Below are 144179 nucleotides of genomic sequence, written 5' to 3' on the forward strand. Positions count from 1 at the left end.
AAACGACACAAAAAAGTGAAAGACAGACAGAAAGACAATACAAACAATGAGGGATAGACACCGAGAATGTGGAAAAAGAAAGAGAGATCCACTACATTTCGCAAAATCAGTCGTTCCAATTTATTTATAAGTGAATAAAAACTTAACTGGTCCAACATGCAGCAAGTCACCAATCAGGGCAAAGCTGCTTTAAGCATGGGCCCAGGGTGGCGACACCTTTTGACATATCATGTCACAGTCAATGAACCTGGTCAGGACAGTGTTCACCCACCACCCGAAGAAACTCCCTCATTCATACATTAGGAAGGAGAGGCGGGGGTTGGGTGACGTCACCTCAGTGAGGAGCGCTGAATCCAAATGAAAATTATGGATGACAAAAAAGGTCAAAACCCTCATTATTCCAATTCAGAAAAAAGAAGAAAGAAGTGGGGGAAGCATGCAAAAGACAAAGGTGTGTATGTATCTGATTTCGTTATGAAGATAGTAAAGGCTAATGCATTTAATGAAATAGGCTAGAACTGTATATCATTTAGGATATGCTGTGATGTCTGGTGTGCTTTTACACATAGGGCAACAATATTTCTTTTAGCTGCATAACATTATCATTTATAGTATGTAGTTTAATATAATGTGTGTAGCAACAAAACAATTACAGCCAAACTAGTCTAGTTGGTTTGTAGTTAAACTAACACTTAATGATTTGGTTACCTCTAATTGAGGTGATGGCATAAAGGTTGTCTGGGATTGTACTGAACAGGTCCTGAACTGAGCTCAGTAAGGGGGAATCTCCAGTGCAGTTTAAAAGGCTAATTTCAAATACATAAATTATAAGGATATAGATATTGTAAGTATCATATGGATATAATTAGCCAAGGTTGGATTGGTTCTTGGTTCTGAGAGTTTGATTAATTGTGCACATTGACATGTGATTTTAATTGTGCAATAAATGCATTTTGGGTGATATTTCTACATGAAATGGAGCTCTTAGAAATGTGTCCACATTTGTAGACTGATCTAAGAATATTTAATGAATATATAATAATGAACATGTAATAAATCATAGTATTTTGGATGCGTAAATACATTTGAAGGCAAATACTTTTGTACTTTTACTCAAGTGAAACTTAAGTAGAGTATTTTTTTCTTTAACACTATCATCACTCTAATGAAGCTGAGAAGAAGTTCGGTGAAAAAGCTTTCAGAAGAGTTTGTCTCATCTTTATCTTGTCTTTATCTCAGAGCCGATTCTGCTCCAGAAGAAGACATAAGAGCTCGAAAAGTAGCAGCTGAAATAAAATCTCTGTCCTTCTCTCTCTCTCTCTCTCTCTCTCTCTCTCGCTCTCTCTTTCTTTCTGGTTAGTAAAAGTTGTATAAAAGTGTGCATAAAAAATCAAAAACGTCTGCTGTTGTTACACCTTCTTACCTGCAGGTAAAAAAGGAACGAAAGGAATTATTAACAAAATGATATTAGATATTAGTACATTACTGCTTGAAAGAAAGAAAGAAAGAAAGAAAGAAAGAAAGAAAGAAAGAAAGAAAGAAAGAAAGAAAGAAAGAAAGAAAGAAAGAAAGAAAGAAAGAAAGAAAACATACAAAAGAACAAATAAATGAAAGAAAAAAGGAAGTATAAAAGAAAAAAGCATGAAAGAAAGTAAGACAGACAGATAGAAAGAAAGAAATTAACGGAAGGAAGGAACAAACAAACAAATAAACAAACGAACGAAAGACAGAAAGTAAGTACAAAAGAAAGAAAGGAAATACAAAAGAAAGTATGAAAGAAAGAAAGCATGAAAGAAAGACAGGCCCAAAGAAAGAAAGAAAGAAACGATTGAACGAACGAATAAACAAAAGAACAAAACGAACGAATGAAAGAAAAGAAAGAAAGAAAGAAAGAAAGAAAGAAAGAAAGAAAGAAAGAAAGAAAGAAAGAAAGAAAGAAAGAAAAAAGGTGTGGGATGATTTTCTTTTCCCTCTGCCTGATAAATTGCTTCTCCGGATTAATAAACTCAAGTAAAACCTTTTTTGCGATCAGCAAGTAAACGTCTTTCCTTTCGCTCGGAGCTCCTGACGTACGGAAACTCTGTAGGAGGTTTGAAAAGTCGCTTGTAGAAATGTTGAACGCAGCATGAATTGGTGGCGTAGGTGTTAATTCGACGCTCGGGGATCGCATGAGCATCGCACGCCTCCACGACAAAACAATTACCTCGCACACGTACGGCTAATGAACGAACGTTTCGCTGCGGCGTGTTAAAGAGAACGAGGTGAGCCGTATGCGAGCGTGGGAGAGGCGGAAAAAACAGAAAGGAAACGAACCGTACCTCGAAGACGTGGAGGACGAAGAAAGTAAAGTTGGAACAGGAGCCTCACGCTCACTAGAACGACAGAAAAGATCAGGAAGGCTGAGGATGTGGATGAGCACCATAGTGAATAGAAATGACCTCAGTTTACGCATTTTCATTTCACACGTAAGCTAAGGCTAAATAGCACTGCCGATCTATCCCCAATCGCTCAAACCTGATCCAGCATGAGAACAAATTAACCTTTTTTCTTTTTCTTTTTACACTGTTTACCTGTATCTCATCTGATATTGATCTTCTGGTGATTGACCTGTGATTAAAGAACATTTCTACTGACTAATAAGGGCCCATAAGAGATCTTTAGCTCTGTCTGACTCTACAAAGAAACATCTAAATATATGATTGTTAACTGAATGTCAATACTTTTTCAAAATGTCCCGTGAGCATATTGCAAGCGTTTTTTTTCAGCTGTTAGGTGGAAAAACATTCAAAGGTTAAGAGTGATGTGAACAGTGTACTGATGGTCCCAGAGTTAAGATGGTTAAACTTAACTTTTTCGATCTTATGATGATGATGATAGAGATACGAAAATCTTTTACAAATATTTACTGTTTTGAGCTGCAGGCAAACATAGCAGCGTATGCGTTGCCCTCCACTCATGAACAGGAGCTCACCCACCTGCCCGCTGCCGCACACATATATAATGTACAGTTTATACTTTACGGTACTGTAAATTGCTGTTTTGCTAAATTATGTAATGTCGTTTTTGTTAAATGATGTACTGTAATTTGTAAATTATGAACTGTAAATTATGTGCTAACATTGTTAAACTATGTACTGTAATATGTTTCATTAATTACTTTAATTTGTAAATGATTTACTGTAGGGTCCCTGGTGGTCTAGTGGTTAGGATGCGGCGCTCTCACCGCTGCGGCCCGGGGTCGATCCCTGGTCAGGGAACCATCCCCAGCCACTCTTAGTGCCGGTCCCAAGCCCGGATAAATGGGGAGGGTTGCGTTAGGAAGGGCATCCAGCGTAAAAACATGTGCCAAATCAAACATGCGGATGATCCGCGGTGGCAACCCCTAACGGGAGAAGCCGAAAGAAAGTTTGTAAATGATTTACTGTAATGCATCGTAAGATCAATATCCACATTGTATGTCGAACCATCGTTAAATTAATTTGTTCATTTATTAACCAATTTATAACAGTATACTTCCCCATACTGATCACCATTCTTTAAGACTCCTGTGAAGGCTAGGCCATGTCTCGGCTTATATATTCAAGTTACGATCGTGTCATTGTAATGTGTATCGTAAATTGGGACTACCTGTTAATGGCAGGTAGAAAACTTAGAAAGCAGGGAGAAAAAAGAAAAAAAGTCGAGATGTGAAAACATGCAAAAGTTGCGAGTTGGGAACAAAGGTTTTCAGTAACAGCACATATTTTTCCACGAATCATCCGTTTCAAGCAATTTTTTTGTCATAACATGGTTAAAACACTGTTAAAAATACTGTTGCGAGCTACGATTCCTGCTTTCGATCAAGTGTTCGTATCGCACACAAGTCGACTCGCAACAATTCTACGACAGCTTGTGGTTCAAATCAAAACAAGCGGGAACGAACCTGCAAAAAACGAACACAGATCCTTAAGGTAAAAAAAAATCATGTAAATGAATTTTTTTTTCCAAAAATACCTAAATCTGATGAAATGCTTTTATAATCCCATGAAGAAACACTGAATTTGCTCACAAGTAAATTATGCTTAACCACTAAGCTGCCTCCCTACATGTTGTTAAAATGTTTTAAAAATACCATTAAATCTTTCAGCTCTGTTTCCTCGTGGATGCTTGTTCTTGCTTTGGATTTTTTTTCTTCTGTAAAACATGAATAAACACAGTGTAAAATCCCAGCAGCATGCTCCAGCGCACTCCAGAAACATCCTAAAGATGACAGTGTTAAGGCTCTGAGTTGCTGATTGTAAGGTTGGGGGTTGAAGCCCCAGTGCTGCCGAGCTCAGTCAACCACAAGACTCTCTTGTCTACCCTCAGGAGCCTCGGTATCCGTGGAAAAGCATGGAAATGGTTTGCTTCCTATCTGGAAGGTCGCTCATACTAGGTGACATGGCGGGGGTCCACATCTGCCCTACACAGACTCTCCACAGGTGTCCCACAAGGCTCAGTACTTAATCCCCTCCTTTTTCCCCTCTATACCTACTATATTGGTAAATTCATATCCTCACATGGGTTTTCTTACCACTGCTATGCTGATGACCCTCAACTCATCTTTTCTTTCCCTCCCTCAGATCGACATGCTTGGCAGACATATCTTCATGTAGTGCTCATCAACTCAACCCCAGCAAAACAGCACTGCTGGTCATCCCAGTCAATTCATGCCCAGGACAAGATCTCTGAATAACTTTTCATGACTTTTTGCTCTCCCCTTCAGCCACTGCTCACAACATTGGGGTGACCATGGACAATCAACTGTCCATCTCCTCACATGTCGCTAATGTGGCTCGTTCTTGTCGATTTCTTTTCTACAATATCCGAAGGATTCGACCATTTCTGTCTACACAGGCTGCCCAGGTGCTTCAGTCTCTTGTTATTTTGAGACTGGACTACTGCAACTCTCTGCTGGCAGGTCTTCCCCTGAACGCTATTCGTCCACTGCAAATGATCCAAAACGCAGCTGCATGACTTGTGTTCAAGCTGCCCAAGTTCTCCCACACCACCCCACTGCAGCGCTCCCTTCACTGGCTTCCAGCAGCTGCACATATCAGATTCAAAACACTGATGCTTTCCTACAAGGCCAAAAATGGACCAGCACCATCTTACCTCAGAGACCTCATCACATCTCGCACTGCACCAAGCTGTCTGAGATCCTCTAGCACTGCTTGACTGGTACCACCTTCTCCCAGAGGAAGAGGTAAGTATACTTCAAGGCTCTTTTCTATTCTGGCACCAAGGTGGTGGAATAAACTTCCCCTAGATGTCCGAACAGCAGAGTCCCTGGCTATCTTAATCCGACGGGGGACTTACATCGTCCTGAAACACTTAAACTAACACTTTCCAAGTTTGCTTTGTTAAAAAATTATAATAATAAATAAATAAAAACCTCAACAGAGTTGTAGGCTGATTTATCTTAAGTTGTAATCTAGCCTACCAGTGTAGATTTATTCATTGCTAGAGACTCCATGCACTTTTGTATATCTCTCTGGACAAAGGTGTCTGCTAAATGCCACAAATGTAAATTTAAATGTAAGCTGCCACTGTTGGGCCCTTGGTAAAGGCCCTTATCCCTTTAGAAACTATTATTATATCTTACTATTTTTGGTCAAAAACTATTCCAAAGATATTTGTAATATTCATACATGTGCACATGTACATGTAAAATATACCAAAATAAATATGAACATATTTCTATATTCTTCCTTTTGTATGGATTTGTAGGATATTTTTTATTTTTTAACAATTACACTGATAAAGGAAATGTAAGCAACAGTGTGCATGACATACAGAAAGACGCATTAATAAAAAAATTATAATTCTCTTTATTCAAATTTTTTATATTAAAACGGTCGATGGGGGAATGAGATGGATGGAAGAGGGATGATGGAGGGATGAGAAAGTAAAAATGGGATGAAGAGAGAATGGGAATGTGGAGACATTATGTCAAATTGTGAGAGAAGAATAATGATGGGATGAGAGAAAAGAATGAGGAATAATGGAGATTTGATGGTGGGATATTGGGGGTCTAAGAAAGCAAAAATGGGATGATGAGAGGGATTTTTGGGGTATCATGTAGATATGTGAGAGAGGGATGAGGAGGGATGATGAAGGGGTGAAAGGAGCATGATGGAGGGATTAAAGTGTTATGGTAGGATGAGAGAGGAGAAAGATAGGGGATGAGATAAGAGCGCTGGATTTTATAGAGATGAAAGAATGATGGAGGAATGATGGATGGGATGAAAGAGAGGGATGATGGATGAATGAAAAAAGGATGATGGAGGAATGACAATGGAATGAAAAAGAGGGATGATGGAGGGGATGAAAGAGAGGGATAATGGATGAATGAAAGAAGGATGGTGGAGGGATGACAGTGGGATGTAAGAGAGGGATGATGGAGGGATGACAGTAAGATGAAAACGAAGGCTGATAAAAGATGATGGAAAGATGACGTGGGATGAGAACGAGAGGAAGATGAAAGGGTGAAGGTGGAATAAAACTGAAGGATCATGGAAAGATGACAGGAAATGAGAGAGGTATGATGGAGGGATGACAAGGAATAGGAGAAAGGGATGATGGAGGAAGATGATGGGGAGACGGTGGGATGAAATTGAAGGATGATGAAGGGATGACAGGGGATGAAAGAGAAGGATGATTGAAGACAGAGAGATGAGCGAGCGATAAAAGAGAGGGATGAAGGAGAATGATGGGGGGATGATGGGAGACGAGAGATGGGAATAATGCCTCTCTAAGTCAAAACAATAAAATCGTTCCAAATGCTACTAAAACTAAACCAATAAGAAAACACAAAAAGAAAGAAAGAAAGAGAGAGAGAGAGAGAGAGAGAGAGAGAGAGAGAGAGAGAGAGAGACCGTACGCTTCGATTCTAGCGCGCTGTCGCGAGCGAGCAGTAACGAACATCTGGATCGCTCGAGACGGCGGAAACAAAAGGTGCGCGAGATGGGGCACAGCTGGAGCTGAAGCGGAACGATAGCCAATCGCGGACGGAGCGTGTGCGTTGATGCGCGTGCGTGCGCGTGCGTGCGTGCGCGTGTGTGTGGATGATGCCTGTGTGAGAGAGAGATGCATGCCCTGAAGTGGCCCTCTCAGTCGTTATAGTAGGACGTGTAGCTAAATTTTCCATTTCAGCTGTGTGAAATGAGGAAAGGCGGTGGGCGCACGCGCGCGCAACACACACACACATACACACGCTGTCTCGCTCTCTTTCTTTCACACACACATATCATTTGCTTTTAACGTTCACACCTTAGCACACGTTCACGTCTAACGCCGCGCACCTGATGCACAGGAAGAGAGTGTACAGAAACAGAGAGCGCGTGTTTGCGTTTGTATGCATGAGGTGCGCGCGTGTGCGCGTGAGTGTATTTGGGGTGGGTGGGGGGGGGGCACCGCTGACCTGCACAAATCAAAGCTGAAAACTCTGCCTCATACACGCCACACGCTTAAGAATAGCGCCCTTGAATGACGCCCCCAAACACACACACACACACACACACACACGCACACGTCCCTTTCTCCCTCCACCCCTGGAACCCAGCGGAACCCACCTTCATGTCTGCGTTGATCTCCCGTTTGACGGGGTGCGCGGGTTTCCGGCTCCTCTTGCTCTCCGGAGCTCTACTGCCCTCCTTCTCCGTTTCCGCCATGCTTCGATGAAAGAAAACAAAACGAGAAAAAAAATTCCTCCGTCCGTGCGTGCGTGTATGAATGTATGTCAGGGGAACTAACGTGGGGTCGCGGAGCGACGGTACAGACACCGGGAACCTTTAGGGTGTGTGTGTGTGTGTGTGTGTGTGTGTGTGTGTGTGTGTGTGGAGGAAGGAGAGACAGGAGGAAGGGGGGGTATTTAGGGTCGCCCCGGGGAGAGGGACGGGGATAACGACGCTGCTGCCGCCGTGCGGGGCTCACGCTGCCCGGTGCGCTCAGCCATCTTCTGCTGCTGCGTGCCGTGTCTCCGAGCTGTGAGAGAGGGATAGAGAGAGAGAGAGAGAGAGAGAGAGAGAGAGAGAGAGAGAGAGAGAGAGAGAGAGAGAGAGAGAGAGAGAGAGAGAGAAAGGAGGAGGGGCCTGTTATTTGGTAACCGTACGCGGCGCAAGCCTGTTTCCTCCCCGTTTTTTTTTCCACGGCTCGGGTTACCGCACAGCGCGAGCGGATGGAGTTTCACATTGTTGCTGCAGGAGACGAGCGCGCACACACACAAAATAACGCGCGCGCGTGTGTGCGCGCGTGTGTGTGTGCTTACGCTTTGCATGCTTTTTATCCAGATCAGAGGATTTCCCATGAAGGTTCTAAATAGAACCTTCTAAATAGGAAAATATATTTGGTTCCTCGTGTAGGTTGTCTGAAGCTTCTGGCCTATTTCTATTTATCTCAAACATTTTGACTATGATCTAGAGTTGGTCTAGGTCAAATTCATGGCTAAAAAGTGTGCCTCTGTGAGTGTGTGTGTGTGTCTGTGTGTGTGTGTGTGTGTGTGTGTGTGTGTGTGTGTGTGTGTTAGTGTGTGTTGGATCTTAAAAGCACACAGTGTTTACCACCAATAGAAATGAAAATCACTCCAACCTGAAGAGAAATCAAATTTGACATTTTCAGAAACTGTTCTGAATTGAATTCATTACAGAAGGTCTACACTCCTTTGTAAAACATTTGTAGGATCTCCTTCGATAATAGATGTGTGTTCGATTCTAGGAACCTGTGACTCAGCAGCGTTACGGGTTCTTCAAAACAGATAACATAAAAACACAGTAAAGTTCTAGTTAAGGATCTAAAGATATTGATAAATTTTTTTTGTTTTGATATTTTAAAACTGTGTTGTATCAGACTTGCTATAATCAGTGTGTCGTCTTCATATAGTAAGACTATTACACTATAGATAAAGAGCCTAAAGCCTTATGATAAATTATTAAAACCATTACACTATAGATTAGAATACATACACTATAGATTTATACCCTTTATATTGCTGCTGCTCTCTCTCTCTCTCTCTCTCTCTCTCTCTCTCTCTCTCTCTCTCTCTCTATATATATATATATATATATATATATATATATATATATATATATAGAGAGAGAGAGAGAGAGAGAGAGAGAGAGAGAGAGAGAGAGAAATAGAGGACTGTATAATGCTATAAGATGCTTACGCTATATACGTTTGAAGACCCTTACAGTATACATAAAGGGCTTTACACTATAGCTCAATATACTTACAGTATAGATCAAGACTATGTTAGATTTATTATTATACTACAGATTATAATCTTACAGTATAGGTTTAAAACTGTACAAATTATATTAAAGTCAATACACTATAGCTCAAGATCATTACACTATAGATTAAGCTTTACACTATATTATATTATTATATTCTATTATATATTAAGAGATTTACACTATAGATTAAGATGCTTACAGTATATATATATATATATATATATATATATATATATATATATATATATATATATATATATATATATATATATATATATATATACAGAACAGACCAAAAGTTTGGACACACCTTCTCATTCAAAGAGTTTTCTTTATTTTCATGACTATGAAAATTGTAGATTCACACTGAAGGCATCAAGGGCTATTTGACCAAGAAGGAGAGTGATGGGGTGCTGCGCCAGATGACCATAGTCATGAAAATAAAGAAAACTCTTTGAATGAGAATGAGAATATAATATATATATATATATATATATATATATATATATATATATATATATATATATATATATATATATATATATATAAGACTATATATTATAGATTTATACTAATAATATAAATATTAATTTTAGATTATGACCTTTACACTATAAATCAGGAGCATTACACTATAGATTATGGCCTTTACATTATAGATTATGACCTTTAAACTGTAGATTAAGATCTTTACACAGTAGATTATGACCATAACACTATACTGTAAATTATGATTATTACAATATAGATTATCACCTTTACGCTATAGATTATCAATTGAATATCAGTTATGACCTTTACACTATACATTATGACCTATACACTATAGATTATGACCTTTACACTTAGATTTTGAGAGTGACACTATAGATTATGACCTTTAAACTAAGATTTTGAGATTTTCACTATAGATTATGACCTTTACACTTAGATTTTGAGATTTACACTATAGATTATGACCTTTACACTTAGATTATGACCATTACACTATAGATTATGACCTTTACACTATACATAATGACCTATACACTATAGATTATGACTTTTGCACTACAAAATAATTCCCTTTACACTTTAGATTATGACCTTTACACTAAGATTTTGAGAGTTACACTATAGATTATGATCTTTACACTTAGATTTTGAACGTTACACTATAGATTATGACCTTTTTACACTATAGATCATGACCTTTGCCCTATAAATTATGTTATAAGACTAATAAATAATTTATAAGATTTATAAATAAGTTTAAGACCCTCATAGATTAAAAGCCTAAGCAACCTGGTGGCACAAGAACATCTCTCTGTTTCTCTCTCGTTCTGTCTCTCTCTAGTCTGGGAGATCAGTAGCAGACGCCGGTGTCCGCTGAATGAGCGCATTGTTTCCTCGCGAGAACTTTATCCGGTGGTAAACACTTTCCACACGAGCGCGGATTCGGTTTCTCCACCGCGTACATCTAAAAACAAGTGCGGACTGTGTGTGTGTGTGTGTGTGTGTGTGTGTGTGTGTGTGTGTGTGTGTGTGTATTTTCCTCTCTCTTGCTCAGATTGGCTTTCATTTTCACTCACCATCCGACTTCGAGCGTAATGTGGATCAAGTGCAGAGGAGTATGGGATGGTAAACACAAGCGTGGGTCTAATAATGCAGTGACAAATATGATTATGGGATGGAATTCACATCTCAGGGGGAGAGAAGAGGAGGGGCTGCTGGATTATGTGCTTATGAAACAAAAAAACTTTATGTGTGTGTGTGTATGTGTGTGAGAGAGTAAGAGAAAGAGGAAGAGACAGAGACAGAAAGAGACAGAGTCCATTTCAAAAAGACAATTAAAGGATTCCGACAAAATCCACACAATTTCAGGGTGGAGATGTAAAACATATGGGTTCACACACACACACACACACACACACACACACACACACACACACACACACACACACACACACACACACACACTTGCTCTTTCACCACACACACACACACACACACACACACACACACACACACACACACACACACACACACACACATCTAAATGTCTGTCAGAATGCTTTCTGTGACATTGTCTATTGTTAATCGTGCTGTACAAATAAAGGCAGCAGGTAGCCAGAATACCCAGAATGCAACTCAGGGAGTATTTATATTAAAGTTGGAGCTTTGTAATCTGATCTGTCTAAGAGGAGTGTACAGACGAAGAGGGTGAGAGCTGGACAGACTAGACTAGAGCACTACAGCACTGCTGCATCACTCTCTAATTATAGAGATTAAATGAGAGTTAAATTTCACTGCATTATGATTTGGAGATAATCGCAACATGTAAGTCATTAGGGTGGATATTCTGCAATTTGAATCAGATTATGACCTTTACACACTAGATTAAGAGATTTACACTATAGATTTTGACCTCTACAGTATGATTCAAATCTTTACACTATAGATTAAGAGCTTTACACTATAGATTATGAGCTTTACACTATAAATTAAGATCTTTACACTACAGATAATGAACTTTACACTATAGATTATGATCTTTACACTATAAATTAAAATATTCACACTACAGATTATGATATTTACACTATAGACTAAAAGCTTTACACTATAAATTAAAAACTCTATACAGTAGATTAAGAGCTTCACACTATATATTATAATATTAACACTATAGATTTGGCATTTACACTATAGATTAAAAGATTTACACTATAGATTATAATCTTTACTCTATAAATTAAAAGATTTACACCATAGATTATGACCTTTACACAGTATATTAGGATCTTTACACTCTAGATTCAAAGCTTTGCACTATAGATTATAACCTTTACTCTATAAATGAAAAGCTTTACACAATAGATTATGACCTTCACACAATATATTAGGATCTTTACACTATAGATTATGATATTTACACTATAGATTAACATCATTAACTATAGATAAATAGTTTGACATCATATATTATGATCTTTACACTATATATTGAGTTAAACACTATATATATATATATATATATATATATATATATATATATATATATATATATATATATATATATATATATATATATAAAACCTTTGCACTATATATTCTGACCTCTACACTATAGATTAAGAGATTAACACTATATATTATGACCTTTGTACAATAGATTAAGAACTCTACATATATAGATTAAAAGCTTTATACTATAGATTAAGAACTCTACATATATAGATTAAAAGCTTTATACTATAGATTAAGAGCATCACACTATATATTATAACCTTTACTCTATAGATTATAACTTTTACTTTCTACTTTACAAAATCATTTATGAGCTTTACACTACAGATTAAAAGTTTTATACTATAGATTAAGAGCGTTACACTAGAATAAGAGCTTCACACTATAGATTATGACCTTTATAGATTATGACTTTTGCTCTCTACATTATGAGCTTTACACAATCATTTATTAGCTTTACATTACAGGTTAAAAGTTTTATCTATATCTATCTATCTATATATATATATATATATATATATATATATATATATATATATATATATATATATATATATATATATAAAGCTCAAATACCACTGACTGACTCATTCACTCATCACGAAATCTCAAAAACCACTGCACGGATTGCAATGAAATTTGGAACATACCTTCCTCCTGGGTCTTAGGTGCTCACTAAGAAAGGGTTTTGAAAAATTCGCCCTGGATCGCGGCTAACTCGCGAAAAACGCGATTTCTCACGCATTGTAAACTCTTCGAAATAACAGTACGGATCCTCATGAAACTTACTACATTATTTCTTATTACATGTTAGATGCACGATAAAAATTATTTTCAAAGTAGTTTGCCCTGTATCGGTACTACAAAGGGGTAGTACGTTATTTGTGGACGTTACGTTCTGATCTCTGATCATCCAGTCCTGCTCAGTGCTTTCTGCTTATTGCCATATTGCTTAGCGTTCTGCCTTCCGTAGCGAAGCACGGGTATTTTTAGCTAGTACTATATATTAAGAGCATTACACTAGAATAAGAGCTTCACGCTATAGATTATGACCTTTATAGATTATGACTTTTGCTCTCTACATTATGAGCTTTAGACAATAATTTAAGAGCTTTACACTAAAGACTATGATCTTTACCATAGATTGGTTTTTACTTGATAGAATATGACCTTTACACGATAGATTATGACCCCTACACTATAGATTAAGAGATGTACGCTATAGAGTAAGAACTTTACACTATAGATTAAGAGCTTTACACAAAAGATTAAAAGCCTTATGCTATAGAGTATGACCTTCACACTATAAATTAAGAGCTTTACAGTTTTGATTAAAAGTTTTATACTATAGATGAAGAGCGTTACACCAGATTAGGATCTTTAAACTAGAGATTATGACCTTTACTCTGTAGATTATGACTTTTACTCCCTACATTATGAGCTTTACACAACAATTGAAGAGCTTTACAATATAGACTATGATCTTTACTATAGATTGAGTTTTTACACTATAGATATGACCTTCAAACTATAGAGTAAAAGCTTTACAATGATAGATTATGACCTCTACGCTATATATTAAGAGACGTACACTATAGATTAAGAGCTTTACACTTTATATTAAGAGATTTACACTACATATTGTGACATTTACACTGTAGAGTAAAAACTTTACACTATGGATTAAGATCTTTACACTATAGATTAAAAGCCTTATGCTATAGATTATGACCTTTACACTATAGATTAAGAGTTTACAGTATAGATTCAAAGTTTAATACTATAAATTAAGAGTGTTACACTAAATTAATAGCTTCACACTATAGATTATGACCTTTTTCTCTATAGATTATGACTTTTACTCTCTACATAATGAGATTTACACTATAATTTACGAGCTTTAAACTATAGACTATGATCTTTACCATAGATGGTGAGCTTTACACCATAGACTTTGATCTTAACAATGTAGGTTATGACCTTCAGACTATAGATTAGGAGCTTTACACTCTAGATGATGACTGTCACACTATTATGATTTTTTTTTAAATCAAAGCATCCAATAAAGAAGTAATAAATATGAACCTTGTTCTGTCTCAGAGGGTCTTGAGGGTGATGGTAATGAGAGAGCACACATTTGTAAAGAATGGAACAGTTTTACCAAAACAGGACAAAAAACATCTTCCCTCAGTGTAATCGGATCAACCGTGCTTCTCTCTAATAAAAGAATCCTGAGCCGCTGCTTTAAGAAGGTAAACGGCATGTGTAGTTAATTAGACTAACGAAACCCAATCTGAAATAAAAATTTACTAAATTTCAAAGGAATCCGGCTGGTGGGTTGTGTGTGTGTGTGTGTGTGTGTCTGTGTCTGTGTGTGTGTGTGTGTGTGTGTGTGTGTGTGTGTGTGGTGCTTCCATTATGTAGTCTTCCCTTTCTCCTAGTGTGTGTGTAATAGGGATGTTAAAATACACCGATTCCTATTGGTGCATCGGCATAAAAGTTGTCTATGTGGTGCATCGATTTAATATGTGTGCATCGGATAGAAAATGGCATTTGTATCGTGATGAATTGTTTTTTTAACATATTTGCATCTGTAAAAATTTTTTTATTTATATATAATTATTCGGAAATGCACTATACCTTTATTATTTAGAAAGCGACTAGTAATTTGTGACCAATATTTGATATGTAGATTAATTTCTCAGCGCTAAACTGTTTCTCGAGCGCGTTGTGATATGACGTATCACAATACTACGGAGACTGAAGGACGTCCTGAGAGTAACATAGAATATAGATTTACATGGCAGAGGTAGAGCTGCATCTTCCTGGAGACAAAGCAGGAAAAGAACATCTGGTTTTATTTATTAAAATTTTTTTTTGCACTACAAAGTGTTGTGTGTGAAAGGGCCATGCATTAGAAGTCAGAAGAAACTTAAGAAAATTGATGATTTGCTGTCTGTACCATATAGTGAATTGGATAGCATCATATTTTTTCCATTGCATCATATCGGGTCTTACTGCATCGTAATATGGGCGAATCATATCACATCGCATCGGTAGCTGCTTTATATGTATCTTTAATGTAGCGTAGCGTTGGCTATGCATCAAGATGTGAATCACATTGGTATTGGTTATAGAGATACACATACCTAGTGTGTGTGTGTGTGTGTGTGTGTGTGTGTGTGTGTGTGTGTGTGTGTGTGTGTGTGTGTGTGTGTGCGTGCCTGTCTTGCTCAATGCCAAGTGTCCTGCTGAGTGAATCTCCACGATCTGTCTGCTTTTCAGATTTATATGATTTATAACTTGTTAAATCAAACCCAGGACACAAGGGATGCACAACTGCTCAGTGTTATTCAATAAACTCATTACAATTTGTGACAAACAATCAATTTGAGGTTTATATGAAGCCGTTAAAAGCACAATCATTTCGTTTTTGTATTTGTATAACTTTTTTTAGGCAGCACCCTCAAACTGGGGGGTTATTCATCCGATAATTAAATAGTTTGTTTTGTGTCTTCACACATACTATCCCCTTGTCCATCCATCTATTGACAGTGAGTAAATGGTTGGAGTTTTCTTCTGAAAGAGGGTGAAGTGTTTTAAATGTGTATAGTCAATGCCAGAATGTCACATCTCTCAGAATTATGGAGAATTAGTCAGTAGAGAGTCAGTACTATCCTGTTGCCAACAAGACACAGGTGTTTTCCAAGTCCAAAAGCTCACGGGTCGACGGGTCTCAAAACGTGATTTGTTCATTTTCTACTGGACGCACATGAGCAAAGCAAAATCTTTGTAGGCTAAGTACATGAAACAGAATTGAGTAGTTGAATCTCATGAGTCCTCTGGGCATGAGTCGTTCCTTCTTTTGTCATGTGACTCTCATAATAATAATGACACTTGGATGTGTGTGATTAGTGCAACATGTCACCGTACAAAGTATATTAAAATTATTATTATAATTATTTTTACACAAAAAACCTTTGAAGTTATATATATATATATATATATATATATATATATATATATATATATATATATATGTGTGTGTGTGTGTGTGTGTGTGTGTGTGTGTGTGTGTGTGTGTGTGTGTATGTGTATATATATATATATATATATATATATATATATATATATATATATATATATATATATATATATATATATATATATATATATCAGGATATTCATATTTTGACAAAAAACTAAATCTGTATTTTCGCCTATTTGAGTAATGATATATTACCACTGCCATGAACAGACACCAAATTGCGACATGCCGTAAAGCGCGTCAGTTCAAGATGGCCGCTCTGGTGCATATATAGTTTTAGTAGTTCCTTAGTAGAAAGCCGTTCATTTTCCTCCCTTAAAGACTTTCTGAGTGGACTGTAAGCTGGGAATTAAAGCGGAAGTACTGTTTAATGACAGGAGGCGATTTCGGGCTGAAAACCAGATGCGTTTCATTCAATAAGAAGGTGACATTGAGAGTGACAGTCGCGTGTGTTTTTACATGATTTATTTTATGTCGCAACCATTTTCAGGCATGTCGTGCCACGATTGGTTAATGTTAAAGCGCGTATTGGATTGTGATTGGGTAAGAGCGCGTGCTCAGGGATCATAGCCAATCAAGGTCCTAGAGGCGGGATATAACGGAATGCGGTTGGGTACAAACTGACAGTTGGTGGTGGTGATCTGACATTACTGACTGAAATATTCATACAAGTTACATCCTTTTAGAAAGAGACAACTAGAAGGAAAAATAAGTGCAAGGAAAAAGGGGAAAACTTTCAAAGCAGGAAAAATTAGAGATTGGAGAGACAGAAAGAAAAAGGATGGCAAAGAGAGAGAAAGTGAATCAGAAATAATAAAAGAAAACACAGAAGTGAAGAGAGACAAACAGAAAGAGAGAGGGGGGTGAAAGGAAGAAAAAAAGGAGATGGGAAAGAGAGAGTAAAAAGAATGTGAAAAAGTCAAAGAGATAGAGAGAAGGAAAGGGTGCATGAGAGAAAAGAAAAGCTAATTACAACGAGCAAGGGATGAGAAATGATAGAAAGAAAAAGTAGAAAAATAATGCGTGCCAAAAAAGAAAAGAATAAGAGGAAAGGATTGAATCACCAAAGAGAAAAAAATATGTAAAGTTCAAAGGAAAGAAGGGTGGAGGGAAAGAGGAAAATATGAGATAAAGGAATAGCACGAAGTTTACAAAAAAGAAAAATGGAATACTGAGGAATGGTAGGAAGGAAGAATGATGGAGGAGGAAAAGGAGCGATGAAAAGGGAAAGGAAATAGAAAAACGTATGACAGGAAGTAGAAATATGATGTGTAGGAAATCTGATAATTTTTTATTTCAGGTTTTTCCACGATGGCTGCACGTTCTCGTCTTGCTCTCCTCGCTTCTCTGGGTTCACAGAGGAGAGGATGGAGGAGCTTGAGTCTGTTCTCCAGCACGTCCCCGTCCAGCTGGAGCAAAGTGGTGTCTGATGCGGAGAAGATCGTGGGATACCCGACGTCCTTCATGAGTTTACGCTGTCTGCTCAGTGACGAGCTCAGCAACGTCGCCATGCACGTCCGAAAACTGGTGGGAACCAAACACCCGCTGCTCAACACCGCCAGGTAAACACACACACACACACACACACACACACACACACACACACACACACACACTTTTCTTCCTCTTCCACTAAAAATCCATTCCTTTTTTCTTTTCAGATTTCTTTCATTTGTACTTTGTCTTTTTGTCCAGATTCCAAACAAAGATTGAATTTCTTTCCTTTCCTTCCTGTTCCTTTTCTTTTTTTTCGTCATTCTTTCCTTTTCTTTTCTTTCCTTTCCTTTCCTTCTTCATTCTTTCCTTCCTTTCCTTTCCTTTCCTTCCCTTCATTTTATTTCTTAATTCATTCCTTTCTTTTCCTTCTTCATTCTTTCCCTTTCTTTTTTTCTTTCTTTCTTTTTTTCTTTCTTTCTTTTTTCTTTTTTTTTTTCTTTCTTTCTTTCTTTCTTTCTTTCTTTCTTTCTTTCTTTCTTTCTTTCTTTCTTTTCTTCTTCATAATTTATTTTCTTGTCCTTCTTTGTTATTTCATTTCCTTCTCTACAGTATTTCCTTTCCTTTTCCTTTTCTTCTCTTTCTTTTCTGTTCCCTCTTAATTATTTTCTTTTTTTTTCACTTCTTACTGTGTGTGTGTGTGTGTGTGTGTGTGTGTGTGTGTGTGTGTGTGTGTTTATAGTTTGCTGTCCTTCATCAAGGTTAGTTTCTGATTGGCTGGAAATCACAGGGGGTTTTGGGGAGACGACAGTGTGCAGGTGTGTTCATGCTTTTGTGGGCGTGGCCTGATTAATTTAATGGGATTTTTAGTAGCTGCAATATATTACTTCAAAAATGCAAACGATTTCAAAGAAACACAAATGAACGAATCCACTGCTCAGTCTGAAAACTGTTTGTTTGTTAAACTAAATGCTTTCAGCTTTGTTTCTTTGTTTTTTTTCCAAGCCCTCATTGTTTTCGTCATAATGTCTCTATGCATGTGTTATAAATGATTGAAGGAACCACCGCGGTATTGTGTTGATGTTGTGGTTGCAGATGAGGCCGAACCTCACGTATGGTAATCACCACCATTTACGTTTCTCTCCAGACTCTTACTATTTTCAGATTAGAGCCGCACATGTGATCATCATTACTCCAAAGTTATAAACGTTTCGTCACGTTTTTCCCTCTCCCCGTAGCGAGGCGAGACCGGATTCGGCTCCCTCCTGTGGCTGTAGCCAGCACTTCCTGTGGCTTTCTGCAGGCTACGGCCGAGATTGACAGATCCAGCACGCTAATGAGCTGCATAACAGATAACAACCAAAACTTCAGCAGATCACATCTCCATGTCCATGTGATAAACAAACCTGGTGTAACGAGCCTTTCCTTTCCTTTCCTTTCCTTTCCTTTCCTTTCCTTTCCTTTCCTTTCCTTTCCTTTCCTTTCCCTTTCCCTTTCCCTTTCCCTTTCCCTTCCTTTCTGAGCCTTTCCTTTCCTTTCCCTTTCCTTTCCTTTCCCTTTCCCTTTCCCTTCCCTTTCCTTTCTGAGCCTTTCCTTTCCTTTTCCCTTTCCTTTCCTTTTCTTTCCTTTTCCCTTTTCTTTTCTTTCCTTTTCCCTTTCCTGTCCTTTCCTTTCCGAGCCTTTCCTTTCCTTTCTTTTCCTTTCCTTTCCTTTCCTTTCTTTTCCTTTCCTTTCCTTTCCTTTCTTTTCTTTTCCTTTCCTTTCCTTTCCTTTCTTTTTCTTTCCTTTCCTTTCCTTTCCTTTCCTTTCCTTTCCTTTCTTTTCTTTTCTTTTCTTTTCTTTTCTTTTCTTTTCTTTTCTTTTCTTTTCTTTTCTTTTCTTTTCCTTTCCTTTCCTTTCCTTTCCTTTCCTTTCCTTTCCTTTCTTTTCCTTTCCTTTCCTTTCCTTTCCTTTCCTTTCTTTTCCTTTCCTTTCCTTTCCTTTCCTTTCCTTTCCTTTCTTTTCCTTTCCTTTCTTTTCCTTTCCTTTCCTTTCTTTTCCTTTCCTTTCCTTTCTTTTCCTTTCCTTTCTTTTCCTTTCCTTTCCTTTCCTTTCCTTTCCTTTCCTTTCCTTTCCTTTCCTTTCCTTTCTTTTCCTTTCCTTTCCTTTCTTTTCCTTTCCTTTCCTTTCCTTTCTGAGCTTTTCTGAGCCTTTCCTTTCTTTCCCTTCCCTTCCTTTTCTTTCTTTTCCTTTCCTTTTCGAGCCTTTCTTTTTCTTCCCTTCCTTTCCTTTCCTATCCTTTTCTTTCCTTTTCTTTCATTTTCTTTTCTTTCCTTTCCGAGCCTTTCCTTTCCTTTCCTTTCCTTTCCGAGCCTTTCCGAGCCTTTCCTTTCCTTTCTTTCTTCCTTTGTTTTTTCCCTTTCTTTCTTTCTTTCTTTCTTTCTTTCTTTCTTTCTTTCTTTCTTTCTTTCTTTCTTTCTTTCTTTCTTTCTTTCTTTCTTTCTTTCTTTCTTTCTTTCTTTCTTTCTTTCTCTTCCTTCTTTCCCTTCCTATTTTAAAAACAATGCCTTGGAAAAAAAAGTTCATAACTTTTTTGTTTATAACCCAAACTCTGTCCTCGTCCTTTTATCTGGTGATGAACGAGTGAACGAAGAAATGAATTCAGAGTCAGAGGACAGAAAACTGAGATGCCAACGTCTGCCATTGTGGGTATTTGTGTGACTGGCGCTTCTTGGGCAAGGAGACACGGAGGGAAAGAGGAGAAGGCAGGGTCCCCTCCCTCCTTTCATTCATCCACCCTCTATCCCTCCATCCCTCTATCCTCGACACCCAAATGGATTGTCATATCAGATTTAGGTGTATAGGTTATTACACCCTTGGGCTCCGGTTTCCACTCCTGTCGTCTGGATCGGCCAGATTTGGTTCCAGTTATTTCTCTCCCTGCATCCCTCTCTCCCTCCCTTTCTCCTAAACTAATCCTGTCTTTCCCTCTAACTTTCAGTCTCCGTGTCATGTAGACAGTTTCAATGGCCACCAAAGACGAAGCATCTCCCTAAAATGAAACTCGAGTTCCATGAGCTGCCAAACAAATCCATATCAAAATACCTCAATTACCTTCTTTGGCGTCTTCGTTTGGTCAACCTGTGAGCTTTTGTAATATCCTTCTCCGCAGAATATTTTCCGAAAGGTTTGTGTGGTTGTGCAGTCAAGCTGGTCAAGGTCTTGGTGTCCCACTAGGAACTTTCTGAAATTTAGAAAACAGACCTCGAGCTTGCAGGTTCTTTGCAGTGCAGACCTCCAGCAGGCACAGAAACAAGCCACAGGGTCCTTTGATTTTACTGTTAGATACAAAAGGTCCAAGATAATGAATAGTTTGAGAAACACTGCTTTAGTTTTTTTTTCTTTTTTCATTCATAAAAGTGATCAAGAATTTTCTGCTTTCATAGTTTGAGCAGCACTTAACAGTCAGATTTCATACCAACTCTCGGCCAAGACGAAACTAGTCTGAGTGCCACAAATTCAGAGAGCAGTCCAGGTCTTGAGTTTGGGTGTTAGTTCTACAGCCCCTTGGCTCAACCTCATCTTTATCCTCATCCTAATCCTCACCCTTAACCTCAATCTTCCTCCCGTCCTTATCCTTAAGAATGAAGATAAGGATAAGGATGGGAATGAAGATAAGGATATCAAAGATAAGCATATCTCTTTATTTCCATTCTTATCCTTATCTTCATCCTTATGCTCATCCTCATCTCCATTATCATTCTAATTTTCATCCTTATACTCATCCCCATTCTAATTCTCATTCTCATCCTCATTTTCATCCCCCTTCTCATCCTAATCCTTATCCCATTCTCATTCTCATCCTAATCATCATCCCCATTCTCATCCTAATCCTCATCATCATTCGCATCCCTATTCTCATTCTCATTCTCATCCTCATTCTCATTCTAATCCTCATCCTCATCCCTATTCTCATTCTAATTCTCATCCCTATTCTCATTCTAATTCTCATCCCTATTCTCATTCTAATCCTCATCCCCATTCCCATCCTAATCCTCATCATCATTCTCATCCCTATTCTCATTCTCATCCTCATTCTCATTCTAATCCTCATCCTCATTCTCATTCAAATCCTCATCCTCATCCCCATTCTCATTCTAATTCTCATTCTCATCTCCATTCCCATCCTAATCCTCATCATCATTCTCATCCCTATTCTCATCCTCATCCTCATCCTCATTCTAATCCTAATCCTCATCCCCATTCTCATTCTAATCTTCATTCTCATCCTAATCCTCATCCTCATTCTTATTCTCATCCCAATCCTCATCCCCATTTTCATTCTCATCCCTGTACTCATTCTAATCCTAATCCTCATTCTCATCCTAATCCTCATCCCCATTATGATTCTAATTCTCATTCTCATCCTAATCCTCATTCCTATTTTCATTCTAATTCTCATCTTCATTCTCATACTCATCCTCATCCTTATCCTAATTTTTATCTTAATCCTTATTCCAATTTTCACCTTCATTCATATCCTGATCCTCATCCTAATCCTTATCCTAATTTTCAACCTTATCCTTACACATATCCTCAACTTTTATCCTCATCCTTATACTTACTCTCACCCTTATCCTCCCCCCCCCACCCTTATCCTAATTTATTTCCTTATCCTCATCCTTATCCTCATCCTCCCCCTCATCCTTATCCTATTTTCTTTTCTTATCCTCACCCTTATCCTTATACTCACCCTCATCCTAATCCTTATCCTAATATTCATTCTTATTCTTATCCTCATCTTTCTCCACATCCTTATCCTTATCCTTATCCTAATCGTTATCCTTCTCTTCTCTTCTCTTCTCTTCTCTTCTCTTCTCTTCTTTTCCCTTCTCTTCTCTTCTCTTCTCTTCTCTTCTCTTCTGCTTTCTTACCTAAATCATCATTAAATCATGAATACATCATGGCTAAATCATGGTGATTAAACTGTGCTGAGATACAGAAGACAGATGAGGTGATGACGGATTATCCTTCTCCTAACGCTTTGATAAATGATCAGGTTCTTCACCACTCTCACATCCGAATAAACATCAGAGACCTTATCACTCCATTCACTCAATTTCATTTGTTCATCGCACATTTCACTTGTACTCCCCCACTTTCCTTCCCTTTCTTTCTCTTTCCCTTTTTTTTCCCTTCTTCATCCTTTCCTTTCCTTCACAACTTTTCTTTGGTTTCCTGTTTTTTCCCCCATTTCCACCTGCTGTTATTTTTCCTCTTTCCTTTCCTCTTTGTTTATTCCTTCCTTCCTTCCTTCCTTCCTTCCTTCCTTCCTTCCTTCCTTCTTTTGTTCTAATCCTACTAATCCTTCTTATCCTTCCCTTCCTTCTAATCCATTCCTTTTATTCTTCCTTTGACTTCTCATTGTAATCTTCTTTTCTTTTATGCAATTTTTCAATTGACTTTCTTTCTGGCTTTCTCTTCTCTTCTCTTCTCTTCTCTTCTCTTCTCTTCTCTTCTCTTCTCTTCTCTTCTCTTCTCTTCTCTTCTCTTCTCTTCTCTTCTCTTTTCTTTTCTTACTAGCCTTCACCAGTACTCTTTCTCTTATGGTTCTGCTGCTATCATTTCTTTTATTCATCCTTTTTTTTTTGTGTGTGTAATTTCAATGTTTTTGTTTTTTTAATTCATTGTCTTCAGATGCTTTCTTCTTTAATTTTTGTACAAATGTTTGTTCTCTATTTTTTCCTGCCTTACATTTCATCTCTCTGTCGTTCTTTTATTCCCTCAGTTTCTTTAAGTCCATGTTATATCTGTATTATTAAAGCACTTCAGCTCTTTTTTCCTATATTTTTTTCTCTTTTTCTTTCTTCATGTCTTCGCTCTTATTTTCTCACTTGCTCGCTTTCTCTCTCCATGATGAAGGTTAAGCGGGTCATAAGGAGGCGTGTCACTCGAGCTGTGTGTCTTAGGGGGCGTGTTCAGCTGTCATCTTGTCTCCGTTGCCACGGTGCTAATTCATGACGAGCAGCAGTGGTGCATAGTGTCTAAAAAAAAAAAAAAAAGAAAGAAAAGAGTGCTGTTTGGAGCCGAGCTCCAGGCTGGAAATGAGAGATGGTGTGCAGCACACGTTCTCCAGGTTCTCCTGCTCTCATTAACAGCTCGTTAACAGCTCATTAATGGCCTCTGTAGCGTCTCAGTGGGTGTGTCTGAGCACAGAGACGTGGCTTTGAATGTTCGCTCTCTTCCCCCACAGTCACCTTCTGGTGCACAGCTTTGCCTCGCATGTGTGTGTGTGTGTGTGTGTACACGCAGGTTTTGAGATGACCTGCATGACATTTTCATCGTCCACTCATTTGCTTTTTGTCCTTTTCTTTCCTGTTCCTTCCTGTTTCTTCCGGCTTCATCTTGCTATTTTCCTGCTCCCTCCCCTTTCCTGTTTCTTCCGCCTCTATTCTGCTCTTTTCTTTTTTCCTTTCTGTGTCTTCCTGCTCCTTCCTGTTTCTGTTTTTTTTTCCTGCTCCTTCCTGTTTCTTTGTTTCTTCCTGCTACATCCTGCTTCTTCTTGTTACTTCCTGCTTGTTCCTGTTCCTTCCTGTTCTTTCTTATTTCTTACAGCTCCTTTATTTGTTTCTTCCAACTCCTTCCTGCTTGCTCCTTCCTGCTCCTTCCTATTTATTTGTTTCTTCCTTTTCCTTCTTGTTTCCTACTGCTCCTTCCTGCTCCATTCTGCTTCTTCCTGCTCCCTTTTGTTCTTTCCTGCTCTTTCCTGCTTCTAATTGTTCCTTCCTGCTCGTTCCTGCTCCTTCCCGTTTGTTTCTTGTTCCTTCCTTCTCCTTCCTTTTTCTTCCTGCTCCATCCTGCTCTTTCCTGCTCCTTATTGTACCTTCTTGTTCCTTCTTGTTCCTTCTTGCTCTTTCCTGCCCACACACACATTGGGAAACGGCCTGCACTAGTGTGTGATCATGTGAAGTGAGAGGTTAGCAGTAAGAGCACCCGCTGTTTCGGCCGCCGCTTTTCTCCTTTGGAATATTAATGACTGTGGTGAAAGGCGCTTGGGATCATCGTACGCTCGCCCCCGGGACCTTACAGGACCTTACAGGACCTCCCGGTCCCCACACACACTGCCTTCATTACCACTTACTTCACACAGAGAGCGCGAGAGAGAGAGAGAGAGAGAGAGAGAGAGAGAGAGAGTGATGGAGAGAGAGAAAGGTCACTTCATTAGCCGAGCTCTGTGCCATCATTTACATACAATTACAGAGCATTCTTTGGAGTCTTTCTCTCTCTCTCTCTCTCTCTCTCTCTCTCTCTCTCTCTCTCTCTCTCTCTCTCTCTCTCTCTCTCTCTCTCTCTCCTCTCTCTCTCTTTCTCTCTTTCTCTCTCTCTCTCTCACACACACACACACGTGTCTCAGTCTCTCGGTACGGCAGATTTTTATCTCTTGGTTGTGATTCAGTTTTTCTGAATTTTAAATGAATTAATTTAAAGGATTTAATTCTTTATTTGGTGTCCTTTATAATATAAAGATGCACATGAGTATAATGTTCTGATTATTAATGTCCCCAAACAGCACAGGGATATGAGCAGATAACACTTTTTTTATTACAGTATATTTTAAATTGTAAAATGTATTTTTTTTTTATTTCATTTTGGTGTTTATTTTATTGTACTTTATATTATTAGCGATATACGACCATGTCTGAGATCGCATATATACATCATTCATTTATCATGCCTTTTCTCCATCTCTCTTTCTCTCTCTCTCTCTCTCTCTCTCTCTCTCTCTCTCTCTCTCTCTCTCTCTCTCTGTCGGCAGGGGGTTTGTGTATGACAGTAAACACAATCTGCAGATGCGAGGTCTGGTTGTGTTGTTGATGTCTAAAGCAGCAGGACGCAGCGGCTCGCCGTCTGATGCTCTACTACCCGACATGATCAGTGGCATTTACCCCAGGTCAGGGCACACGGGGCATTTAGACCAAACTCACTCCCTCATCTCCCAAAAAACCCTTCATCACATTCCTCTTTACCACCATCATCAACATCCACTCAGGAAATGTCCCAAACCAAATACACTCCACATTATACACACACTCACACACACTTCGCACTATACACAGGCACAGTGCCATGTTCATAACTTGTGTGTGTGTGTGTGTGTGTGTGTGCCGGTTCTTTTCCTCACTGTCTGTCTGTCTACCTGCCTCTCTTTCGGCCAGAGGTGTTTAAGAGCCTTCAGCTCTGGTCATTAGTAACATGACTACACACACACACACACACACACACACACACACACACACACACACACACACAGGTCATATGACTCAAAGGGGGCTTTAGGGAAAGATAGGTGTGTATTAAGCATCAGGCAGGTGTGTGTGTTGTGAGAGAGGAGCACAACTTTGTGTGCGCACGTTGGGGTGTGAGTGTCTAGCCAGAAGACAGGTGTGTGCAAGCAGGTGTGTGTGTGTGTGTGTGTGTGTGTGTGTGTGTGTATATATACAGTGAGGAAAATAAGTATTTGAACACCCTGCTATTTTGCAAGTTCTCCCACTTAGAAATCATGGAGGGGTCTGAAATTTTCATCGTGGGTACACGTCCACTGTGAGAGACATAATCTGAAAAAAAAATCACAATATGTGATTTTTAAACTATTTATTTTTATGATACAGCTGCAAATAAGTATTTGAACACCTGTCTATCAGCTAGAATTCTGACCCTCAAAGACCTGTTAGTCTGCCTTTAAAATGTCCACCTCCACTACATTTATTATCCTAAATTAGATGCACCTGTTTGAGGTCGTTAGCTGCATAAAGACACCTGTCCACCCCATACAATCAGTAAGAATCCAACTACTAACATGGCCAAGACCAAAGAGCTGTCCAAAGACACAAGAGACAAAATTGTACACTTCCACAAGGCTGGAAAGGGCTACGGGGAAATTGCCAAGCAGCTTGGTGAAAAAAGGTCCACTGTTGGAGCAATCATTAGAAAATGGAAGAAGCTAAACATGACTGTCAATCTCCCTCGGACTGGGGCTTCATGCAAGATCTCACCTCGTGGGGTCTCAATGATCCCAAGGTAGGTGAGAAATCAGCCCAGAACTACACGGGAGGAGCTGGTCAATGACCTGAAAAGAGCTGGGACCACCGTTTCCAAGGTTACTGTTGGTAATACACTAAGACAACATGGTTTGAAATCATGCATGGCACGGAAGGTTCCCCTGCTTAAACCAGCACATGTCCAGGCACGTCGTAAGTTTGCTAATGACCATTTGGATGATCCAGAGGAGTCATGGGAGAAAGTCATGTGGTCAGATGAGACCAAAATAGAACTTATGGGTCATAATTCCACTAAACGTGTTTATAGGAAAAAGAATGATGAGTACCATCCCAAGAACACCATCCCTACTGTGAAGCATGGGGGTGGTAGCATCATGTTTTGGGGGTGTTTTTCTGCACATGGGACAGGGCGACTGCACTGTGTTAAGGAGAGGATGACCGGGTCCATGTATTGAGAGATTTTGGGGAACAACCTCCCCTCCTCAGTTAGAGCATTGAAGATGGGTCGAGGCTGGGTCTTCCAACATGACAATGACCCGAAGCACACAGCCAGGATAACCAAGGAGTGGCTCTGTAAGAAGCATATCAAGGTTCTGGCGTGGCCTAGCCAGTCTCCAGACCTAAACCCAATAGAAATCTTTGGAGGGAGCTCAAACTCCGTGTTTGTCAGCAAAAGGCCAGAAACCTGACTGATCTAGAGAAGATCTGTGTGGAAGAGTGGGTTAAAATCTCTCCTGCAGTGTGTGCAAACCTGGTGAAAAACTACAGGAAACATTTGACCTCTGTAATTGCAAACAAAGGCTCCTGTACCAAATATTAACATTGACTTTCTCAGGTGTTCAAATACTTATTTGCAGCTGTATCATACAAATAAATAGTTTGAAAATCATACATTGTGATTTCTGGATTTTTTTTTAAAGATTATGTCTCTCACAGTGGACATGCACCTAAGATGAAAATTTCAGACCCCTCCATGATTTCTAAGTGGGAGAACTTGCAAAATAGCAGGGTGTTCAAATACTTATTTTCCTCACTGTATATATATATATATATATATAAAGAAAGAGAGAGCAGAGTTTGTGTGAAAGAAATAGCAAATGGGATGTGTGTGTGTGTAAGTGAGAGATTAAGAGAAAGTGAGTTGTGTGTGTATATGTGTGTATACGGGACAGATGTGTGTGTATGCATGTGAGAGAGAGAGAGGGGAGTGTGTGTTGTGTATGTGTGTATATGCATATGTGTGAGAGTAATGGAAAGAGAGTTGTGTGTATGTGAGAGGAGTGTGTGTATGCAAGAGAGAGATGAATGTGTGTATAAATGCAAAAGAAAGAGAGAGAGAGAGAGAGAGAGAGAGAGAGAGAGAGAGAGAGAGAGAGAGAGAGAGAGAGAGAATTTTTGTGTGGGTATGCATACGAGAGAGAGAGAGAGAGAGAGAGAGAGAGAGAGAGAGAGAGAGAGAGAGAGAGAGAGAGAGAGAGAATTTTTGTGTGGGTATGCGTGAGAGAAAGGGGAGTGTGTGTGTGTGTGTGTGTGTGTGTGTGTGCGCAAGAGAGTAAGAGTGAGAGAGAGTGTGTGTGCATGCAAGAGAGAGAGAGTGAGAAAGGAGTGTGTGTGTGTGTGTGTGTGTGTGTGTGTGTGTGTGTGTGTGTGTGTGCGCGCAAGCCAGAGAGAGGAGTTTGTCTGTAAGCGAGAGAGGTGTGTGTGTGTGTGTGTGTGTGTGTGTGTGTGTGTGTGTGTGTGTGTGTGTGTGTGTGTGTGTGTGTGTTTATGAGAAAAAAAGGTGTGTGTGTGTGTGTGTGTGTGTGTGTGTGAGAGAGATACTTGCAATATTTTGTGCTGTCTATAGTTAGTAGTGACTGTGAGGGAGTTTTCATCATGCGCTTTGTCCGGGGAAATAATCAGCTGTACCTGCCTCACATCCGCTTATACACACACACACACACACACACACACACACACACACACACACACACACACACCATCACTGATGCTGCTGTACTAAGACATTGTTTGGATGGTAGATGGCACAGTGTGACTTCTGACTAAGAAACACGTTACACATTCTGGCCTGTCTAAAGGCATGTGACTCTAAACAGGCCTCTGTGTGTGTATGTGTGTGTGTATGTGTGTGTGTATGTGTGTGTGTGTGTGTGTGTGTGTGTGTGTGTGAGAATCTCTCTGCTTTGGTGCCAGCCAGTTACCAGAAGCGACTGTTTAATTTGGCAGTGTGTGCGTATGTGTGTGTTTTGCGCACGCTCTGAATGAACTCTTTCTCTCAGCCACTGTGGGACGAACACTCGCTCTCTCGCGCTCGTCTGCTCTTCTTCCTCCCTCTTTCTCACAGCCGCTCAACTGTTCTTGAAGTGTAGACAGGAAGTGACCTCGTTGTTCCGTCGCTGTGACATTGGCGTCATGGAAACGGGAATGAAGTAGTCTGTCTCGCCCCCAGTTCCTGTGTGTGTGTGTGTGTGTGTGTGTGTGTGTGTGTGTGTGTGTGTGTGTGTGGGTCAGGTGTGGAGGTCAACGCACATACACGTCTCACTCTGTGAGATCGTTAGAGGTCTGTGTGTCTGTGTCTGTGTGTGTGTGTGTGTGTGTGTGTGTGTGCGTGTGTCTGTGTCTGTGTGTGTGTGTGTGTGTGTGTGTGTGTGTGTGTGTGTGTGTGTGTGTGTGTGTGTGTGTGTGTGTGTTTTGATTGATGGAGCGGTCGGCTGTTCTCCGCCCACTTGACACAAGACATTTGTAAAACGTCTTCTGCTTCGCCACTGCTCTGTGTGTGTGTGTGTGTGTGTGTGTGTGTGTGTGTGTGTGTGTGTGTGTGTGTGTGTGTGTGTGTAAGAGAAAAGAAAACGAGAGGGAGAATCTGTGTGTGTGCGCGTGTGTGTGAGAGACAGATGGTAGAAGAAAATGAGAAATCTCTAAAACACTCTATTATTCTCATTCAGAATTTATTGATGATAAATATTTCGATGCAACACAGAGACATTTCCAGTATCACCATGCGACACAAGGGATCTCTAGAAACCTTTACCCAGCCTTATTTGTCTGTGTGTGTGTGTGTGTGTGTGTGTGTGTGTGTACGTAGCTTGGCTTAGTGTGTGTGTGTGTTATGCAAAATTTACACTGATGTTTGTTGGCACTTATACACCAAATATGCAGTTGCCTTTAGCCACGCCAACAAATCTCTATAAAAGGTCATAAACGCTGACTCGTGAATTACATGTGTATATACACAGACCAGGCATAACATTATGACATTATAACATTATTAGAGGTGAAGTGAATAACACTGATTACCTCTTCATCAAGGCACTTGTTAGTGGGTGGGATTTATTAGGCAGCAAGTGAACATTTTGTCTTTAAAATGTATGCGTTAGAAGCAGGAAAAATAGGCAAGCGTGAGGATTTGAGCGAGTTTCACAAATTGTGACGGCTAGACGACTGAGTCAGAGCATCTCCAGAACTCCAGCTCTTGTGGGATGTTCCCGATCTGCAGTGGTCAGCATCTATCAAAAGTGGTCCAAGGAAGGAACAGTGGTGAACCGGCGACATGGGCGGCTGAGGCTCATTGATGCACGTGGAGAGCGAAGGCTGCGATCCAACAGACGAGCTTCTGTAGCTCATATTGCTGAAGAAGTTAATGCTGTTTATTGCACGACGGGTCACTACCGTTTTAGCAGCAAGAGAGGACCTATGCAATATTAAACAGGTCCTCATAATGTTATGTCTGATCCGTGTATAAGCGCAGTGGCTCATCGACAGTCACATGACCCGAAGCCGATCAGTCTTTATAGGTTAGATGCAAATTATTATTTATTTTTTTAACGAAACGCCCCTGCGAACGAATTTCCGACCGAACGAATCGCATGAGGTGAAGCGAGATTAAGCGCAATCTCTCGTGCCTCCTTTTCACATCCGTTTTATTTCCTCAGCGGACTCAAATCAGGATCAGATAACAGCGCAGGAGTATTACCTGACCCAAAAACAGTGCACCATAACGTAGTAATGTAGTACCATAACGAGGATGGGGGAGGCGACCCCTGTTCAGGTGCATGCTGAGATTTTTTAATTGCATGTTCCTCCTGTGTGGACAAAATCCCTTACATGAGGAGTGGTCAGATATGTTACACTAGGTTACCGCGTGTGTGTGTGTGTGTGTGTGTGCAGCACAAGTTAAATCTGCAGAGCAAATAGAGCGCGTGGAGAAAGAGGGCGTGTCCGGGGGTGGAACTTCTCATCTCTGTGGCATGAGTTGCCGGGCAACTGAGTCTCAAATCTATTTATATTCTCCTCTCGGCTCCGCCCACTGACTCCAGCGCACACTCGGGAAGCACAGAAGAGCGTCGAGGTGGAAAATGGGATTTAGATTTGCTTCCTGCTGTACATTTTAGCGCACGAGATTCGCCGGACGAGTTTGAACGGATCAGACGTGGCCTGGATTTACACGTCAGCCAAGGCCACGCGCGCAAAGTCAGAATCCTGTCGAATGGATTCTAATGTCTGTGAAGAAGGCGTGGCCTCTGTGCCCGCAATCGAAAAAGGCGTGGCCTATGTGCCTAACAATTAAAGAAGGTGTGGCCTTTGTGGTCCTAGGGAAGGTGAACAAGTCTTCTAGGCCTCTGTGCTTGTTGGCCTCATTGAAGGAGGCGTGGCCTTTGTGGTTCTTAGTTTCAGTAAGAAAGGTGTGGCCTCTATGGCTGTAATCTCTTATAAGGAGGTGTGGCCCCAATGTGTGTCAGTTTTTTAAAAGGAGGTGTGGCCTCTGTGGCTGTTAAGTTCTTATAAAGGGGTGTGGCTTCTGTGGCTATAAGTTTCTAATGGGGGGGTGTAGCATCTGTGAATGTCAGTCTCTTAAAAGAAGGTGTGGCTTCTTTGGCTTTTTAAGGAACACACAATCTATGCCATTGTCAGTATCTTTAAAGGAGGTGTGGCCTCTGTTATTGAACAGGAGGTGTGTCTTTTGTGACTGTTAGTCTCTTATAAAGGGGTGTGGCTTCTGTGGCTGTTAGTTTCCGATAGAGAGGTGTGTCTTTTATGGCTATCGCTCCTAGTGAAGGTCTGATTCCCACCTTTGAAAGTGTGAATGCCAAATAGAGTAAAGTCTTGTATATTTTTCATAGCCTAAGAAAGATTTAAACTTGATTGCAACCTAAATATTGTGCTAGACTTTATAAATGTGAAGAGGCACGCTGTCTCTACTCTGTGTTTAATTCCTGAAAATAAAGGTGAAGTTACAAAGAAATGATTTGAACGTCCTCCTAGTGATGGTGCGTTTGGCGTCTCGCTTTTAAAAATGTGTGCTAAAAATAACCCCAGAGGTACTTTGATAACAAGTGCCACAAACAATAGATGTGATTGAAGAGAAATCCGTCTTTAAAAACAACTGAGAAATAAAAAGCATCTGATGATAAATAAGCATCCAAACACATAATGTGTAATTACTAGCAGATGTTCGAAGGCAGCGACATGGTCATCAGAGGGCTGATTACGGCACAAGAGGACGACGTCTGACCCCGAGAGGGGCAAAAATATGGAGGAATGGCGTGGCGATGAAGAGACTCTGATGTTGTCTAATGGGAATTATTACCATGCACACATGCTCTCACGCACACACACACACACACACACACACACCCCTTTGACCTCTGCTTAGGTTCATTATGATCCAATGTTTCTCCAGCATTCTCCAGGAAAATAAAACCCAACAATGTGTATGTAAAAAAAATATTCATAACATGACAAACCAACAGTTTCTAACAGACTCGTATCATCTCATGTATGTTAATTCGCCACAAAGTTTTTGCCAAGGATTTTTTTTGCATTTATTTATTTTTTTAACCACCCGACCAATCAGGGTGTAGTACAAAAGGCATGTGACTCAGCAGACAATTGTTCATCCTTGTGCCCTGTGAAAAGCAGTTTGATTTACTTGCTTGGAAAACAAAAGAAAAAGTAGCCCTCCATTCCTATTTGGAAAGTTGAGTAGTTAGTGACCTCAAACCCCGGGTTCAGGGTATATTATCATATCAACATGGCTAAAATAGACCCTAGTGTAGATATAGTAAATAATTTCTCTTTTCTCTCTCTTTCCATCAGTCAGCGTAGCCTGGCCGAGATCACTGAGCTGATCCACACGGCGTTCCTGGTGCATCGTGGGATCGTAAATTTGAAGGAGTGGACGTTCTCCGATGGCCCGCTCAAGGACATGCAGTTCGGGAACAAGATGGCCGTCCTGAGCGGTGACTTCCTGTTGGCCAATGCCTGCACGGGATTGGCTCAGCTCAACAACACCAAGGTACATTCTGCTGAGTTAATTAGATCATCATAGATTCAGTGAGTAGCTGGGTAATGGACGGCGTCAGTGTTTCAGTGTCGCCTAGCAACAAGTGTTCACACACTTTTCTTCTTATTACGCAGAAAATGTGACAGACTTCATGACTTTGCTCTGTCAGTGTCCTCGTCTGCTGTACCACAGCAGCATATGTCTAATTAATTCAGGTGTGGATTTTTTACTTGTCAGTCACGATTGAGGAGGTGTGGCCTCTGTACCTGTCAGTCAGTGTGGAGCAGGTGTGGCCTCTGTACCTGTCAGTCAGTGTGGAGCAGGTGTGGCCTCTGTACCTGTCAGTCACGATAGAGCAGGTGTGGCCTCTGTACCTGTCAGTCAGGTTGGATCAGGTGTGGCCTCTGTACTTGTCAGTCAGGGTGGAGCAGGTGTGGCCTCTGTACCTGTCAGTCATGATAGAGGAGGTGTGGCCTCTGTACCTGTCAGTCAGGGTGGAGCAGGTGTGGCCTCTGTACCTGTCAGTCATGATAGAGCAGTTGTGGCCTCTGTACCTGTCAGTCAGGGTGGAGCAGGTGTGGCCTCTGTACCTGTCAGTCATGATAGAGGAGGTGTGGCCTCTGTACCTGTCAGTCAGGGTGGAGCAGGTGTGGCCTCTGTACTTGTCACTCAGGGTGGAGCAGGTGTGGCCTCTGTACCTGTTAGTCATGATAGAGGAGGTGTGGCCTCTGTACCTGTCAGTCAGTGTGGAGCAGGTGTGGCCTCTGTACCTGTCAGTCATGATAGAGGAGGTGTGGCCTCTGTACCTGTCAGTCAGGGTGGAGCAGGTGTGGCCTCTGTACTTGTCAGTCAGGGTGGAGCAAGTGTGGCCTCTGTACCTGTCAGTCATGATAGAGGAGGTGTGGTCTCTGTACCTGTCAGTCAGTGTGGAGCAGGTGTGGCCTCTGTGGCAGTCAAAAGTCCCTTTGCTTCTCTGACATACTTACACACACACACACACACACACAAACACACACACATAGAAGGTGGGACACTGACAGATTCTGTCATCAAGTGTAGCAGTGGCAAGTGTGCAGATGGAAATACACACATGCGCGCGCACACACACACACACACACACACACACACACACACACACACACACACACACACACACACACACACACACACAGATAAATGAGAAGAGTCAGTCTTAGGTCACTGCGGTGTCTCGTCCGCAGAGGGAAGCACTGTCGGACTTATAGAATTCAAACTCTGTGTGTAGGTGTGTGTGTGTAAGAGAGGTCAGGGAAGGTTGCAGTTGACTCTTCTGTAGCGCAAAACAGATCATTGGCATTTATTGGTGTTCATTGGATAAACAACACTTACTGCTGTGTGTGTGTGTGTGTGTGTGAGAGAGAGAGAGAGACTGATTTAATCAACAAATCAATACCACACACAGAGAATGTCAAACTAGTGTAGAAGCACCAAACATCTCCAACATGACGCTGTGTGTTCTGGAGAATTCAATCCGGTCTCTCAGATAAATAAAATATTTCTTTTCATTTGAAACATCTGCAGGCGAACAAAACAGTGTGTGCAAAAGTTTACACCCCCCAACGATTCCTGAGTGGAAATTTTCCTTATTTATATTATTATATTTATTATTTCATTTTCTTTTTTCTAACGTCTTTTACTCGTTCCACTAATCCCGATCCAATACACAGAAAGGGAGGGTTGTCGACAAATACCATCGAATCTGTCATAGCAAAGAGGATATGGGTGACACACAATGTAAACGTGGTTGTACATGAACACAAAAACATTGTCATTAGTGAACATGTAGGTTAAGCATTTAACAAAGGGTTTTGACATTTTTTATTATTGTTATTTTTTTTTTATACGGTCAATCGATTATCGTTTTCAAGTTTATTTTTGAAAATGGGAAGGGTTTTGTCCTTTTTAAAGGTTTTTATTTTTTTGTTTTTATTTTTTAATTTTTGATAATTTATTCTAAGTGTTACACAGCGCCCCCTGCTGGTGCAGGACGGAAACTCGGGCAATAAAATCTTTAGTGACTACAAGTTTAAATAAACTGTTGTTATTATATAAAACTCACAGTTTCCATCTATCAGTCAGGAGTTGGCTTTGGGTAAAGCGTGTCCTATTTTCTGGCGGCAGAAACACAGCTGCCTTTCAAGGGCCTTTCATGGGAACAAATTCCGATTTGGAAAACTCGTAATTCCGTTGTGGAATTGTTTTTTTTTTTTGCCTGATGTAAAATGGTCTATTTGAATGTGCTTCCCTATTATACTACACACAAACACACACGTTTATAAATAAGTGTGAGTAAAGATCACAGCTGTGTTCCTGGTGTGTAACCCAACCTGTCATTCAGTCGTCCACTGAAAAGATCAAAGAGCACCAAACGAATGATTGACATCAGATCAAGAATGGGTTTGGGCTTCACTGATAAAAATGGTGAATGTGTTAAATAATGTGTTTGAAATTATTTTGGGAGTGTTGTTTTTGTATGTATAAAATGTAGTTGTTGAGGGGAACTATATCCTTTGCTCCAAGATAAATGTAACTAAAAATGGACTAAGCGAAGAGCACACTTTTAAAGACCAGCTACCTTCTTCCGTCCTGCATACAGCACCAAACACCAACATATATGAGGTGGTATCAAAATGTTTTAAGTCTAATGGTGTAACTGGTGCTATTCTTCAACAAGCTCAACCCCTAAAAATGTCGAAACCTTCCGGCAACTTGTGCATTATGATCGTCGGAGAACAATCCCCATGATCTCACTTCCACACCCACCTACTGGCCAGATTTGGCTCCTGCGGACTTTGCCTTCTTCCCAAAGATGAAAGCACAAAGGTCGCTGGTTTTGACACCATTGCGGAGATCCAGTGAGAATAGCAGAAGGTGCTTAACACGCTTCGAAAAGAAAACTTCCAGAACAGAGGAATGCTGGGAGTGATGTATTGCTGAAGGTGTGTAAACATAGATTAATAAAGTACTTTCCTGTAAACTACCGTATTTTTCGGACTATAAGCCGCTACATGGGAGAGTTCGCTAACTCCAGTTGCAACCGAAATCATAGAAGCACAGACAGGTTTCCAAAACGTGTGCTTTTTTATTTTTCTTGGCAACAGCGTTACGGTTTAGTCAAAGAAACTTAGAAATGAGCATCAGAAAATAATAGGACATATTCCTCGGTCTTGCACACACGCAGTAATATCGTAAAAATGCAGTGCCAGGCTATTTCTAAAATACCGCTATGCTCCCAAACGAAGCGCAACATATTTCACCCGTTACACCGTGTGTAACGTGTCTTTCATTAAAGCCTGTGTGAAGTACATTAGTTTCAGTGTAGACACAGGTGCGGCTTATTCATGTTTAAAATAAAAATATTTGTAAAATTCAGTGGGTGCGGCTTATATATGGGCTTTATAGTCCGGAAATTACGGTAGTTTTGAAACCTTTTAAAACCATCTCGTACCAAGGTTCTCTGGTATCAAACAGCAACATTCTGAGCTCATTAAACATCAGTTCTCTCTGAAACACCAACATTATCTGGGCATCAAACACCAGAAGTTCAACATCAGACAATAGTTTTTACTTGAAATAGACAAATGTCAAAATTTCCCATCCTTCATGGCTTTAAAATCAGACCCCAATGTTCCCCAGGACACACACAAGAAATGTTCTCCATCATGTACATCAACACCATCAGACACATGGACAGCGACAAACGTTGTTCTCCATTCAACAAACAAAAAGTTCTCAAGGCCAAAAAAAACAACCATCCAGGCATTAACGCCATTCTCTGATCATTCAACTCCGACATTTTCTGGGCATTAGACCTAAACCTTTTGCTGCCAACAGAAGCTTTCTCAACCCACACTGACCTTTTCCACCAACTACCCTACAAAACACCAACGTTTCAGTGTTTCCATTTCCTCGTCACGCTCTGCCGAACCGATGAGAATCAGTGCGAATATGCAGAACGTTCTCGAAACTTTCTTCTCCAACACAACTCTCGGGTTTGTCGTTGCTTGTTTGTTTTGTGCGCCCTTGGCTGGAAGAGCGCCGTAGCTTAAACGAGGCTTAGCGCTCTTAGCGTTCGCAGTAACGTTCTGTTTAGCGCTAGGCCATTAGCGGCGCAAATCAGTGAAGCTAGCGATGCAGCTGAGTGCTTTTTTCATCCGCTGAGTGATCTGTGATGTGTACTATGTGGCCTTGAGTGGGTTCCTGGCTTGGTGTGTGTGTGTGTGTGCGCGCGAGTGTGTGAGTGGGATCCTGGCTCGGCACAAGCATAAACGGTAAGGTGATCCGGACGAGGTCGGCTCCTCTTTCCTCCCTCACAGACCTGTCGGCGAAACGCGACACCGACTGGATTTGGGAATGAGACGAGGCCGAGGGAGGAGGGCTTATCTGATACTTTCCGAAAAAAGCCCCCTTCACGTTGCACACACACGCGCACACACATATTAGCTTCTCCCCTGTACTGAGCGTTCGAGGCAGCACATCTGGTAACACTGTAGGAGCATTGTCCTTTTCGAGCTCTGGGTGAAGGAGTCGGATTGCCTCAATATTTCCTCAAGGATCCGGTTACCTAAAGGGCACAGACGGAGAGAGAGATGAAAGTTAGAGAGTAAGGAAAAGTAAAGGAGTAAAAAGAGCCAAAGAAACAGAGCTATGTAACTAAATATGAATATGAAGAAAAAAAAGGACAAGTGTCTGGACTTAATGATCCACCGCTGTCGTCTCCCCCCAAACCCAACCAAGATGTTTCACAGATGAGTCTTTCAGAAACGGCGGGAAAGTCTGATTTAAAAAGAAAAATCGGAGGAAAGGAAAGCAAGAGACGGAGTGATAGGGGTAAAATAGATACATTTGAAAGGATTGTTGATAGGTTGGCTTGGGAAAGCTTTCGGCAGACGCCCTTGTCCGGAGCAACTTACGATTAAGCAGGTGAGGGTTTAGGGCCTTGCTCAAGGGCCCAGGAGCTGTGTGGCAACATAGTGGTGCTGGGATTTAAACTTATGACCTTCTGAGTCAGAAGTTTTCCACTTAGGCACAACACTGATGTTCTGCAACAAAAAACATTCCCATCAAACCCACCACCGATCTTCATCCACCATCGGTTTTTTTTTTTCTCTACAGATGAACTCTGTCCAACACGGTTGTCTGTTCCAGTTCCACCGGACCAACGTCAGCATTCCTTGTGACTCACCACAACCGTTTTCCATCCAACTTTTTCTAACCCAGCAAACACACACTTATGTTCTCCAACATCAACAGCGCACCGGTTTAATCCATCCTACGCTAACATTTTTTGGCGTACGCCTCCAACAGGTTCACACTGAAGTTCTTGAACAAACATCCCATGGAATATGAAGGAAAGCGGAGCACAGAGCGCATACAGATTTACAAGCTCATTCACAAATAGGTGCAGCTTAGAGTCACCGGTGAGTCATCGAATGGTTTTTTGGGATGTTCGAGGGAAAATGGAGAACCAGGAGGAAACCTACGCAGACAACGTGTACATTTACGCCATTCAGAAGACGCCCTTATCCAGAGCGACTTACAATCCGCTCATTCATACCACTAAGCCGTTTAGGGTTAAGGGCCTTGCTTAAGGTCCCAACACTGGAAGTTTAGTGGTGGTGGGATTTGAACTCACAACCTTCTGATTCGAAGTCCAACATCTTAACTACAAGATCAAATTGATAATCCTAGCACAATGTTGTTCAAAGAGCACCAAATACAAAGAGTACACCGGAGTGTTCATGGCAACGTTTTCCACGTGTTCTCCAACATGTCATTCATTCATCAGCTCACACCATTCTCCAACAGTTTCTTTAAAAAGATACTTCAGCAATCATTTAGCGAGAGTTACCTCAGCCACCATCCAGGAATGTTTTTTCTCAGCAAACATCCTGATAGTTTACTCAGAAAACATGCATCATCGATTTCCTCAGCAGCATAACACAGACGATTTCCTCAGCCAGCAGACATCAACGTTTTGCCATACTCTGGATTTTCTCAGCCAGTATACCATACATTGACTGTTTCCTCCTAAATTAATGTTCTCCATCATATTTCTTTATTCTTAAATGGATTAGTGTGAGCACAAGTCACCAGTGTTCTACAGATGTTTACTTTACATCTCCGGACACCATCTCTCAAAACTGTGACAAATGCATCATGTGCAAGTGTGTGAGTTTGGAGCAACAGGATGAGGAGCTGTTCAGCAGTCCAGCAGTGCTTGATTACCGAGATGTCCCTTAGTCGGCTTCTGCAAGAGCTGCATTAGGTGCGTCCTACCGGATGGAGACCCCTGGGCATACCCGGGACAAGCTTGAGAGATTAGATCTCACATTTGGCTTAGGGACATCTTGGGATCACTTAGGAGTCTGGAATCTGGGGATGGGGTAAGAGTAGTCTGAATGACCTTCTCAAACTGTTGCCTCTATGGGCTCCATGAGGAGCAGAGGAAGTGTTTACCATTACCTTCAACGAAATTTTTTAAACTAGAGTAGTAGGTTGGATCGTACCTTCCATCAACTGATTAATCAACTGATTATTTTTTAAATGGATACTGGGTTAAAAAAACAAACATAACACTCCATGGAAAACTTTATTCCAAAAAAAGGACTGAATCATAAAAATGTGCTAAATGAAATAAATCGGAATATTTTAATTAATAAAAAAATGATGTAATTAATAAAATATGAATTAATATAATATAGCGCTCTCCGTGCAGTGCGCAGTGTGAAAACAAACAGCACGTGGCACCAGTGTTTTGCCTCTAGAGGCCGCTCTCATAATTACAGCAGATCAGATCATTCCAGCAATCAACTAACGGTGGCAGTTAATCGTCAAAACCGATGAATCGGTCGTCCTCTAACCCAGAGCTTGGAAATGAACGCATCACGCACAAGTACAGCAGTCAGTGGAATAAGTTTGGACCTTTTTAGATATTGAAGGTGCTTCTTCAAACTAAATCCATCCTGTAAAATTTGGACTTATTCGAAGTAGCAATTTTGTGTCTTGAAGGAGAGTCTGGAAAAATTTCGAAAAACATGTCCAACCTGAAGTGCATCAAGCAGGATGTTTACGAAAGCACCTGAAACTTGAGATGTTTTTTCCTTCACCAAATACGCTATTATGTATCAGTGATAGACATTCAGTCAGTGATGGTGGTGTGAAATGTAATATCAGCACATGCGTAATTCCGAGTTAAGATATTGGATTCGGATTTTGAAATCGGATTTGTAAGACGAGAGTCCTTCCAACTCGCTGTCTTTCCCTTTGGTGAACTTGGTGAAATGTCACAAATTTCATTTGAGGCCTTATAACACTTGTACACATTTATATCTTTGTATGGTTTCGATTTCTTTCTCACTTTCTGTACTTTTTAGACTTTTTCCAAGCTCTGTGTGTGTATGTGTATGTGTGTATGTGTATGTGTGTGTGTGTGTGTGTGTGTGTGTGTGTGTGTGTGTGTGTGTGTGTGTGTGTGTGTGTACAGTGCATCCAAAAGATTATTCACTTTTCCCACATTTTGCTATGTTACAGCTTTATTCCAAAATGGATAGAATTCATTCTTTTCCTCAAAATTCTACAAACAATACCCCATAATGACAACGTGAAAAAGTGTTTGAAATCGTTATAAATGGGGAAAATAAAAATAAAATCACATGTACATAAGTATTCACAGCCTTTTTTAATGACACTTGAAATTGAGCTTAGGTGCATCATGTTTGCACTAATCATCCTTAAGATGTTTCTGCAACTTGATTGGAGTCCACCTGTGGTATATTCAGTTGATTGGACATGCTTTGGAAAGGCACACACCTGTCTTTTTGAGGTCCCACAGTTAACGGTGCATGTCGGAGTGTAAACCAAGCCGTGAAGTCCAAAGAATTGGCTGTAGACCTCCAAAACAGGATTGTATCGAGGCACAGATTTGGGGAAGGGTACAGAAAAAATGTCTGCAGCATTGAAGGTCCCAATGAGCACAGCGGCCCCCATCATCCGTGAATGGGTAAGAGGGGGGGCAGGAACCCAATGGTCACTCTGAAAGAGCTCCAGCATTTCTCTGTGGATAGAGGAGAACCTTTCAGAGGAACAACCATCTCTGCAGCACTGCACCAATCAGGCCTGTATGGTAGAGTGGCCAGACGGAAGCCACTCCTTAGTAAAAGGCACACGACAGCCCACGTGGAGTTTGCCAAAAGGCACCTAAAGGACTCTCAGACCATGACAGACAAAGATTGAACTCTTTGGCCTGAATGCCAAGCATCATATCTGGAGGAAACCAGGCACCGCTCATCATCTGGCCAAATACCATCCCTACAGCAAATTAGGTGGTGGCAGCATCATGCTGTGGGGATGCTTTTCAGCGGCAGGAACTGGGAGACTAGTAGTCAGGATCGAGGCAAAGATGAATGCAGCAATGTACAGAGACATCATTAAAAACCTGTTCCAGCTTGAGAGGTTCTGTAAAGGAGAATGGGAGAAACAAAAAAAGGTGTGGCAAGCTTGTAGCATCATACTCAAAAAGACGAGGCTGTAATTGGTGCCATTATGGGGTATTGTTTGTAGAATTATGAGGAAAATAATGAATTGAATCAATTTTGGAATAAGGCTGTAACATAACAAAATGTGGAAAAAGAGAATCCCTCAATAATTTGGACTTACTCTTTCAGTGTTTCCCTCACTGTATATCCCTAGTCTGATTCAGAAACTATTTAGATGAATAATCCCTGGACCTTGTTTGCGTGCTGCTGAGTGTTTCTAGTGTTTTCAGCTGTGGGTTTTGTGTTGTAGGTGGTGGAGCTGATCTCCAGTGCAATTGGAGACTTGGTGCAGGGTGTCTATTATGAAAACTCCAACTCTGCTGAGGTAAGACAAAGAAATGGACACTCGAGAGATAGAATTTTGTAAAAAAAAAAAAAATAAATAATAATAATAATAAATATTTTTAAAGTAATTTATAATAAGTTTATTTAGATCATTCATATTTTAAAAAGTTTATTATACTATTTTTAAACTTTAGGATTTGTCAAATATTTGATCCGCTTTGGCGACCCCTATTGGGGGCAGCCAAAAGAAGAAGAAGGAATTTATCAAATATTTGTATAGATAATTTTTGTGTGTGTATGTGTGTATATATATATATATATATATATATATATATATATATATATATATATATATATATATATATATATATATATAAACTTCAATTTCTTAAATTAAAACGTATCATCAAAACAATATAGCTTTCCTCCTATTCTTTCACATTTGTATATGGTAAAAAAACGTATATAGTGAAAATAAACCCTATTATTATTGTTGTTGTTATTGTAATTTTCTTCTTATTATTATTATTATAATTATTATTATGTTTGCAACGGGTAGCTATTGCATTAATAATAATAATAATAATAATAATGAATGTAATATTTATGATATTTAAGTTAAGTGGAATGTAAATGCGACTGTAAACAAATTAAAAATATGTCTTAAATTAAAAATTTAAAGAATTTAGAATTTAATAATATATATTATTATATTATATATTTAATATTATAAAGTTAAATTAAGTACAGAGTGTTACCATGACCAATATTTATAGTGTAACAGTATTCTAATAATTATTTCTGTAGTATAACACAATATAGTATAATAAATATGATAATAATAATAATAACAATAATAATAATAATAATAATAATAGTCAGACTAGTGTTTATTTGTTTAGTGAGTACTTGCGAGAATTCTTTTTTAGTATTATTATTATTATTATTATCATCATTATTGCATAGCTGATAGAAGTTTCTGTGTATGAAGTGCTTGAGATGGATTGAGATGGAATGAGCGAGAGAGCGAGAGAGAGAGAGAGAGAGAGAGAGAGTGAGAGAGATGGAGGGGTCGTGTTTCTTTTCACCCCTTTTAGCCGAGAAGATTCCGAGCAGGAGCACGAATCTCTTTCCTCCTCAAATCCGGCTCAGGTTACACACACACTCCTCCTGCAGTGTTTAGTGTTCAATCCCCGTGTTTCAGCAGCCGAGGGTGGAACAGGTATTAAAAGCAGATGACTCGACCCAGAACACTCTCTCTCTCGTTCTCTCTCTCTCGTTCTTTCACTCTGTCTCTCTCTCTCAGTGACTGAGGAATGAGGACGTCTCTCAGGTTTCTTTATCTTTCTGAGGAAATTTAGTTTGGGGTTTTTTGTGCCTTTGAAGCTGTAGATCAGTGAGAGGATAAACATATAAAGCACATTATTATATAAAGCCCATATTCAGTTCTAAATAGAAATAAATCATGACTAGTATTTAAAACGTAATCTTATAACACAAAAAAATCAAAATATCCATTAGATCCACAAGACATCCCGGACTTATAAATATCGTTACGCCGAAATATTCAGTTATATCATTGTTTGGAATTATAATCATCTGTTAAATAAAAAATCGAGTCAAATTTAAGTATTTTGAAGAAAAAAAAAGTTATAATAATAATTGTGATTTTCTTTTTTGTTCTGAATTATGTGATAAAAACAATAATAAAAAAAAAAAAATCACATTCAACTTTATTAATTCTTCAAATTTTTTATATATATATATATATATATATATATATATATATATATATATATATATATATATATATATATATATATATATATATAAAGTATTTTCTTTTTTGTTAGCAGGGAAAGCTTTCTGTGGTGTCGTGGAAGGACCAGGTGTTCCTTTCCCATGGTGCATTGCTGGCCAAGAGCTGTCAGGCGGCAATGGAGTTGGCGAGACACAACACAGAGGCTCAGACTCTCGCTTACGAGTACGGAAAACACCTCGCTTTCGCACACAAGGTGAGGACACAGTGGCAGCAAGCGTGTGTTCTGCTTCCCAGGTTAAATAAAGCAATAAGAACGACAGAACAAACTTAATTTAATAAGTAAAATCAGTTGATGATCATGTTCGAGCTGTAAGAACAAATAAACTGAATTGAGAAAGGAAATCGTTTTATTATTTACTGTCAGTTTGTAGTAATAAATCTCTGTATTCACATAGGAGTAAACTTTGAAAGGACAGGACAGAAATCATAACATGAACAAAGGAGATTCAAATGTGATGCTATAGAAAGATAAAAGAAATCAAACTCTAACTTGTCCTGAGGAAAATGTAACCGAGCGGTGCATTGGGGTTGACGACATCACATGATTTCACCCAGAAAACTCTCCCCAGTGTGTTGTGGTATGTCACGTGTTGCTGTAGTTTTGTGTTTCCGCATTTTTCAGTGGTGTATGAGCATGTGACGCTAATATATTACCCAGAAATCAACTCTCCCAACTGGGATTTGATGTGTCACATGTGCTTTGATGTAGGAATTTTACATAAATGGAGTGTGTCTTAAAACTATGGATGGATGAGTAATTAGCTGGAGAGATGGATAGATAAATGGATGGATGATAGCTAGATGGGGTGATTAATGGATGAATGAAGGAAAGGATATGTAGATAGATGGATAAATTAATAAATGGATAAAATGATTAATGTATAAATAAATGGGTGAATGGAAAAATGGATGGCTGGATGAATGGATAAATTATTAGACGGATAGACTGAGAACTTAATGGATGGATAAATAGGTGGATAGATGGATGGATAAATAGATAAATAGGTGGATGGATAAAGATAGACTGAGGAATAAGTGGATGGATGCATGGATGGATGGATAAGGTGACAAATGGATGAATGGAAGAAAAGATGGATGGCTGGATAAATATGTGGATGGACAGATGAACAGACAGGTTGATGGATGGGTAGATGGATGCATAAAAAATGTGAGTGGAGATTTAACATAACTTGTTTGATTTCTTAGTTTTGTGTGTGTGTGTGTGTGTGTGTGTGTGTGTGTGTGTGTGTGTGTTCCATAGCTGAATTCGGACTTGCAGCCGTTCATGAAGAGCGGTTCAGGCCCGGCCGTGTTCTCTCTAGATTCGGCTCCTGTGGTTTTCCACCGGCTGATCGTCGGCCACGAGATCTGGACGCATCAGATGCATCAGGTACTGCGGAATCCTGCGTTCTGATTGGTCAGGAGCTGTTAAGTAATAATGACTAATAATGTCTAATAAATGTTTGTGTAACGTCTACGGAAGGAGTCTCCAGTGTCAGTCAGAGCCGAAGCTGCAGCTTGAGTTTTCTAGAAGAGTTTAGCGTTTATCAGCAAAAGCACAAATAGTCATGGAGTCATGTCTCTCTGTCTCTGTCGCTCTCTACAGGCCCAGAACTCCACGACACAGACCGATTTCTCGAAGGTGAGTGTCTCAGGTTTTACTCAACCCAGCGCAAAAGTTTACACCCCCTCAAAAGGGATGAAATAAAGAAATTTTTTACATTTTATTTTTTTTTTTACTATCATGAAACTAAACATGGACAAATATATAACTATACAGTCAGTATTTTTTTTAAAAGAAGATATCATTGTACAATTGTATAAAAAAAAAAGAGCTTTTATAAACATCCTGGAAGATCTTCCACAATTCCTCTAATACCGCCTCTAATTCGTTCAGATGAAAGACACTTTCAGTGTGCTATATTATGTAAATTAAATCTGTATATCAGACCAAAAATAGATAAGGATTAAGAAAAAAACAAAAACAGATAAAACCTTAATATTTATGGCAACGTCAGCAATGATGAATGATGTCATCGTCCGTGTGGACTTTATGAGCAACAGGATTTCTTGAAGAACTCTTTTATTAAATTTGGATGATTAAATTTTGTGTGTTGAGGTTTTTGGGAATGAAAAATGATGCATTCAGACACAACAAAAGGGGATACAAACATCTGCACCTCACTGTAGAAAGATCAAATATTAAGGATCTGAATGTTTAAATCCATTGATCTGAGAACTGCTGTTTATCGGTTCAATTTTTATGGAAACTCCATTCATGTGGTATTTACTGCATCTGTAATTTATTCTGCATTTGTTTTTATTAATTGCATCATTAATTATTCATAATTAATCCATTAATACTGATGTAATCATACAGTTAATCCGATGAACAACTCCGGTTCAAATGTCTGAAATTATTAAACGTTTGAGCGAAGAGAGAGAGAGTGTGTGTGTGTGTGTGTGTGTGTGTGTGTGTGTGTATCCGTGGTCTCTGTTCTCTGTAACTGATAGTTTAGAATTTTGTTTTCCAAAGTCAGAGGGAGAAAGGAGAGAGAGAGAGAGAGAGAGAGAGAGAGAGAGAGAGAGAAGAGAGAGAGAGAGAGAGAGAGAGAGAGAGAGAGAGAGAGAGAGAGAGAGAGAGAGAGAGAGAGAGAGAGAGAGAGAGAAGCAGAAGGTGGGATGAGAGAGTTACAGAGAGCTCAGGTCGCCATGGAAATGAGATACAGGAGGATCAATTGGCCAGTTTATTTGTAGAGAAGACAGAAAGACGTTGTGACAGCGACATCGTGAGAGGGTCTCCTTCAACACACACACACTAAACCTTGCACATCCCACTTCACCTTGTTCTCTCCATCCTTGCTGTCACACACACACACACACACACACACACACACACACACACACACACACACACACACACACACACACACACACACACACACAGGTAAACTTCTACAGACACTCAGGTGGGAAAAATATTGAGACAGAATGAGAGAGAAAGTTAGACATAGGGTGAGAGATGGACCAAAAGTGATCTCTCTTTTCTCTTCTCTTCTCTTCTCTTCTCTTCTCTTCTCTTCTCTTCTCTTCTCTTCTCCTCTCTCTCTCTCTCTCTCTCTCTCTCTCTGCCATTTTTATGCAAAATAAGTACTCTTCAGCAAATTACATTTCTAAAATGCCTTCAGCAAGCCCAGAGCACAAATTAAGTGAGAGAGAGAGAGAGAGAGAGAGAGAGAGAGAGAGAGAGAGAGAGAGAGAGAGAGCACCCCTGGATAGACAGACAGATCAGGACAGACAGACACACAGCATACACAGGGAGCAGGCAAACAAAAGAAAATAAATAGACAGACCTGACATACTCAGGAAGAAAACAAGACAAGTCTAGACTAGATCTGATGGTCCAGATGAAGCCTGACCACACCAGACAAAGACAGACAAATAAGACCAGACAGGACTGAGACAGGCCACACCAGACAGACAAATAAGACCAGACAAGACTGAGACATGCCACACTAAGCAGAGAGGTAAGTCTAGACAAGACAGAAAAAGCCAGACCACGAAAGATTGTGAAAAAAAGACAGACAACATAGATATATTTGAGAACAGCCAGACAAGACCAGCCAGACAAAACAAAAATCAGACTGTTAAGACCTGACAATAAGAACAGGGAGACAGTTAAAGAAATAGATGTACCGGACAGATGAAACAGTCAGTCCAGACAAATGTAAAGTCGGCCCAGACTAGGTGTGTGTGTGTGTGTGTGTTAACATTGTGTCTCTGTCCTCTCTCCAGTTGTGGACTGGGATAAGATCTGGTGGGGGAGTGAAGCAGGCTGTTGATCTTTGCACTCAGCACGGAAACACAGCACTGGAAGCCATCCGGCGTTTCCCTCCGTCCGAGGCTCGTTCAGCTCTCGAGAACATCGCCCGAGCCGTCACCAGGTTCTGACCCGATCGCATCAGCTCCATAGTCCGAGCTCCAGCCTCAACACATCGTCACGTCAGCCGGTCTGAACGTCTGGAATTGACACGTTTGAACTTTTTCTCCTTCTGTGGACTCCATCTGAGAGGAACAAAAAAAAAAACACCAGACGATTTTACGAGGATTTTTTTTTTTTTAATGCTTTACTTCAAAAAGCACTGAGGCGTCACCATGGCAACAGCTTTCATATGACAAAACTCTCATCACAAACTGATCATGTGTTGCCTTGGTTACATGGCAATAAAATGTGACCCCGCCCCTAAATCGTATTCCGGTTCTAGGTTACTGAACAGCATCATACACCTGTAATCTGTGTGTGTGTGTGTGTGTGTGTGTGTGTGGAAAATATGAGTGTGTTGTGACTGGGAGTTCCTTTGTGTGTGTATGCATAGCTACCTGTGTGTGTGTGTGTGTGTGCCACTGACACTAATAATTAATGAGAGGTGTGTGTGTGTGTATGTGTGTGTGCATGTGCAGATGGGCAGGAAGTACTGTGGTATCGATCTGCTCGGCGCCAGGCTGGGTGGCCTGCGGTTTCCGCGGCGACCGCACCGGGACGCTCAGGGTGTGAAGCAGGACGGGTCACACGTATACACACACACTTTCTCTCACTTTGTTGCTCTCTCTTTCTCGCTCTCTCTCTCTCAGGTCTTTTCTCATTCTTTCACCACTTTCTTTTCCTTTATTTTTTCTTTTATACAATCACTCTTTTTCAAGGTTTTTCTCGCTTTCCTTCCTTTCCTTTCTTTTGACATTCTTACTTTCTTGCTTTCTATCCCTTATTTATCCTCATGCTTCTTTTCTTTCTTCTCACAGCCAGCTAATCAAAGACAAGGATTTTTACATGATCGCTGTGACGTGTCAATAATGTAACTGAAATGTTAACTTTAGTCTCTTAAATTACAGAGTAAACTCTGTGTGTGTGTGTGTGTGTGTGTGTGTGTGTGTGTGTGTGTGTGTGTGTGTGTGTGTGTGTGTGTGTGAGTGAGTGAGTGACAGAGAGCAGTCAGTATCAGCTCTGTGTAATGTGAGCGCGTCTCTGTTTTTGCTCATAGAGATGAAGATTTTTGCGGTTTTGGAAATTCGGCGACTCTTGAGCAGGCTGATAACAAACCTATGTGTGTGTGTGTGTGTGTGTGTGTGTGTGTGTGTGTGTGTGTGTGTAGGGACTTATGGGGCAGCAGCACCACCTTGACTAAACTGTGTGTCATTGCAGCACACACACACACACACACACACACACATTCGAAAATATTATAAAAGATGAAAGATGTAATATACATGAATGTAAAAGATTATACTCCTATAGACCACCAGAAGCTGTTATATATACAGTACAGACCAAAGGTTTGGACACACCTTTTTATTCAAAGAGTTTTCTTTATTTTATTTTATGACTATGAAAATTGTAAATTCACACTGAAGGCATCAAAACTATGAATTAACACGTGGAATTATATATGGAATTATATACATAACAAAAAAGTGTGAAACAACTGAAAATGTCATATTCTAGGTTCTTCAAAGTAGCCACCTTTTGCTTTGATTACTGCTTTGCACACTCTTGGCATTCTGTTGATGAGCTACAAGAGATAGTCACCTAAAATGGTCTTCCAACAGTCTTGAAGGAGTTCCCCGAGAGATGCTTGGCACTTGTTGGCCCTTTTGCCTTCACTCTGCGGTCCAGCTCACCCCTAAACTATATATATATATATATATATATATATATATATATATATATATATATATATATATATATATATATATATATATATATATATATATATATATATATCTTCTTCTACATCTTTTGGCTGCTCCCATTAGGGGTCGCCACAGCGGATCATCCGTCTCCATACCCCCCTGTGCTCTACATCTGCCTCTTTCACACCAACTACCTGCAACAACCTGTGCAGCTCTGGTGAATTCCATGCCCAGAAGAATTAAGGCAGTGCTACATAACAATGGTGCTCACACAAAATATTGACACATTGTTCACTTAGGGTGTATTCAATTTTGTTGCCAGCTATTTTGACAATAATGGCTGTATGTTATTTTCAGAGAGCAGTAAATTTGTACTGCTATAGAAACTGCACATTGACCATTTTAAAATATACTGAATATATATATATATATATATATATATATATATATATAGAGAGAGAGAGAGAGAGAGAGAGAGAGAGAGAGAGAGAGAGAGAGAGAGAGAGAGAGAGAGATTTCTGAGGTGTGTGTGTGTGTGTGTGTATATATATATATATATATATATATATATATATATATATATATATATATATATATATATATATATATATATATATATATATACACACACACACTGGAGATCAAAATTGGAGAACAATGTATAAACAATTGAACAATTCTGAAATCTTCACTGCTTAACAGTTGAAGGACTTTTTGTCCTGTCTATACCATGCTACCAGAACACCTTTTCCACAAAATAACAATAAAAACATTATTTTGCAGAAAACACACTGATCAAAATTAGAGAACAACAATGACTGTAGCATGAAAAAAGATTACAACAAAATTTTCTGAAGGTTACAACAGTCAGCAATTAGTAGGAAGTGTACAAGCCTCTGCTCTAAATGACTTCAGCACATCTGCGGCCACAGGACAGCACTAGTCTCTCACACTGCTCTGGTGTGATTTCGGTCCACTCTTCTTCCAGTCTCCTCCACAGTTCGGTGACTGTAGTGGGTTTCTTGGCCATAACTTTGTCACCAAGGATTTTCCAGAGGTTCTCTATTGGGTTGAGATCAGGACTCTGAGCAGGCCATGTCATTATTTCAGTGTTTTCAGTTTCAAGGAACTGCTTTACCCGTTTTGCTGTGTGACATGGAGCACTGTCCTGCATGAACACTGCGGGCTGATTAGGTGATGAACGCAGGGAAGGAACCATATGTTGTTGAAGAAGGTTCTGATAAACATTTGCATTCACTCATCCATGTAGCTGTATAAGAGGCCCAACTCCTGCTGCAGAAAACATGCCCCAAACCATGACACTTCCTCCTCCACTTTTCACTGACTTCTTTACACACTTTGGGTTCAGTCTTTTTCCAGTTTGTCGCTGAACATAATGTTTCCCATCGGACCCAAATAAATTAAACTTGCTTTCATCACTGAAGTGAACTTTGGACCAGTTCTCCTCTGTCCACACAACATGCTCCTCAGCAAAGCTTAGTCTAGCCTTTTGATTCTTTCTGCTAATGAGAGGTTTGGTCACTGCAGAGTGGGCTTTCAGTCCAAATGCTCTTAAATGTCAAGACACTGTATGACGAGACAGATCCTTACCCTGTTCAGCGCTGAACTGGTGAGCGATTCCAGCTGCAGTGTGGAAACGATTGCCCATTGAGATCCCCCGCAGTATTCTGTCCTCTCTTGTATTTGTCTTCCGTGGACGACCAGCCTTCTTGGCGGACTTGAATGAGTTTGTGATGTTGTAAAGATTCAATATTCTTGAAATCACAGATTTGTAACGACCAACTTGTCTTGCTATGGCTGATAGGGTCATCCCTTTGGCCTTCATCTGGACAACCTGCTGCCGGAGGCTTTCATGCACTTTAGAATGGCCCACCATCTTGCAGAGTCAGTGAAACTGGAAGTTAGGCTGCCAGTTAAATAGGGGTTGACAGATAATCAAGGAAATTAGCACCAGGTACCAGATTAACACCAATAACTGGGAGGTATCTGAAAGTGTTCTCTAATTTTGATCAGTGTGTTTTCTGGATAATAATATATTTTTTTTTTTAATGCCTTAGTTATTATGTGGAAAAGGTGTTCTGGTAGCATGGTATAGACAGGACAAAAACTCCTTCAACTGTTAAGCAGTGAAGATGACATTATTTCAGAATTGTTCAATTGTTCATAAATTGTTCTCTAATTTTGGAATGGAAAAGTAAATGAGCAAAAGAGAAATCTCAATCAAATCAATATTTGATGTGGTTTTCCCTTAACTGCAGAACATCATCAGTTCTTCTAGGTACACTTGCACACAGATTTAAAGGAACTCAGCAGGTTGATTGTTCCAAACATCTTGTAGAACAACCACAGATGTATTCTGCATCAAATTATTTTTATCTCTTTATATAATCCCAGACAGAATGATGTTGAGACCAGGGCTCTGTGGGGGGAAAACTATCTCTATAAATTTTCTATTACTGTACTATAAATTTGGGGCCGATCAGATGCCTCCCTGGTGGTCCTTCATGATAAAGAAGTATCTTCATTTCTGTATTTCTCAGCAGTGAGGAAGCCGTTTATCCTGACCACATCTACAGCCATGTACAGAAATGCAGCACAAACTTGCAGGAAACCACCACCATGCTTCGATAGATAGATCCCATGTTTTAGCATTTTTAAGCTTCACTATATGACTGATCTTACACACACACGCACACACCTCAGGCTTCATTAGGTGAGACGTCAATGATGAGCTTCAGAGTCGCTGAGTGTGGACTGAGAGATAGAGATGATGATTTTTTTTATTCTAAGTGCCAAAGGGAATTTAATGATGATAATTAAGTGCTATTAATGAGCAACAGTCTGGTACACTGAGCAGAAAACATTGACACCGAATAACTCCGACTGTCTCGCTAACTCCCCTTTCTCTCTAACTGTTTCCCTGTCTCACTGATTCCATCTCTCTGCCTGACTCCCTGTCTTTCTGCCTGACTTCATGTCTCTCTGTCTGATTCCCTGTCTCTCTACTGATTTTCTGTCTATCTAACTGACCCCCTGTCTCCCGTCTCTCTAACTGACTCTCTGTCTCTCTGCCGGACTGCCTGTCTCTCTAACTGACCCCCTGTCTCCCCGTGTCTCTAACTGACTCTCTGTCTCTCTGCCGGACTCCCTTCTCTCTAACTGACCCCTGTCTCTCTCCCTGTCTTTCTGCCTGACTCCCTATCTCTCTAACTGACTGCCTGTCTCTGACTAATTCCCTGTCTCTCTGCCTGTCTCCCTGTCTCTCTAACTGACTGCCTGTCTCTGACTAATTCCCTGTCTCTCTGTCTCCCTGTCTCTGTAGTTTTTGTGCTAAACTAATGAAGTTCAGACACTCATCCTGTCCTGGCTTTTTTTTTTTCTGGTTAAATGATTAGTTAAATACAATTATTGAAAGAAAAACAGATCCTAATCTCACTTTTCTTATCATTAGTAGATGTATTTCATTATTATTTATTATCCACATCGTTTATTATTGATGATTATAATTTTTTTTATATGATACAATTTTATTTTATTTATTTTTATATCCTGTTTGCTTAACTTCACACTGTACAGTGCTTCATGTTGCGTTCAAAATAACTGTTTTTATTATATTCACCCACTGTGGATTTTCACCTCTCCAAAAAAAAAAAAAAGGGCACGCATTTCGAGTGCCTCTATTTAACAACCCTACATAGTGCACTACACAACACCCCAGCTAGTAGAATACTCTGTACCATATCTAGTGCACTAACTGCACCCCACCTAGTGCACTGCACTGCACACTACTTAGTGCACTAAACGTCCGACAGGGAGGCGATTCGGGACCGAGCCATAGCCCACTTTTTCCCACAGTCCACAGTGCGCGTGCAGGCTGCGGAAATGACACAGCACCGACAAAGCCGTCACGTCACGTCACGCGAGACCACGGGACACGGAGCCACGGAGAGGCAGAAGTCACGCGTGGATCGGACGCACGGACACGCAAATGGCCGCGTGAGAACCCGCGAGACCCACCACCCGGGGTGAGTTCTATCCCGTTAGTTTGGTTTCTTTCTCTCTTTTTTTTGATGAAGTGACGGGGAGGGGAAAAACTCGCTCGTTGTTTGTTTGTGTTGCCCCCTCCCCTACTTTCTGCATAGCGCGCGCTCTCGTGAAGTTGGATTAGATATTTCCTCCCCAATCTAATCTCGATCTTTAAACTGGATACAAAACTGTTACACACATCAACCCGCGTGACGCGGTTTCATCCGAGCGATCTCATCAAATAACCGAACATTTACAAAAACGTGTATACAGTATGATGCTTTTCCCCCAATCTGGCAACAATGTAACGCACACGTCACGCAAAAAAAAACACGCGCATGTCGACTTCCGGTCCGTGTAACTAAAAAAAAATATAATCAAAACATCTCGAACACGTGGAACTCGTCACGAACTCCACGTTTCCGACGTAAGCGAAGCGTTTCCGGTTTGTGCACAAGCTCGTGGGATTTTTAATCGAGTTTACGGGTGAAGTGAACGGGTGGTGTTTTCAGGTGTGCTTTCCCACCCGTATTCCGACAGTCCCCGCCTCCTTGTGCTCTGATTGGCGGCTGCTCGAGTGTACTTCGGCGTACCAGTGTACCCTATCAAGTGTGTTAGAAGCAGCTGCCACATTTAGAAGCAGCTGCCAAATTTAAAGTAATTTCCTTACTTTAAAAAAACCATGTTGATTATGCAAATGAACTCATGAATAATTCATCACTGATTTGCATGTGCAAGGCAGCCAATGGTTTATTTAAAACATTGGTAGTGCTGCCGAGTGCTGGATTGTGATTGGTCAGGTTTAAGGTGTTCATTGGTTTCCTTGCTGTGGCTATACGATCCATAGCAGAAACACTATTTGTACTGCGCATGTGTGCAAATGCGTCTTCTTCACCAAAAAAGTGTTTATATCACTAGCAAATAAAAATTTCCGATACGGGTTTAGGTAGCGTCAAACAGTACAGTATTATAAATACCTGAAACCACCATAAATGGTTATGACATACTTTAGACAGGAAACGCATTTGTGCACATGTAAATAACACACAATAAACTTGTTTTTTTTCCAGGAAATGAGCTCGTCCGAGTATGCAGCTAAAGCGGAAGGACGTGCGGTGGATAAAGGTAATGAGGTTTTTATGTTGTTTGGGTTATTTGTGAAACCATGTCTCATGAACGACGTGTTACTTTGTGGATTTTATTTCCCAATATTGTTCAGAACAATCAAATGGACCTATCTGCAAAAATACATTCGGATAGTTTTTCCGGCGTCTTGTCCGCTTTCATTAGAGCGGCCTCTAGAGGTGAATCACTGGCGCCATGTGCTGTTTGTTTTTACACACGCGAGACTTCACAGAGAGCCCTATATTAGATTTATTATTTATTAATATGTATTTTCTTTAGCACATTTTCATGATTCAGTTTTGTTTTTTGGGTTTTTTTTTGTAATAAAGTTCAGTACTAGTTTTACATGGAGTGTTTTTTATCCAGTATCCATTTTAAAGCTATCGGTTGATTAATCAGTTGTCGGAAGGTACAATAAATCTGGCTATCGGTATCAGTAACATTCACTATCAGTCGACCTTATATGTATGACGTCCTAATTAAGATGCTCTTTGGTTGAAGTGCCACAAATTTATCATAAATCCTCTTTGATTGTTATTGATCACTGTAGATTTATATACTAAGAGAGAAATCTTGTGGAGCCGTGTTGACATGCACTTTTTTTTGTTTCTGTCAGACATTAAGGTTGAGAAGGAAACAGACGACTCGTCAGACACTGAGACGAGACAGAATTTAGACGACAAGTCTTTGAACAGTTTCACGCAGAGGATCGCTAAGAGGTCTGCGTCCCACGGCTTCGACTGTCTTTACTCGGCTCAGAACCAGTCTAGTGGCAGTAAGAAGGCCAAGGTAACAGATTCAATTCTCAAACAGCAATCAATGAAACCCATTCAAACTTGCCCTAAGCACCTCACAGCAATTTGTCCGTTTTTGCTTTTAAAGGTTGGTGAACTTTGCCAAGATGGTGGTTTAGAGGAAACATCCAGATCCCCCCAGAACAAAACCATATCGTCTTACAGGAAGCCTTTATATGGCATTTCTCATCGTATCACAGAGAAAAAGGCCACATCCAGCATGGATCAGCACGAAGCTGGGGGCCGGGTTAGCCGTAATGGGATCCTTTTCCCAAAGTTGGACGGTCTAATCAGTGCAAGGTTTGACGCTGCGTCGTCTTCCAGATCCTCCGCGTCTCCAGTTTCTTCTGAATCACATCTCTATCCGCTTTTCGAGAAGATGTTCTTCATTCTCAACAGTTTGAACTCCAGCATGACTCAGCTGCACAGCAAGGTGGATCTTCTTTCCCTCGAAGTGACACGCATCAAGAAGCAGATCAAACCTTTGGAGATAGCTATGGAATTTCAGCCTCCACCGGAATACCAGTTGACCAGAGAGGAATTGGCTCAGTTGATGGAGCAAACCTCCACAGCGGGTGAACTTGGGTGCAGGCTGCTAGTCCAGCTCTTTCCAGAGCTATTCACAGCTAAAGAATGTGCGCATGATTGCCGAGCTTGTGGTGTTGCCAGTAAACCCGCTCTGGATTCTTTGCACATTCAACTTGTGCGCAACTACGTGGAGTCCTGCTACCCGCTGGTCAAGAGTGGAAGCGCTTGGCAGAACGAGTGCATGCCGCAGATCAACGATTTTTTTAACCGTTTCTGGGCCCAGAAGGATATGGAGAGTGGGCAGGTGTGTGGAAAACCGAACGGGTTTGACATGGACCAAGACAACGAGTGCCATTTCATCAATGAGGACGGACAGGATGAGAGTCTGTCGCTGGAGTCCGAAGAGAACCCCACTGTCAACGGTAGCCACTTCAGCCACGCAAAATCAGGTCCCATGTTCGACTCCCAAGAAAGCGGAGAGAATCCTGAAGACATCACGTCAGCTGAGGAGTTCGTCGTCTTCCTCTTGAACAGACTATTTCCCGAAGTTTTTGAGGAAGGACGACTTCCCGAGGGTCACAGGACTGTCGGAGAGCTGATGGTCAATTCGGACACACTGGAGATGATCCGCAAATACATGGAGGCAAATTTTCCAGAAATGCCAGAAGACACGTGGCTGCAGTTGTGCGTGCAGCGAATGGAGGAAGCTCTTGAGAACATCTCTGCAAATGGTGGTGATCAGGAAAACCACCTCGAGGAGATGTACAATCCCGTTTCCCTCCCTGACGATGTCTCAATTGTAAGGATCAGTGATTTTTCCGACTATGATAAGAGCAATCGTAGATCGAAAAGGTTGTTGCTTGAACCTGTTGACTTCAACAAAATGGAAATCCCTCTTCCAGATTTTGAAGTTCCACAAGAGTACCTACTAACAAAGGAGCAGCTAAGGAGCATCTACAATAGCAGCTTGTCCATCGGAAACTTTGCCTCCCGTCTTTTGGTCCTCATGTTTCCTGAACTGTTCACACAAGAAAACACTCGCAAGCACTACAACTGCAGCGGCTCGCTGGGTAAAAAGCAGCTGGATCCCGTCCGGATTAATCTCATCCGCCATTATGTCCAAATGCTTTACCCAAGAGCTAAAAACGATCGGGTTTGGACCCTCGAGTTTGTAGGGAAACTTGATGAACGATGCAGGCGTAGAGACACAGACCAGCGTCGCTCCTACCAGCAGCAGCGGAAATTCTACACCTCAGATCAAGATCCCGATCTCGGAGACTTCGTAACCGCTAGCCAAATTACCTCGGATCGTCCGAAAGAGGACTTCGAAGTGCCCTCGTTGCCCCCCGAAAAAACTAGCAAAGACTTTTGCAAGATTCCTCTGGAAGATCTCAAGGTTTCCTCTCCAGACTTTTCAGTGCCTTCTTTATATTTACTCACAGACTCGGAAGTAAGAGAAATTGTTCAGCAGAGCCTCTCGGTGGGGAATTTCGCCGCCCGTCTCCTCGTCCGTCTCTTTCCTGAACTCTTTACGCATGAAAACCTGAGGCTTCAGTACAACCACTCGGGTGCCTGCAACAAGAAACAGCTGGACCCTGTGCGACTCCGACTCATTCGCCATTACGTCGAGGCCGTGTATCCGGCGGACAAAATGGAGGAAGTGTGGCACTACGAATGCGTCCCTAGCATCGATGAGCGCTGCAGACGCCCCAATCGCAAAAAATGTGACATCCTGAAAAAGGCCAAGAGACTGAATAGTGCCGTGTCATGTTCTTAACACGGCCGATGTTTTTGAACACAATTTGTAAATTTTGCACAAGACCATGAGCCCAATCTGCAAACGACTAGATGCTTTTCGAGGGCCTCGTGTGTTGGTCCTTGTTTATAAGATGTAGCTACAACAGTGAAGCTAATTAATGATGACACTATTGACAGATTAGTAAGAATACGAATATGCCAAGCTATTGTACTTCTAACTTTTACTAGATAAGCTAGCGTAGCTTTAGGCTAGCAAATATAGAAGTGGAAAGAATTTCATCTTTAGTTACTTTAGTAATGGCAGATATATATATATATATATATATATATATATATATATATATATATATATATATGTATACACATATATAAATATATATTTTTTGTTTTTAATGTTGCAGCACTGGCGTTTTTCTAACTTTATGTCCTAGCTGCAGGATATACTAAAATATAGGAACAGATTGATTACTATTTTTAAATAAAAGTTTGTGTTTCATCAGAAACCGTTTTTGTTTGTTTGGTTCGCAGATGTTTGGTCCATGTACTGCCCAATTCACATACAACAGAAATCTGTGAGCGAATTTCCCATGATGCTTTGCGGTGAAGCAAATAGTCACTATCCTTTTAGACAAGATATGCAATGCGACAACTGCTTTAAGACCCACAGGCCCCACCCTCTTCCTCTGGGTTGCACTGCATTAATTAGCATAATGAAACCTGATTGGCTCTTAGATTTTAGAGTGTTGCTGAAGCAGAATTAAAAAAAACTAATTCGGGACATATTTAACAACATATGTAAAGGGTCGTAAAATCAAGAGACCCACAAAACAATTATTTTGCCCCAAATATTATGAAATATAAATGATTACAACTATTGCTATTCCTTCAACAAATATTATGTTTAAGTATAGCTGCTTTTTCCCTCAAATATGAATTATTTAAGGAATTGATGTTTATTTCTGTAAATATAATTTCGAAAAATTGCTGCTTTTTCCACCAATAAAAATGATTTCTAAGAATTGTTGTTTCAGTCCGCAAATATAAATAATTTGAACGCATTTCGGTTGTTGTAAAAAAAAAAAAAAAAGTATAAAACAGTATTTTAGTAAAATATTACTGTTAACCCCCACAACAATAAAATAATTTCAAACGATTGTCAATTTTCTTTTGCCTGCATATACAAGTTTAATTATTTCTAATGTTTTATGGTAAATACAAATTATTTTAATTTATTTCAATATTGCTATATTTGTTCCTCGAGATATAAAATAATTAAAATGATCATGTTTCATTTTTTGTAAATATTAATATAATTAGCTGTTTTTCTTACTAAATATTATCAAAGTGGTTTTAAAAGTTTTTGTTTTTAAATATATTTATATATTTAAATATATATTTAAATATATATATATATATATATATATATATATATATATATATATATATATATATATATATATTTATTTATTTTTAGGAATATTATTTGAATATATTTCTAATGTTTTCCCCCAAATTCTAATTATTATAAAGCATATATTATTTCCCATGTTTTTTGATTTGATGATTTTTTTTGCACCTGTATATTTCATTTAAATCGCACTGATCTCTGCTGAATCTTCTTTATAAAACCTTGAAAATATCATGTTTTGGGGCAGAGCATCGATCATTTGATTTGTGTTTGTTGCAAATGTGAGTAATGAGAGAATTAGATCATGTGATGGTGATTGTAGTGAACCACTGCTGTTCCTTTGCGAAGAGTGTTCTAGAGGTGTGTTTTTTAGGTAAATACACACAACAGTGCATCCTTAAATATGAATACGATATTTCAGGTAACGAAAAGATCAGAAAATCATCGTAAAGTGAAAGTTATATATTATATACGCAAATAATACTTTAAACCAGACATCTTTCACCATGTGAGATGAAATAATCCTGTACATTTCATCGGTTAAAGTAAAATCCTTACACAGCTGTGAAAACCTGCTTTCAATTCTGTCCACTGTTGTCTTTTTGGGTTTTTTGAGTACATTTTGGTGCTCTTAAAAAAATGGCAAAGTAACATTATTCTCTGAAGGCGTCTTGTTTGGGAAGCTGAAGATGTTTCCAGGTTCTCAGCAGGACTTTCTGTTTCTCTCCATCCTTTGTTTCGCCGACAATCTTCTTCAGGACGACTCTCTTCAGTGTCACTGCGTCCTTCTCTTTGTCCTCTTCAATGATTAGGTCTAACGTGTCTCCCACTCTTACCTGCAGGGGGAGACAAACGCCAGAGATACGCCACAACATCAGCAACATTCAAGCAGCAAAATCAACAGGTCTGTTCAGCACACACTGTATCCACAGATTGGTATGTGCTTTTTGAACATCCCATTTGCTGTTATAATAATCTCCACTCTTCTGGGAAGATGTTTCACTAGATTTTGAGGAGATTAATTTAGCTACAAGGGTGTTAGTAAAGTCAGGTAGGTCTGGGGTGCAGTCAGTGTTCACATTCGTACCAAAGGTGTTCAACATTGTTGAAGCTCTATAGCAGGAGATCTTTCACTATACCCCATGTAAAGCAGATCTTCCTGGAGCTGGCTTTGTGCAAAGGAGCTTTGTCTTAAAAGTTGACCCAAAGTGAGGGAAATCTTTCCTGCTATTGCATGCAATTGTGTGCCTCTAACTTTGTGGTAACACATCTCGAGGATAGCAAATACTTTTATTACGTTTATTAACTCACCGTTTTGCTTTTCTTGACGAGCTTCTGTCCGTTCAGTCTCAGCTTGTGGTCGTAGAAAGCGTCCTCGATTTTACTGCAAAGGAATACCACCTCGTATTTGTGTTTTATTTTTGTTTTATCAGTGTGTGTGTTTTATTGGTGTGTGTGTGTGTGTGCGCACGTTTTTTTTTATTGGTATCTGTGTGTCTGTGTCTTTTTTTTTGTACCTAATATGTTTTATTGGTGTGTATTTGTATGTAATGGTGTTATTTTACATATTTTACAAAATATTTTACAAATATTTTTAACATTTATAAGCCGCACCTGTCTATAAGCGTGTCTACACTAATGTAATGTACTTTACACAGGCTTTAACGAAAGATACGTTACACACGGTGTAACGGGTGAAATATGTTGCGCTTCCTTTAGGAGCATAGCGGTAATTTGGGAATAGCACGCCAGAAGCGTGCTCTCCCTTCACCCCGACTCAACGCGCTACAACGGCTTGTATCTAAACAGTAGCCAACCAGGAAAATCATTGTTCACTGTCTTCCTCCTTCCTTTTACAACTATTTCTTTCAGGAGTTTATCTTTTGGCATCGTCATGCGTTTAAAAATCACCCGATGGAAGTTTTTTCTCCCGATGCCGTGCAGCTCAGAACACAGGTTCAAAACGTGTGTACCTGTGTGTACAGGTGTTTTATCGGTGTGTACCTGTGTGTACAGGTGTTTTATCGGTGTGTACCTGTGTGTACAGGTGTTTTATCGGTGTGTACCTGTGTGTACAGGTGTTTTATCGGTGTGTACCTGTGTGTACAGGTGTTTTATCGGTGTGTACCTGTGTGTACAGGTGTTTTATCGGTGTGCGATTGTGTGTACAGGTGTTTTATCGGTGTGCGATTGTGTGTACAGGTGTTTTATCGGTGTGCGATTGTGTGTACAGGTGTTTTATCGGTGTGCGATTGTGTGTACAGGTGTTTTATCGGTGTGCGATTGTGTGTACAGGTGTTTTATCGGTGTGCGATTGTGTGTACAGGTGTTTTATCGGTGTGCGATTGTGTGTACAGGTGTTTTATCGGTGTGCGATTGTGTGTACAGGTGTTTTATCGGTGTGCGATTGTGTGTACAGGTGTTTTATCGGTGTGCGATTGTGTGTACAGGTGTTTTATCGGTGTGCGATTGTGTGTACAGGTGTTTTATCGGTGTGCGATTGTGTGTACAGGTGTTTTATCGGTGTGCGATTGTGTGTACAGGTGTTTTATCGGTGTGCGATTGTGTGTACAGGTGTTTTATCGGTGTGCGATTGTGTGTACAGGTGTTTTATCGGTGTGCGATTGTGTGTACAGGTGTTTTATCGGTGTGCGATTGTGTGTACAGGTGTTTTATCGGTGTGCGATTGTGTGTACAGGTGTTTTATCGGTGTGCGATTGTGTGTACAGGTGTTTTATCGGTGTGCGATTGTGTGTACAGGTGTTTTATCGGTGTGCGATTGTGTGTACAGGTGTTTTATCGGTGTGCGATTGTGTGTACAGGTGTTTTATCGGTGTGCGATTGTGTGTACAGGTGTTTTATCGGTGTGCGATTGTGTGTACAGGTGTTTTATCGGTGTGCGATTGTGTGTACAGGTGTTTTATCGGTGTGCGATTGTGTGTACAGGTGTTTTATCGGTGTGCGATTGTGTGTACAGGTGTTTTATCGGTGTGCGATTGTGTGTACAGGTGTTTTATCGGTGTGCGATTGTGTGTACAGGTGTTTTATCGGTGTGCGATTGTGTGTACAGGTGTTTTATCGGTGTGCGATTGTGTGTACAGGTGTTTTATCGGTGTGCGATTGTGTGTACAGGTGTTTTATCGGTGTGCGATTGTGTGTACAGGTGTTTTATCGGTGTGCGATTGTGTGTACAGGTGTTTTATCGGTGTGCGATTGTGTGTACAGGTGTTTTATCGGTGTGCGATTGTGTGTACAGGTGTTTTATCGGTGTGCGATTGTGTGTACAGGTGTTTTATCGGTGTGCGATTGTGTGTACAGGTGTTTTATCGGTGTGCGATTGTGTGTACAGGTGTTTTATCGGTGTGCGATTGTGTGTACAGGTGTTTTATCGGTGTGCGATTGTGTGTACAGGTGTTTTATCGGTGTGCGATTGTGTGTACAGGTGTTTTATCGGTGTGCGATTGTGTGTACAGGTGTTTTATCGGTGTGCGATTGTGTGTACAGGTGTTTTATCGGTGTGCGATTGTGTGTACAGGTGTTTTATCGGTGTGCGATTGTGTGTACAGGTGTTTTATCGGTGTGCGATTGTGTGTACAGGTGTTTTATCGGTGTGCGATTGTGTGTACAGGTGTTTTATCGGTGTGCGATTGTGTGTACAGGTGTTTTATCGGTGTGCGATTGTGTTTTATCGGTGTGCGATTGTGTTTTATCGGTGTGCGATTGTGTTTTATCGGTGTGCGATTGTGTTTTATCGGTGTGCGATTGTGTTTTATCGGTGTGCGATTGTGTTTTATCGGTGTGCGATTGTGTTTTATCGGTGTGCGATTGTGTGCGATTGTGTTTTATCGGTGTGCGATTGTGTTTTATCGGTGTGTACCTGTGTGTACAGGTGTTTTATCGGTGTGTACCTGTGTGTACAGGTGTTTTATCGGTGTGTACCTGTGTGTACAGGTGTTTTATCGGTGTGTACCTGTGTGCGATTGTGTTTTATCGGTGTGTACCTGTGTGCGATTGTGTTTTATCGGTGTGCGATTGTGTTTTATCGGTGTGCGATTGTGTTTTATCGGTGTGCGATTGTGTGTAATTGTGTTTTATCGGTGTGCGATTGTGTTTTATCGGTGTGTACCTGTGTGCGATTGTGTTTTATCGGTGTGTACCTGTGTGCGATTGTGTTTTATTGGTGTGTACCTGTGTGCGAATGTGTTTTATCGGTGTGTATTTGTTGTGTGAATTTGTGCTCCAGTGCTTACTGCCTGGCGACGTCGAGTCCCGTCTTCATGACGAGGTCGAAACGTAGCGAGTGAACGGTTTTCTCCTGATCTTTATAGTCCTTGGGTAAACTGGGATCTTCTTGCAGCTCGTCCTCGTAATCGCTGGCCTCTGGATCTTCCTCTTCTTCCTCCTCTGCACTTCCTGCTTGCCCCTTTTTCCTCTTATAGCCTTTAAACCGTGTCTGCTGATAGGTGAGGCCATGGGTGGCGTCTCGGGACTTCAGGAGTGCCGCTGAGCGCTGAGCGAAAGGAGCTCCGGAGCCCCACAGCTGACGTGCATGCAGCGCTCGGGGACAACGCAGGGAAAAACTCAGGCCGGGCCACGAACACACAGCCTGCAGAGACGAGAGTTTCCCGAGCTGACGCAGGGTCAGAGCCTGGACCGAGAAACTCTGCATCTTCTCTCGCTACACAAACACACACACACACACACAGAACAGGTGGCGTTCAACTGGGCACAACTTTAAGGCAGGTGTGAAGAAATGCTGTAAAGTAAGAATGCTTTAAAAAATATATACATTTTAATTGTTTATTCTGTATCAATGTTCTAAACTGAAATCTAAATCAAATCAGTATTTGGTGTGATCACCGTTGGCGTCGATTCGTGCACACACATATAGGCAGGGATTTTGTAGGATCGAAGTCCGGTGTATAACAAACTAATTCTACCATCAGGTGCTAATTATCATCAATTTCATGGGTAGGTTGAAACACAGCCAGTAACTGAAACTGAAACAAATGTGTAGGAGCATCACACTGGGTAAGGAACAGCCAAACACTGCTACTAAGGTGAGGTTGTCACAGTGGAAGACCGGTCACAGGTCCTACACCAAGGCAAGACTGAGCACAGCAACAAGACACAGGTAGTTTTTTCCTGCATCAGCAAGGTCTCTTCCAGGCAAAGATCTCAAAGCAAACTGGGGTTTCATGATGTGCAGTTGAGGCTATTTTGAAGAAGCAAACAAAACGGCCGCTGTTGAGGACCATAGATGCTGATGCAAGAACACTTAATGCTGCAGATGTAAGACACATCATGCTTACTTCCCTTAAACATCAGAAGGATATCCATCAGCAAAGAACTGGAGAAAACCAGTGGGACCCTTTTACACCCATCCAGTGTCTGGTGACGTATTGCCAGAAGTGGGGTTCATGGAAGAATTGCAGCCAAAAAGCCAAACCTCTAACATAAAAACAAGACTAAGTGAGTGAACACTGAATGAAAACAGAGGAACTGTGGCCAGAAAATGGCAGCAGGTGCTCTGACCTGATGAGTTCAAATCTAAAATATTTGGAGAGCATTACAATAACGAGTCTACCAACAGTGAAGCAAGGTGGAGGTTTCCTGCAAGTTGGTGCAACATTTCTGTAAATGGATGTAGATGTGGACAGGATTACTGGTGTCCTCAATGTGGAGGAATACAGAAACGCAGAGACGACTTCATAATGCAGGACCACCACAGAGGCTTCTGATTAGCCCTAAATTGATTCTGACAGCCAACGTCCGTAACAACTGTTTTCAGTGTAGAGAAGAACAAGGAGTCCTAGAAGTAACAGAGTCCTGATCCCAGGCAGAACACATCCACAGAAGATCTGTGGTTAGTTCAAGATGTTGAAATTGCTTGAGAAACTGTGTGTAAGTGAACCTAGAAGAACTGATGCTGTTTTGCAGATAAAGTGTTCACACCAAATACTGATTTCATTTGGATCTCACTTTACTTTTCCTTTTCGTACTGTAATATACTTTATATATAGTTCATAGCAATGACATAATAATGATAAAAGGTTATAAGTATATATATGTGTGTGTGTAGAATAAGTTTCTTTTCGGCTTCTCCCGTTAGGGGTCGCCACAGCGGATCCTCCGCACGTTTGATTTGGCACATGTTTTACGCTGGATGCCCTTCCTAACGCAACCCTCCCCAATTTATCCGGGCTTGGGACCGGCACTAAGAGTGGCTGGGGATGGTTCCCTGACCGGGAATCGAACCCGGGTCGCAGCGGTGGGAGCGCTGCATCTTAACCACTAGACCACCAGGGGACCTATGTGTGTGTGTAGAATGATTATATAATTTTATATATGTCCAAACACGGCGTCAAACTTCTCCCACGTGCACGCGCGCATTTAGTAAAAAAAAAAAAAATATCACTTTGGATTACTTACTAAAAAGCACAGAAGAGGATTACAATCCGGATTATTAAACCCTCACGTGAATGAACTCGGATCTTCAGCCCGCGTTCTCCTTGTAAACAGAGAGCGCAGAACGTGTTTATTAACCAGCAGCTCTTAGCTCACAGGAGAAGAAGAGTGTTAAAGCGGAAATGTGTATTGTCTCCCCCTGCGGCCGGAGGGTGGAATTGCACTGCTGCACCCTCAGCCGCTTACCATTTACATAAACATCTATTACATTTAGTTTAGAACGAAGTTCACAAACCATGAAGTTGAGTTAAAGTAGAGATACACTCTGTAAAATATGACTTAAAAGTAAAAGTGCTACCTTTATACTTCTCTAACTTATAATCATGAGCCCAAAACCTTCTTTTCAACTGCTTAAAAAGGAAAAATAAGGCCATAGGCGTGGAGACAAGTTAGAGTCAGTAGTTTCTTCCATCATATATTCCTTCTAAAATGTTCTTCTTGCTGTTGAACTGATGCTGAACTGTATGTTGGTGATGAGTAGATACCTCCAAGCACCAATCAAAACATGTTCAAAACAAAGCGTGCGCTTTACCCTGATTGGTGGTTTTTATCCACTCATAAATAATATACAACTGATTTCGCAAAAAATGTAGTTGAGCACAAAAAAAAAGATATTTGACTTTGAAATGTAGTGAAGTTAAAGTGAAAAATCTCCCAAAATGGAAATACTTCAGTAAAGTACAGATACGTAAAAAAGCTACTTAAGTTCAATAACGAATTACATTTACTTCTTTACTGCCCACCAGTGATTACATACTGTATATAATTAATTAATTATACTCAAATACAATACTTTATTAATCAATGTATAAATAAAATACTTTATATATTTAATTTAGTTTGAACACCGTGTGGAAAAACAGAAGTTGGTGGTAAATAAATTACACGAACCCAACAACTACTAATACTGCAAATAATGAATATTATTATTATTATTATTATTATTATTATTATTATTATTATTATTATTATTATTATTTGAGAGTTTCTTTTTTTCTTTTATTCTTTTATACTTTTTGTAACCTGATTTAAAACCTTTGGATTTTGTTGGAAAATGTTTGTTTCCCAGTAAAAAATTCAAATATAAAAATAGATTGTGATTTAATGACTATCATTAAATATTACAAGACTATAGTAATATATTTTTTAAAAATATGTATTACTATACATCCCCTTTCCCAAGGCTTTTTACCTAAGGCATTTTTTGTCATTTTATGTTTTTGTTTCTGTTTATATACTCTCCCAGATCTCCACCCTGTTTGTCGATTGGCTGCTGGTGTCTCAGAAGGTGGAACCAGGGTCTTTAAAAGTACTGAGCAGTTCAGTACTGCAGTAGAGCACATAGAGCTGCATGACACATACGTAAAGAATCTGAGAGCAGAATGGCCTGGTTTATGCGTTTCGTGGCACCAGTAATGATGATAATGATGATGATGATGATAGAAAATGAGGCGACATATGGACCATACAGGTATATCCAGGACAGACCTGCAGCGAGACATAGACCACTGACCTACAGCAGACCTGCTCATGGAAACAACATCAACTATGGAGGTATGGACCAGCTTTCTTCAACATAAGGCTAAAAAGTATTTTCTTTTCAGCTTTAGGAGAACAGTATTTTTTATATATATATATATATATATATATATATATATATATATATATATATATATATATATATATATATAATAGTTAATATATGTGAACATATATATACATATTTGCTGTTCTGATGGTTGCTTGAGAAATATATAATAAAGTATATTTAAAAACATGTGGAAAAACTTTTTTTTTTTTACTTACTATCTATCTATGTTTCTATACATATGAAGGATACATATACTTTAATATATTGTGTAACCTAATTCATGGTTAAAGTAGCATAATATATAAGATACCTGATGTTAAGTTGTGAAACTAGTTTTAAATAGTAACTAATTCCATATGTTAAATTTGATCATGAGACTATTTAACATTGATACTGTACACTCCTATAGAGTAATTTGAGAGGTTAGTTTCGTGCTTATATTTGGCATTTCTGCTGTTGGATGTCGATCTGCCAAATGCATAAATGTAAATGCAGGAGAATGGAATTATTCAGGCTCTTCTTTTTGCTAGTCATTAAATTGCAAAATAGCAGAGCTCTAAAAAAAAAAAACTACTAAGGACTAAATAAATTATTCAGTCCTTAGTCCCGGGTTGATTGCCTAGTATTAAATACATTTAAAAATGACCCTAAAAGAACTGTTAATTAGGATGTAAAACTTTTTTTCTGTAATTGCAATGAACATTTATTAAAATAAAATAAAAATTACTCTATGCTTTGACTATATGCCGTTTATATGTGCCCTTTATGTATTTCATATATTTTGTATTTAAAATTAAATCACACACTCTCTCTCTCTGTATATATATGTATATTTAAAATATAGGTGGCATATATGTACAAGTATCTGGCATATAGGGGAGGTAGGTGGTAGCTTATTGGCTAAGGCATTGGACTTTGGATTGGAAGGTCACAGGTTCAAATCCCAGCACCACTGAGCTGCCACTGCTGGGCCCTTGACCAAGGCAATTAATCCTTTCCTGCTCAGTTGTAAGTCGCTCTTGACAAGGGCGTCTGCCAAATACCATAAATGTAAATATATATATATATATATATCTGTGTCATTTAAATCCAGACATGAACATGTATAGATTTTTAGCTGTTTGCATTTAGAATTTTGTACCTGAAAATAGTATAACCCACAGTCCTGGGGAATGTGGGAAATTCAAGTTCTTTTGTTCTTTTCATATTTCATATTGGGAAAAACAGAAAAGCACTTCATGCTCATGCGCTGGTCTAGAGCTAGCTTGGTCTCTTTCCATTTAAGACACTACTATTAAGATCACCTTAATCCACCATCCTTCCTCACTGGTGCGCTCTCTCTCTCTCTCTCTCTCTCTCTCTCTCTCTCTCTCTCTCTCTCTCTCTCTAAACACATTAAGTTCAAGCCATTAATCCCAGGTACTATGGAAATTTCCACCATCAACCTCCTTGGAAGTGGCCGGTGTTCCACCACCACCACCCACCCGTCTTTCCTGTCCAGCGTCCAGTCGTGCCACTTGTGACCCCAAATCTAAAGCTAAAAAAGCCGTGTGTCACACTGCCACCCATAGTGCCACTCAAAGTACCACAAAAAGTGCTTACTCCAACAGTAACCACTACTGTGGCTCCTTATATCACTTTACCCACTACCAACACACCCACCATGTTAGCCACCACCACAACGATGACTACCACCACCACCACCACACCCATCACGATGCCCATCACCACCACCACCAGGATGCCCTCCACCACCACACCTACCACGATGCCCACCACCACACCCATCACGATGCCCATCACCACCACCACCAGGATGCCCTCCACCACCACACCTACCACGATGCCCACCACCACACCCATCACGATGCCCATCACCACCACCACCAGGATGCCCTCCATCACACCTACCACGTTGCCCACCACTACACCTACCATGATGCCCACCACCACACCTACCACGATGCCCACCACTACACCTACCACGATGCCCACCACCACACCTACCATGATGCCCACCACCACCAAGATGCACACCACTACACCCGCCTCACTGCCTCAAAGCACCCTGAGCTCCACCAAGGCCACTGCTGCTTATCCAGGTAGACTCATGACAACGTCATCCTCCCATTCTTTCTTCTTTTTTGCCTCCACAGAGAATGCTGTGCCTCATGAGATGCCCTATTATTTTCCACACAACCATCTTTCCTTCTATCACTTTTTTTTTCCTCCTTAGGTGTTACCATGGATTTACAAAGCTTCTGATAAACCTAACCAAGCCTTGGATGCTATTTTGATAAAGCTCCTTAGATGAGTGGAGATGGTTCATGATTGGAGGTGGTTCGTGATTGGAGATGGTTTATGACTGTAAACATCTCAGTATAGTTCATGTTTGGAAATATTGAACTGAGTTGACTGGAGGTTTCTCTGGTCATCCGAGGAGTGTAGTGGTATTTATTTTTTTATCAAAAAATTATGAAGCTCCTCATATGATTGCGAAACCTGTCAGAAACCTTGCAGTTTAAAATGTTAGTAACAAGTCAACAATTCAAAATCCTTGCAATTTTAGATGTTTCGCCACTGACGGGCATCGTCACCTTTGACCAGAACCGATGAAGATCCTCGCATAAACAAAAAAGTTTAAGACTGTAATCTTGTAAAAGTAGAAATTTAGGATGATTAGACATAAGAATTTAGAGCTGTTGTAGCTCCTCAGGTAATTGGAGAATGTTTATCAGTTGAAACTGCATCCAAGAACCAATCCTTGAGTGGAGAATAGTTTTCAGTTCATTGGAGAACATTGGCTGGACAAACCCATTGTCTAGTCCTGATACATTAAAGATACTAGTTTACAGTTAAATATGTTGCTCTATTCATCTGAGGAACTTCATTGGTTCTTTATCTTTAAATCAGATGTAATAAATCTTGTTAGATGAGTGGACAAACCTCTAGTAAGCAGTGCTGAATGAAGTGGAAGCTTCATCAGATCACTGTCTTCATCAGAGCAGTTGGTTTTATAGAAATGCCTTTAAATGTCTTCATATCTGTTTGTTAGGATCATGAATGAGGTCTTCTAGAAACATGCACCTGCAAAATAATTCTTCATGTATGCTATGCTAGCAGCTAACCCAAATGTGCTGAAGTACTTTTTTTCCAATTATAGTTACATTCAATGATGTGGAACGTCCATCCAACATCATATCTCCCATGTTATGGCAGGTATAAACACCCATCCTCCTGTCGGGTTCTCTTTTTTACAGCTGTGTTGTGTAACCAAGAAACTGCAAAGAAGCATAAACTCCTCTGTTCTGAAGATGTCTGACACTGGAGACTCCTTTCATATATATAAAAATGAGTAATGTCTTGCAAAAAACTTTATTTAATTAATGATGTTTCAACTGAAATGAAAACAAATGTCCAATTAGTATCCAGAATTCAGAAGCGCTGTTGTGTAAATTAAAAAAGAATCATTAACCAGATGTTTATGGCAAATTGTTTGATTTACAGATTTTATGGTGACAAAACTGACATTTTCCATAATCCCCAGCTCCGGTGGAGGTGTGCAAGAGCCGCCCGCTGGACCTGGTGTTCATTATCGACAGCTCTCGCAGCGTCCGGCCTGCGGAATTCGAAAAGGTCAAAGTGTTCCTCTCGGATATGGTGGACTCACTGGATGTTGGCATCGATGCCACACGTGTAGGACTGGTCAACTACGCCAGCACGGTAAACATCGAGTTCCACCTGAAGACGTTCACCAACAAAGCTGATCTGAAACGCGCCTTCCCTCAGGTTGAGCCGCTCTCCACCGGGACCATGACTGGCCTGGCCATTAAAACAGCCATGGAGAGAGCGTTCACAGAGGAGTCTGGTGCCAGGGCAGCAAATAAAAACATCCCTAAGGTGGCGATTATTGTGACAGACGGTCGGCCGCAGGACACGGTGGAGGAGGTGTCGGCTTCGGCGAGGGCCGTCGGGATAGAGATCTATGCCGTTGGAGTGGACAGGGCCGACATGAAATCCCTGCAAGCGATGGCAAGCCAGCCTCTGGATGATCATGTGTTCTATGTGGAGACGTACGGTGTGATCGAGAAACTCACGTCCAAGTTCAGGGAATCTCTGTGTGGTAAGATCAGGAAAATGCCCCTTTTTCAACTAGACAAGGTAAAAACGACCAGTTTATCTGAGCAGAAATCTTAAAGTGATGCTAAACATAATATCAACAGCTTGAAAACAGAAAACACTTTAAACTTTATTTCATTTTTTTTTTTTTTTATGTTTACGTTTGGCCCAAGCCAGCATGTTAACATTTAACTTCTTGCACTCTTTAACCTCATACGTTATGGCTTTTAAGTTACGTTCATGTTAGCAAGTAACAAATCACTGCTGTCCTCCATTTTATATCGACAGCTTCTACAGCTAGCTGGTTGAACAGGAAATGAAGCAAAACAATAAAAAGTGCAAAAATCGATTTTTTTTTTATTTTCATGCTAGGATTCATGTTTGCTTTGTTCTCAGATTAAATGAACAAAGCTAACTGTTCTAGCTATAAACACTTCTTAAATAATATAAAATAAAATACTTCTTTCTAAGCTTTATTTATCTGCATAATGCATTTCTGCCATTTTTATGAGAATAAATTGCAGGAAGGAGTTGAAAAAAGCCACCAAAGACATTTTCTCAGGGAATTATTGAAGATGATCGTTGGATTTATTTATTTTTGCTGTATTTTTTTGCTGTTCGATACTGTTGACTGACTGCATGAATGATGAACATATGTGTGTCTTTGTTTGCTAACTTTGCTAGTCACGATTATCGCCTACAGGTATCGATGCATGTTCTCTTAGACACGACTGCGAGCACGAATGCGTGAACAACTTCAACTCTTACTACTGCAAGTGCAGAGAGGGATACGTGCTTAACCCGGACAAGAAAACATGCTCACAGGCCAAGGGTTCGTCTCTCTGTGTCATGCTTAGAGAGTATCTGAGTGCATGTCAAAACTGTCCTCACTAATCTTTGTGGTATTTACTAAATCATTATTTGTTTGTCAAAGATTGCATTTAGTGTTATTTTCCTTCCAAACTCAGAAAAGTTTGGCAAACTACCTAGCTGATGTGACTGCATGCTAGCTGACTAGCTTACTTACAAGCATCTTGTACATCAAGTACTTACAGTACAGCATTATTTATAATACAGGATTCATGATACAGTTGATGGCATGCTAACTAATTACCTCAGTGACTATTCTATTCAGGACGCTATTCTGGGCCAGCTAGCTGGCCCTGTGAGGCGAATTTTAAATCTGATTGGTTAAAGAAACAGACTTATTGCAAATATAGTCTAAGGTATATAGGTCAGCACTACTGATTCTGAAGGCCCTGTGCAGATTAGATTGACATGGCAGCACATAGAGGCTGAAATCTGATTGGACAAAAAAATCTTACATCCACATACTGGAAGCAGTACAGCCAAGAGAAACGCTACAAAATTAAAGAGAATAAACTGTTGGAAATAAATTAATACAATGTTCTAAAAAAAATATTAGAATTTAGGTTGTAAATGTAGATCAGTGCTTCTGATAGTGTTTAGGCCAGCAGAGAAGGCCTTGCTGGCCGTGATCGCCCACCACTGTTTAATATACAGTGTCAATGAAATTTTTAAAACAACTAGTCTATATTTTTTTGAGAGACATATAAATGTTTATTTTGTTTATAGGCAGCAAACTAGATTTACTTTAAACAAAGAAATATATAAATGGACAGATGTTCCACTTTACTTTTTAGTGAAAATCCAATATGCCTCCAAACTTTCCTGCTCCAAAACAACCCCAAACCATTAAGCTTCCACTTTCATGTTTGATTGTGGGGGTGAGGCGATCTGATCACATCTTCTCTCCTGTTCTGCATCTTACACAAGTTCCTCTGTTAGAGACAAAAATTTCACATTTGGGTACTGTAGGATAGCTAATATTACAGCGGACATGATAATGTGTTTCACAACTAGCTAACTTGCTAGCACTGTACTGCTGGCTATTGTAGTTTTTCAAACTAGCTAGTACTACTTTGTAAAATGATTTGAATGCAGGGTATTGGAGGTTTTTCTTTTGTAAATTACCTCAGGTATTTTTCTATTCTATTTTGTAATATATTCTAGATTGTTTCTAATTAAATTATTAAAACTCATCAACACTTGCTAGCTAACTTGGTTAACACTAGGTCACTGACTAAATAGTTGTTTGTGTAACTCTATTACAAAATACTCAACCTGAATTACTTCTGTGACCACTTAGAGCATGGCTGTTTTGCAAGATGGCTTAGAAAAAGTTTGTGTGTGTGTGTGTGTGTGTGTGTGGGTTCTCTCCCAGAGGCTCGTGGTGATTTGATGGAGGATGCTTGCATGTGTGAAGCTCAGATCGCATTCCAGAAGAAGGTCCATCACAGTGTTAAAGAGATAAATGGCAAACATATCCTTTCACTTCTTCTGCTAATCACAAATGGATTTATAAATACACACAATACCCACTTACTGTGTTTATGAGTTGAAACTGTGTAATATAAATCACTTCTTATCATTTTGGCTAAGATCAAGTGTAGTGTAATATAATGCTTAATTATATACCATATACCTTTGTGTTTAATGTCTTTGTGCTTTGTCTTATGTTTTTTTACTTAACTCGTTACACTGGACGATCTCTCAAGAAGAGTTGATCAGTTACAACTACGCTGAAGCCACACACACACACACACACACACACACACACACACACACACACACACACACACACACACACACACACTCAGAGAGCATGTCGTAGCGCTTTCATATAGCCGAGCCTTTTGGACGAATCTCTTTCATCCTCTTCTTTGCATTTTATCTTCAACAATGTGTTCATCTAAACTAAAGTAGCACAGTACCAATATTCTTTACTTCGGGTTGCCTGAAATTGATCTTATAATAACCCTGATGCTGTTGTCTCATTAATGCTTGTCCAGTCTCCTTTTATTTAAAAAAAATAAAAGCTTTAGAGAACCTTATGAAGGTTTGTTTGTTTAATATTAGGAGAAATATTTTTATTCCAGAAAAGATTTTATGTGTAAATCTAATGTATGACTTTTTCACTCGTTTGCAGTTCTTTGTACAGATTTTTTTTTTATTAGAAAATAAAAATGGCTTGTGATTTTTTTTTTGTCTTTATTAGTTCATCAGAACAGACTGATATATACTAATATATGTGTGTGTGTGTGTGTGTGTGTGTGTGTGTGTGTGTGTGTGTGTGCGTGCATCCTACTTAGAGACATCCTAACTAACACAAGGGATATTATAATGACCACCAAGCTTTCGGACCCCTGGAACACCAACCTGAAATTAACCAAACACCTAGCAACACTGGGCTGCATGGTTATCCTACATCCTACATAGCAACACCCTATCAACCCCAATTACAACCACTTAGTACCACCCCAGTAAACACAGTTTCCTTCAGTATCTTAGCAACTTCTATTCAGTCGATCATTGTTATCATCACCTATTTCACTTAAATCTACTTTAATAACTTGCTGTTTTAATAATTTATATTTTTAACAGTGGCAGACTGTCAGGGCCAGCGAGGCTTCTCTGCTGGCCTAAACACATTTAGATCCACTGACTTGCATAAATATTTTGTCCATGAATATGTATTTAAATTTTTCTTAGTAGTCTATTCTTTTCATTTCATCGCATTTTTCTCTAGTGCACTTCAAATACCAGTGCAACTGAGTAAAATTTTTGTTACAGTTTCTATCCAATCAGATTTCTGCTGTCACAGCACACATTGCCAGGGTCAAAGGGGAATGTGATAGGACCTTTACAATAATGTCTGTGGGCTCCCTGTAGCTTCAAATCCATGTGGCTCAAAACTGTTGTTTTAACCAATTAGATTTTAAGTTGGCCACTACGAATAACCTCATAATTTTTATGTTCATTGAATGGATGGTCAGAGAGTGCACTAGTCAGAGCTTGTAAACCGCATCTGTAGCAAACTGCCAAGCTCAAATCTGTTTGTGTGGATTTAATAGCTGGTTTTTTTTTTTCATTCCACAATGACTGGTTTCAGGTACAGGTACACTTACAAGTATATTTACAAGCCAGACTTTTAAAGCAAACTTTTCAAGCAAAGCCAGACTTTTCAAGCAAAGCCGGACATCGTGAGGAAAGGTCGACCAAAACAGTTCAAAACAGTTGTTAAGCTTTTTTTTAGGTACCACATGTTATACCTCATTCAATCTTTTACTTCCCTTTTGCACATCTAAATATATTTACATTATTTTCTAAAATACCACTTTATCATTATCTAATATATTTTAAATAGTTTCTTGTTTTATTTTCTCATATTTCGTCTTATTTTGTATTTATATTGCCTTTTATATACATTTCTGAGCGGCCGATCACTTTTACATTTCACTGCAAGTTGTATTCTGCACTATGAATGTGACAAATAAAAATCTCGAATCTCTCTTGAATCTCATTTATTCTTTTGCATTTCCTTTTCTGTAGAATTTGCATAAAAAACACAATTAGTCTTCATTCCTAATCCCCACGAAAACCGTAATGCACAAAAATGCAGGAAAAACCCAGGGTAATTTTATGAGGTTAATATGATGCAGGCTGACAGTGCAGTTGTGGCTACAGTGAATGGAGACTTGTTGAATTATGTTTATTGGGTTTCTTGCTTTTCGTTCCTTGTAATGCCATTCATTCTCGCTGTATGAGATGCCTGTGTGATGCAGCCACTGGGTTTCCCTATAATATTGATGGTTTCTATAGACATGATGGCATTAAGAGGTGGACTGATTCAAGTAGAACACCACTGCAGCCAGAGGTGTGAAATACACAAACCGCAACTGATTAAAAACATTTTTTTAATGCATTTTTTACAATTATCATTAAGTTGATAGTGATATTACACGAGGAAATGAAGAATAAATAGTGAACAGTAAAAAAAAACAACAACAATGTGACTCGATATACACGCGTGTAACCTACATCAGCGTCGCCTCTGAGTGACGTCATTTTCCGTGGCCGGTTACCTAGAAACCAAATAAAGCCGCTTGGCCCCGTTATACCGAAATGTTTTGCTTACTGAGGAAACTGTTTATGAATGTGGATTAAATGTTTCAAACGCAACCGTTTCTCAGGAGAACAAATTTGTTCTGCTTTAACATCGCAACGAAAATCTAGTTGTTGTTTTTTTCGTTTTCAGGGCGGTTTGGAGGTTAAGCTAACAGCTAGCAAGGATGTTCATTTACCTGAGTAAGAAGGTAAGGTCGAATAACAAACAAAGTACACGTGGAAGTGTTTTTTTAAATAATTTTTTATGATGAATAATGTGGAGGCCTTGTGATGTATAATTGTAGTGGTGAATATAAAGGAGTGTGGTCGTGAATGTAAAGGAGTGTAGTGATGAATGTATAGGGATGTAGTGATGAATGTATAGGGATGTAGTGGTGAATGTATAGGGATGTAGTGGTAAATGTAAAGTGATGTATTGGTGAATGTAGTGGTGAATGTAAAGGGATTTAATAGTGAATGACAGAGATGTAGTGGTGAATGTATAGGGATGTAGTGGTGAATGACACGTATGTAGTGGTGAATGACAGGTATGTAGTGGTGAATGTAAAAGGATGTAGTGGTGAATGACAGGTATGTAGTGGTGAATGTAAAGGGATGTAGTGGTGAATGACAGGTATGTAGTGGTGAATGACAGGGATGTAGTGGTGAATGACAGGTATGTAGTGGTGAATGACAGGGATGTAGTGGTGAATGACAGGTATGTAGTGGTGAATGACAGAGATGTAGTGGTGAATGTAAAGGGATGTAGTGGTGAATGTAAAAGGATGTAGTGGTGAATGACAGGTATGTAGTGGTGAATGACAGGTATGTAGTGGTGAATGTAAAGGGATGTAGTAGTGAATGTAAATGGATATATTAGTGAATGTATAGGAGTGACATGGTGATGATGTAAACGAATGTAGTGATGAATGTAAAGGAATGTAGTGGTGGTAAATAGATGAAGCGGTGAAGATGTGAAGGAGTGTATTAGTGAATGTAAATGGGTGTAGTGGTGATGATGTGAATGGGTGTATTGGTGAATGTAAAGTAAAGTAGTAGTGAATGTAAAAGTGGTGTACTGGTGAATGTAAAGGGGTGTAGTGATGATGATGTAAAGGGGTGAAATGGTGACGATGTAAAGCGGTAAAATGGTGATGTAAAGGAATGTAGTGGTAAATGTAAATGGATGTAGTGCTAATGATGTAAATGGATGAAGTGGTGAATGTAAAGGGGTGAATTGGTGTTTATGTAAAGGAGTGTAGTGGTGAATGTAAATTGATGTAGTGGTGATGATTTAAAGGGGTGTAGTGGTGAATGTAAATAGATGTAGTGGTGATGATGTAAAGGGATGTAGTGGTGAATGTAAATGTGTGTAGTGGTGATGATTTAAAGGGGTGTAGTGGTGATGATGTAAAGGGGTGTAGTGGTGATGATGTAAAGTGGTGTAGTGGTGATGATGTAAAGTGGTGTAGTGGTGATGATGTAAATGTGTGTAGTGGTGATGATGTAAAGGGGTGTAGTGGTGATGATGTAAAGGGGTGTAGTGGTGATGATGTAAAGCGGTGTAGTGGTGATGATGTAAAGGGGTGTAGTGGTGATGATGTAAAGCGGTGTAGTGGTGATGATGTAAAGGGATGTAGTGGTGATGATGTAAAGGGGTATAGTGGTGATGATGTAAAGGGGTGTAGTGGTGATGATGTAAAGGGGTGTAGTGGTGATGATGTAAAGGGGTGTAGTGGTGATGATGTAAAGGGGTGTAGTGGTGATGATGTAAAGCGGTGTAGTGGTGATGATGTAAAGGGGTGTAGTGGTGATGATGTAAAGGGATGTAGTGGTGATGATGTATAGTGGTGATGATGTAAAGGGGTGTAGTGGTGATGATGTAAAGGGATGTAGTGGTGATGATGTAAATGTGTGTAGTGGTGATGATGTAAAGGGGTGTAGTGGTGATGACGTAAAGGGATGTAGTGGTGATGATGTAAAGGGGTATAGTGGTGATGATGTAAAGGGGTGTAGTGGTGATGATGTAAATGTGTGTAGTGGTGATGATGTAAAGGGGTGTAGTGGTGATGACGTAAAGGGATGTAGTGGTGATGATGTAAAGGGGTATAGTGGTGATGATGTAAAGGGGTGTAGTGGTGATGATGTAAATGTGTGTAGTGGTGATGATGTAAAGGGGTGTAGTGGTGATGATGTAAAGGGGTATAGTGGTGATGATGTAAAGGGGTGTAGTGGTGATGATGTAAATGTGTGTAGTGGTGATGATGTAAAGGGGTGTAGTGGTAATGATGTAAAGGGGTGTAGTGGTGAGGATGTAAAGGGTTGTAGTGATGATAAATGATAATTGCTGCTGTTTTTGTCTCTCAGATTGCGATTCCCAACAACATTAAGCTGAAGTGTGTGTCCTGGAACCGAAATCAGGGCTTTATAGCTTGTGGTGGAGATGAGGGTTTGCTGAAGGTCCTCAAACTGGAGACTCAAACAGGTACACACACCTCTTTGTCTTTTTTTGTCTTTCACTCTTGTATAGGGCTGAAACGATTGCTTGAGTAACTCGAGTAATTCGAATACAAAAAAGCAAATTATTTGCCTGATGCTTCGTTTAGTCCATTTAACTACAAACAGAGCATTGTGTTTCCCCATGGACCAGTATTACTGACGCACCACGCGCAAAACCGCTTTGGGGTCTCATTTATAAATGTGTAAACTCTGAGCCCTGTGTACCACAACATGGAAACAAAGAAGCTTAGCACGCACAACCTTGGCGTGGAATGTGGCGTACGCAGGCATCCAGCCCCGTTCTGTGCCCTCTGTGTTTCCATGTTGTAGTACGCAGGGCTCAGAGTTTACGTACAGGTGCGCACTTTCTACCGTCAAATCACAAACTTTGCACGGAAAGTGGAGCTTACTGAATGTACAATCGAGTGCAAAAGTATACACACCCCCTTCGTTACTGCCCTCGAGTTTCTCTGAGTAGATTTTTCGATCCTTTCTGTATTTATCAGGACAAGAAAGTGACTGTGATTTCAAACTCATCTTTCTGTCTTTTTATTCTCTGAATAAAGAATAAAGTCACAAACCTTTGCACTGATTGTAAATTATTAAAGCAGACACTGTCCTTTGAGGAACCTCTATAAAATCTCCTTCGACGTTCCTGTTATTAATTAGCAATATTATTAGTTCAAGTTGTAACTAACATGGAACTTTCAGAAATCACTCATACCCTACTGTATTCTTCTGCATCTGATGTATTCTGATCTGTGTTCCTACACCTTTATAGACGATGCCAAGTTAAAAGGTCTTGCAGCTCCGAGTAACCTCTCCATGAACCAGACATTAGAAGGACACACCGGTACGAGTGCTATAATTAAAATCTATTTATTATGCATAAGAAAAAAATCATAATAGCTGCAAGCAGCACAAATAGCTCTCTTGAATAGAACTTTTCCAATTTTGTGATGTTAGCTGAATTTTACCTTTTTCAAAGGCATCATTAACAATCCTCTTCCAAATGAACTACTAGTGAATTTAGGTAGAGTCTGTACATTCAGCTTTGCTTTTATTTGATTTCATTCTATAAAGCCATGCCCACCAAGGGTTATGACAAACAAATATTTGTAAATGGTGGACACTGCAGCTACTTTTCTAATGAATAAAGTTTAAGAAATGAGCTTATGTGGTTAAAGTGTCACTTGAAGCAAGCACGTAACAATCTGGATATGCAAATGAGTTTTGTTTTTAAAATGATTTTGTTTTGCTTTTTTTGTGCGTCATGTACAGGCGCAGTGCAGGTAGTAACCTGGAATGAGCAGTACCAGAAACTGACCACTAGTGACCAGAACGGCCTCATTATCGTCTGGATGCTGTATAAAGGTGGAACATGGTTAATGTTATTCATCTGATTGTCAGTGGCGGACATTAACGAAGTAAATGTAATTGGTTACTGTACTTCAGTAAAGTATGGATACACGAAAAAACCAAGTGTTTCTGTTTGGAGAGACTTTTACTTTAACTTCACTACATTTGAATCTCACAGCACACCACCACTCAGGGTAGAGCACACGCTCTGTTTTAAACTTAGCAGTGGCCCAATTCAGACAAAAAGAGGTAGGGGGAACACATGCAAAAAAATTTAAGGTTTGTATGCAGCTCTATCACTCATCTCGTTATAAGGATAGTAAAGGCTAATGCATTTCATGAAATAGGCTAAAACTGTATATCACTTTGGTTATGCTGTGTTGCCTGCTACACTTTTACACAAACTTTTAGCTTGCATCACTTTTTAATTTATAGAATGTTGTTTATTATAATGTGTGTAGAAACAAAATTACAATCTAACTAGTCTAGGATAAGATAGCGCATATTAATTTGGTTACCTCTAATTGAGGTGATGTCATAAAGGTTGTCTGGGATTATACTGAACAGGTCCTGAACTGAACTCAGTAAGGGGGAATCTCCAGTGCAGTTTAAAAGGCTAATTTAAAAGACATAAATGATAAGGATGTAGATGTTGTATGTATCATATGGCTACAATTAGCCATGGGTCTTTTTCCTGAGAGTTTGATAAATTTTGCATATTGATGTGAATTTAATTGCATTAAATAAATGCATTTAGGGTGATATTTACAAATGTCCAAATCCAAATGTGTGGACTGCACTGAGAATATTTCTTACTCTTTAAGTGACTGTAGCTAAAGCAGAGAGGAGCTTTTCAAAGCTGAAACGAATCAACGGGGGTCATGGCGTGGTTCACCCAGGGCATCCTTCAAGCTAGAAACGCCATTGCCGCTTAGTATGAACATACAGTTCAGCGTCAGTTCAACATCAAGCAGAACATTTTGAGAGAGATAAATGCCCCTGACCTTATTTCCATGATTATTTAGAAGTTGTTGACAATAAGGTTTTGGGTGTGTTTAACTCATTAATATCATTTTATGAATAGATTGGTGTGCTAAGAGTAACATTAGAGTCTTTTAACATCAACTAAGTTAATTAACCAAAGAGTCTTGTGATAAAAATTATTATAGGAACAATTATAGCCATAATAAATCATAGTGCTTATACATTTAAAGGAAAATACCTTTTTACTTTTACTCAAGTGAAGTACTTTTACTGAAGTAATATTATGTAATGTGTATTATGTATCTGTCCTTTCACTCAAGTAATTGCTTTGTTTATATTAATGCACTTTTCCTTCCTGCATCATGAACACTCCTGTGTGCTGTGTCCTTTACAGGCTCCTGGTATGAGGAGATGATTAATAACAGGAATAAGTCTGTGGTGAGGAGTATGAGCTGGAATGCGGACGGTGAGAAGATCTGCATCGTGTATGAAGACGGCGCCGTTATTGTGGGATCAGTGGACGGTGAGGGTGAAACTTTTGGGAAAGAACTGACATTCCAAAAATCTTTATCAAAACAATGCTGTTTGTTGGAAAGTTTCAAGGGTGGAAGGGGTTTATTGATTTGGGGGTTTGGGATTATTCTTAGTTCCACCCACTTAACAAGCCACAGTGTAATTTAAATTTTATATTTTTATGGTAAGTTTTACATACTCCTGGTTCCATGTACACCTTTACACGGGGGAGGTGGAAGCTCAGTGGTTAAGGTTCTGGGTTACTGATCGGAAGGTTGAGGATTCAAACCCCTAAACTGCCACTCTTTTGGCCCTTGAACAAGCCCCTTGACCCTCTGCGCTTCAGTCCCCATTGCCGAAAAACAGTACAGACCAAAAGTTTGGACACACCTTCTCATTCAAAGAGTTTTCTTTATTTTCATGACTATGAAAATTGTAGAGTCACACTGAAGGCATCAAGGGCTATTTGACCAAGAAGGAGAGTGATGGGGTGCTGCGCCAGATGACCTGGCCTCCACAGTCACCGGACCTGAACACAATCGAGATGGTTTAGGGGTGAGCTGGACCGCAGAGTAAATGCAAAAGGGCCAACAAGTGCCAAGCATCTCTCGGGGAACTCCTTCAAGACTGTTGGAAGACCATTTCAGGTGACTACCTCTTGAAGCTCATCAAGAGAATGCCAAGAGTGTGCAAAGCAGTAATCAAGGCAAAAGGTGGCTACTTTGAAGAACCTAGAATATAAAATTTTTTAGTTGTTTCACACTTTTTTGTTATGTATATAATTCCATATATAATTCCACATGTGTTAATTCATAGTTTTGATGCCTTCAGTGTGAATCTACAATTTTCATGTATGTGAAAAAATTATTTCCCAAAAAGTTGGGACATTATCTAAAATGTAAATAAAAACAAAATGCAATTTGCAAATCTCTCAAATCAATATATTATTAACAAAAAATATAAAATGTTTAAAATCATTATAAGGAATTAGATGGCTGCAAAACATAAAAAAAAATTTAAGACAGGGCCATGTTTACCACTATGTAGCATCATGTCTTCTATCCGTATACATCTGGGAACTGAGGAGACCAGTTGCTGAAGTTTTTGGAGAGGAATGTTGTCCCATATGTGTCTGATACGGGATTCTAGCTGCTAAACAGTTCTGAGTGTTCTTTGTTGTATTTTTTATTACTAGACTGCAGGCAGGCCAGTTTATCACCCAGACTCTTCTACTACGAAGTCATGCTATTGTAATAGATGCAGTGCGTAGTTAGCATTGTCTTGCTCAAATATGCCAGGCCTTCCTTAAAAAAGAAATTTGTTGGATGGATTTTGCATTTGTTGCTCTAAAACCTGTATATTCTGTTTAGCATTGATAGAACATTTCCAGATTTGCAAGCTGTCTATTCCACAGGCACTAATGCACTTCCATACCATCAGAGATGCGGCTTTTTGAACCGAGCGCAGATAATGAGCCAGATGGCCCCCTTCTCACGTAGTGTCCATGGTTTCCCCACGCATGCTGGAGATTTAATCTGAATTTGTGGATGACATGGCAAACTGTAATCACAGCTAATGATTTCTGAAAGTATTAGTGAGGCCATGCAGTGATTTCCATTACAGAATCATGACTGTTTTAAATGCAGTGCTGCCCCCTTTTGTTGCCCCATACCATAATATTCTATGTTCTATTGTGAAGAAAATGTGGGTTTGTAAGGTTTGCAAATCATTGTCAGTGTCCCAACTTTTTTGGAATTGGGGTTGCATGTTCTCCTTGATGTTCTCTGCAGGAAACAGGATCTGGGGCAAGGAGCTGAAGGGGATCCAGCTGGCCCACGTGGCTTGGTCTCCCGATAGCAAGATCCTGCTGTTTGGAATGGCCAATGGAGAGATCCATATTTACGACAACCAGGGCAACTTCATTGTCAGTACACACCATGCTACTCACAATCTGTAGCTAAATATTTTATACCCTGTTTTATGGTTCTTATACAACAGCAGTTTGGATGGTCTGCCTTGTGTTTAGATGAAGATGACACTGCATTGCCTGATAAACGTGACCGGTGCTGTTAGCATCGCAGGTATCCATTGGTACGCTGGAACCGAGGGTTATGTTGAGCATGACTGCCCCTGCCTCGCCATCTGCTACGAGAATGGACGCTGCCAGGTCATGCGCTACGAGAACGATGACAGTGAGTTCCCTTATCGCTCCATGCATGGTTCCTTTGATACCTTTTAGACAAGCAGATACATATTTGAGGCTTCCACCACCGTGTTTCGCTGGGATCTGAAGGAATGCTGCTTGCTTCTCATTGTGTGTGTGCTGGTATAGATCCAGTGATCATTGACACCCTAATGAACGTGGCCAGTATCCAGTGGAACCACAGCGGCAACGTTCTCGCAATAGCCGGATCACTAAGGAACCCTGGAGGAGATAAAGATGTCAATGTCTTGAATTTCTACACACCGTTCGGAGAGGTAAAGATAATTAAAAAAAAAAATAACAATAATAGTTGTAGCTGAATTGTTTCTTATTGTTCTCTGACACTTATTTCTGCTTTCTGTGATTGTTGTTCTCGTTACATTCCTCTGGTTCATGGTGCAGCACCTGCGCACTCTGAAGGTTCCCGGGAAACAGGTGACAGCCATATCATGGGAAGGTGGAGGACTGCGGATCGGCCTGGCCGTAGATTCCTACATTTACTTTGCCAACATAAGACCTGATTACAAGGTAAAACTGCCACTTCGGCATTTACACTTCTCTTTCGTCAGTGATGGAAATGAAGATCGAAAGAAAGATCGAAAGAAAGAAAGAAAGAAAGAAAGAAAGAAAGAAAGAAAGAAAGAAAGAAAGTAAGAAAGTAAGAAAGAGAAAGAAAACAATGAAGAAAGAAAGAAAGAAAGAAAGAAAGAAAGAAAGAAAGAAAGAAAGAAAGAAAGAAAGAAAGAAAGAAAGAAAGAAAGAAAGATAGAAAGAAAGAAAATAGAAGGAAAAAGAAAATAGAAGGAAAATGAAAATAAAAGGAAAATGAAAAATAATGGAGTAAAGAAAGGACAAAATAAAAGGATTAATAAAATTAATGGAACAAAAAAATATTTTTTTTAAAGAAAGAAAAATAAATGAATTAAACTTTTAAACAAAATAAAATGGAAAGAAAGAAAAAAGAAAGGAAGGAAGAAAGCAAAGAAAGAAAGAAATAAAAGTATTGAGAGAAAGAAGATCAGAAGAAAGAAAGAAAGAAAGCAAACAAAAAAGAAAATGATTTGAAGAAAAGAAAATTAAAGGAGGGAAGAAAAATACAAGGATTAATAGAAAGAAAGAAAGAAAGAAAGAAAGAAAGAAAGAAAGAAAGAAAGAAAGAAAGAAAGAAAGAAAGAAAGAATAAAACTTTTAAACAGAAAAAATGTAAAGAATTGAGAAAAGGAAAGAAGGAAGGAAGGACAGAAGGAAAAAAAACAAGGAAGCATTATGTGAATGACTGAATGAAAAGTAGGGGTGGGAATCAAAAAGGAAAAAGGAAAAATTTTTATTTAGGAAAAAAAAATCTACTTAATTTGAAAGAAAGACTAAAAAACTGGAAGAAAGGGAGTCAAAAACAAACAAACAAAAGAGGAAATAACATTGTTTAAAAGAAAGACAGTGTATCTCTCTCTCTGCCCCTCTGTCTCTCTAATTGTCTCTCATTGTCTTTATCTCTCTCTCCCTCTCTCTCTGTGTGTGTGTGTGTGTGTGTGTGTGTGTGTGTGTGTGTGTGTGTGTGTGTGTGTGTGTGTGTGTGTGTGTGTGTATACAGTGGGGTTACTGCTTGAACACGGTGGTGTATGCATACACTCGGCCGGATAGGATGGAGTACAGCGTTGTGTTCTGGGACACAAAGAACAACGAGAAGTTTGTGAAGTACGTGAAGAGTCTGATGTCGGTCACTACCTGTGGAGATTTCTGCATTCTGGCCACTAAAGCAGATGATTCTCATCCACAGGTATACACACACACACACACACACACACACACACACACACACACACACACACACACACACACACACACACACACACCTTGATACTCAGCATCGGTTCCTCACTTAACATTATTATACAACTATATCTGTATTTATTATCTTTATTTTCTCCACCTGAACTGACCAACAGGAGGACATAGACCCAGACACGGCAACAGCAACGGTAACAAGACAAACAGCATTTCCTATTTTTACTCCACTGGTACCACAATGCTATTTTAGCTAAAAACTCCAAAGTTGGAGGCACACCGTTGTACAGGACCCAAACCTGTTCCAGCGTGACAATGCCCCTGTGTATAAAGCCAGCTCTATAAAGATATGTTTCCATGGCTAGGAGTGGAAGATCTTGCTATAGAGCTCCAACCCTACTGAACACCTCTGGGTTTAATCTGAATGCTGACCGAACCCCAGGGCTCCTCACGTCCCTGAATCTGTAGCTGATTGAGCACAAATCTCTGTAAGCACACTGCAAAATCTAGTGGAACATCTTCCTAAACAAATTGGATCTTGCAAAACATTGTTATCAATACAAAGTCCAGGAAAAAAATCTTAATTACAAAACAAAACTCCCAAATGTAAAATTTCTTCTTGAATGCCATTAAATCCATTATTTTAATTAAAATTTATATTATAGCACAAAAGACCGATTAGAAACTGTCTACCAAAACATGGAGTGAAGAGGGTTAGGAGTAAAGGCTCAACACGATGCTCCCACCATCATGTTTCACTCAGTTCAAATGAGTATTTAGGAATAATTTAGCATTTTTACAGCAGCAAGGTTGAATTATACTCATAATTATGGTTTCAATTTAAATATGCGAATTTTTATTAACTTTATGCATATATTTTATATATAAAATTTTATATTTTTTTGAAAGCATAACAGTCAGATTTAACCTGCTGCTTCAATTCCTGTTTTTATTCCTGCAGTACGTTCTGGTGTTGTGTAACTCCATTGGGACTCCTCTGGACTCCAAATACATCGAAATTGGTGAGCAAGATTGTCTGTAGAATGATGATTTCAGGTGAAGCCTCTGAAATAAGCAGGACCTGTCTATTTTACTTTATTTTATTACGCTTTTTTTTCATATTTTATCTGATATGAGACGTGATCGTCCCTCCAAACCTCCATGTATTACACATGTGTCGAGCGTTACTACACACATGCTCTGTTTGCATTTGCAGACCCTCTGTTCGTAACCATGACGAAGACTCACGTCATCGCCGCATCCAAGGAGGCTTTCTACGTCTGGCAATACCGCGTGGCCAAGAAGCTCACGGCTTTGGAGATCAACCAGGTCGCCAAGACCAGGAAGGAGGGCCGTGAAAGGTCAGAGAACGTGCCGTGTATTGTGTTTAGTCTGGCTGAGGTGTGTGAAGGAATGTGAGGAACTCCATGACGTGGGAATCAAGGATATGGCTATCTGAGAGTTGGCTCGGGCATCACGTTCTGTTTGTTTTCTCTGCTCCTCTCTGTCCTTTGTGTCTGTGCGTCTGCCCGTCTGTCTGTCAGCACACTGACGTTGTGTGTTCACTCACCGCAGGTGTATGCAAAGGGCTCAGTTCATAGTGCCGTGCAAGGATTCCACACACAAACACACACACACACTGTTCTTTGTGTGTGTTGTGTTTGCTCTTGTAGCCTTACTCAGCAGTAGGAAAGTTACAGCGGGACATGTTTGCTGTCTGAAGCTTTCTGCTTTAAAATTGCTGATGTGTAATGTCACAACAGCGGACATTATAAGCAGCAGACAGCTGCATCATCATTATCCTTAATGTGATTATGACAACTTTTTGAGCGATGAAGTGAATAACACTGTTTATCTCTTCATCATGCCACCTTTTAGTGGGTGGGATATATTTTCTCAGCAAGTAAATATTTTGTCCTCAAAGTCAATGTGTTGGAAGCAGGAAAAAGCATAAGGATTTGAGGGAGTATGACAAATTGTTATGTCTAGATGACTGGGTCAGAGCATCTCCAGAACTGCAGCTCTTGTGGGCTGTTTCCTGGTCTGCAGTGGTCAGTATCTATCAAAAGTGGTTCAGGTTTTTACTGCAGCCATTTTCACTTCCTGCTTATTCCTGGGGAGTTCTGTCTTCCGATTTATCTTAAGCAAGTGAAATACAGCTCATTAAGGTCGAAGCCAATCCAGAACGTTCCACTTCATTAGCTTAAAAAATATTTCAGACTGTCGTCCATCTGCAGTGTGAAACTCTTCCCTCATTATCTTTGACACATTTGAATGAGAGCAAATGCTGTAGCTTAATACACTCCAGAATTTATCCTTTTGCTTTTCTCACCAGTCCCATCATCAATGTATATTAGAGAATCAGTGTAACTGTGGGCTTCAGATCATGAGCAGTTCCTTTCCTTCTCTATTCTCTTCTATTCCTCTGCCTGGCCCTCTCAATGAGTAGCACTGCTATTATGGTTCATGCTCCTGTCACTTCATGCATGGACTACTGCAATGCTCACTAGAACTCTTACAAAGGACCAAATATCTCCTGTTCTTCAACAGCTGCACTGGCTTCCTGTTAAACAGCACATTAAATAAAATCCTGCTTTTCATTTATAAGGCATTACCTGGCTTCTTCATATTTATCTGACCTACTTCTAACTTATACTCCTTCTCGAACTCTTAGCTCAATGTCCTCATCCAACTTAGTTCTTCCTTGTATGCGTTTGGAAACTAGGATCTCGAGCTTTTAGGTACGCTGCCCCATACCCGAAAGCACATCTTTTCAAGCAGGCAATATTTTTCAATATTGTTAATTTTTTTTTTTTTATTGTATGTAAGGTGTCCTTGAGTAACATCTAAGGTGGCTATAAATGAAATGTATTATTATTATTATTATATTCCGATAATTTTGCTACTCGTTCATCTTTGTCTCATCTGTCTATAATATGATGCTTCAGATCTGTACAGATTCATAGGAAAACAGATTCATGGCATCTCCCTTTTTTTCCCCCTCTCTTTTAACTAGTCAGCAGTGTTTTGCGGTTTCATTTCACACACATTTCCGAAGAGTGTAATGATGTAATAGTGCAACATTATAATATCTGTGTTAAATCCACTTTACCTCAACTCTCTTTTTTCACACATTCATATACACACACACACACACACACACACACACACACACACACACACACACACACACATACACACACTTGTGCAGGGTTTACCACATTGATGACACACCGAGTGGCACAGCTGACGGTGCGCTGGACTTCGCCAAAGCCTTTACAGTGAGTGCCGATTATACACACACACACACACACACACACACACACACACACACACACACACACACACACATATTCTGCCACTAATATGCTACTGAAAGGGACATGCTCGCATAAACACCCATGCAGTTCCATCTGCTTGTCAGAGCATTAGCACAAAAATCGCATGAATCTATTAGCAAACCACACACACACACATGCACACACACACACACACACACACACACACACACACACACACACACACACACACTCCTGGAAATGGGCAACACTCAGGCTCTGTGATTGGCTTAAGCACAGCTTATATAACTTGTATAGAAAATTTGCCACACCCACTTTACATGCAAAAAAAAAATTTGCTATCTGCTTGGTTCCCTCCAATTTTATATTCACAGTGTACGGCGTAATTAAAGAATAATACTCATAGACCAGAGTGTGTGTGTATATGTGTGTGTGAGCTTCTTAAATAATTTTTTTTCCAGGCCACCAGAGATCCGATCTGTTGCATCGCAGCATCGGACAGAACTCTCATAGTGGTACGTACAGGGTTCAGTTGCACAAAGCTAAGCTGTGATGATTATATTAAAGTCAATGTGTGTTATATAAAGTGTGCGTGTATGTGTGTGCAGGGTCGTGAATCAGGGATCTTGCAGAAATACCTTTTGCCTAACGTCAGCTTGATGCAGAAGTTTTCTCTGAGCTGCAGAGCGTATCAGCTTTCTCTCAACTGCAACTCCAGGTGTGTACGTCTTTTCACGTTATTTGCAGTTAGCGTCGTCCCCTCACAACCCTAGGATGTGAGATTAATTTAATAAGCACGATTAACACCGTGTGACCCTAGCTATTATTTAACATTTGAGTCTGGTTGTGTGGGTGACTGATATCAGGGTACACCACAGTGAAATGATCTACTGTGGTCTACCCTGATATCAGTCACCCACACAACCAGACTCAAATGTTAAATCATTAATACAGGATAGAAATGAATTGACTGCACTGTTAGGAAGTAGAAACTTCCGAAGAGTTTTATATAATTCTTCTTATGCAAATATGCATTGATATACAGCGGGCAAAAGAAGTAACACGTCACCATTTTTCTCACTAAATATATATCTAAAGGTCTATTGATATATAATCTTTACCAGATGTTGTTTACAACCCATGCCATCCACAAAGAAATCAAACCATACATGTACATAAATGAAGTTATGTGTAATAATGTGAAATGACACAGGGAAAAAGTATTGAACACACAAAGAAAGATGGGTAAATAAAGGCACCATCTGAAATCAATCAGGAATTAGAAAGCGATCCTGCCGCTTGTTAATGCACATTAATATCAGCTGGTTCAATCCCAACTGATGACCCATATAAAGATGTCACAGAAGCAAAGAGCTCTGTTAAGACCTTCACAACCGTCTTCCTATTCTTCTTTCAGCTTCTCCCATTAGGGGTCGCCACAGCGGATCATCCTTCTCCATACCCCCGTGTCCTGTACATCTCCTCTTTCACCCTAACTTCCTGCATGTCTTCCCTCACCACACCCATAAACCTCCTTTTTGCCCGTCCTCTTTTCCTCCCTCCTGGTGGCTCCATCCTCAGCAGTTATTGCTGCAAAACATACGGATTACATTAGTTACAGAATAATTTCCGATGCACCGATGCGAATTAGTGAATCTTACCATCCCTAATATATAAATATATTTCGTTTCTATCTTCCATCAGCCGCTTGGCTATCATCGACATGACCGGAGTGTTGACGTTCTTAGACATCGATCCACGCGGCTCGTCTGGGAAAGTGGAAGAAGGCGCATCAGCCGGAGACCCGTCCAAATTCGAGCGCAAAGACGTGTGGGATATGAAGTGGGCCAATGACAACCCCGACCTCTTTGCCATGATGGAAAAGACCAGGATGTATGTCTTCAGAAACCTGGACCCTGAGGTCAGGAGACAGAAAGAGATTTCTTACTCTGTTATGACATTGACACATATATAGGTGATGATGAATATGTTCTTTTCTTATACTGGGACTTTCTCATATGTATTAGTATTCCTTCACAAAATCTGGCTTTTCAATAGAGGTCGACCAATTCATTGGTTTTGTCTGTTAATTGTCACCGATAGTTGCTGGAACTATCGGCAAATATCCATATTAATAGTTTATAGTTTATTCACTGACGGTTCGTTTTTACACATGTGACTGCGTGCTGCACGGACAGCACTATATTTTATTTATTCAAATTTATTAATTATATATTTCTAAATATTAATTATATTTATTCGTTTAAAAAAACTCGTTGATTAATTGGTTTCCGGTAAGTACGATCCAACCTAGCTTTCGATATCTGTGAAACCGGTCGACCTCTAAATCTCAGGTGTCCTATCCCTGGACTGCTTGGGGCAGAACTTGCTGATCCAAGCACAAGGAGTGGGAGCAAATAGAGTCAGCAAAACATCCATAAAATAAACCTGTGTGTATATATACCGATACACTAAATTTTCTGTCATCTCCGGGATTTTTAACACACATTTGAGCTTTTCATTTTTTTTTTTTATAATCGTTCTCATTGCTTTCTATTCCAGGAGCCGATTCAAACATCTGGATTCATCTGTAACTTTGAAGATCTGGAAATCAAGTCTGTCCTGCTGGATGAAATCATGAAGGTAGGGGCGATTAGAGGTGTGAGAAGAGATCAGTGGAACAGTATGGAGTGATACTGTAATCAGAAACAATGATCATACTGTTAGATTATTACAAGTGTTTAGTGATTGTTGATTATTGCTGAATTTTATTTCCTTGTTTACTGATTGTGTGTGTGTGTGTGTTTGTGTGTGTGTGTGTATGACCCCTAGAATCCTGAACGTCCGAACAAGGATTATCTGATCAACTTTGAGATCCGTTCTCTGAGAGACAGCAGAGCACTGATTGAGAAAGTAGGAATAGAGGACGCTTCCCAGTTTATAGAGGACAATCCTCACCCCAGACTCTGGTAGGGTCCATCTCTTACATGCAGGCACGCACGCACGCACGCACACACACACACACACACACACACACACACACACACACACACACACGCACACACACACACACACACACAGTCCAGAAACATAGACATTTATTTCAGCATTTACTTAAATCTTAGAAAAGGAGGTGTGGCCTCTTTGTATCAGTCTCAGCAAAGAAGGTATGACTTCTGTAATTGTCACTAATGTTAAATGGGGTGTGTTTTTTTTTTTTACCTGTCATTCAAGTTACAGCGGATGTAGCTTCTGTACCTGTCGCTTTTAGTGAAAGATGTTTGCATCGATAATTGAAATAAAGGCGGTTTATTTATAAACCATTATAAATGGCCTACATGTTAAACTTAATGAATGTGGTGTGGTACCTGTGCCTGTGTTTAAAGGAGGCGTGACCTCTGTAGCTGTCACTCACTAAAAAGTGACTTGTGTGGCTTACGTACCTGCCAGTCAAATAAATGGGGTGTGGCCTCTGTACCTGTTAACCTTATTAAAGGAGGTTTTACCTCTGTAACTGTCACTCAGAGAAGGAGGAGGGACCTCTGTACCTGTCACTCTCAGGCAGTGGGACTTCATTCACATTCAAGGAGGTGTGGCTTCCCTACCTATCACTCTCAGTGAAGGAGGTGTGGCCTGTGTACCTGTCAGTCACCTTGTATGTGATGTACCTCTTTGGTACACCACCAAGCTCTTGTGTAATTGATCAAAACGTGTGTGTTATGTAAAAGTTGGGAATGACTTTCGTGTTACCTGATGTATGAAGGAAGAGTTGAAATAAATGCGTGTCATGAATTCAACCCTCTCTTTTCACTTATATAATAATAATGATAATAATAATAATAATAATAATAGTAATCTTTATTTTATGCAGCACCTTTAACAGTTAGAGCTCAAAGCGCATTACAAAGATAAATAAAATAAAAAAAATCAAAACAAGATAAACATCATACATACATACATACATAAATCCCTTAAAAGCTATCCTAATTAAATATATTTAATAAGAGAGATATTCCGATTATTCCATCATTTATGAGCACAAGAAGAGAAAAACCCAGTCATCCAGAGGCAGAGCCGGTTCTAGACATTTGGATGCCCTAGGCAAAATATATTTTGGAGGCCCCCCAGCCTCCTTTCCTTAACCTTTTAGAATAAATAAAAAGAACTTGAAACAAATAATGATTTATACAAAACCTGTTATCCGTTCTTTTATATGTTTACTTAAATGTGCAAATTAACCTGATTGTGATTGAAGTTTTTTACTTTGACTTTTTCTTTAGTATTTTAAAAGTCAGCTCCTGATGCAAAATCACAGTACAGTCGATCAGCGTCAAACATATGCAAATTTAGTCTTAACTTAGAATAAACCGGCTGCAAATAATCATCCATCTTTAAAAGGCTCTGACGAGAATCTGCAGAATTCAGCTCTGTTTATCTTAAAAGTACATCATAATCACGTCTGGGAGTGTAACTGGTTTTCTTGTGACAGAAAATGCAGAGCTATACCATGTAGTTCCTTATAAGAAATTTCAAATCAATCAGGACCCTGACAGGAAGCCAGTGCAGTGACTTCGAAACTTGAGAAATGTGTTCAGCTGTCCTGGTCTTTGTCAGAATTCGTGCAGCAGAATTTTTAACTAGAAACCATCGCCAACAAAGCATTACAATAAGCAATCTGAAGGAAAAAAAAAAACAACAACAACAGTGTTGAGGGAGGGATAACATTGGGCACAATCTTGCAATATTTCAGATATGAAAAAATCTGTTTAACTGTGTTCTGAACTTGAGAGTTAAATGTAAACTTGTATCAAACATCACCCTCAAATTATACAATTCTGATACAAACTCTAAAACAGAGCCAATCACGTTTAAGGTTGGCACGACAGCATTTTCAATTTGATAGGGCGAGCCAATAAGCGTTACCTTATTACAGTTTAGGGGAAATTTAAAAAATCTCCATGTTTTTATTTCTGAGATACAGTGTTCAAGAAAACCAATGGCTGCATTTTTTTTTACCAGGTGTTGAATGAATGTAAATCTGAGTATCATCTGCATAAAAGTGAAACTTAAGACCAAGAGATCCTAAATGAATAAACACACTTTAAGAATAGTGGTGCCCTCAAATAGTGGAAGATTCAATGCTTTGATAGAAAGAACCTGATTCGACTACTAATCTCACAGTTGAATCTCCGCAGACGTGTTATGAAACTTGGGTTTGTGCTATTTTGGTTATGTGGGGGGGCTTAAAGTCTAATTTCACATAGAACTAAGTTTTTTACTCCCAATAAGTTAATATACAGCCTATTATAATAACACTGTAAATAACCATGTGAAAAGAAAGAAGCTTTTAATAAATATTTTTAATGTGTTTGCATAAATCCAACTCGCCTGTCACAGATTGAAGTGTCACTTGCCACGATCCGTGAGCGGCACAGGAGCATCTTGGAGGCAGGGATTTAAATATTGTCTGGAAGATTCTGTAAAAGTATATTCCAGTTTAATTTAATTCTGCACATTCATTTTCTATTGTTTTTCGATGCATCAATGTTGCGCTGTAATTAAAGAGCGCTCGCACAGGTGATTTAGACGATATATTTTAATTCGCAGACACGTGAAATGCAAATCCTGTGTGCAGTGCGGCCTTTCTGCACTTATTTATGTTATTTTTTGGGGGGTTTATTGATCTCGAATGTTTTTATACATTTTCTTCTATATCTTTGAGTGATGTTTTGTACATCGTGGCTTTAAAATGTTTTGAGGAATCAGTTTAAGAATACCTGCACACACACACACACACACACACACACACACACACACACACACACACACACACACACACACACACACACACACACGATTCAACTATCAGTCAACTATAAGCAAGACTTGACACCACTACTAAAAATTCATGGACTCAAAATCAAAACATTTGATTTTGATTTCCTATTGAAATATGAAAAATTAACAATAAGTTTACAAGAAGTAGATAATTGTTTCCAAATCCAGTGTCACTGGAGTTTTTTTGGCTAAATATAATTATATTATTTAGATCTTTTTATATATTTTTATATCATTAAAATGTGTTTTTGTGTGGCACAGGATAGTTCCCGCCAGTGACTAGTGTTTGTGTGTATGTGTGTTTATGTATGTGTGTATGTGCCCAGGTGTGTGTTGCGTGGCTGCTGTACTGTAAACGATGCCGTGTGCGTACTCCCTTCTCAGTGACGTGATTTTCAGACGTGTTTTTCTCCGTTGTGATGCAAAGAGCGCTGAGAAAGTGAGCTCTAAGTTTACACTGTCGTCTCTGAATGAGAACGCGCCACGCTCAACGAGAAGGAAACTCCGTCTCGCACACAAACACACACACACGCACACCCACAGCACGTGTGTATTTCGGGGAAAGAGTATTGTGACGGAACTGAAGAAGGAACAACCCGTGTCCTTGCGTGCGTGCGATTTATTTTCACTCCACTCCATTGGCGAAGTTACACTGTGGATGAAGAACATTTTCATGATGTTTTTTTCATGAATCCTGACACTGAAATGTGTGGCGCCTGGAGCTGAGCGATGATTTGTGTGCCGTGTCGGCAGCGCGTGTGTGTGAGGTGTGTGCGCAAGCGCGTCGGCGGCGCTTGAGAATCGCCCCTCGCTCCGAAGCTGTGGTGCTCCTGACACTTCTCACAGCACACAGAGGAATTTCAGAGCATTCTGGCGAATACACTCGTCCACTCAAGCTCAGGAAACACATCAGACAGTTGTGCAACTGTAACATCCCCTATCTGGTAGTAAAATGTGTGCGCACCTGTGAGTGCGATGGAAAAGATCTCATATCTGTATGAAAGGATAAAAGATCTTTTTTTAAAACGTGCGAGTGGCCGCATTCACCTCCTGTTAGCTTTAAGGTTCCCATGAGGTCAGAGGTTAGCTAACTGACATGCCCAGGAATGTATGAATGAGCATAAATGGTTGTTTGTGTGTGTGTGTGTGTGTGTGTGTGTGTGTGTGTGTGTGTGTGTGTGTGTGTGTATGCACGCACGCATGTGGCATCTGAAACATTGTCTTCCGTATGCACACAAAATGTGATGTTGAGCCTTCAAACAGCATTGTGGTTAGTACCCTGAGGTCAGAGGGTCATCGTGAGATTTTGAGTGCAAACATGAGTGTTGTGAAGATCTCCATTCTGACTGCTCACCAGGTGCTGATTTTCTCTATAACCCATAAAAGTACATCCTAGATGTCTGAAATTTAAACTACTGATATTACTGATACTGTTACAAATATCTGTCGGTCTGTCTGTCTGTCTGTCTGTCTGTCTGTCTGTCTGTCTGTCTGTCTGTCTGTCTGTCTGTCTGTCATTGTATATACATGGGTGGGTGCGGAAGTAAGATCAGGTTGTTTCCGGCAAAAAAACTCAGTTATGAGCAGAGCTCGGTGACAGAGTGCGCACGTGGTCAGAATAGCACCCGGTGTACACAGGACGATGTCTTTTGGCACAGTGACTTATGAAGGTCGGTGCTCCTTGTGACTGTGCATGCAGCCTTATACTGCCATCTGTTGGGGCGTTAAAAAATCTAGTCTCGAAGAGGTGCACTGATTTAAGTAGAACATCACTGGGGTGAAAAGCACCGCTCCTCTGTGAATGACTGTTCATAGCTGCTATGAAGCGAGTGATGGGTATCCTCCCATTAAATATAGATGTAAATGGTACATTTAGAAATAATAAGAAAATTGTCAGCTTCTGGTTGACATTAAGATCATCACCCCACACCATCACTATTGATATGTTTGATTCCTCAGATACAGTCAATAAGGCAAGAGTTTTCCATGCTTCTTTTTTTTTGTGTGGATGTGTAGGCGTCTTCTAGCGGAGGCGGCGCTGCAGAAGCTGGAGCTGAAGATGGCCGAGCAGGCGTTCGTGCGCTGTAAGGACTATCAGGGCATCGAGCTGGTGAAGAGAGTAGACAAGCTGCAGAGCGAGGACATGAAGCAGGCCGAGGTGGCCGCGTACTTCGGACGCTTCGAGGAGGCTGAGAAGATGTACCTGGACATGGATCGCAGGTGTGCACACACACACAGGCTTGCACATAATATCACATCGGTTTGAGGCTTTGAGTTTGGGTTTCTGAAACATTCCCCCTCTCAGGGATCTGGCCATCAGTCTGAGGATAAAGCTGGGTGACTGGTTCCGGGTTCTGCAGCTGTTACGGAGCGGCTCAGGAGACAGCGACGACGCTCTGCAGGAACAGGCTTACAACGCCATCGGGGATTATTTCGCGGACAGACAGAAATGGTACTGAAAGTCAGGGTCTTTTTTGTTGCTTGTCCCTATGAAGGTGGTGCTAATATAGAAACGATAATACAGGTAGTCCCAGAGAATTTTTCGATGAGAGTAAAAATTGTAAAAATATAAAAACGTTCATATATGTTGGGATGCTGCCAGGATGTTCGTATCTCCCGCCTTGCGAGATGCCTTACTCTCGCCACCGGTCGACAGAGTTTAGTTGTCTCAGTTTTAGAGCCTGTTTCTTTGTTTTTGGTGTTTCTAAGCCCAACTTTAACATTTTGTCTCTTTTCTATTTTATTGCGTCACCAGACACTCCTCGGTCCTCGACTCGTATACTGAACTCGTCCTCTGCCACATACATATATACTGTGAGGTTTATATATTAGGGTAGTGTTAATTGCTCTGTTTTACTAAATTACAAGCTATAGTACACTACCCCATACTGATCATCATTCTTTAAGACTCCTGGGTAGGCTAGGCCATGATGGGGTCCCCGGAACACATCTCCATCGTAAGTCAGGGACTACCTATAGCTCTTTAATGTAAACTAGAAAATTGTGACCAATCAGAATCCAGAATTCAATCCAAACTATTTTTTGGTAACTGATGAACCTATACTTCATTGTAATGGATTTAGCTTTTAAGAGTTTCACCACTGTTATAAATGTTAATGTGTGTGTGTGTGTGTGTGTGTGTGTGTGTGTGTGTGTGTGTGTGTGTGTGTCCTGTTCAGGCTGAATGCAGTGCAGTACTACCTCCAGGGCCGTAATCAGGAGAGACTGGCTGAGTGTTATTATATGCTGGAGGATTATGATGGCTTGGAGCGGCTCGCTTGCGCTCTGCCGGAAAACCACAAGCTGCTGCCGGTGCTGTATTCTGTTTCCACCTGTCTCTCTATTATTTCTCTAAAACTAGTATCGTACTGCTTTAGTAACTTCATACAGCTTCCATAATTGTAGAACGCTTTCTGTTGCTCTCCACGTGGTCACGTGCCACGTTGATCCAACACATGAGGAGGAGACGACCGACAACCACAAAAGTGCAACTTGAATAAAAATTTTATTTCTTTGTAAACATGTCGTTCTCTGGAAACGTCGAAACGGCGTTTGTGTCAAAAAAGTGCTATAAATATATATAATAATAACTAAAAAATTTTTTCCATTTAACTCTTTATCAAATACACAGATATATTTTGCATTACGATACAAATTGAAAAGGTTTTAAATTGAACTTACATTCTAAAGTTGAGCTCCTTTTACCGATTGTTATATAATAATGTTAATACGCACACAAATACTGGGTACTGGTTAAGGAGGGTAATACTTTTGCACAGTTAACTACTGTTAACTACTGTGTGTGTGTGTGTGTGTGTGTGTGTGTGTGTGTGTGTGTGTTACAGGACATCGGGCAGATGTTTGTTACTGTAGGAATGTGTGAGCAGGCAGTCAGCGCCTACCTCAGGTGTACCCGGCCCAAAGCTGCAGTTGATGCCTGTGTACATCTGAACCAGGTAACCCCCCCCCTCCCCAACAAACACACACACACACACACACACACACTGTACATGCTACAATGTACAATTCTATAATGGCAGACATTGTGAGATGACTCCAGCAACTTCACCGGAACGCTACTCGGAAATGCTTTCTTTTTTCACAACCCAAACACTACAATTTGAGCGCTACATTTTCATTCTTTTCTTCTTCAGCGGTCTGTTCCTTCCTGCTCCTCCCAGCTTTAGCCCAAATTAACACTGCATCGTAATGACCCTCGTTTAACCAAGCGCTGATTATAGTGCGGTCAGAGGAGGTTTGTTAGCTTGGCTCTGACAAGAGCACAGCTGCAAATGCCACACTAATACGTTAGCGTTTTTATAGTAACAGATCAGTCACAGGGACTTGCACAGCGGACACTCAATTAGACATTCATTTATGGTTTGTTTGTGGAAAAAAAGGAGTCTCCAGTGTCAAAGGTAAAGCTGTAACTATGAACGGTAACTCCATTAAAACAACATGCGGCAGATTCCAAAATATACTCATCTGAACGTGTTTTTCTGTGTGCGTGTGTGTGTTTCAGTGGAACAAAGCTGTAGAACTGGCTAAAGACCACAACATGAAGGAGATCGGACCTCTGCTGTCCAAGTACGCCTCTCACCTCCTGGACAAGAAGAAGACTCTGGAGGCAGTGGAGCTTTACAGGAAGGCTCACCACTTTCTAGATGCAGCCAAGCTCATGTTCAAGGTGAGAAAGAGAGACAGAGGCAGAAAGAGAGAGAGAAAAAGAGAGAGAGGCTAAATTGAATTTGATTGAATTTAGCTTTTTTTTGTAGCACTTTTAACAATGTAATTCGTCCCAAAGCAACTGTACAGAGATAAAGAGATTATTACGTTGGAAGGTATACGTTTAGTGCCTTTAAGTTTGTTCCTTATAATTTGATCCCTAATGAGTGAGCCGGTGGTGACTGTGGAAAGGGAAAACTCCCTGACATAGTAAGAGGAAGGAAGCTTGAGAGGAACCTTAATTAATATTAGATTCACAATAGAACATAGAAAACAAATTTAATGTTTAAACTGAAGAAATTTACCTTTTTTGAGGAAAAAATAAGGTAATTTTCAATTCGATGGCTGCTCTCAAAAACAGTTGTCAAGACAAGAGTCTGGAAAAAGTAAGTTATTAAAATTAAAACAGTTGGAGGAACATTTCGCAACTAATAAGGTTAATTGATAAAAGATGATTGGGTATAAATAGTAAATTTTAGAGAGGCAGAGTCTCTCCGAAGTAAAGATGCCCGTGATCTTTGGGCCCTCAGGCAGCACTGCATTTAAAACAGGCATGATTCTGTAATGGAAATCACTGCATGGGATCATTAACACTTCCAGAAATCATTGTCTGTGAACACAGTTTGCCATGTCATCCATTCATTAAATCTCTATCATGCAAAGAAGTTATGTGTGAACATGTTTCAGAAATGCTGCCATCCACTCTCATTTAAAATGTATTGAGGCAGAATGAAAACTGTTCTGTGTTCAAACAAATCGTAAGTTAAATTTCTTTTTGGAAACCATGCACACTACGTCCCCCAGACTAAAGAGGAGAGGGACCGTCTGGCTTTTTATTAGCTTCAAAAAGCTGCATTTCTGATGGTATGCGAGTGCATTAGTGTCTGTTGATTGGGCAGCTTTACATTTGAAAAGGCTCCATCAATACTAAACAGTATATGAAGGTTTAAGAGCAACAAATGCATCCATCCAGAAAACATCTTTTTTGCATATTTGGACTGGCGTGCCTGCAGTCTAGACTCTTCACCATTTAAATACATGGCGCATGATAAAACAAAAAACACAACAAATGACACCCCAAACTTTTGAGCAGGTAGAAACCTGTATCAGACACGTATGGGACAACATTCCACTCCCAAAACGTCAGCAATTGGTCTCCTCAGTTCCAAGATGTATACAGAGCGAAGACGTGATGCTACACAGTGGTAAACATGGTCCTGTCCCAAATTGTTTAAGACGTGTTACAGCCATCGAATTCCTTAAAATGGTATATATTTTTAGTTAAAACAGTTGATATGTTTTTTGTTTTATTGTGAATAGAATATGGATTTCCGAGATTTGTAAATCATTGCAGTTTTTTTTTTTTTTTTTACATTGCACAGTGTCCATTCCAACTTTTTTTGGAATTGGGGTTGTATATGAGAAGAAGAGAAAGCTCATTAGTGGGTGAAAGGGAGGAGTGTGTGAGAACATGAGGAACTCAGAAACAATGACAACAACCTCAGTTCATTTTTAATCGGGATACACACAGCCTTCAAATCCACTGGGCTGTAATTATCTGATTAGAAAACCTATGTTCTGTTTTGTCGTTGTTTGTGCAAGCCCGCTCACAACGTGTTCCTGAATATTAACGTGAATTAAAACTGAAATAGAAATCTATCGTCTGTCAAATCAGACCGCAGAGGACGAGGCAAAGAAGAGGACGAGGCCGCTGAGGGTGAAGAAACTGTACGTGCTCGCCGCCCTGCTGGTGGAAAATTACCACAGTCGCGTCAAACACACTCAGCAAAGCCGAGCCAAGAGCAAGAAGTCAGAGGTAATGCTGATCTGTAAGCTTTTTCTTCTCATTAGGCTGATTCATTTCCTGTAGCTGTCAATCACAGGTTGATATTAATGCACTTGTTCTGATTATTTAATGACTCACTTGCTCTGATATTGTATAGTTTTTATAGCAACATCGCATTTAGTTGGTGATGTGAGAAAGTTTATTTAACGTCTCTGGAAGGAGTCTGCGGTGTCACAGTGGACCATAGTCACTCTTTTTTTTTTTCTTAGGTTTTTCAGGTCACGTGACATGATTTTTTTGACAGAGAGAATAAATCATAACAAAGAGCTGCTGCTGTACAGGAGAACAAGAACAATAAATGTAAAGGGATAAAACGTCTTTAAAAAAAAAAATATATAATTTTTTTTATTGTAATCAATTGTAACATTTATGTAAAATTGAAATTGTAATCATTTAAAGTAAAACACTGCCAGGCCGTGCTGTTTTAGAAAAGCAAATAAGAGTAGCTTCGACACATCACATCATTCTGGAGTTGATTATTTTACCATGAAAGCATGGCACAGGGTGATGTGACTCAGTCTTTCAGTCAGTAATTAAACCGAACACTGACATGGTGATGTCTCAGCTCTGTAGTCATTACAGATAAAGATGGTCATTTGTAATTCTATTAAAGAGTGTGCGTGTGTGTGTGTGTGTTCAGGCCACTTCCGCTCTGGTCGGGTTGTTAGAAGAAGAGGCTGCAGACAGTCACATCGTGGATAAAGCGTGGCGTGGAGCCGAGGCCTATCACTACTTCCTGCTGGCTCAGAGACAACTCTACAACGGGAACGTGGAGGCTTCCATGAACACGGGTAACACACCGTACACAACCGTCGCACAAACTTCTCACACTACTTGTGTGTGTGTTGCAGCTTTTGTGTTTGTAACATTAGCTTTATATAAACATCATTATAGCATTACACACACACACACACACACACACACACACACACACACACACACAGCTGCAATATGAGCATATGGAGGGTGCTGGTGTCATTGGAGCAAAGACCATTCAAGGGCAAAAATCATTTATACAAATGAAAAATGTATAGAAAGGTGAAAGTTATGATTATTTCATCTTCAAACCCTTTTTTGGTTCCATTTTCTAAAACGGATTTAGTCAATCATTAGAGGTCATGTAAGAGAGCGTCTTCCTCTCTTTCTTCGTGTTCTTCACCCTCCAGCCCTGCACCTGCGTGACTATGAGGACATCATCCCCGCTGTGGAGATCTACTCTCTCCTGGCCGTGTGTTCCTCGGCTCACCGCGCCTTCGCCGTATGCTCTCGCGCATTCATCAAGCTGGAGTCTCTGGAGAGCCTGAGCGCTGAGCAGAGGCAGCTGTACGAGGAGCTCGCCTTGCAGATCTTCACCAAACATCCGCCCAAAGACAACCGCAAGAGCCAGCTGGACAGCACAGACGACAGGTCTGTCTCTTTCTCTGTACAGTATAAATATATATCACATACACACACAGTTGTCAGTGATATTCTATACTCTCTCACTCTCTCTCTGTATTACAGTGCGGAGGGAAAGCTGCCCACTTGTATCGTGACGGGCCGGAGTATATCTGATTATCAGTTCTGGATGTGTGGTGTGTGTAAACACTGCGCTCACGAGCAGGAAATCACCAACTATAGCTACTGTCCCCTCTGTCACTCTGCTCTCACCTGATACACTCCTCGGTTCTTGGACTCCACACTCCACACTCTACACTCCACACTCCACACTCTACACTCCACACTCTACACTCCACACTCTATACTGTGATGAGATGAATTGATCATGGAAATGTACTGCTACTCTTTGTGCGATTCTTTGTCTCCTCACTACGCCACACTCCACACACTCATTTTGCAATTTTTTCATTTATATATTCTTTTTATTCATTATATATTCAGACATTTTATACTGATATCTTCCTACATAGCAGCTGTGAAGTGAATGTAGCTATAAGAGTCGAGAAACAAATTTTTAGATCTGCACCATCCAGAGTGCTACTGCTTCAGGACGCAGATGTCAGACACATAAAGCATATATATTTTGAAGAAAGAGACAATATTGTGTTGTCATATCTTTTATAACCTCGATCAACAATAAATTCATTTAAATGATTAATAATTAATAAGAATGGCTTAAATGTATTTTTTTAGATTCAGTGTGATGTGTTTTTAATATGAATAGCCACGTGTCAGTTTGTGTATGTTAGCAGAACAACACCGCCCTCGTGTGGAGAAAACGAGCAGGTAAAGTTTAAATATTTCCAATGTTTAGTTTTATTTCAGCTGAAATGTTTAATTTACTGTTATTTTAGTTTACTATTAGACTCTAATGATGATAAACTACATATCTAAAGCATCTCCATATACAAACAGTGGCTGTGAAAAGTTTGGCAACACCTAGTCTATGGTTTTTAGAGGCCCATGCTTGACTGTGGGGTGAGGCAATCTTTTAACATCATCTCCCCTGTTCTCCGTCTTACACAAGTTCTTCTGTTAGAGCCAAATTTGTCTTCAGAACATTCTTCCAGTCATTCACTGTCTAATTCGTGTATTTTCTTTTCCTTTTGGGTTTGCTGTTTAGAAACAAAGAACATGCATGTATCTCAAAAACCATAAAACACTTGGTGTTTCCACACTTTTCACAGGTCTCAATCAGTCTATCAAGTCATATTTTGTTTTTATATGTTCTATATTATTTAGAAAACGTGAATTGTAGACATTAATCTCATATTTTTGTAATTGAACACAACGAAGTAACAGAACCACGTGACTACAGCGACCTCGCGTGGACAAACAGTGCAGCAGGTTCAGCTCATTATTATTATGTCAAACATCACAAGAAAGTTTTATTAGGGGAGGAGGTTAAAAAAACAACAAAGAACAAGCAATGGTGAGAACGGAGAGAGAAAGAATAATAAGAAAAAGAAAAAAAAAGCAGCAAAATAAAAATATCTAAAATATTCTTTTTATCTCTAAAGGCAGTTCAAATGTTTCAACCTGCATATGTGTAATGTGTTTATGTATATATAGACAGTACATGGGTGTATCTTGGTCCTACTGGTTTCCTCCACTTTGCTGATGCGCTGCTGGACATCTATTGTTGAAGGGAACTTGGCATGTTGTATTTTATTTGTAAGTTTGAAATATCTTGAAAACTCACTCTGCTTTGAGATCTTTGTCTGGGAGAGACCTTGCTAATGCAGTAGAACTACCTTGTGTCTTGTGCTGTGTGAAACTGTGCCATAAAACTGTTTCGTTCTTCCACACCCTTGCAGCAAGGCGAAGTGGAACCAGTAAATATCACTGTTTAAATGAGGGTCTTCATGAGGGCCCTCTGAATGCATGAATGTACAGTCATTTACAAAATCCAACTTTAGCTTCATACTCAACTCTTTTTAGTTTTTAAATAAATTGTCATGTTGTGTTTACAGAATATATACAATTTAAGCATGCAAACAAAACTGAAGTGAAATATTGTTTCTGCTAAACATTTACATTTGCGTCATTTAGCAGACGCCCTTATCCAGAGCGACGTACAAAAGTGCTTTGAGTCTCTAGCAATGAATAAATCTACACTGGTACGCAAGATTACAAACTTAATATAGATATAACTCTTGAATTCTACAAAGCAAACGTGGAAAGTGCTAATTTAAGTATTTCAGGAAGAGGTAGGTCTTAATAGTTTGTCTCTTTCACATCCACTGTGGATTTAGTTATATACAGCATATTTTGGGGGTTTAAATGCAATGCATAATATGATCTATATTACTATATCTCTAGTCTATATTGCTTTAGTAATAGGGGGAAATTATTTTCATTCATTGTCCAAAATAGTGGGTCAGTGTGTTACTGTAAATTAATTACTGAACAAATGACTAAAGGTCCTGTGTGGTTTACTAAGTGTGTCTATTTGAGTCATTTATAAGAAAATCTAAATTCTAAACTAATTGAAGTTAGAATTTTAAAGTAATGCAAAATACATTATCAAAACAAAATAATATTTTATGGTGTAGCCTAGCTAATGACATTAGTTGTTTTAAGCAAGTGGCCATGGCCCAGGAAGAAAAAGAAGAAGAGCTGGTCCAGATGATGGGATTTTTTTTTACTTTTTTTTTTTTAGTGTTGGCGTTAGTTAAAGTATAATTAATATGCACATTTCAGTAAATATATATAAAAAATATATTGATAGGTTTTGTATAATTAAAAAGGTAAGATATTATATTTGTTTCAAGTGCTTTTATTTTATTCTGGAATGTGTAGGGAAGGAGGCTGGAGGGCCTCCGAAATACATTTCGCCCAGGGCCTCCAAATATCTAGAACCGGCCCTGCCCTCGCCTTAGTAGCAGAGTTTATCTGAGTTTATCTGTTCATTACCCAGTCTGAAGCTCCTACACAGCTGTTTCTGTTTTACTTAATGACTGGGTTTTAACCTACATATAAAACTGATCATGACGCCTGCTCGGTAGAGTGGGTTAATCATACACCTGACTCGGATCCCAGATTACACAAAATCCCTCCCTTTGTGCAAATGTAAGAATTGACAGCCAAAATGTGGTCACACAAAAATACCGGTTTGATTTGGATTCCTCTTCAGTTTGCTGACTTAGCTTTTTTTTTTATTGATAAAAACAAATATTAACACTTTTTTATTTTTATAAAAAAAAAAAAAAAAAAAAAAAAATATATATATATATATATATATATATATATATATATATATATATATATATATATATATATATATATATATATATATATATACACACATAACACACACACACAACCGAATAGATTTGTGTGTATATGCAGTTTTGCATTATGATGATGATTATTATTATTATTATTGATATTATTATTATTATTATTATTATTATTATTATTATTATTATTATTATTATTATTATTAATTAGTAATAGTAGTAGTATTTTCCATCATGTGATACAATTTAGTAGTATTTTTGTGTATATTAGAAATGAATTTTTATTATTATTTGTTTTGGGGAGTGAAACCTTAAACACTTTTGGTTTTAAAAACGGCTTTTAACACTTTAAAAGTTTTTTTTTCTTTTCTCTTTTTCTAAACCCTCAACCTGTTTGATCATATTTTTTTATTGGTCACAATTGCCCTAAAGCGCGTCCCCGCGAGGGCGACGCGAGTGTGCGCGCTCACGTACTGCTGCTGCTGCTGCTGATGCCGCTGCCGATACTGCTTGCGAGTGACGCGCATGCGCAGAGCTTCTGCGTGGCGGCTGCGGGACCTGAACAGCTCACTATTTCTCTCTCCCTCTGTGAGTCTCTGAGTGTCTCTCAGTTTCTCTCTGAAAAGTCCCGGGATGATGGAGCTCGAGCTGGAGCAGGAGGATGGTTTTAGGAAGGGACCTTCTCAGATGGACTAAGATGAAGGTAAAAACATTTAATTGGTTCTTCATTCCTTTTTAATAACATGCACCTGTTTGGAACTTCACAGCACGTTTCGCTTTTTATTCTAAAACACACAAACCCAGGAGTAGCAAATAAAAACACAGATTTTTCCTTACCTTCTTTTTTCACCGTCCAGCTGTTTTCTTCACACCTGATGCTCAAACTTATTATTGCTAAGAGAAAAAAAAACAATCCACACCAATCCAGTCCCACTTGAGAGTTGAGCGATGAGACCCTCAGGACAGATCAGGAGGCGAAGTGGAACGCTTACAGTGATGTGAAAAGCTTTCTGTTTGGCTTTCGCAGACAGGAAGAATCGATATCCATTAGCAGGATTTGGTTTGTTTGTGGTTTGATTTCCTTTTTGCTCTGTTTATTGCTTTTATTTTTCTTTTAACAATGCAATCAGACACCAGGAACAAAGCATCCGGATACAACAGCATCCCAAAGTTCACCTCAAAGCTCTGTTTTCGCACACAGATTGTTGTTGTGTTCTCGTTTGCGTTGTGTTTTTGTTGTGACTTTGCTGCTCTGCTGCTCGACACTGCAATCAGATACTGAAGCACAGCAAAAATAGAAAGAGCTCAGGATCAGATTAATGCAACATGACACTCAAAGTTTATTATAGTCCATATAATCTTACCACTAAATCCACATTAATACTGCTGTAATAAATGTATTATTTACAAATAAACTCCCCTGTGGAAAGTTTTCTGAACTTCACAGGACGTCCATTCCTCACTAAAGTGTAATTAGTCATGTGTAAGGTAGTCACGCCAGCGCCTTCATTCAGACGTGTGCATCGTGCACTTGAGAAATGTTTCCCTGATGCCTCTTTCAATAGTTATATCGTGTGATAATGTAAAAATATATACACATATTTACCAAAGATTTTTTTTTCTGCTTTTTGGTTAACCTGATAAGCTTGCCATCTCTTTTCTATATCTCTTATAGTTACTGAGAAACCAGCAAAGACCTCTGTCCTGAATATGTCGGAAAATTTACGGCTTTTCCTCTAACTGTGCCTCGGACAAATACAAAGCGCTGACACTGGAGACTCCTTCCATTAAACGCCTCCATTCCTCGTTCTGTTCCAAAATCTGCCTCCTGCATTACAATTGATTACTGTAAATTTGATGCTTTGATAGGAGGAGTCTGATTCCATTAACAATCTTACAATTGAATTTCCACAGAGGTGTTATGAAATGAGGATCGTGCCATTTTGGTTATATGGGGGGGTGCTCTTTATGTCCGAGTTCACATGGAACTACCGCTTTTATCCTAATAATTTAATATAAAGCTAATTATGATAATTCTGTAAATCAATAAATATAATAAATATGTGAATAAATTTAACCCCCCTTGTGACAGATTGAAGTTTTACTGTCCACGATCCGTGAGCGACACGGGAGCATCTCGGCAGGAGGGATTCAAATATTGAATGTCTGGGAGATTCGGTAAAGGTATATTCTGTTCTAATTTAATTCTGTACATTAATTTTGATAGTTTTTCCTGATGCTTCGATGTTGTGCTGTAATTAGAGAGCGCTCACACTGGCAAATTAGACGATTTTAATTTGATTTGCCGACACGTGAAATGCAAATCCTGTCTACAGCGTGGCCTTTCTGCAATTAATTTTTAATTTTCTTCTATATCTTTGTGTGATGTTCTGTACATCGTGGTTTCAAAATGTTTAGGAATCGTTTTTTGACTACCTGGTGTCGTTGTCGTCCAGTGCCACCCTTAAAAACACTTATTCAACTATGTAAATCCTTAGTCGGGGACACCCCTAACGTTCGCGCCAAGGATATCCGACAATTTTATTACAGGATTTGTGTTACACATGCTATTAATTATTTTTTTTTATTTCCTGAGGTGAAGATGCTCCAGTAAATTCATCTGATGATGTGAATTTCAGAAACAAAAGATACCTCTGGACAAGGCTTCATGATGAGGCAAAGGAAAACAGAAGTAAAAGAGGCTAATCGAAGAGAAACATGGAACAGGTGAACACATTAGGGTAGTAAACCTATGCTAAGTAAGTGGAGAACTGGTTCTACTTTGCCTCAGTCTCATTTGTTGTCTTTCTGACTTTGTGTCTCAGGTGATGGGGACATAGCTACGACTTGGATTCTGCCCTGCCTTGCTAATTTCCCTCCCATCATGGTGTACGGGAAGATCCTGCACCAATGTGGCCCGGACGAGAACTTCCTCAACCTAAACGTAGGCGGATTCAAGCAGAAAGTGTCTCGCTCGGTCATTCAGTGCTTCCCACACACTCGACTTGGGCGTTTACTCCTCTGCAGCTCCGAGTCGGCCATATTGGAGCTGTGCGATGACTACAGCGCCACAGAGCACGAGTTCTACTTTGACCGCAACCCGCACTTCTTCTGCTACGTGCTAAACTTTTACCACACGGGCAAAATCCATCTGATAGAGGAGCTGTGCGTGTTCAGCTTCAGCCAGGAGCTCGAGTACTGGGGAATCAAGGAGCTTTTTCTGGACTCGTGCTGCAGCGGCAAGTTTCACGAGCAGAAAGAGGGCAACTACTGGGACCGGAACGAGGATGACCCACTTCAAGACAGCTTTGATTCCACCGCGGAAGAGTTTTCTGAGCTGGAGAAGGATTTGGAAAAGTTTGAAGGCACCTGGTGCTCGGAAAAGCGTAAACAGCTGTGGCTGAGGCTTGAGAATCCAGGACATTCTTTAATGGCTAAGATACTAGCGGTGATTTCGCTGAGCGTGGTTCTGATCAGCATCGTGGCCATGTGCGTTCACAGCATGCCTGAGTTCCACCAAGTGGACTCGAACGAAAGAGAAATGGAGGATCCAGTTCTAGCCGCGTTCGAGACCTTTTGCGTGCTCTGGTTCACTTTTGAGTTTGTTGTGCGCTTAGCGGTAGCACCCTGTATCCGTAAATTTGCCAGCAACGCTATGAACATCATTGATTTTGTCTCTGTGGTACCGTTTTATGCGACATTGGTGCTGGAAAAAGCAGACGCTGAGGAAAGCGAGGAGCTGGAGAACGTAGGAAAGGTAGTGCAGATCCTGCGGCTCATGCGCATTTTCAGGATACTGAAGTTAGCGCGTCACTCAGTTGGACTCCGTTCTCTCGGAGCAACTTTGCGTCACAGCTATCACGAGGTCGGCCTGCTCATCCTCTTTCTCTCCGTTGGGATTTCCATCTTCTCTGTGCTCGTATACTTTGCGGAGAGGGAGGAGGAGGCATCCGAGCTCCAAACCATACCCATCGGATGGTGGTGGGCCACGATTAGCATGACCACAGTCGGATACGGGGACACCTATCCCATCACACTAGCTGGGAAGCTCATTGGGACAGTGTGCATCGTGTGCGGCCTGCTCGTTGTAGCGCTGCCCGTCACCATCATCTTTAACAAGTTCTCTAAGTATTATGAGAGACAGAAATCTCTGGTGGAGTCGGATCAGTACGGGAGCAACTTAAAACTTCCCATTCCCGGGATTCCTATATTCAGCATGAACGATCTTTATGCTAACGGTAACGCGATCAATTCGCTGCTGGACAGTTTGTCCACTAGAAGTAGCACAGAATGTGAAAGAGATGATAAAGACAATCAGGATAATGAGGACCAAACTTATGTTACTTCATGACTTTTTATTTTTTATTTTTTTTATTAATTTATTTTTTTTAGATTCAATACTAATTTGTAGCGGTAGAAGCAGCACACTAGTTAGCGTCATTCCCTGTGTTCACACTTGCAGCAGCACTCTGATGTCATTCTACAAAAAACATGAAATGAGCCAGTTGTGAATTTCCCTGGCTCAGCCAGTGCAGAGATTGAAATTGTGAAACTAATCGCAACTACATGACATCCACCAACATTGAAGCTAAAATTCTAGCTTTGTTTATTCTATATTAAACCAATGCCACTGAAGCAGAGCTAGTGTCAGGGTAAAGATGGGTGGAGCTAGCATAAAACACGGTATTTTAAAAGCAGCATTAATTAAGCTAGCCAAGAAAGCATTAGTGACCAATTATACTTAATATCCACCCAAGTGTTCTATCTAACGTTATACAATTATAACGTGAATTAAAATGATTCGATTATTATGGGTTGTACGTCCATTGTGCTGCACAGAGGTTATGTAGCTACAGCAACAGCAAGTAACATGCAGTTACTTTTTTGTTACTATGTCTAAACGATAAAATTGCCAAAGATTTGCAAGTCTCAAGCATTTGCTAAATAAAAAAATAACCTTAAACCATCTTATAGATGATATAGACCATCTTATATGATTAACAAATCAATGTGATTATGGAGTGCCCTGTGTATCAGTAAACGCAGAACATTAGCCAACCTGATATCCGAGAGAAAAATACAGTAGGTATCTACATACAGCGTGTCAGGTAACGATAATCACCCCTTGTTGTTGAGTTTTCAAAAAACATGTGACTCCACTTCTTTGCTCAGTTTGTGGGATCAGAGATTCACTATTTCCTAACGTTTTCTCACACACGTCCTGTACATTAGCTTTCGATCCTGTGTACTCCTCTCACTTACAATTACTTTACAACCCTAATGTGTGCACCTGTACCGTGTTTTGCTTTGATTAGCTTCGTTTTATAACGCACAATGATCACAGTATGGTGTGCTTTCATTTGAACACAAACTGAAATAAATTTACAGAGACAGGGGCGACATTCATCAGGATTTTTGCTTGACTTCTTTTCCAGAAGGTCAAAAATTCCGATAGATCCATAAGGGTAACCAGGAAGCATGACTTTCAGAAGCTTGTAATGTGAACACAGGGTTTTACACACAGTGGTTCACTGACTCACACTCTAAACACACTGATTGAACACACACACACACACACACACACACACACACACACACACACACACACACACACACACACACACACACACAGAGTAGTGAGGGAATGCGTGAAGCATTTATATTTCCCGCTTTAGTTCTCAGGGCGAGAAAAAGCTGTCGCTGTCTGTCTTCCCACCTGTGAAGTGTTTTATTGCACACTTCAACGTGGCATCCGGTCTGATCCCATCAGTCTGATCCTGGACAGAACATCTCCACAAATTCTGCAAATGTCAGGGAAAAGAAACATTCAGAAACTATTTCATGCCTTCCTTATATCTGCTTGTTGGAAGTCTGGATGAAACGATTGCATGTGTATTTCAGATGATGTGAAGAACAAGGTGATGATGTTCACAGGTGCGATCGAACGGATCTTTGTAAAGCTCCTTACATCCTGACCTATCCTTGACTTCGACTTTGGACCTGGTCCGTCTATGCAAAACCACCAGACTGCAAACTGAATACCTGATATGTGGGAATGTAATATCAGTCCTAAGGCAACATGGTGAGGAATAAAGATGTTTATTACATCAAACCTGAGTGTCGTGGTCCAGTGGACATTCTAACATTCTAATATTGTAATGAAAATTTAGGTTCGATGATGACAATCATTGCTGCGTCCACGGAGTAACGCACACACAAGCTCTGCTTCCACAAAAAAGTGTTTGGTTTACATAAAAAAAATCTTTGTTTTCTATTTATATGGAAAATAGGTGTCAAAATTGTTTAAATATGTAACACATCTGAGACTACATACATTATACACTTTACACACTAGCAACTACTGTCTACAACTCTATATTTTGTCGGTAGATGTCTGCGTTGGTGTGTTTGTTACATTCTGCAGCTAGCTTGTGTGAATATTGCACTAGCCCAGTGCTAGCTGTGCAACAATAGCAGTCAGAAATAAAGCAGGGGCAGGACATGCTACAAGCAGTTATCATTTTGAATGCAGAATTAATACAAATTTAATGCTTGTATCATTTTACTCAAGTTACAAGATTTAAAGAATTGAATGAAAGCCATGATTTGTTACTGTTATGTTGATGTACTTCCTTTTTTGGGAACAGTAAGTCAGAGTGTTGAACAACGTTCTTAACATTGAAATGAACGTTGACATAGATTAGTTAACGTTTTTAATAGGTGAGTGATCCAAGGTGGAGGAGGGGCTTCACATGTCCAAGATGGCCACCTGTACCATTCATGCATTTAGTTAGAAATCAAACTTTTCTGCAAAGTTATGGGAAACAAACAGCAATTTAATTACAAATTGTGTATTTTTCATTTTGGCGACAAAAAAATAAAACCTTTTTGTCTGGAGCAAACATTACAAACGACACCCGGCGATGTGATTATGGCTGTAAAACGTATATTACAGCTCCAGGAGGAGAAACATGAGACGTACACCATTAGGCTAATGCACTTGGGCCTGATTTCATTCCCTCCTCCTTTTTCGATGGGGGACGGATGGACAGAGGGAGGGCTATTAGTGGATGAAGATGAGTCTGAATGCCACAAACTGCCATCAGGCTACAGATGGAGGCACAGGGGTGGACGTGTGGCTACAACCCCCAGCCCCCCCACCAACCCCCACCCCCAGGATGTGTGTAGGTTGACTACCATAAATTAGCCTTCCATTCGGCTTTTACTGCTGCTAGTTGAAAGTTTCATTAGTACTGTTTAACGAAGGCACAAAAAAAATCGGTGCTACGTTTACTGTTTTTAGCCCTGATTTATTGCTTCATTTTGGAGAAAACTCACTGTGCGTGTGCGTGTGTGTGCGTGTGTGGATGGGAGATGTTCCTCATAAGCATTCATCCCACTCTCCTTCCTTTCTTTCTCTCTGTCCACTCATCTTTTCCCGCAGAGATCGATTTTGCGTCATGCTCTGGCGTTAAGGATGCTGAGGTAGACCGACACACACACACACACACACACACACACACACACACACACACACACACACACACCTTAATAAATAGACAAACAAATTACAGCCAGAAATGCATATCGTCATCAAAAACACAGAAGCTAAGGTAAATGTAGCTCTAAAAACATATTTCTATGATAAAGGCGATTCATTTGCTATTAGACTTTAACAATAATGTTTTTTTTTCTTTTACATGACATGCGCAAATCAGGTTTTACACTAAAACCTGAAAGGAGAATTAGAATCACAAACAATGAGAATAAGCATGGTGTATAATAAAAACAACAAAAATAACAAAGCATGTTGTACACTGTTTGGAGAAGTGTAGAATAGTCAAGTATGAAAATAGTTTCCAGCATAAACAATGTGTTTGCATGGTTTATACAATGGATTTGATGTTTATATAATATAAAAGAAAGCATTAGCAATTATCAAGGCATGAACAACAACAAATGTTTTACATGAGCACAATAAGTGAAAAATAAATGAGTATTATTAATTTATACCATGGAAATTTATTATTTAACATGGTTTACTCTGTGAACAAAGAGAATTACTATGTTTAACACTGTACGAATTGTGGTTTAGCATGTTGTATGCTGTGAGTTTGGTGTATTAGCATGATTGATACTAGAGAATAGAAGTGATTAGCATGGTTTATATTGTGTACAGTGATAATAATGGCATGGTTTCGGTTACAAAAAGAGAGAGAGAAAGGGCAAATGCTTTACAATATGAGCAATGATGATTAGCCTGTTTTACACAGCAAGAAAATAAAAATACGAAGAACCATGTAGGAAATGAGTTAGCATGTTTTACACCGTACAGTGTGTAAGAAGCATTAACATGTTTTACACAAACATGGAGAATTAGCGAGGACCAGCTTGCTCTGTGCAGTGTAGAAAGCATGAATTAGCATGATTACCGCTGTGAATAGTGAATATTAGCAATTTTGTGGCGTACAATGTAGAATTGTTTGACAGTCATGGAAAACTCAGGGTTTTTTTTTTTTATGAATTGAGATCATCAGCCATTCTTATGTCGAATCTATAATGGAAACAGTTACCGCCTGTCTCTCTCTTTTTTCTTTCTCTCTCACACACTCACACATGCTTACTCATAGTGTCAATCTCATCTCACACGTAGGAAATTGGCTAGTGTCTCCTGTCGCTAGCTGAGAATGGAGTGTTGAGGATGTGACAAGAGTCATAAGCAGATAAACGTAGAAGTTTGTATTGTTCTTGTTTTTTTCAAAACTTTAACTCCGCTAGCCAAAATATGTTAGCTGTGCGCTAAGGCTAATCAGAGCTTACTTATGTTACACAAAGAGTTACTCCATCCATCTATGATTTCTGCCCTTTACAAAGGATTTAATTAATATTTTTTATTTCCAGTGGATTCAGGAAGTATTTTTAGTTATTTTGAGAGAGAGAGAGAGAGAGAGAGAGAGAGAGAGAGAGAGAGAGAGAGAGAGAGAGAGGTGATAAGCGGAGGGAGATGGAAAACTCGTTTTTTACTATCACTACTGTACACTATGCATCCCTAAACTTTTAATTTTTACTTTGTTTTCTTTGCTTATCTTAATTTTTGTCACAGTCTCCGCTTTCTGGCTTCGCTTCACCATCTAGCAGCGGCATTTCAAGCTCGTACCTCAATTTTTTCTCGCGTAACAAAGCAAAAAATTGACAGAGTGACCGCTCGTACCTCGAAAAACTCGTACATTAATGCACTCGTAGGTCAAGGTACCACTTGTGTATGTGTGTGTGTGTGTATGTATGTATGTATGTATGTATGTATGTATATATATATATATATATATATACAGTGAGGAAAATAAGTATTTGAACACTCTGCTATTTTGCAAGTTCTCCCACTTAGAAATCATGGAGGGGTCTGAAATTGTCATCGTAGGTGCATGTCCACTGTGAGAGACATAATCTAAAAAAAAAAAATCCAGAAATCACAATATATGATTTTTAAACTATTTATTTGTATGATACAGCTGCAAATAAGTATTTGAACACCTGTCTATCAGCTAGAATTCTGACCCTCAAAGACCTGTTAGTCTGCCTTTAAAATGTCCACCTCCACTACATTTATTATCCTAAATTAGATGCACCTGTTTGAGGTCGTTAGCTGCATAAAGACACCTGTCCACCCCATACAATCAGTAAGAATCCAACTACTAACATGGCCAAGACCAAAGAGCTGTCCAAAGACACTAGAGACAAAATTGTACACCTCCACAAGGCTGGAAAGGGCTACGGGGAAATTGCCAAGCAGCTTGGTGAAAAAAGGTCCACTGTTGGAGCAATCATTAGAAAATGGAAGAAGCTAAACATGACTGTCAATCTCCCTCGGACTGGGGCTCCATGCAAGATCTCACCTCGTGGGGTCTCAATGAACCTAAGGAAGGTAAGAAATCAGCCCAGAACTACACGGGAGGAGCTGGTCAATGACCTGAAAAGAGCTGGGACCACCGTTTCCAAGGTTACTGTTGGTAATACACTAAGATGTCATGGTTTGAAATCATGCATGGCACGGAAGGTTCCCCTGCTTAAACCAGCACATGCCCAGGCACGACTTAAGTTTGCCAATGACCATTTGGATGATCCAGAGGAGACATGGGAGAAAGTCATGTGGTCAGATGAGACCAAAATAGAACTTTTGGGTCATAATTCCACTAAACGTGTTTGGAGGAAGAAGATTGATGAGTACCATCCCAAGAACACCATCCCTACTGTGAAGCATGGGGGTGGTGGCATCATGCTTTGGGGGTGTTTTTCTGCACATGGGACAGGGCGACTGCACTGTATTAAGGAGAGGATGACCGGGGACATGTATTGCGAGATTTTGGGGAACAACCTCCTTCCCTCAGTTAGAGCATTGAAGATGGGTCCAGGCTGGGTCTTCCAACATGACAATGACCCGAAGCACACAGCCAGGATAACCAAGGAGTGGCTCTGTAAGAAGCATATCAAGGTTCTGGCGTGGCCTAGCCAGTCTCCAGACCTAAACCCAACAGAGAATCTTTGGAGGAAGCTCAAACTTCGTGTTTTTCAGAAACCTGACTGATCTAGAGAAGATCTGTGTGGAGGAGTGGGCCAAAATCCCTCCTGCAGTGTGTGCAAACCTGGTGAAAAACTACAGGAAACGTTTGACCTCTGTAATTGCAAACAAAGGCTCCTGTACCAAATATTAACATTGACTTTCTCAGGTGTTCAAATACTTATTTGCAGCTGTATCATACAAATAAATAGTAAAAAAATCATACATTGTGATTTCTGGATTTTTTTTTTAGATTATGTCTCTCACAGTGGACATGCACCTACGATGACCATTTCAGACCCCTCCATGATTTCTAAGTGGAAGAACTTGCAAAATAGCAGGGTGTTCAAATACTTATTTTCCTCACTGTATATATATATATATATATATATATATATATATATATATATATTATATATATATATATATATATATATATATATATATATATATATATATATATATATATATATATAATATATATATATATATATATATATTATATATATATATATATATATATATATATATATATATATATATATTATATATATATATATATATATATATATATATATATATATATATATATATATATATATATATATATATATACAGTGGGTACGGAAAGTATTCAGACCCCCTTAAATTTTTCACTCTTTGTTATATTGCAGCCATTTGCTAAAATCATTTAAGTTCATTTCTTTTCCTCATGAATGTACACATAGCACCCCATACTGACAGAAAAACACAGAATTGTTGACATTGTTGCAGATTTATTAAAAAAGAAAAACTGAAATATCACATGGTCCTAAGTATTCAGACCCTTTACTGTGACACTCGTATATTTAACTCAGCTGCTATACATTTCTTCTTATCATCCTTGAGATGGTTCTACACCTTCCTTTGAGTCCAGTTGTGTTTGATTAAACTGATTGGACTTGATTAGGAAAGCCACACACCGGTCTATATAAGACCTTCCAGATCACAATGCATGTCAGAGCAAATGAGAATCATGAGGACAAAGGAACTGCCTAAAGAGCTCAGAGACAGAATTGTGGCAAGGCACAGATCTGACCAAGGTTACAAAAAAATTTCTGCTGCACCTAAGGTTCCTAAGAGCACAGTGGCCTCCATAATCCTTAAATGGAAGACGTTTGGGACGACCAGAACCCTTCCCAGAGCTGGCCGTCCGGCCAAACTGAGCTATCGGGGGAGAAGAGCCTTGGTGAGAGAGGTAAAGAAGAACCCAAAGATCACTGTGGCTGAGCTCCAGAGATGCAGTCGGGAGATGTGAGAAAGTTGTAGAAAGTCAACCATCACTGCAGCCCTCCACCAATTGGGGCTTTATGGCAGAGTGGCCTGACGGAAGCCTCTCCTCAGTGCAAGACACATGAAAGCCCGCATGGAGTTTGCTAAAAAACAGAGAAATAAGATTCTCTGGTCTGATGAGACCAAAATAGAACTTTTTGGCCTTAATTCTAAGCGGTATGTGTGGAGAAAACCAGGCACTGCTCATCACCTGTCCAATACAGTCCCAACAGTGAAGCATGGTGGTGGCAGCATCATGCTGTGGGGGTGTATTTCAGCTGCAGGCACACGACGACTGGTTGCAATCGAGGGAAAGATGAATGCGGCCAAGTACAGGGATATCCTGGACGAAAACCTTTTCCAGAGTGCTCTGGACCTCAGACTGGGCCGAAGGTTTACCTTCCAACAAGACAATGACCCTAAGCACACAGCTAAAATAACGAAGGAGTGGCTTCACAACAACTCCGTGACTGTTCTTGAATGGCCCAGCCAGAGCCCTGACTTAAACCCAATTGAGCATCTCTGGAGAGACCTAAAAATGGCTGTCCACCAACGTTTACTATCCAACCTGACAGAACTGGAGAGGATCTACAAGGAGGAATAGCAGAGGATCCCCAAATCCAGTTGTGAAAAACTTGTTGCATCTTTCCCAAAAAGACTCCTGGCTGTATTAGATCAAAAGGGTGCTTCTACTAAATACTGAGCAAATGGTCTGAATACTTAGGACCATGTGATATTTCAGTTTTTCTTTTTTAATAAATCTGCAACAATGTCAACAATTCTGTGTTTTTCTGTCAGTATGGGGTGCTATGTGTACATTAATGAGGAAAAGAAATGAACTTGAATGATTTTAGCAAATGGCTGCAATATAACAAAGAGTGAAAAATTTAAGGGGGTCTGAATACTTTCCGTACCCACTGTATATATATATATATATATATATATATATATCTTTAAGACCTTCTATAGAGAAGTGTGTGCCCTTCAAATTCAAGAAGTAGAAACATCTCAGCAACAATCAAGATAAACAGCTCACCTGTACTTGTACTCTGTACTTTTCAAGTGTTGTTGCAAAGGATCCGAATACTTATATACATGGGATATTTTAGGTTTTTCCATTAGAAAAAAATAACAGACATTTAAAAAATGTGTTTTTAATTTGTAATTATGGGGTACTGAGAGTAGATTAATAAGAAAAAAAAAATTCTAAATGATTGTAGTATCAGGCTGCAAGATAGATAGACAGACAGATAGATGTACAAGTACAAGTAAATGGTTCTAAGGCTATGGCATTGGAAAAATGTGCAGAAACTTGTAAAGGAACAGCAAGTAGAAGTTTCTAAGTTTATGGCATTGAAAAATGTGCAAGCTGAATATATATATATATATATATATATATATATATATATATATATATATATATATATATATATATATATATATATATATATATATATACACACACACACACACACACACACACACATATTATATACACATATATACATGAATGTGTTTTCTCCTTCTTCTTCTTCTTCTTCTTCTTCTTCTTCTTCTTCTTCTTCTTCTTCTTCTTCTTTTTATTGTCAACTTTGTACATTAATACTTAAGACATCCAAACTATGAAGGAACATGTATGGAATTACATAGTAAACAAAAAAGTGTTTATTAACCAATAACATTTTTTATATTTTAGATTGTCCAAATATTTACCTTTTATGACAGCTTGGCACAACCCTAGCATAATCAGATTCATGAGGTAGTCACCTGGAATGGTTTTAGTTTACAGGTTTGTGTGAGTACAGGGTGAGCACGGATTCAGTAGCCTTATTAATGTAACTACAACTACTGTACAAATTCATATTATGGCAAGAAACTCTAGGTTAAGTAAAGAGGAAAGACAGTTCATTATTACTTTTAGGAAATTAAGGTCAATCAATCAATCGAACAATAAAAAAACAACAACAAGAACTTTACATTTATTCCTTAGTGCAGTTTCCTAAACCATCAAATGCTATGATGAAACAGGCTCTCATAAGGATAGGTTTATTAGAATTACAAGTCTCAGAACCTGCCAATTTACATGATTGTTCTCAGAGTTCAAATGGCAGACACATTTCAACATTCACTGGTCAGAGAAGACTGTGGAAGTCAGGCCTTTATGGGCAATTTGCGGCAAAGAAACCATTACTTCAGAAGAACAACAAGCCGAAGAGAATCTCCTCAGCATCATGTCTGAAAAAGTAACCGTCCTTTTAGTGATTGAGGTTTCTTAAGGTGTATATTATAATAACCTTCATGTTATTACCTGGAAATACTTTTTTGCGGTTCATTACTCCAGAGGTTAATTGCACATGGTCATGATGTCATTAAGCATAATACATTTTTTTTTACGAGGGATGAAATTATAATCCGTCCTTGAGTGAACGTGCCGGGTTGACGAGGTGTGAAAGTGACATTATCACTTCATCACCGCTGAAGTAAAACAATAGTGCTGGGAGAACTGCTCCTTTCTGATCCAGTCTCAGAAGTAGCTTTCTATTTAAGTGGCATATTGAATTATCATCATAAATACGACCCTTTAGTGTATATAATGTTATTAGTGACGAATCAGCATAGTTTACATGAATATAGATATGCTTACAGTGTGGAAATGTGAATTGGCATGTTTTACTTGATGAAGTGAGCACATTAGTGTGTACACAAAGATTATGTGTTGTCTAGCCATCACAATTTGGCACTTATCAAATTCGTTCAAATCCTTACACTTACACCATTTTCCCATTCTAAACACATAAATTTTAAACACAAAATCTTCAATTGCTGCTTAATATATCCCACCCATTAACAGGTGCCATGATAATCAGTGCTATTCACTTCACAGCTCATAATGATATAATATCATAATCTTATGCCTGGTCAGTGCATTTTTCACAACATTAACATTAAATTAAAGTTAAAAGAAAAATAGATGTTTTACGTGTTGTATGCTGTAAAGTTGGTGAATTAGCATGGTTTACTCTGGGAATGGTGAGATGTAACATATAACATGTAACATGTATAGACTTTTAAAAAATGGTCGTAAACTACCCTTATTTGACATATTCAAACTTCCATTTAAACAAAAACGATTAAGTAGTTTTAATTTGAACTAGCATGTTATTTCATGAGAAGAAAAAGGTTTTGCATGTTCAATAAAGTAATTAAAAGAAGCTACATTAACATGTTTTACACTTAAAAAGTTTGAATTATGCATTATTAAGCATGTTTTACCACATTAAAAGATATAAATAAGCATATATATATATATATATATATATATATATATATATATATATATATATATACAGTGAGGAAAATAAGTATTTGAACACCCTGCTATTTTGCAAGTTCTCCCACTTAGAAATCATGGAGGGGTCTGAAATTGTCATCGTAGGTGCATGTCCACTGTGAGAGACATAATCTAAAAAAAAAAATCCAGAAATCACAATGTATGATTTTTAAACTATTTATTTGTATGATACAGCTGCAAATAAGTATTTGAACACCTGAGAAAGTCAATGTTAATATTTGGTACAGGAGCCTTTGTTTGCAATTACAGAGGTCAAACGTTTCCTGTAGTTTTTCACCAGGTTTGCACACACTGCAGGAGGGATTTTGGCCCACTCCTCCACACAGATCTTCTCTAGATCAGTCAGGTTTCTGGCCTGTCGCTGAGAAACACGGCGTTTGAGCTCCCTCCAAAGATTCTCTACTGGGTTTAGGTCTGGAGACTGGCTAGGCCACGCCAGAACTTTGATATGCTTCTTACAGAGCCACTCTTTGGTTATCCTGGCTGTGTGCTTCGGGTCATTGTCATGTTGGAAGACCCAGCCTTGACCCATCTTCAATGCTCTAACTGAGGGAAGGAGGTTGTTCCCCAAAATCTCGCAGTACATGGCCCCGGTCATCCTCTCCTTAATTCAGTGCAGTCGCCCTGTCCCATGTGCAGAAAAACACCCCCAAAGCATGATGCTACCACCCCCATGCTTCACAGTAGGGATGGTGTTCTTGGGATGGTACTCATCATTCTTCTTCCTTCAAACACGTTTAGTGGAATTATGACCCAAAAGTTCTATTTTGGTCTCATCTGACCAGATGACTTTCTCCCATGACTCCTCTGGATCATCCAAATGGTCATTGGCAAACTTAAGACGTGCCTGGACATGTGCTGGTTTAAGCAGGGGAACCTTCTGTGCCATGCATGATTTCAAAACATGACGTCTTAGTGTATTACCAACAGTAACCTTGGAAACGGTGGTCCCAGCTCTTTTCAGGTCATTGACCAGCTCCTCCCGTGTAGTCCTGGGCTGATTTCTCACCTTCCTTAGGATCATTGAGACCCCACGAGGTGAGATCCTGCATGGAGCCCCAGTCCGAAGGGAGATTGACAGTCATGTTTAGCTTCTTCCATTTTCTAATGATTGCTCCAACAGTGGACCTTTTTTCACCGAGCTGCTTGGCAATTTCCCCGTAGCCCTTTCCAGCCTTGTGGAGGTGTACAATTTTGTCTCTAGTGTCTTTGGACAGCTCTTTGGTCTTGGCCATGTTAGTAGTTGGATTCTTACTGATTGTATGGGGTGGACAGGTGTCTTTATACAGCTAACGACCTCAAACAGGTGCATCTAATTTAGGATAGTAAATGTGGTGGAGGTGGACATTTTAAAGGCAGACTAACAGGTCTTTAAGGGTCAGAATTCTAGCTGATAGACAGGTGTTCAAATACTTATTTGCAGCTGTATCATACAAATAAATCGTTTAAAAATCATATATTGTGATTTCTGGATTTTTTTTTTAGATTATGTCTCTCACAGTGGACATGCACCTACGATGAAAATTTTAAACCCCTCCATGATTTTTAAGTGGGAGAACTTGCAAAATAGCAGGGTGTTCAAATACTTATTTTCCTCACTGTATATATATATATATATATACAGTGAGGAAAATAAGTATTTGAACACCCTGCTATTTTGCAAGTTCTCCCACTTAGATATCATGGAGGGGTCTGAAATTGTCATCGTAGGTGCATGTCCACTGTGAGAGACATATATATATATATATATATATATATATATATATATATATATATATATATATATATATATATATATATATATATATATATATATATATATAAAATCCAGTAATCACAATATATGATTTTTAAACTATTTATTTGTATGATACAGCTGCAAATAAGTATTCGAACACCTGTCTATCAGCTAGACTTCTGACCCTCAAAGACCTGTTAGTCTGCCTTTAAAATGTCCATCTCCACTACATTTATTATCCTAAATTAGATGGACCTGTTTGAGGTCGTTAGCTGCATAAAGACACCTGTCCACCCCATACAATCAGTAAGAATCCAACTACTAAAATGGCCAAGACCAAAGAGCTGTCCAAAGACACTAGGGACAAAATTGTACACCTCCACAAGGCTGGAAATGGCCAGAGGGAAATTGCCAAGAAGCTTGGTGAAAAAAGGTCCACTGTTGGAGCAATCATTAGAAAATGGAAGAAGCTAAACATGACTGTCAATCGCCCTCGGACTGGGGCTCCATGCAAGATCTCACCTTGTGGGGTCTCAATGATCCTAAGGAAGGTGAGAAATCAGCCCAGAACCACACGGAAGGAGCTGGTCAATGACCTGAAAAGAGCTGGGACCACTGTTTCCAAGGCTACTGTTGGTAATACACTAAGACGTCATGGTTTGAAATCATGCATGGCATGGAAGGTTCCCCTGCTTAAACCAGCACATGTCCAGGCACGTCTTAAGTTTGCCAATGACCATTTGGATGATCCAGAGGAGTCATGGGAGTAAGTCATGTGGTCAGATGAGACCAAAATAGAACTTTTGGGTCATAATTCCACTAAACATGTTTGGAGGAAGAAGAATGATGAGTACCATCCCAAGAACACCATCCCTACTGTGAAGCATGGGGGTGGTAGCATCATGCTTTGGGGGTGTTTTTCTGCACATAGGACAGGGCGACTGCACTGCATTAAGGAGAGGATGACCGGGGCCATGTATTGCGAGATTTTGGGGAACAACCTCCTTCCCTCAGTTAGAGCATTGAAGATGGGTCGAGGCTGGGTCTTCCAACATGACAATGACCCGAAGCACACAGCCAGGATAACCAAGGAGTGGCTCTGTAAGAAGCATATCAAGGTTCTGGCGTGGCCTAGCCAGTCTCCAGACCTAAACCCAATAGAGAATCTTTGGAGGGAGCTCAAACTCCGTGTTTCTCAGCGACAGGCCAGAAACCTGACTGATCTAGAGAAGATCTGTGTGGAGGAGTGGGCCAAAATCCCTCCTGCAGTGTGTGCAAACCTGGTGAAAAACTACAGGAAACGTTTGACCTCTGAAATTGCAAACAAAGGCTACTGTACCAAATATTAACATTGACTTTCTCAATACTTATTTGAAGCTGTATCATACAAATAAATTGTTAAAATATCATACATTGTGATTTCTGGATTTTTTATTTTTTTTTTAGATAATGTCTCTCACAGTGGACATGCACCTACGATGACAATTTCAGACCCCTCCATGATTTCTAAGTGGGAGAACTTGCAAAATAGCAGGGTGTTCAAATACTTATTTTCCTCACTGTATATATATTAGCACTATAAGCAATTTTATAGCATCAACACTCTTGCACTCGATCAGTATACTTTACCGTGTGGTTGAAAAAAATTAATTAGGATGTTTTACAGCAAGTAAAACTGACTGTCAATATTCAGTTTTTTTACCCCCAGTCACATGATCATGCCCGGTCCATTGCTTCTTGCCTCTCCTGATGGAATAATTTATCATGTTAAACCTAGCTTGGAATTTCGCTCTGAACATGAGTGACGTTAATAGATGAGTTTTGCTCGTTCTGAGTTTCTGTAAAGCGTCTTGTCAGCCTCAATACAGGAACGACATGGGGTTTAATAGGAAAGCAATTACTGTTTAAATGAGATGGTAAGGGTTACATAAAAAATATCAACTGCGGTGCAGTCACTATGGTAACAGATCGCTCGGAGGAACGCCAAATACTCCACATAAACGGATAAAAAAATGTGTTTAATATGGTGGAGTTTACTGTAGAAAGACAATTATTGTTTTTTTTTTTGGAAGAAGTCTCCAGTGTTAGTTATTTGTAAATCTTTTGCTGACAGTAACAGGACCTCTTACATTCCTTTGTGGTTTCTCAGTAACGTAAAAAGCTGCGAGGCCGGTGACGGATACACAAAAAACAGGTAATATCTTAATTCCACAATATTAAATGTAATGATAAAGGGATCATTAAAAATAATATTTCATTTTGTAATAACTAGAACACTGGAATCATTGGAAAGTTTGCTGTCTAGTATAAGAGGGGTCAAGTAACGCTCCATCACACCTCCATGCTTGTTAGCAGTGGTTATAATTACACAGCACAGTTTCTAGGCATAGACAAACTAGGTAGTCACATAGGGCACAACCAGCTGGGGGTACATAGTTACCTTTTTTTAATATACAGCATTCAGCAGTTATGCAATGAATATTAAAATTCTTTAACCTTTTTATGGAAGGTTTGCAAATGATTTGTATGGTGTGGTTACATATAAATGGAAAAAGCTCAATTATATTGGATAATAAAGCAAAAAAATTATAGCCATTATAACTTGAACACAATGATCATTGATAAACATTCAGAAATTATTATTTTTTTTTTAGCATTTTATAGAAGCTATAAAGTTACATTAGTGATATCATTATGCTTTGTGTGTTGTTTTAGTTGTTATCAAACTTGGAATATATAAAACACTTTTTCTTTACAACCTTTCCTACATCTTAAGAAAAAAACTACTACTCTAAAAACCGTGCAGAACCAAATATCCTCTCAGGCGTATCTGAACATTTTACATCTCATTTCATTACATTAATAGTATTTGACAGAAGCCCTAATACAGAGTGATTCACAAGGTTTTTACTGGTACTTTCTGTTCCCTTTTATCATTAGAAATGCTTATTATTTAAAGTACTCCTGAAATCCAAAATTTAGAGTTTCAGAGCTTCGACACTGCAGGACAGTATATAAAGAAATGTTTTGGCTCTACTTCTTCTTCATGCACATTATTCCCTATACCTAATCATCATTTGGTGGAGATTAAACGTTTTGAATTTCCGTAATTAGTGCGTAAATGCAACCGCTCTAAATGGAGGCCACTCAGCACAGAGACATGCATTCATGATATTCATGAATTATTGATTCATAAAACCGCACAGTGTTAATAGTGGATGTCATGCAGCATTGATATAAAAAAAAAAATAAATAAATAAAAAATAGATTTGATTCCATTTTAGGATTTGTGTGCAATTCAACCAACCGCAAAGTAGAGTGCAAATGTAAAATCAATGCTGGTGTGATTTCTAAGTTGATCATCTAAAGCCATAACATTATTTATGAACATTTGCATTTTGTAATACATGCAGCAAGCTTTTATTCAATTTAAGTTGACATTTTGTCATTTTACATTGGGTGCCAAAACATTATGGGCAACAACAGGTAGGCTGCAGAATTATAAATGTATGCCTGGAAAGTGACCTGTGTGAAAGTTGGAGTCGACAAAATGGAAAATTAAATGTATGGAAACCTGAAATACATGCAATAGTGAAGTGAAAGAAACACTACAGCATATGAATATTTAAGTGTACAGAATAATGAATACAGTGGCATGATGTCTAGCTTTTGAGGATCTTTTGATCTACTTCACTTCGTCAGGCAGGTCCTATTTAAGAGATTTCTTGATTGCGAACAGGTGTGGCAGTAATCAGGCCTGGGTGTGGTAAAAGTAATTTTACTCAGGTGTGATAAACCACAGTTTTAACAGGTGGGCAAATACTTTTTTTTTACACAGGGCCATAAAGTTTTTGTTTTCCCTCAATAATAAAAAACCTTCATTTAAAAACTACATGTTGTGTTCACTTGTGTTATCTTTTACTAATATTTAATTTAGTTTGATGATCTGAAACATTAAAGTGTGAAAAAAAAGAAAACAGGAAGGGGGCAAACACTTTTTTACACCACTGTATAATACTGATGTGTACTAAATACTGAATAGTATGAAATAGTGAAGTTATAGTATAGCTTATAAATTAGTAATGTGTACAGAATACTAAGGTGTAGGTAATAGGAGTGTTGGGCAGTAACGCGGTGCATTAACTGTTAACCGTTAATGCATTAACCGGTAAAGCGTTACTTTTGACAGTAACTAATACTGTAACACGTTACTTTTAAAGATAAAGTAACTTCGTTACTGTTACCATACGGTGCGTTACCCGTTACTTTTTTTAATGAATTAATTTCGGCTGAAGTGTAGACTACAGCCTAACCTGATCACAGCAGCGTCGCATTGTAGGATTGGTGCATGAACCCCTGTAAACATGATGACGACGCACTGTGGGCGTGTCTCCGTTTATTCAGGTCTGTGCGGCAGTAATGGCGAGTTGAGGCGAGAGCAAGACGAGTTTCTCAAAGTGGAAATATGCTCATTATTTCACTGTAGTTAAGTATAAAGACAAACTTTTAAGGCAAATGTAAGCTGTGTCTTTCTGGTTCGAAGCTCGTATCTACTGTGATAAACAGAAACTCCAATCTGTCGAAGCTCCTCCAGGACCTCCATGCCTGAGGAGCTAGAAGCTAGAAGCTAGAAGCTAACCCGGTGTTCTGTTCTACATTGTTGATAGTTTTCCTACTTCAGCTGTGAAAAGAACATATTTAAGAGCTCAACACAACAGCAGAAGCCACTTTCGTTTTTGATTGTGAATATATTATTCAGCTTGTTTTGTTATTTATTTCAGAAATCCTTGTGATATATTCAGTTTGTGCTGGTCTGACTTTAATAAAAGTGTATAAAATTACTTTGTGTTTAAGTCAGTTTTGTGTTAGTATAGATCATAACGCATAAAAGGGCATTAATGGGAACATTAAAGAAGGTTCTTTAAAAAAGTAACTTAAAAGTTACTTTTAACAGTAACGCATTACTTTTTGGTGTAAGTAATCAACTAAGTTACTTTTTGAATGAAGTAACTAGTAACTGTAACTAGTTACTATTTTTTTGTAACTAGCACAACACTGGGTAATAGTATAGTACAAGGGAAACATCGGTGTAGTGAAAACTGAAGTTTGTAGAATATTGAGGTGTAGGGAATGGTAAAGTGTAAGAAATAGTGAATTGTAGGGAACGGTGAAGTGTACGGAATACTGAGGTGTAGGGAATAGTGAAGTGTATAGAATACTGAGGTGTAGGGAATAGTAAAAATGTATGGAATACTGAGGTGTAGGGAATAGTGAAGTGTATGGAATATTGAGGTGTAGGGAATGGTAAAGTGTATGGAATACTGAGGTGTAGGGGATATTAAAGTGTATGGAATACTGAGGTGTAGGGAATAGTGAATTGTATGGAATAGTGAAGTATATGGAATACAGAGGTGTATGTCATAGTGAAGAGTACGGAATACTGAGGTAGGTGTAGGGAATAGTGAAGTGTACGGAATATTGAGGTGTACATAAGACAAAATATTAAAGTGTACAGGAATCTGAAACATGCTGAATAGTGCAACCTTCATTAAAGAGATGAGACTAAATATCTAGCAAGATGTTTCCGTATAATGGCAGTGACTCTAGGCCACCCCAAAATATGTGATTGAATTCAATTTAACTGCAGCTTATATATAGTGCATACACACATATGCACACACACCAAAGATGCCTTTTGGACGAAGACCTTGTTACTTCTCTCACCAGGAGACACTCAGTCAGATTGGCATTGTTCCCCAAAAATAAAGATCATTACCTGGCCTGGGCTTCTTGCCCATTCTTCACCCCTCCCCGTGTCTCTGTGAAAATACAAAGACGTGTTTTTGCTGACAGAGTTCAAACTGTGCATTATTTTTAGAGCCGTCTTACTGTGTGACTGTCGTGATGGGTCTCAGACACTGACGTGTTTTATTTATCTGTTTGTTAGCTGTGTGTTCTATTCTGATTTTTTGTGACATTTGTTGTTGTGATTAACAGTGTGAATTAGTACCTGTCAAGTGAATAGAATTGTGAAGCATTTATACAATACTCAGGTATAAGGAATGCTGAAGTGTATGGAATAACAATGTGTACTTGTATTACCTGTCACCGAATACTGATGTCTACATATAATACTTGATCCGGATCTGGCCCTGGCTGCACAGAATAGCAAAGCATTTAGGGTAATAAAGTGTGCAGATGCTGAAGAGTAGAGAATTCTGAAGAGTATTAATGAGGGTTGCACAAGCCAGTGCACCTTTAGTGCCGGTCCCAAGCCCGGATAAATGGGGAGGGTTGCGTTACGTCACGAATACGGATGATCCGCTGTGGTGACCCCTAATGGGAGAAGCCAAAATAATTTTTTTTTATTAATAAATAATGAGATACAGAGTACAGAAAGCTCAGTCCTGGAATACTTATGTGTACGGATTATAATGACCCTGGCTGAAGTGTATAGAATATACAAAATTCTCAAGTGTATGGAATGTGACAGTGTACAAAATAATGACATGTATGGAATAGTGAACTGTACAGAATGCCAGAGTGTGTGGAAAATATAAGTGTATGGAAAATGGAAGTGTAAGGAATTCTTAATGGTACAAAATGCCATAGTGTATGGAAAACGTCTCTAGGTTACGTATGTAACCCTAGTTCCCCGAGGGAACGAGACGCTGCGTTGCAATGCTTTGGGAACGCCTCACGTTGTCCACACTCTGAACCACGTGTGATATCCAGCCAATATGCAAGTCATGACATCATCGGCAGGCAACGTCGTGCAAACCAGGAGCTACAAATTGGCTGAGCGATGGTAGCGACATTAGCTTCTGACAAAGAGAAGGTAAGCACTGCAGGGATGCAGGGAGTGCAGCTTGGGGATGCAGCCTCTCGTTCCCTCTGGGAACTAGGGTTACATATGTAACCTAGAGATGTTCCCCATCCGGGAACTTCGAGCTGCATCGCAACGCTTTGGGAATGAGTATCCAATCACGCCACACTGACCAGACCCTGCCTAGTGAGAGCCTCACAACCAGAATGTGGGACAGATTAAATCATAGTGGCTCTAAGGTCGAAGTCGTAAAAGCTGACGAAGGTCAGGGGGGTGGACCCAGGCGAGATGGGGCCACGGACAAAGCCTGTAGGTCCCCGACCCTCTTCAGGGAGGAAATTGCCAGGAGGAAAGTGGTCTTTACAGACAGGTACCAAAGGGCCACTTCGGCCAGGGGCTCGAAGGGGGGCTCAGATAGAGCCGCCAGCACAATGGCCAAGTCCCACACAGGCACTCTGGGTCGCATCTCGGGCTTCAGCCTCTGGGTGACGCTGAGGAAACGTGTCACAAGAGGGTGCCTACCTAGCGACTGCCCCGCAGACAGGTTAATATAAGCACTCTCTCCAAAACTCCCTGGAGCAGTGTGATCGTGGGGAAGGCATACAGATGTAGCCTCGGCCAGAGGGGACAGTGCAAGGTCTCCTGGGTCGCAAACAGTTCCACCTGGGCTCTGTAAAATCTCTGCCAAATCACCAGGAGGTGGTGGAGCCTCCATTCCCCAGGCCTCGGCTTTTGCCTCGAAGCGGCGTCTGCGCTCCAATTTAACCAGCCCGGGATATAAACTGCTCTCAGTGAGAGGAGTTTCCCCTGGGACCACAGGAGGATCCGCCACGCCAGTTCGTGTAGGGGGCCAGATCAGAGACCCCCTGGTGGTTAATATACGAGGCCACCGCTGTGTTGTCCATGTGGACCAACACATGGTGACCTCTCAGTTCTAGGAGGAAGTGTTTTAGACCCAGAAACACTGCCATCATCTCTAGGCAGTTTATGTGCCATAAGAGGTGTGGCTCGCCGACCACTCATGACCGCTTCCCACCCCGTGAGGGACGCATCCATCGTTAGCATTATGCGATGACAAGGAGTTCCAGAAGTATGGAGGGGTCTCATATGGAGGAGGCCAAGTGAAATCACATTGGACACTGCCACAATGCGACCCAGCAGCCTCTGGAACTGCTTCACAGTGGGTAACTGGCCTTCTCTTACTTACCAGGCCAAACTGGAGAGCCTGCTCAGGTCCCAGCGGGGTGGTACACATTCCGTTGAACCGGGGTGGAGGGGACCCAAATTGAATCTAATAGCCCCTCTCTATAGTACGCAGGACCCACTAAGACACATCTGGTAGCCTTCCCTACGCTGCCAGAAGGGAACCAGCCTCTCGAGGCAGGGCTGGAGCATTGCCTTGCAGCCGTCTGCGCCTCCTGAGAGGCGGCGGGTCTTCTATATCCGCAGCGACCTTCTGGGCAGAAATAGTGGAAGGCACCCCCTGGAGGAAGGCCACGCTCTGAAGCACATCTTGTGGCAGAAAACGGTGGTGCTGCGGAAGGACGGGCACCGTCCTCCCAGATGTAAGCCGTCAGGACCACGGCTCATTTGTTCGAAGCGAGGACGACCCTCAGATCGCCCGGCTCCTTCGTGGGCCTCGAGCGTCACCATTCCTTGCTGGGACCAGGTGGCAACGCTCTCTTCTTGGTTTTACGGTGCCTGGCTTTACGCTGAGCAGCCCCATGGGAGCGACAAGAGAGGTACCGCTGAAACACCGCTGATTGCTTCTTAATCTCCTGAAACACAAGCCAGGAGGAGCCATTGGAGCGTTTAGCAGTACAGCCCGATCCCTGTCAGGGAGATCTGACAAGGTGAGCAACAGATGCCTTTCTGTGGCTACTAGGGCATGTCCTCTGTGGCTCTAAGGGTTAGGTCGGCAGCGCGATGCAACTCCTTAATATCGTCAGCCCCAGAGCTAAGTCCCTCGTCCAACTCATTCATCATCATTCATTTTTTTATTTGTTTAGCGCTTTTAACAATGAACATTGTCTCAAAGCAGCTTTACACAGATAATGTGGTGATTAAAAGTGAATATGTTCTTTATAAGTAAGTTTGTCCCTGATGAGCAAGCCGGTGGCGACTGTGGCAAGGAAAAACTCCCCGAGATGGCATAAGGAAGAAACCTTGAGAGGAACCAGACTCAAGAGGAAACCCATCCTCATCTGGGTTGCACCAAATGTCCATTTGTAGCAGATATACGATGAAGTGGGAAGATCCACGGAGGGGAGAGGGGCAGGAACAGTGGTCACTGGAGCCTTAGGAGCATGTTTAACTTGACCGAGAGAGAGAGAGAGAGAGAGAGAGAGAGAGAGAGAGAGAGAGAGAGAGAGAGAGAAGAGGGTGACAGGAAGAGAAGGATATGGATTGTTAAGTGTCCTTATTGTTGTATTAAAGTTATTGTCACTGTGCACTTTGGACTCCGGCAAGACTCGCTATGGCACTCCTTAGCCCCAACTATGTTCCTTGGTGTGCAAGTTAGGGAAGAACGGTAGGCCCCGGCATGGAGGCTGAGCACGGGCCACAGAAAGCGCTCATCCAGAAGCTAATGTCGCTACCATCGCTTAGCCATTTTGTAGCTCCTGGTTTGCACGATGTTGCCTGCCGATGACGTCAAGACTTGCCTATTGGCCGGATTTCACACGTGGTTCAGAACGTGGACAATGCGAGGCGTTCCCAAAGCATTGCGACGCAGCTGGAAGTTCCTGAATGGGGAACTGAAGTGTATGAAATAGAAAGATATATGGAATGCTGAGGAAGACAAAATGCTGAAGAGTAGGGAATGCTGAAGAGTACGAAATTCTAAAGAGTAAGGAATGCTGAAGAGTGTGGAATGTTGAAGAGTACGGAATGCTGGGGATTAAATAATACTGAAGAGTAAGGAAGATATTCCTTAAAATAAGTTTAAATGACTGCATTTTATTTTACTTTGTGCCATCTTTACTAGAAGGAATCTCAGCAGGTAAGGACAAATCTGCCTAGAAGCTTGTCTGAAAAAAAGGATTGTGTGACTCTTTAAAAATATGGTAATTTTCCATGCGTCTGATCTGGTTTGTAGGCTGAGCACCGAGTGTTTGCCATCAGGTCGAGTAGCTGATGACGTGCATGAGGACGATCTCTCCATCAGATAACAAGTTCATCTGTAGTTCGGTATAAAAGACACACAGACACACACAGAGTGTGTTTTCCTTCTCACACCCCCCTGAGGAGTGTTTAAGTGTGTGTGAAAAAGTGAGAAACAATGCTGTGTGTAAGAAATCGGCAGAAAGAGGCCGAGGTGTAGAGATGAAAAAGACACACTTGTCCCCAAGTGAACAGTCAGTAGCTTCAGTCCATTTCAAGTTATTTTTTTCCAGCGGATCGTCATAAAGCCACAGTTTCAACAACTGCCTCATACAAAAGCCAAGAAGTGTCTAAACTTTCATAATTGTGTTAGCCACATTAGCTTCATAGCTCCATAAAAAAGACAGCGCAAGTGAGAGAACCCAGAGGCGTGTGTGTGTGTGTGTGTGTGTAATGAAGTGTGTAATTAACCCACAGTGTTCACTTTTATATGGAGGTGTGGTTCAACTGGCAATCAACATATGTTTTGTGGGTGTGTGTGACCTGCATAAAGTTTGACACACATTTCCCTCTCTGGATTTTTGACCTTTTTTTTTCATTTGTATCACTGGGGTTTATTGACATCACAGCATTTTTTGTATTGCGTGTTTATTACTGCTTTTTGTGCTTATTACTGCTTTGTGTGCTTATTACTGCTCATCTCTCCTCCTAAAACCTCTTCCCTCAATGACTTTCTATTCTTCTTTCTCTCCATCTATCTCTCTTTTTTTCTCTCTTTAGCTCTTTCTGTCAATTGTGTTCCCATTTTTTGCCTCTAATTTAAAAAATCTGCATTGTGTGCGTTTGTTAAGCGCATCGTTCTGTCAGCACACGCTCATGTCGAAATTAATCACCACTGTCACTGTTCTTTCTGCTACACAGAATCCCTCTCTCTGTCTGGTTTGTCTGTCTTTTAGAAAAGATTGTCGCTGCCCAGTTATGTTCCCATTTACAAGAGAACAATATCTTTGAGGAGTTTCAGTCAGGTTTTAGGCCCCATCATAGCACAGAAACTGCCCTATTCAAAATCACTAATGACCTGTTTTTAGCTTCAGACCAAGGCTTCATCTCGCTGTTAGTTTTACTAGATCTTAGTGCTGCATTCGACACTATAGATCACGATCTTCTCCTGGATCGCTTACAGAATTACATCGGCATTCAGGGACAGGCATTAAACTGGTTTAAATCCTACCTGTCCGATTGTTACCATTTCGTAGATTAAAATGGAGAGCTATCAAGGCTAATGCTAGTGAACTATGGCGTGCCACAAGGTTCAGTTCTAGGACCCCTGCTCTTCACAATATACATGCTTCCCTTAGGAAATTTTTTTTTTTTTAATTATAATAAAGTTCTGCCAGGAGCCTATGTTTAAACTTTTTTGGATGTTTTTGCTTCATAACCCCCTGTTTTCAGTTTCTCAGACACCAGGGGGGCAGACGCCTGAATATTGCCCCCCTGGTTCAGGATACGCCCTCAGAAACCGTCCACATCCGACCTTCCAGGCAGCCATTTCTGACACCTTCCTCACTACGGTCACTGAAACCTTCCACTCCTAACTTTGAGCCCTGGCCGGGGTTTGAACTGGCAACCTCTCAACCCAGAGGCAAAGCTCTTCCAATTGAGCCACAGGATCTCCTGCAATAACCTGATTTTTAGGACCTTTTTTGTTTTTTTTATAAAACTTTTTAAACAATTTAAAGAAAGCTAAGGGGTAGGAATTGAACCAGGTGAGTAAGATAGTAGAGGCCGCATCACTAACCACTACACTACCACAGGGGTGGAAAATAAGTCTTTGCTTATTGGACTCTTGGTTTTTCTATAGTTATGAGACCACTGTTTTCTCTTAGATCATGATGGTAGAGGGTCAAAACTTCTCCTTTCTGTTCATTCTTTTAGTTACTTGAAGTCTATGAGAAGTGACTCAGGTACAAGAACCACATTGCCAAACACCTGCACCACTTGTATACCATGATTTACCAGCAACTAATTTTAATGACCTTTTATTGTTCTGTTTTTAAAAACTTCTTATAATGTTCAATATGAAACTAGAGGTAAGAATCGAGCCAGGAAAGTCTTTTATCATAGATCGCTAATGGCATTACTTTCAAAACTCAAAACTTTGTTAGACATGTAAATAAGCAGGAAAGACAAAGACAAAGACAAAGAGACACAGACACAGCTTTAGAAAGTGTGAGAAACAAATAGAGAGACAGCAAGAGAGAGACATATACAGTGAGACAGAAACATTTACTAAAAGAGACACAGAGACAATTCGATAGAGAAAATAGAGAGACAAAGATAGCGAGATATAGCCACTTCCTGTTGGAAGTGTTTATCCCGAGCGACTCCTAATGATCTCATTTACTAAATGAGCAGTACTGAGTTAAGTGTTTGCTCAGGTGCCTAAAACTGGCAGCTTGGAGGTGTTAAACATGTATCATATTTACAGCATGTGATATATATGTAAGCATATGTACAGTGATTAAATATAAAGGCTATATCAGTGCAGAGACGTGTGGACCTCATTAAGAGCTTTTGCTATGTTTCCACACGGACAGTTAATGAGGTGATACCGGAGAGACTGCACCTCTTCAAGTCAAGTCAGGAAGCTTATATATAGAAAATTATAGACATTTTACAGATTTGAATGGTGTATTGTTTTTATCTGTACGATCAATAAAAACAGTAATTTAAGTTTGTGTCGCCATTATGAGGGAAAAACCCACAAAACGCCACCCAGAGGGTTAATTGTGTAAAACATGGCGGATTTGTTGTTTGATGGCGCAGAAATTAAAAATTTTAATTAAAAATATTTTTATCTGAAGTTTATTTATTTATTTTATACCTAAGAAAGGACGTCGTGGATAAACGTATTTTTTGCCGAAGGTTTTAATTGCGCCTCTTTTTTATTTAGTTATTTATTTATTTAAGTATTTACATTTTCTATAAAAATGGTGAAACAGAAATGCGCGCTAAATTGATAGCGCGTTAATAACATTTAGTGCCGTTTACAATAAATTTAATTTACAGCCAAATATACATATATATTCCCGTGGGCTCACCACCTGCAGGAGGGACCGTACGGGACGGTGCTGTGAGGATTGGGCAGCAGTCGAAGGCAGGGGCCTGCTTAGACTGCTGCCCCCGCGACCTGAATTACGGATAAGCAGGAGAAAATGAATGAATGAATATACATATATATATATATATATATATATATATATATATATATATATATATATATATATATATATATATATATATATATATATACAGTGAGGAAAATAAGTATTTGAACACCCTGCTATTTTGCATGTTCTCCAACTTAGAAATTATGGAGGGGTCTGAAATTGTCATCGTAGGTGCATGTCCACTGTGAGAGAAATAATCCAAAAAAAAAAAATCCAGAAATCACAATATATGATTTTTAAACTATTTATTTGTATGATACAGCTGCAAATAAGTTTTTGAACACCTGTCTATCAGCTAGAATTCTGACCCTCAAAGACCTGTTAGTCTGCCTTTAAAATGTCCACCTCCACTACATTTATTATCCTAAATTAGATGCACCTGTTTGAGGTCGTTAGCTGCATAAAGACACCTGTCCACCCCATACAATCAGTAAGACTCCAACTACTAACATGGCCAAGACCAAAGAGCTGTCCAAAGACACTAGAGACAAAATTGTACACCTCCACAAGGCTGGAAAGGGCTACGGGGAAATTGCCAAGCAGCTTGGTGAAAAAAGGTCCACTGTTGGAGCAATCATTAGAAAATGGAAGAAGCTAAACATGACTGTCAATCTCCCTCGGACTGGGGCTCCATGCAAGATCTCACCGCGTGGGGTCTCAATGATCCTAAGGAAGGTGAGAAATCAGCCCAGAACTACACGGTAGGAGCTGGTCAACGGCCTGAAAAGAGCTGGGACCACCGTTTCCAAGGTTACTGTTGGTAATACACTAAGATGTCATGGTTTGAAATCATGCATGGCATGGAAGGTTCCCCTGCTTAAACCAGCACATGTCCAGGCACGTCTTAAGTTTGCCAATGACCATTTGGATGATCATGTGGTCAGATGAGACCAAAATAGAACTTTTGGGTCATAATTCCACTAAACGTGTTTGGAGGAAGAAGAATGATGAGTACCATCCCAAGAACACCATCCCTACTGTGAAGCATGGGAGTGGTAACATCATGCTTTGGGGGTGTTTTTCTGCACATGGGACAGGGCGACTGAACTGTATTAAGGAGAGGCTGACCAGGGCCATGTATTGGGAGATTTTGGGGAACAACCTCCTTCCCTCAGTTAGAGCATTGAAGATGGGTCGAGGCTGGGTCTTCCAACATGACAATGACCCGAAGCACACAGCCAGGATAACCAAGGAGTGGCTCTGTAAGAAGCATATCAAGGTTCTGGCGTGGCCTAGCCAGTCTCCAGACCTATACCCAATAGAGAATCTTTGGAGGGAGCTCAAACTCCGTGTTTCTCAGCGACAGGCCAGAAACCTGACTGATCTAGAGAAGATCTGTGTGGAGGAGTGGGCCAAAATCCCTCCTGCAGTGTGTGCAAACCTGGTGACAAACTACAGGAAACGTTTGACCTCTGTAATTGCAAACAAAGGCTCCTGTACCAAATATTAACATTGACTTTCTCAGGTGTTCAAATACTTATTTGCAGCTGTATCATACAAATAAATAGTTTAAAAATCATATATTGTGATTACTGGATTTTTTTTTTTAGATTATGTCTCTCACAGTGGACATGCACCTACGATGACAATTTCAGACCCCTCCATGATTTCTAAGTGGGAGAACTTGCAAAATAGCAGGGTGTTCAAATACTTATTTTCCTCACTGTATATATATATATATATATATAAATACAAAACGAATTAAAAATGTTGTTACCTAATGAATGTATCCAGGCTGAAGATCCACATATAGAACACAAGCAGAGAAAAGATGATGATGATCAGGAATGTGTCTATTCTCAGTCATGTTTACATCACTGACTCCCTCTGTCTCATCCACATTAACCCCACCTTCTTACTGCATTCTGCCTACTGATTCTTAGCTCCGTAAACTAGTCTACATCTGTGGTGAGTGAGAGTCAGGACTTTATACACCAGTGGATTGAAAAAGACACGCAATGACAGGAAATCACAGTAAAAATAAATAAAATATTTCACCAAATCAATGTATTAAAACTAAAGTAACGAGCCGGTTTTGAAAATGTAAGAAGTAAAAAGTACAGATATTTGTGTCAAAATTTAATGAGTAAAAGTAAAAAAATAAAAAATAAATAGTGGAGTAAAGTACTGATACCAAAAAAATCTACTTAAGTACAGTAACAAAGTATTTGTACTCCGTTACTTCCCACCTCTGGTAGTAGGGGGACTCTGATAGTGGGATTTATATGGCACAAAGGAATGTATCTTTTCTGGATACGAGCAGTTCCTTAAGCTAGGTGTAGTATTTGCCATGTTTGACAGTGTTAATTGTGAATTTATATTTGTACTATTTGTCCTCCTGATTCTCTTCCCTGTCGGACTGTGTCAAGTTTTTGTAATAGTAGGATGATTTCTCTGACATTGGGTCGGCAGTGGTTGGTGGTGTCTGCCCTGCTCTATGTCGCCTGTAGAATTATAATTGTCAATCTCCTTGATGCTCTTTTGGATCTTGGGTCTTGGGTGGTGATCTGGTGCAGTTTGGGGTTTCTGCTGTAGGCAGAGGTCTGTGGTGATGTGGTGCTGCCTGAGGTGTTCTGAGTTATACTTAAGTATGGGGTGGGGGACCCTAGTATTTCCAATCAGTGGTGGTTGTTCTCTGTGATGAGACTGTGGGCTCTTCTCAGGTCGTTGGTGCCTGTTTGTATAATGTGAGCTTTCTCCCCATGTATTCTTTAATTTCTGTAAGTTCCTTTCCCATTATCTGTTTAAGGAGTCTTTTTTTGAGTGTTTCTCTGTTCTGACACAGAGTGTCAATTTCCTCCTTTAGCTCCTGGATGGACATTTTCAGCTGGTGTCTTATTTGGCAAAGCTGGTCTATGGAGTTGTTCCGTGTCTTTAGCAGTCTGGGCATTGACATGTTCGCTCAGTTCCCCTGTGTCCACTTCCAGACATGTACAGTAAGCTGTGCTGCAGTTAAACTACTGTCCTGTGTAGTCCTGGGTTTGAGTGAAGGATGATGTTCTGTTCTTTGTACTGGTATGAGTTCAGGACTCATTTAGTTGTCTTTTAAGCAGTGAAAGGTCTGTTCCAATTTAATGCAATGCAGCAATGGTTCTCTGTACTATTACAGTTCCATTTTGTTAAAAGTTGACTGTCAGGTGCCTGTTCTCTGGGTTGTTTTCTGATTCTTCATAAATACACAGTTGTATGGCTTTACAGATTCCATGTTTGGTGTGATACTGGCATAGTTTGCAGAAAGCTGTGTGCCATACAGTGTGGCATTCTGTATAGAAGAGCAGGTTTGTGTTGATGGTTTTGCCCTTACTGTTTGAAGTGTTTTTGAACAGTGTCTCTGGGTTTGAACAGTGTCTCTCTCTCTCTCTCTCTCTCTCTCTCTCTCTCTCTCTCTCTCTCTCTCTCTCTCTCTCTCTCTCTCTCTGTCTCACTCTTCGTCTGTCTGTCTCTCTAAGCCAGTTCTCTTTTTGTCAGTTTATCTCTCTCCCTCTGTCACTCCCTTTGTCTCTCTTTTAGTCTGTCAGTCTGTCTGTTTCTCTGCCTCTCTGTCACTGCCTGTCTGTCTGTTTCTCTCTTTCTCCCCTTCACTGCCTGTCTGTCTGTTTCTCTCTGTCTCAATGTCACTGCCTGTCTGTCTGTTTCTCTCTGTCTCCCTGTCACTGTCTGTAAGTCTGCTTCTGTTCTCTCTCTCCCTCTCTCTCCCACACTAGTACACAAATTATCCTACAACAAATGATTTTGGTAATATGAAAGGCTTTATTATAATATATCAGGTTAGTCACCAAAACTTTCCAGTCAGAGTTTAATTTCCTAATTGCAGAAACAGGATGATCTGTGTGTGTGATATTTATTTATTCTTCACTAGATGTGAATAAAACCCTATTTAGGCAGCCTCCTGAGGGTTTTACGGTGTCCACATTAACCACATGATTCATGTTGGACCTCATGGCATACATCACATAAATGCATTTCATCTCGTCCTCTTCCTGCTACGACTCTGACCTTCATTTTATTATACAGCACTTATGCTCCATCCGAAATTTAAGCTTTATTCACTAAATTGTGGACTAATATAGAGAATGGAATTAGTGATGATCATTAAGGGAATTCAATCAACTAGACGATTTGTTCATCATTCTGTATTAGTTAAGTCACATTCATTGTTCGCAAACCACATGTCCTATTCACTCTTAAGGCCACATAAACACACACTCCACTTCAATACCATCAGTCCACTGTGGGTGTTTCCCAAATCACACACTCCACTTGAACACCATCAGTCAACTGTGGGTGTGTCCCAAATCACATGTTGTACCTAATCACAATCCGTAAACTGTGGTTGTGTCCCAAATCACACATTCTACCTAATCACAATCAGTCCACTGTGGGTTTGTCCCAAATCACACATTCTACCTAATTACATTCAGTACACTCTGGGTGTGTCCCAAATCACAAATTCTACCTAATCACAATCAGTCCACTGTGGGCTTGTCCCAAATCACACATTCTACCTAATCACAATCAGTACACTCTGGGTGTGTCCCAAATCACAAATTCTACCTAATCACAATCAGTCCACTGTGGGCTTGTCCCAAATCACACACTCCACTTCAACACCATCAGTCCACTGTGGGTGTGTCCCAAACCACACATTCTACCTAACTACTATCAGTACACTGTGGGTGCGTCCCAAATTACACAATCTGCCTAAACACCATCAGTCCATTTTGGATGTGTCCCAAATCACTCACTCTACCTTAACCCCATCAGTCTACTGTGGCCATGTCCCAAATCACACATTATTAATTTTACAAGACACAACATCTCCCCTACAGTATTACTGTCCTCACCGTAGATGCGTCCCAAACCACACACTACAGTTAATCGATTCTCATTTCAGGTCACGTAAGCAGCATCCTCAGTCCACTGTGGGCGTATCCCAAACCAAAAACACTAATGCTAATATGAGTTCAGTGGTATTGAGCGTGTACAAAAAAGAGAAGACGACACTCTGTGCCAGTGTATCTATGAGATCTCGAGGAAAAATTGCCGTATTGATTTTTCTGTCCCACTCTTATTCCCTTAGGATGGGGGGAAAATGAAAGAGTCATTATGATGCTGCTCGGGGTGTTGGTGTGCAAAGAGACGAGTCCTCGAAGTCCACTTTCACTGCTGTTTCTTTAATTTCTTGCGCTTTAGAAATGTGCTGCATTGTAATAGTTCACTATTAATGCTGAAATGAGGACAGCGTTCTGGATGAGGAGGATACAGTGTGCTGGACCGCTTTCCTTCTTTAATGTGTCCCGATGAGTGTGTGTTTGTGTGTGTGTGTGTGTGTGTGTGTGTGTGTGTGTGTGTGTGGATTGCTGCAATGCAGGGGTCTCTGATCCTGACCCATCGCTAATCGCTTGAACGTTTTGTCAGCGTAAGGGAAATGCATGGCCGTCCATCAGCACCAAAATGCTGCGTATCAGCCTTCCATTAGACTCCATTAGTGATTAGTAATTACTCAGCGCATCACACACACACACACACACACACACACACACACACACACACACACACACACACACACACAGAGGACTGCTTGAGATATAAGGCTAATTTCAGATATTAACCTTTATCAACATGTCCCGCCGACCGGGAATGACAGTAAAAAAATGTAGACATCATTGCAAAAGGCTGTTTTTTTTCCTTTTGATATCGACTCGTATGTCGAGGTACCACTGTGCTTCAAAATGCAAATACAAATATTTGCACACTGGTTTAGACTTTTTGGCCTCTAATTACCGCTGCAATTTTGCTATACAACAATAGCAATTTGTGAAACGTTTCCGGACAGAGGTTCGTCGTGTACGCGTTCTGTTGCCGAAAGTGAACGTGGCAGGATTGCTCTGTGGTACACGGCATCGCTTCATTGCGTAGTTTGTCATCTCCATCTTGTATGCTTGTTTCATTTTCCGCCTCATTAGCCAAGTTTTTCAGGCTGCTGGAGAATAAACTGCACCAGAACCCGCGTTACATATCTGCACAAAATCAAGAAAGGGAGAATAACTTCTCCTCCTTGAGTTCTGGATTCTGAATGGTCAGAAGGTGTTCAAAAATATTCTATAGCAGAAACTTGTTTCGTGAATGTTCCACAACGGTTTCACAGCTAGAAACTGATAAAAACTATGAAAGTCTTTCAATTAAAATTATATAGAATATAGAATTATAGTTTGTATTTTTATACGTTAATAGTTACGCTCAATAATAGAACTTATAGAACATATACTTATTGGCTGACATCCTTATTGCAGGTCAAAGGTACATAAATAGCTAGGGGGAGTGGTAGCTCAGTGGTTAAGGTGCTGGGTTACTGATCAGAAGATCCGCGGTTAAAGCCCCGGGATCGCCAAGCTGCCACACTTGGGCCCTTGATCAAGGCCTTTAATCCTCTGTGCTCCAGGGACGCCGTTTTATGACTGACCCTGCGCTCTGACCCCAGCTTCAGAGCTGGGACATGCAAAGGATGAATTTCATTGTGCTGTAATGTATATGTGACAAATAAAGGCTATTCTATAATCTTTTTGTCACGTTCCTGCGTTGCCTATTCCTTCAGGCAAATGTGATTCGTGTTCTTTCAAACGTTTTGAAAAAATTTTCGTTTTATGTGTAAATGATAATATAAAGACGGACGGTATCTGCAGGGACTGCTTGAATATGTCCTCTGCCCTCTGGGCTTCAGTCATTTCGTCAAGGCCATAAGATCCATAGAGTGGATATAATGGCCAATGAGTCCTGCAGTGACCGTGCTAATAACAAAATCGTGTTGTGCATGTTGATGTGAATCTGACACACACACACACACACACACACACACACACACACACACACACACACACACACACACACACACACGTAAGTTTTGTATTTACGTGTACAAAATTCTTGGTTCTACTTAAGTGAAGTAAGTAAGGTTCTACTAGAGAAGGAGGAGTGGCATTTGTGGCTTAGATCTACTGTAAAAAAAAGTGTGGACACTTTCATAGTTCTAGTGAAAAAGGTGTGGCCTCTGTCTTAATCCTAGTAAAGGAGGCATGGCCTCTGTGTCTTCATCCTTGCGAAGGAGGAGTGTCAGCCCTAGTGAAGGGCCTCTGTGTCAGTTTGGATGTCCACGGCGACAAAAGTTATTTGACACCGGCTATTTCAAAAAATTAAAAGTGAAAGAATTGAAACAAATATATGTATTTGTTTATTTCCTCACTTCTCAGTTCCTTTACGTGTTTGCCACTTTGTCTTGATTCTCAATCAGACGCAATTTGTAGCGTGACTGATGGTCCACCTGTAAAATTTAATCATCCTGATTCCCTAATTAATTCAATAAATTAGACACATTCACACTCACACCCACACACTGTTTTGTGTGTATTCCATAACAAATGTAATGAAAGCTTTTAATTCTGCAGAATGGTTTAGAAAACTTAAAAAGGAGGAGATCCAAACCCAGTAGACTTTCTGGATATAATCCAGGGAATGTAACTGAATAAATGTAGATTAATATTATTATTCAGATCTTCTTCCTCTTCTTTTTTTGGTTGCTTTACCCCATGTCCCTCCTCTGCACCATGTCCAAAACATCTCAATCTAGCCTCCCACACCTTGTCTCCAAAATGTCCTACATGCGCTGTCCCTCTAATAACTCATTTCTAATCCTGTCCATCGTCGTCCCAATGAAAATCTCAGCATCTTCAGCTCTGCTACCTCCAGCTCCACCTCCTGTCTTTTAGTCAATGGCACTGTTTTTAAACCATACAACATTGCTTTCCTTTTCACTCTTGCAGATACCCTTCTATTACAAATCACTCCTGTCACTCTTCTCCACCCACTCCACCCTGCCTGCACTCTTTTCTTCACTTCTCTAACACACTCTCCATTACTTTGCTCTGTTGACCCCGGATACCTGAACTCCTCCACCTTATCCACCTCTTCTCCCTGCAACTGCACCAATCCACTGCCCTCCCTCTCATTCACACACATGTACTCTGTCTTACTCCTACTCCTACGACTTTCATTCCCTTTCTCTCCAGGCTCTTCCCCACCTGCTCCCTACTCT

General features: G+C 40.0%; 7 protein-coding genes and 1 long non-coding RNA gene across 18 annotated transcripts in view; 5 read left to right on the forward strand and 3 right to left on the reverse strand.

Moving 5' to 3' along the window:
• Nucleotides 1-8106, reverse strand: part of sobpa (sine oculis binding protein homolog a) — a 52363-nt gene extending 44257 nt beyond the window's left edge. For 2 of the 10 annotated variants that reach the window (XM_083539785.1, XM_083539784.1), the window contains exon 1: nucleotides 7593-8104. In XM_083539785.1, coding sequence (XP_083395911.1) covers nucleotides 7593-7691 — 99 coding nt within the window. In that variant the 5' untranslated portion in view covers nucleotides 7692-8104. Of the gene's footprint in view, nucleotides 1-7592 lie in introns of all 10 variants that reach the window. The other 8 variants (XM_083539780.1, XM_083539779.1, XM_083539786.1 and 5 more) reach the window with 6 other exon arrangements.
• Nucleotides 8107-16535: 8429 nt separating this feature from the next.
• pdss2 (prenyl (decaprenyl) diphosphate synthase, subunit 2) lies at nucleotides 16536-47997 on the forward strand. Of its 2 annotated transcripts, none has more exons than XM_083539805.1 (9): nucleotides 16536-16735; nucleotides 17612-17873; nucleotides 25541-25675; nucleotides 32880-33078; nucleotides 41893-41967; nucleotides 43781-43942; nucleotides 45011-45139; nucleotides 45356-45391; nucleotides 47545-47997. In XM_083539805.1, the coding sequence occupies exons 2-9, from the start codon at nucleotides 17623-17625 to the stop codon at nucleotides 47698-47700; spliced, it is 1143 nt and encodes a 380-aa protein (XP_083395931.1). In that variant the 5' UTR covers nucleotides 16536-16735; nucleotides 17612-17622; the 3' UTR covers nucleotides 47701-47997. The 2 variants fall into 2 exon arrangements, with proteins under 2 accessions (XP_083395931.1, XP_083395932.1); XM_083539806.1 differs by having other exon boundaries at nucleotides 43784-43942.
• A 5236-nt stretch (nucleotides 47998-53233) lies between these two features.
• On the forward strand, nucleotides 53234-58708 carry bend3 (BEN domain containing 3). The gene is given in 6 exon segments (XM_083539355.1): nucleotides 53234-53358; nucleotides 53361-53483; nucleotides 54555-54609; nucleotides 55226-55398; nucleotides 55492-57993; nucleotides 58052-58708. Coding segments are annotated over 5 exon segments (2586 nt in total). The 5' UTR covers nucleotides 53234-53340; the 3' UTR covers nucleotides 57709-57993; nucleotides 58052-58708.
• An 836-nt stretch (nucleotides 58709-59544) lies between these two features.
• On the reverse strand, nucleotides 59545-63799 carry mtres1 (mitochondrial transcription rescue factor 1). The gene is made up of 3 exons (XM_083539821.1): nucleotides 63348-63799; nucleotides 60409-60481; nucleotides 59545-59933 (listed from the first exon to the last, which is right to left on the reverse strand). The coding sequence occupies exons 1-3, from the start codon at nucleotides 63764-63766 to the stop codon at nucleotides 59751-59753; spliced, it is 675 nt and encodes a 224-aa protein (XP_083395947.1). The 5' UTR covers nucleotides 63767-63799; the 3' UTR covers nucleotides 59545-59750.
• Nucleotides 63800-66816: 3017 nt separating this feature from the next.
• On the forward strand, nucleotides 66817-73845 carry matn3b (matrilin 3b). Its single transcript, XM_083539808.1, has 4 exons — nucleotides 66817-67119; nucleotides 70704-71279; nucleotides 71979-72107; nucleotides 73521-73845. Exons 1-4 carry the CDS (start codon nucleotides 66948-66950, stop codon nucleotides 73691-73693), a joined length of 1050 nt encoding a protein of 349 aa, XP_083395934.1. The 5' UTR covers nucleotides 66817-66947; the 3' UTR covers nucleotides 73694-73845.
• LOC310725155 lies at nucleotides 68547-69970 on the reverse strand. The gene is made up of 3 exons (XR_014533253.1): nucleotides 69160-69970; nucleotides 69064-69129; nucleotides 68547-68991 (listed from the first exon to the last, which is right to left on the reverse strand). It is a non-coding gene; the product is annotated as an uncharacterized lncRNA (long non-coding RNA).
• A 2319-nt stretch (nucleotides 73846-76164) lies between the features above and the next one.
• wdr35 (WD repeat domain 35) lies at nucleotides 76165-103399 on the forward strand. Its single transcript, XM_083539776.1, has 28 exons — nucleotides 76165-76452; nucleotides 78611-78728; nucleotides 79524-79595; nucleotides 80024-80116; nucleotides 81480-81608; nucleotides 83389-83522; nucleotides 83625-83790; nucleotides 83931-84076; nucleotides 84204-84329; nucleotides 85393-85578; nucleotides 85748-85780; nucleotides 86548-86608; nucleotides 86803-86947; nucleotides 88798-88867; nucleotides 89347-89400; nucleotides 89494-89603; nucleotides 90590-90806; nucleotides 91448-91528; nucleotides 91718-91854; nucleotides 96740-96943; nucleotides 97029-97175; nucleotides 97903-98035; nucleotides 98569-98679; nucleotides 99246-99410; nucleotides 101124-101264; nucleotides 101935-102085; nucleotides 102461-102701; nucleotides 102798-103399. The coding sequence occupies exons 1-28, from the start codon at nucleotides 76429-76431 to the stop codon at nucleotides 102946-102948; spliced, it is 3546 nt and encodes a 1181-aa protein (XP_083395902.1). The 5' UTR covers nucleotides 76165-76428; the 3' UTR covers nucleotides 102949-103399.
• Nucleotides 103400-103491: 92 nt separating this feature from the next.
• kcns3a (potassium voltage-gated channel, delayed-rectifier, subfamily S, member 3a) lies at nucleotides 103492-111543 on the forward strand. The gene is made up of 5 exons (XM_083539799.1): nucleotides 103492-103520; nucleotides 106570-106679; nucleotides 108069-108160; nucleotides 108616-108703; nucleotides 108802-111543. Exon 5 carries the CDS (start codon nucleotides 108861-108863, stop codon nucleotides 110325-110327), a length of 1467 nt encoding a protein of 488 aa, XP_083395925.1. The 5' UTR covers nucleotides 103492-103520; nucleotides 106570-106679; nucleotides 108069-108160; nucleotides 108616-108703; nucleotides 108802-108860; the 3' UTR covers nucleotides 110328-111543.
• Nucleotides 111544-144179: the final 32636 nt, after the last annotated feature.

The sequence above is a fragment of the Silurus aristotelis genome (genome assembly GCF_946808225.1).
Source record: "Silurus aristotelis genome assembly, chromosome: 4".
NCBI classification, from domain to species: Eukaryota; Metazoa; Chordata; class Actinopteri; order Siluriformes; family Siluridae; genus Silurus; species Silurus aristotelis.

Bases quoted from the DNA above. Each gene is read 5' to 3' on its own strand.
- pdss2 (XM_083539805.1), top strand. From the start codon at position 17,623: ATGGCTGCACGTTCTCGTCTTGCTCTCCTCGCTTCTCTGGGTTCACAG. The intron at 25,676-32,879 runs GTCAGGGCACAC...TCTTTCCATCAG, and splicing joins ATCAGTGGCATTTACCCCAG to TCAGCGTAGCCTGGCCGAGA. The intron at 45,140-45,355 runs GTACTGCGGAAT...CGCTCTCTACAG, and splicing joins GGACGCATCAGATGCATCAG to GCCCAGAACTCCACGACACA.
- mtres1 (XM_083539821.1), bottom strand. From the start codon at position 63,766: ATGCAGAGTTTCTCGGTCCAGGCTCTGACCCTGCGTCAGCTCGGGAAA. The intron at 60,482-63,347 runs GTAAGCACTGGA...ATTCCTTTGCAG, and splicing joins GGACTCGACGTCGCCAGGCA to TAAAATCGAGGACGCTTTCT. The intron at 59,934-60,408 runs GTGAGTTAATAA...CTCCCCCTGCAG, and splicing joins TCGTCAAGAAAAGCAAAACG to GTAAGAGTGGGAGACACGTT.
- matn3b (XM_083539808.1), top strand. From the start codon at position 66,948: ATGGCCTGGTTTATGCGTTTCGTGGCACCAGTAATGATGATAATGATG. The intron at 67,120-70,703 runs GTATGGACCAGC...CATAATCCCCAG, and splicing joins AAACAACATCAACTATGGAG to CTCCGGTGGAGGTGTGCAAG. The intron at 72,108-73,520 runs GTTCGTCTCTCT...GTTCTCTCCCAG, and splicing joins AACATGCTCACAGGCCAAGG to AGGCTCGTGGTGATTTGATG.
- wdr35 (XM_083539776.1), top strand. From the start codon at position 76,429: ATGTTCATTTACCTGAGTAAGAAG. The intron at 86,948-88,797 runs GTCAGAGAACGT...ACACTTGTGCAG, and splicing joins AGGAAGGAGGGCCGTGAAAG to GGTTTACCACATTGATGACA. The intron at 99,411-101,123 runs GTGAGAAAGAGA...CTGTCAAATCAG, and splicing joins CAGCCAAGCTCATGTTCAAG to ACCGCAGAGGACGAGGCAAA.
- kcns3a (XM_083539799.1), top strand. From the start codon at position 108,861: ATGGTGTACGGGAAGATCCTGCACCAATGTGGCCCGGACGAGAACTTC.